Source organism: Danio aesculapii, chromosome 4, assembly GCF_903798145.1.
Source record: "Danio aesculapii chromosome 4, fDanAes4.1, whole genome shotgun sequence".
Taxonomy (NCBI): Eukaryota; Metazoa; Chordata; class Actinopteri; order Cypriniformes; family Danionidae; genus Danio; species Danio aesculapii.
This window is the reverse complement of record NC_079438.1, coordinates 38,325,623-38,469,801: the sequence shown is the minus strand read 5'-3', so window position 1 is coordinate 38,469,801 and position 144,179 is coordinate 38,325,623. Positions and strand designations below refer to the sequence as shown.

The 144,179-nt window shown below is 36.4% G+C and overlaps 1 long non-coding RNA gene across 1 annotated transcript; it reads left to right on the top strand.

Moving 5' to 3' along the window:
* Positions 1-124,157: 124,157 nt before the first annotated feature.
* LOC130222467 (uncharacterized) lies at positions 124,158-126,334 on the top strand. The gene is made up of 4 exons (XR_008836474.1): positions 124,158-124,218; positions 124,632-124,684; positions 125,319-125,378; positions 126,201-126,334. It is a non-coding gene; the product is annotated as an uncharacterized LOC130222467 (long non-coding RNA).
* Positions 126,335-144,179: the final 17,845 nt, after the last annotated feature.

Here is a 144,179-nt window from a genome sequence, read left to right as displayed (position 1 = left end):
GCACCTAGCATTCACTGCAAGATTTTATGTTTATGTGTGTATAAACGAATACTTTGATCTAGTTTATTTTATTTCACTGATGTAATGTAGTATGCTATATTGACCACACGCAGGGGCGTAGCAACCGGGGGGGACGGGGGGGATCTGTCCCCCTCACTTTTAGAGACAGACCATTTAGAAACAGGTGATTAATAATTCTATGAACGTATGACCTCATACAGCCGCCCCATACCACCCCCCCCCCCCACTTTTAAAATGTCCGCTACGCCCCTGTCCACACGTAAAGACTTTTTCTTTTTTGTACATTTTAAAGTGTACTCAGAAACTTACTCATACATTATCATATTACTTACTTTATTTAGAACTTCAGGGCAAATGTTTGGTAAAATAAATATGAATTAAATACTACTAAAATCTAAATAGCTAAAATAAAAATAAAAAATAAATTTAAAAAAATGGTAAAACATTTTCAAAAATGAATTATTACAGATCTAACATAAAAATTATTGGTAAATAAAATGTGAAATGTTGACAGTACTTTCTAGATTGCTACTTTTACGCAATGCCGTTGTTTATGTTTCTGCTTGCATCCATGTAATGATGTGTACTGTAATATTGCTCTCATAAAAATAACAGAAAATTATTATCGTTAATAACGTATTTTGTGACACTGTGAAATTAACATTAAAGGGTAATATGGAACAATATACTTTATTTTGACCACATGATATATATATTGTCATATTGCACTGCCTGGAGCGACACGGTTGCCACTGTCACCTCACAGAAAGAAGGTTGCTGGTTCGAGTCCTGGCTGGGTCAGTTGTTATTTCTATGTGAAGTTTGCATGTCCCCGTGTTGCCGTGGGTTTGCACCGGGTGCGCCGGTTTCCCCCGCAGTCCAAAGACATGTGCTATAGGTGAATTGAATTAACTAAATTGTCTGTAGTGTATGAGTGTGTATGGATGTTTGCCAGTACTGGGTTGCAGCAGGAAGGGCATCTGCTGTGTAAAACATGCTGGATAAGTTGGTTATTCATTCGGCTGTGGCGACCCCTGATGAATAAAGCGACTAAAGGGCATAAATGAATTGCACCGCCCTAGTTGTATGCCCCAAATGTTGTATGATGTAGTTTAAGATACTATCACACGTTGCTTGACATGTCTTGACTACAATGATTCAAACAAACACTTGTAAAGTGTGACCAAATCCTGCATGTGTGGCATGTTTGATTAGGTTTGGCTGGTATTTAAATCTGGCCATATAATGAATGATCCATGTCATCCTATCTGTAGCTCGCGAATGGATTATGATTAAGTGGCTTATTTTTGACAGATATCGTATCATCCGTTGAGTGAATGCTAGTGAATTACACGCATTTCTACTAATTGCCTTGTGCTCATTTCTTAATCGTCTCCTGATTTCATGGTCATGAAAGACAAGGCATTTTATGTTGCTCGGCATGATTGTGTTTTTCATACGCATGTTTGGTCCCAATCCAGTTCCTACTCCCAAAGCGTCCTCCATTCCACAATACAGTAAATGAACTGGAGTGCTGAACGGCACACGGGAGAATCGCTGTAATCCAGACTTGCTGAAAGGAACCATGTAAAGACAGATGAATCAGTTCTCTGGGCGGATGGAGAGTTAATGAGATTTTCTCACACTTGTCACCACATGGCTTCTAATTTGAACCGGTGGCCACTTTCACTAGCGGTGCAGTGGACCCTGAAGGACTCAGCATTCTCCTCTTGTCCATTCACAGATCATCCTTCAATCTCCTCCTGCCTTTCTCCTCCCATCTCCATCTGCAGAGTTTTTCTCAAGTGATTCCTCTGGCTGTTGTTTATGGTTTTAACTGACCATATACAGTAGCTCTTATTTTAAATATCAGCTATGCAGTTTCTTTACCCATGGCAACTTAATGGTGGGACTGGTGTTTTTAGTAGAATGGCTTTATTAATCTCAGTGTTCAAGTTTGTCTTGTGGGTACCAGGGCTGTCAGTATATTTCATTTGTGTGTGATTAATCAAACACTTATTGTTGAATTAAGCATACACCATTTTTGTCTTGTTTAACATGTCTATTTTTTCATTATTTGCAATATCCTGCAAAGTTATTCCCTAGGAGTGTGAATCTACACTGGTCTCACGGTTCGGTTACGATTATCATACCCTTGATTCGGTTCAATTCAATATCTCGGTGCATCACGGTGCATTGACGATGCTTTCCATATATAATTAGATTTTTTCTTCACAACACAAGAACTTTTTTTAAAATTAAAATCTATACATATATTAATATTTATATAATATTTGTAATACAATATTGTCCTTTATTACAAGCAGTAAGATATATGAACTGCATCTTTCATTTTACCTGCTCAAAGAAAACACCTTTTTTGAATGGATCAAACAAGACTCCAATACATGCACAGAAGACAGCATGAGCATTTATAGCAAATAAACTAATGTAAATATTATCCCACTTGCTTTTTGAGCGCTGCCTTACACCCCTATGATTCGTCATTGTCTTCAGCCGCTTAACAGAAAGGGCTGCGCTTGGCTTTACAAATGAAAGAGCTGTTCACCGATAAGTGATGCGGGAAAAACAGCCGCGGTTACAGTCTATATGCGCATAGTACGCGGCTATCACTGGTAATCCATAATAGACACAGTGGAGAAAAATCGCACCTCAGGCAAGCTCGTGTCTGGATCCACAAGTATCGCTTTAACAGCCAAGAGCAAAGGAAACGTTTCCTCACAACAGGCCAGCGCAGCGGGTTTAATGTCCAAAGTGTGCGAGAGAGAGGCAGAGATGGAGTTTTACAGCATTTCTCTGTAGTAGTGAAATAGCAGCTCGTGTGCTGTGCCATCTTCAGTGTCAACGATTCAAGCTGTTGAATTGTGCATAATTATCAGCCTTTTAAGTAGTAGAAGCATTTTATTTAGTCACCCTCGCCTCCTTCGCCATAGTATTCTACTGCGACATCGCGCATAGGAGATAAATGATGTCAGTACGTAATAACCGGTTACAGTTATTACTGAACCGATATCGAATTGTCCCCATCTGCATCGCGGTGCACCTGAAGAAACAATTAATTTTGACACCCCTATTATTCCCACAAGACTGTCTTCCTCAAGCTTTTTTCCAAGGTAAAAAAGGGTAATTTCCGAAACTCAAGATCACCTAAGCGCATCATGTAAATTACATTAATTAGTGATTTTGAATGCTTCAGTTATTTGTTGACATAATTTCCATTAAATTATTTTAACATGTTAAGTGGTTTTAATTAATCACACATTAGCGTTGACAGCCTTACTATTTATTGCATTTTGAAGATTGTGAAGATTGATCTGAGAAAGTACTGGTTCATTGTTACATGATTCCTTTAGACATTTGATCAAGAACTTTCTTTTTGACTGTCAGGTTTTTCCAATGCTATCTTACAGCAATTCGTAACTTTTTGATTTAATGGCTAATTCGTATGAATTCGTACAATTTCATTGGTATGCGTCAATAGAGGTGCCATTTTATTACAGGATAGCGCTCCTTTGCAATGTCTGTGGAACCAAGGTGCAGTGGAGGACTGGCCATCCAGAGTTAGAGATATATACACATATACTGTATCTATGAATGGGAGTTTTTCAGGGTCAGTATGCAAATATTTATCATATTACGAAAATTATAATTTTACATCACATTTCTAAATTGATGGATAAGTCACCGCACAGGCATTGACGACAAAGAGCATTTGTTTGTGTGCATGGAAATGTACTTTCCTCCCTTCCTGTTAAATTTGATCAAATTCATGTCCTGAAACACACCCCCTCTCCTGCTTTCACTTCTCATTCTAACGGAGGGAGCAATTCGTTTGTGAATGAATCCCCGTTTTGAACAACTCGTTCACTTGGCTGACAATAATACTTTTCTGGACCCTCAGCTTCTTCTTGACATATTTTATTTACATTGTTTGCTCATTTTATTCAACAAAACTAGCATAAACCTAGTATTAAGTGTGAGTTGGTGCTACTTTGCCTAATGGTTAGGGCAGTAAGAGACTGTTTTATTATCAATGCATGTTTAGCACATTAGTTTGTAACATACAAAAGAAAATCTTGTGTATGAAATGTTCTGCCTTTGTGGTTTGTTTTCTTTGTTTGCTCATTACTACACATGTACACAGCGCTAAAGTCCAGCATCTTCACATTGGCTTTAGTCTCGACTGTACAAATGTGGCGTCACTATTGAAGCATGCTCAGAGTTCGTATGCAATATCTAGTATATATCTGTGGAGTTTAGGTGTGGGGTTTGGTGCCACGCCTCCTTTTAAAAATTGCACATTTTCATATGACTGAAGGAATTTAAAACGAAAAATTTTAAACGAATTTAAAACGAAAAACTTTTTTAAACTGAAAAAAGTAAAATAATTATGTTTCCTCATGGGATCAGGGTGTTTTTTTTTTAATACAGTACATGCCGTTTTTACATTATGAGATTCTACATATGCTTTACTACCCTCAGTTTACTGTGCAGAAATAAGCTGTTTTCCTTCAAAGAGTGAGGCTTTGGATTCAGCAGCCACTATAGTTAAATAACTATAAGAAAAAACACAGTGTGGTAAACAAAACTGTTAAAATATTCCATAAATATATCATACCAAATACCATTTTGTAATCAAGCAGGATAGTTTTACTTTTTGTAAAGCTAAACCAACTGTTTAATTTAATAACTGATTAATTGTTTTTTTTTTTCTTGTGGCTGGCAGCCAATGAATGTTCCAACAGTTATGAAGCTGATATCAGTTCAAAGCATTTGATTAGATGAATATCTGTGAAGTGCGACATGAGTCATTGAGTCATTCTTTTTGTCCATTTTCACTAAGATAATCTTTTTTTTAATTTAATTAAATTTAATTTTATTCAAATGTTCAAATCCACTTTCGCTGTCTTCATTAAGCAAGAGAGAAACAATGCCACAAATGTTCTTGAGGATTACTTTTTTGGACATTGTCACAGAAGTTGAGTAGGGGGATGCACAATGAGAGATTGTTAGATAAGAAAAGGAGAAAGGGATGAGGAGAGAGAGAGAGAGGAAGAAAGGCCAAGCGGATTTGTCACTTGGATGCATTAAAGGCAGAGCGCGTTCTGACACTGATGGCTTGTGAAGCAACTCTCAAATGCCTGTGAATTAGGTTGTCATGACAAATAGGCATTCTTTCCTGCACTTGTCTGTGACTGCAGCCAACACTGTCTTTGAATGGGAGAAACAGAGGAAATAATGAAAAAAAGGTGTCGGTAACTACAGTACTTCCTTTCTTTTATCTCTGCTTTGCCGCCTCAATCCAACTGTACAACTTCAGTATTTTGGGCTGTTAGGGTGCTTTTAGACATCCAGGTTTTTCTGGAAACACTTCAATAGTATAATTATGCTTTTATGTTATTAAACAAATTGTGAGCTGGGAATATTGCCTCTTTTGACTGCCATTTAACCTTATTATGCGTGTTCAAAATCGTCTCAATTTATCTTTAAAGTTTAACGTATAATATATATTTATGAGGAACAAAGATGAGATGTCTGATTTTGGTGTTATATTTGGTCTTATATTTTAAAGTGTTATTTATTGCTGCTTAGTAACTAAATAATACAGCACAAAATAATAGAGCAAACAATAGTACATTTCTCTTTGGACTTAAAATAAGTTTTTTTTTTAGCTTTTAAACATAAATGATAAATTTACACTTAAAATAAATTACAACAATGAATAGATAAATGAATAAATACAAATAATAATAAATAAAAAATATTATTTATCTAATGTACAGTAAATCTAAGGTACATATTATCTAAGTACTTCCCTTTTAAAGAGAACAAATGTATAGTCAAAGTCTGTTGAACCTCTGTCTGAAAGACACTTTTGATCAACAATTATACCAAATTCTTTGGTATTTTAATTTTGTATTTTTTTCTCTTTGGAGTAGAAATGTGTATATTATAACAAAGTATAAAGCTGGTTGGTCAGTGCTTGTCACGTGACTTGCGGCATTCTTTCAACCACGTGAGGCTGTAAAGCGTAAGCGCATTGCGCCGCTGCCAATATATGAGCACAAGCCACGCACCTCCACTGGAAATTATGAACTTGTTCACGCAAAAGACGGGATATGTGAACGGCCCTTAGTTAGTAGCCTCAGCCATCGTTAAAATCAGCCTTTAATCCAGTGTGCGTGCATATTGTGTACAAGCTTGGAACTTTTAGTTCCAGCAGTTTTGTTTCTTATAGAAACGTGGAGAGGCCTTTACGATAAATTAACTGTGATGAATTAATAGTCGTTAAAAGTGAAATCGGTTAACCATTGCATCCGTATCATTTCAACATAGTTTTGGGTCAAATATGGACTAAAATATTTAAAAAATCTAAGCCAACAAGGTTGAAACAACCCAGCTTTAAAAGTGTCCACTTTAACCAATTTTTCTGACCTGTACTTAAATATATAACATAATAAATGATCATACAAAATTAGTAAAACCAAGTGGTTTGAAGGACAGTGGTAATGTATACAGATTCAGATTAATACTATACAGTATTCAGATAATTGATTAATACTTTAGGGCTGCATTGTAAGTCTTTTAGTATTTCATTAAAATATTGTTGTTCTAAATAAACCTAAGATCACCTCACAGCAAGAAGGTCGCTGGTTCAAGCCCCGGCTGGGTCAGATGGCATTTCTATGTGGAGTTTGCATGTTCTTCCCTCTGGGTGCTCCGGTTTCCTCCACAGTTCAAAGACATGCGGCATAGGTGAATTGAATAAACTAAAATTGGCCGTAGTGTATAAGTGTGAATGCAAAAGTTTATGGGTGTTTCCTAGTATTGGGTTGCAGCTGGAAGGGCATCCACTGTGTAAAACATATGCTGGATAAGTTGACGGTTCAATCCAATGTGGCGACCTCTGATTAATAAAGGGACTAAGCTGAAAAGAAAATGAAGGAATAAATAAGCCTGAAAAAAAAATTGTTGAAATAAAACTATTGTTACAGAATGACATTTTAGGTGTCTTCTGTAAATCATAAGATATTTAATGTTTTAAAATAAACAACAATTCACAAAAAGCTATAAATATTGCAAGATACATTATATTATGTTTAGTTATTTATATAAAAATACTAAATACTAGATTTTTCAATACTGGAAATAGATGTAATAGGGAAATAATGTTTTATTGATTTATGAACAGTACGTACTGTAGGCTTATTCATTTTCCACTTAACTTGCTTTAGCTGATAAAGTGGCCTCGCCATCTGTGAATAACCACAACATACCATACTCGCTCTCCTTAGAGCAGGGGTGTCCAAACTCTGTCCTGGAGTGCCGGTGTCCTGCATATTTTAGTTCCAACCCTAATTAAATACACCTGAACCAGCTAAACAAGCTCTTTCTATGTGTACTGGAAACGTCCAGACAGGTGTGTTAAAGGAAGTTGGAGCTAAGCTGTGCAGGACACCGGCCCTCCAGGACCGAGTTTGGACACCCCTGCCTTAGAGTGTACCTGTAGGTATTGTGCACAAATTCCAGCAGATCACGAGTGTGGACGGCAAAGGACAAAATACAACTAATAACAGAGCTACGACAGCTCATAGAGAAGAATGCTATACTACAATGCCGTTTACTCTCTAAATCTCTATTTAGAAAGCAACGACTGGGAAACAAATTAGGAAGACACTCCACACCACTCCCTCATTTCTGTCAGCAGGGAAATAGAGGCTAAACATGGTTTGACGCCTTAAGATTCCTTTCCATTTTAATGAACTTATCAGGCTGCGGCTGAAGCAGACACGCTGAGAATAGAGGGACATGACTGGCAGACATCATTTTCAAATCCGATTAATGTTATTTTATTAATTCATTCATCCTCAGGATTGATGTGCATTAGTTAATAGAAACCCTGTATGTATCCTTTAGATTCCCAGCGGCCACTCATCCGCGAATCTTTTCATTAAATATGTCAGTCAGAAGTTGCTGAGGTTTTATGTTTATCATCAGAGAGCTTCATCAGCCGGTTTCATTTCAATTAGAACTTGGTGTCCAGTTAGCTTTGAGTCTGAAAGGTTTTAATTAACTGATGCCAAATAACCCAGACAATCAGCCTGTCTTTCTTTATCATAGAGGTGCAGCCAGAATACAATCTACTTCATTCAGGCATTAGTGTGAGGGTGTGTGTTTGTTTGTGGGTTGTTCTAGGTGTGTGTATGTTTTTCTTTGTGTGCTATTAAGAGAGAATTAGACTAGAGCTTTTTCCACCTCACAGTGCTGAGTCGAGGGACCCACGCTGATTGTTATTTCTGCTTGTGTGTGAATGGGAATTGGTGCGGAGTCCAGGAAACGCTGAAGAAGAAGGATTTCTTTCCCTCCCAACAACGATCTTGGTTTCATAAAATTCTGTGTGCATAAGAGACATTTTGTGTAATGGCTGTTTTGTGGGTTTCCCTGTCACTGGCTTCATTTATGCAGTGGGTTAAATACTCTATTTACAATGACTCTCATACTTTTCTGCCTTTAAACCATGGCAGCAATGAATTTTTAACTTGCTTTTGTGTTGTTGTCATAGCAGCAGCAAAGTTAGACTCCTCAAAGACGGATTTGGATCATTTGTTCAAAGGGATAAACTTAATTTATTTCAAATGATGCTGCATTCAGTGGCGATGGCAGTTGAAGTCGTGGGTTTTTTATCAAACATAAATCAGTGAATGGATTTTAGCATTGAGGATTAACACAGCAGGCCAAAAAGAGCATCTGCTTCCCTCTGACTCCCTCCTCATCTCTCTGTCTACATTTGCTCATTTGATTTGTTTCTGTCTACCATCATAAGGTCTTTAATATCACAACTATATTCTTTTCTGCTCATGTTGAACAAAGGGTTTCCCGCGGTTTATTGGTTTATTAAACAAGATAATTGAGAAAACAGGCCTATATTCTGAAAACAGTTTGGAAAAAGAATCATTAGCCATCATATTCAGTAATGCTGCATCAATGGAGCGTAGTGTGAGGTTTTCATATTAATTTAGGGCATTGAAGAGCCAAGAATTACGCCGCAGCATTGTGTGGTTATAAATGGGCAAAATGATTTTGAATCACAAAGTGGCCATTTGTTTGTCATTAATGTTACTGGATTAAATAAGCTGACACCCTCACTAAGCCCTTCTTAATCAAACTCATGGAAGACAAATGCATCTCTGCCTAGTCAAATGTTATCTAAATTAGATTGATCACTTTTAAAAACTCATTTTAATTAGTAAGCACTAAGGAGTAATTATGAATTTGATGCTTAATTATGGCAGAGATCAAATTTTCAGTTACCCTGCAAAAATGTGTATGGATAATGTAAGATAAAAGAGTCACCCCTTTTATACATCGACAAAAATAAGAAAGGCTACATTTGAATTGGTGTACTAGATTTGATGGAGAATAGACCATAATCATGGTCATTAAAATGTGAGTTCAGAAATGTGTGTAGTTGCTTTGAATGTTCTTCAAATGTTTAGATGGCATACAATAAGTATCAGCTGTATGTGAAGTGATTACATCTGATTTTTGATCACTGACTACATTTACATGGACATCAGTAATCAAATTATCTAAACAAGACAATAATATGATAAAGGTATTTACATGAGTTGAACCTGTTTTAAATGTTATTGCATATAATTCGATTAACGTCATTGCATCATCAAGCTATCCACATTTCCACCAGAGTTTCATGTAATTTCGGGAGTTTTATTTTTTATTTTGTCAACTTGTAACTGCAGTTTGGCACTTTCACTTTCATTCAGGAACATTTCATGCTCATCCCCTGTGACAAACGAGATATTGGATGCGAGTATGAACTGCTGGAGGAGTGTGTTTTAATAGAATTTGATACTGCATGCCGTATGTGAAAAAAAAAAACCTCTGCATTTCAGGATGTAGGTGTTTGTGGTCCTTCACTGACTTGGTAGGTGCAGGGAATCGGGTCAAACAGCCTTTTGTGTATAGACTATCCTGCCACAAAATACAATGAAAATCCTACACAATGGTAATAGATTGATTAAGGTGTTTGCATGTCTGTTCTGCACTTTAATAATGCGACAAATCTCCACGTCTTAATCTGATTTCTGTTTAGTGATGACCTTAGTCAGATAAATGAATCAAAAATTGCTGTTTACATGGTAGAATTTTAATCAGAGTATTGTCTTAATCATATTAAAGTCACAATATTGGTGTCCATGTAAACGTACTCATTGAATATCACTGAATATAAAAAAGGATGTTGAGAGATCTTTAATACAGTACTTCTTGAGTTACAAGCAAGTGGTTAAACTGTCACTACTGGCAATGGTGTAAAATAATAATAAATATTATAAATGCTGTACTGTAAATAGTAAAGAGATTTGTTGATTTGACTCTGATTGACCCAACAGTTATTTTAAATAGAAAAAAATAATCCACACAATTACAGCTTTACTTTATTCCCTGTCTAATTAATGTAGCTTTTGTGAGCCTGGATGAGGCTTATTTTTATTAAAAAATCTCACCAACCCCCAAAAATGCTATGAAATATTGCTTTGCTAAAATCAGCGACAAGACTTTTAATCAAAAAGTGGTTCTTATGTCTATTTCCCCACCACAGCTTTATGTTATCTCTGGTGTCTCTGCTGTAAACACACATAATGGATTTATCTGCCATAATGACCCTTAACAAGACCTAATTAAGTCATCATGAACTATTTGCTTTTTGAAACACATGGGAAACTTCACACAGAGCCCAGCAGGCAAAGAAGACACTGCAACCAAAGATGCCACGCACAACGTCTCTCTCTCTTTTTCCAGCTTAGTGGTTCATTGCCAATATGGTTGCATGCCAGCCCTTCAGAAGCCTCAAAGCTACAACTTGCTGCAACATTTATTGGCCAATTATACTAATAAACAATAATGGAGGACCTCCCCTGTTTAGTGATGCCCCGCTCATCTTGTGCTTTCTTTCATGTCTCTTCATCTTTCCCTCCCCTTTCCTCATAGCTCACGCAAGGCTTATTCTCACAGTAAGTCTCATCTGCTGCCCCTGTCATGGTTGGGGACTGACATGCCTGTGTGTTTTTTACTTAAGCAATGCTTTCCATTACAGTCTCCTCACCACAGTTTTGATGCTCTGCAGATTTTCCCCGCTTTTATGTGAAACACAAGAGATCCACCCGCTAGATGGAGAAAGCATGCTGAAACATGCACAAATGGTCAGCTCATTGGCTTCTTGATTCACTTAGTGGTGCAAAACATCTCCTGCCAGCTTTGTAGTATTTAACACTCAATTCGATGTGAATCCGAAAACATTTTACATCATCCGCCTACACATTTGCACACACAGCCTGTCAGACCAAGTGTGGTGTAATGAATGTCATTAGCTTACTGTGAGCTGCGGGCATGCAGAATTCATGAGAGGGCATTTATTCATGCCAGCACGACAAGCATGCAGATTATTACAGGAGGTGGGGAAAAAGGTGAGAGTGTGAATTTGCCAGAGGGATGGAGAGAGGCAAACATCCTGTCGCAAGCCTAAAGCTCTTGGAACACATGAGAGTTGGATGAAGTTCAACCTTTGAGCGAGCCCAGACTTCAACAGGGTTAATGCTTTCACTTTTACGGTGACCTCTGGGTTATTCCCTAATGGTGCGATGAGGTTTGAGTGGGTGCATGTCAGTCAGGGTGGTCTAAAGTGTGTTTGAGTCGAAATGTGGGAAGCTGTTCTGCCAGAAGTTGTCGTATTTGAGAGAAAGTCCCATTGGTGCTCTGTGGTGTTAAGTGCTAAGAGGTGGCAGCAGGTCGGAATAGCATTTTTATCATGCCTAGGTGCGCATGCATGCATGTGTGAACTTATTCTGCAAATTTTTCAAACAACAATTCAGGTGAACAGAGGGCTAAAGTTTTCCCCATGCAGATTTAGCAACAGGTTTAAATTGGTTAAGCACCACTATTCAGCAGAAAGTTACTTTAGGTTGAAAATACCATTAAAAGCTGACAGTAAACCATCTTTGTGGCTGTAAAACTCATTTTTAACAGGTTGATTTTAATTACTTTGCAGACTGTTGCTGTTTTAGTTTTGCGTGCACTGATTTAAAAAGTGGTTCTCAAGCATCTTAAATGTCTTGGAGGTTTATTACAGCTAGATGTATTTGAGTAAAACCATTTGAATGAAAAAGTTTCAAATGCAAAAGTGACATTTTTTTTTTGCATTGTTTGTGCTGCTTTTAATGTAATGACAGCAGCACTGAATACATTTGAATAAATAATTAATTTAGTAGAAGTAAGAACATGCCTGTTGTAAAAGTGTAACATGATCAGTTACACAAATTAACTTTTGTTTAGTGACCTAGAAATCTTAAATATTCATTGCACATTGTAATTTTATCTTTGTTTTAAATGCTTAAAATTATTCTTCACTGTAAAAATATGACAAAAATGCATGACAAAAATTGCTTTTATGATACCTTACCTTTATTTTAAAATGTCAATCAGGTTTCAACCTTTTTTTTAAGTCATGCATAGTAAATTCAGATGACAAAAAAGTTAATTTGATTCAACTAAAAAAAATTAAGGCGGCAATGATTTTTACAGTGTATATTAAACATCTCATCCTAATCTTTGGAACCACAGTACATGTACTGTATGGCACAGTGGGAATGATTTGGATCATGGTTTGCAATTAGACGATTGGGGCCTTTCAGCTTTGTAAACCTGGAAATGCTGCCAGAAACAGAAAGATGCTGAAGTCATGCATCTTCTAACACATCTCTAATTAGCTTGTTCCGGGAATGGTGGAGTTTTCCTCTGTGCCCAATATGCCTACTTCAGTAAGACAGTGATGACTCGGAAAATCCTTTTCTGCAGACTGTCACTCTTTCCCTCGCCCTGTTTTCACTCCCTGAGAGTGTGTGTGTGAGTGATCCATAGCCTTCATCTGGCACCGAAAAGCAGCTAAGCAATTTGTCCCGACCTCTGTCATGTTTGCCCAGCCGCAGTTGCTGTTGGCGAAGCAGTGCCAGGCCCAGTCTGGGATGGGATGCATGTAATAGTGGCTGCAAGGCGCCCAATGTCATTTGGATGTGTGTTTATGTGTGGGTTTCAGGCCATTGTGGTACATTGATAGGGAACAAGAGTAATTCGCCTCATTTCCATGGGCTCATCCCCTCTTAGTACTGGAAAATGGGCAATTGTTCTTGCCCCAGGGTATTAGAGAGCATTAAAATAGCTTGTGCTTCTGCGAATGTGTGAAATATCATGGTAAATGTTCTGTATGTGTTCATTAAGCTTAATGATAATGGCTGTGAATATACTACTGTAGGCTCCGAGGAGAATGCATGAAGTGCTAAATCAAAAGCTGAGCTCTGTATAGAAGACACCTGCTGCAGTAAATGATACAAAAATATAGATGATCAACAATGATGACACAAAGCTGCAACATGCAGCTATCAGATGTTCAGATGTCTTTATAATGCATGGGCTTTATTAACATTTCAGCAACTTGTCTTGGAGTGCGCAGAGTTGTGTGTAAATTAATCTAAGAATGCCTTTTGAGTTCCTGTTCAGTTCCTGAATCAAACTGATGCAGCAGAAAGATAAAAACAATTGTATCTAATCAATTGATTCCCTGAAACATATATAATATTACCTATTACCGAATGCATTTATATACAGAGGTCCCTTATTAATCTCGGGAGTTACGTTTAAACATAATGCGTAATAGGCGAAATCCGCGAAGTGGTGAGCTTTATTTTTTTTACAATTATTATACAGTAGATGTTTTGAGGCTGTAAAACCCCTAATCACACACTTTATACACTTTCCAGAATCCAAGCTGAAGGCATTCTGTACTGTATAGGAGACATGGCATGGAGGAGATTGATTGACAATGGTCTACAACCATATAACCGTGTTGTAGCAAGGGACCACTATACTGAAAAAAATACATATATAAATATACATATATATGAAATACATTCAAATGTTTCCTAAATTGTTTTATTCCTGATAAAAAATTAAAACATGGGTGAACAATTAGAAAATGATTTCTTAAAATGTCTCTAGTTCAGCTGTTATTATTATTATTGTTATTATTATTAACATTTTGAGAAGTCCATTACTATTTTACAGTAGAATGCACCATATTTTTCTTACAATTTTTCATATAAAGCATGTTAAACAAGACTTTTATTTTGATTGTGTGTACATGATATCATATTAGTATTTGTAAATTGAAAGTCTAGCTGCTCCTTTTTATTTAGTCATGAGTAATTAACATTTTTAAATAACTTCAGATTTAAAAAAGTTTATTCCAAAGTTTCAATCCTGTGTATGCCTATGCAACAATAAAAACCCTATTATACAGACATTTCTGATTTTGACATTGTCTCTGCTACATAACACACAGATGGCAGTTGTTGATGTTAATGTATCAGCCCATATGGCAGAAAACAAAGAATTTGACTGCAGACTGTGCTATTGGGAGAGAATTATGTTATAAAAGTTAAAATATTGCAAAATAGCAGCTTATTTGCTGAATATGTGTTCACTAAAGCCTGCTGTGATCTGAACATTTCAGATTAAATGAAAAATATTCCGAATTTTCAGTGTGGACATAAAGCCATATGTTTCCTCAATCCGTTTTTAAGAGAGTAATCTTCTGTAAAGTTATCAAAATGGGAAGTGGTCATGCCTTTCTGTGAGTTTCCAATGAATAACATTTTCTTTGACCATCAATCCTGTTACCGCTGCTTTAGAATTGCGTAAAAACAGTCCCATGTCAAGACTCGGAAAAAGGGACGTCAGTAAAGCCAAAGCCACATGGTGTGTTATTATCTTCTGGTGTGCTTCCATTTATCTCTTGCCCATGTCATCTCTCTCCTCTGCTTTTCTTTTATACAACATCTGCAGCCCATTGCATTACAATGACTCCCCTAGGATGACCTGACTACAGGGCATAGGCCTGCGGATTCGCTTTGGTCTTGTCATCATTCCTTAACCGTAATATATGATTTGCCGGTCTCTGATGTAAGACCTTGAGAGCCTCTGTGAATCTGTTGCATCAATGCCATATTCATTCCAGTCCATTACATCACCCACAGACTGGCTCATCCTCCTCATTCAGCGGTTTCTCCTTGAATCCTCTGGTTGCGTTGCACAGGTAGATACGTCACCCCTCCTCTTCATAGTTTGTGAGGCTTTCATCCATCCCAAGCCCCCCAAAAAGAAGGCCCACGTTGATTTGCACCAGCGCACAGCCTTCGCTTCAAAGTTCAGGTCTGAATGTCTTTGATTCCGTCATGGGGAATGTAGGCCAATGGTATCAAGGTGCCCCCCAGAGAGACACTCACAAAGCACCACAGATAACATGAAACAAAATGTCTAAAGCACCCCAGCCGCAGTCAGGTGAGCGGTACGTTGAATTTCTCTGCAGCTATAGACTGTGTTTTTTCTCTAAAGCTAGGAGCTAGTCACAATGTTTTTTTGGTAGGATTATATAAAGGGATTTGAAAAGCAAATCATTGAAAGATTCAATTTCACAGCTACTCTTCTAATTGTTTAACAGCATAGAGAGTCAATTTAATATAAACTGTTATATTAAAAGACCATGTACACTTAATCTTCATTCTTGAAGAGATAAATTTTATATCAGGGTTGTGTGGCATTTAGATTAGATGTATTTCATAAATTAAATTTTGTATTATGAATCATTTATTTACATAAATTCATCCTCCAAAATTATGTTGTTTAAAAATGTTATCTAAAATATAGATATAAAAATATAAAATATAGTTACAAAATATAATATTACATTATTAGTTTGATGTCGTAACTTACTTAAAACATGTGGTTGATATTTTATGGTGCTTTATGCCTAAAATAATTTAGTGTGCTCTGTTTTTTTGTCATCTTTGAATTGAGCAAATTTCAAAAAGAGGACCAGTTCCTAAATTTCAAAAGCTGGCTAATTCTGATTTATGGTTTTTTTTTTTTGGATGGCAGTACATGTCACTTGGCCTATTGTGAGACACGTTGCAATCAGACTCAGGATGTTAGTAGTCTTAGCACGCAAGCAGAGAGGAGGTAAGGGCACCTTAAGCCGCACTGCGTATCGCGTCTTCCATTAGCAGCGTCCAGCTGCTCTAAATACCTCTTTAAGGGATTTTCACCACCAGACGTCAGTTAATCACTGCTGGTGTTCCTGTAGCCCTCTGAAATCCATGAAGTTCAGGGTTTCCTCTCCCTTTTGCCTGCCACTTCCCATCAGGCCGCATGTTCTGGCAATTCAGACTCTTTGATGGCTGAACAACAGTAATATGGCTAATGTTTCCCCTGGTGACACCCAGCAGTTTGAAACTAATGTTGTTGGAGGAAAAGAAAAATACTTATAATAGAAACCCTAGAGCTGTCTTTTCTGATTTGAATATTTAGTTGAAGAGTTGCATGCATTATGCCGCTCAAAATTGATGATTTCATTGTTCGTCATGCTTTTAGAGCAGTAGTTCTTAACCACGTTCCTGGGGCACCACCAGCACTGCATGTTTTACATGTCTCTTTTGTCTGTCCCACCCTTTTCAGATCTTGCAGTCTGTGCTAATGAGCTGATTATCTGAACCAGGTGTGTTTAAGGAGAAGAAAATATGCAGTGCTGGTGCTTCTCCAAGAACGTGGTTTAGGACCACCGCTTTAAAATACCTTTCATTCAACCACATCAATTAGCTGCATAGATACTGTAATGAATCTCTGTTTGTGCCTCAGATAACTTCCCACAATTTCCATTTGCAGAGACAGATACATGATCCTCTGCTAAAAGCCTTACAATTTGTCCTACACACTATGCTGGATTTGCATCTCTTGTATCTTTTTCTTTCTCAGTTTTCAGTTTTATGTCTACTCTTTCATGCCACATTTTAATTCTGACCCATAGCTGGATGTACAGGGCTGTGTTTACCCAAGTGAGATGTGCATGACTGATCTGCTCAGCATGATGTACTTACTGCCTAACACGCCAATGGAGAGCAGAGTCCCCTGAGTGTAAAAACGAGTTGTAAACGAGCATCAGAGGTGGTTTACTTGCACCCCCATCCTCTGCAACACCAGACATGTCTCACCAATACATGCCTCTGGTGACTTTGACTCCTATTTGTGGACCTGACATACATCCATCCTCTAACATTTTGTCCTCCTCTGTGTTTTTGTCCTTAATGACTCAGTTTCTTTTTGCCCAGTCTTAGTCCCTTTGAATGTGAAATTAGGACAATTGTGGTTGTGGAGGTAAGTCTACGTAACAATGCCTCATGCTTTCTCTTGGAATTTCTTTCCAAGTCATTATTTGTATTTAAGTCCCTTTTTTAACTATGCTCCATGAAATTGGAGCGCTAGTTTATCGTGCGGTTTTGATTTTTAAGGGGACTGCTGCATTGAAAAGGCCCTGTTCCTCACAATTCATTAAAAAAACCCAGTCAACCATATAGGCAAGATTTGAACTGGGCTGCCAGGGAGTGACGGGGCACATCCCAATTTTCCTGTGGCACAAATCACAATGTTTCTTTCCAAGTCTATTGAAATAGAGCAAAGATTGTGATTTGTTACACACAACACACAAAAGCATATGGAGTCCTTGCCCTTTTGGTTCACTAACCAAATCTTTTACTTGACCCTGACTACAACATAGTTTATAATGAAACTCTTTTGAAAAAGCTTTGGCCTTTATTACCTGAACCATTATGGCAATCTTGAAAGCTGCACCTTTCTGCAATAAATGTCAGGACGAAATTGGTGAGACCTTACTCCAAGACTACTCAGTGGCTTCTGACTGAATGCAGCCTGACAGCCTAGACAAAGGTCATGGTTGAAAGGACAGCACTACACAATCAAATTCATTCTTGCACACTTTAATCACTTTAGTATTGGGTAGAGCATGCCCAAACACCTCTTGATTGAACCCCAGGGTCAAACTCCTGACCTAGCGCTGTGAATAGGGAAGTAGGATACAAATAAATCTTGGAATAAATCATATCGAAGAGTCTCCAGTTGGGGGATGGGTTAGGGCTGAGGGTCTAGGCTGATTGCCATGGCGACAACATAGATGACTCGCTGATATCTGCTGCTGATCTACAGTAGCCTCTGATTTATGCAGTGACACAGTGGCATAGATAGATGGGCAAATTACTGCCAAATGCAACACGAAGAGGTGATGACTGGGGGTTTGCTCTCTTGAGTGTCATATGTCATGTCAGGTGTCTCCTGACAAAATTGGAGGTTGGAGAAAGAGTTTAAATCTGCTGATAAAGAAGTCACTCTCCCCAGGCTGGCTCTTCCTATAGGTCGCCAGGATATCAGGTCTGATTGCACGGGGATGCTCTTGGTAGGTGCAAGGCCAGGAGATTAGGTTCTAGAACATTATTTTCCCAAGCAATCAATAGCTCTCCCTGACTGCACCCAAATCATGCTGAAAGTGTCACATGTTGGTGCATCCGAGGTTGAGGTTATTCTGGGCAAATGCAGTTGCTCTGTTTTAGTGACAGAATTTTTCATTGACTCACCAAATGTCTTCGTTTGATGCTACTGATTTTCAAGTCTTATTTGTGTAATATTCAATTTTCGTAGTGAGTGATCTGCTAGGAAAGGGGTGACAATTTGTAACACGCATGTTTTTTTCCCCAGTCTGGTCATTTGAAACAGCAAAAGATTTGTGATTTTGCAAAATAAAATAATATTAAGTTAAAACTCACATTATTTGCAAAATCAAACACAACTACATTTAGGATAGATAGTAAGTTGGCAAGAAATTAAGCAATTAAACAAACAGAATAAGGTAATGTCATGTCCTATTATGGGATCTTACTCAATTAATCAATTGTTCATTTGTCTGTTGTTGGGGATTTGGAGGATATCAGCTCTTGGTCCTCAGAGTATGGTTGATGCATGTGCTCTGCAAGCACAACAGAAATTGGATTCCTGTAAACAAATAGACCAAATAAAATACAAAGTTTGAATCAGGTACTATGCTTGTGTTATGAAAGGTTACAAGCCGTTTCAACAATACAATATAATAAAACAAATTACTTCCTGTTGTTTTTGTTGTACTTTTTAAGTTCTACACATTAATGACTCAATACAGTACAACTGATTCTAAATGTTTGACCTGATATCAGCATATAGAATACTGGGGCAATGTGTCGTATGTCTGCAGCATCTCCACTGCAGCCACATATGTAACTCAGTAAACAGTCAAGAACCATCTCGTCTCTTTAGTCAAGAACTATCTCAATCTTGTCTGTTTAGTGAACTGTTTTCCTAATTTGCATGGAGTACACATAATAAAACCATTGTAAATAGCCTTTTCGGGACAAATCATTGGCTTTCTTCGAGAGAAAAATGATTATTATAACACAACTGTTGGCGTGTATATCTACACTTAATATAATGTAAATGCATTGTTAAGACTCCTGTAGGTCTTTTCAAAAAACTTCAAATTATGCATTCCAATGTTGCTTGCCTAATCATTAATTTTGCCCAATTTTAACCCAATTTGACTCAATGATCTATATCTACATTTAAAGCAGCCTTAATCTGCCTAGCGGTTAGGGCTGCACAATATATCATTTCAGAATCTATATCACAATGTGCATATCCGCAATAGTCGCATATCCGCAAGAGTTAAACCATAATGGAGTGTAAGTTTATCCTTTGCATGTGTTTTTAAGGCCAGTGACTGTGTAAGCTTTCAGGCACGAGAAATCGTACTATTTGTAACTAATAAAGATTTACTTAATAATGTATACAATAAAGACACACTGTTATTTTACATTTGATTATTTAATTTCTGTACCTGAATACTGTGAACTATTTCTCTTCTATCTTCCCAATAATAATCCAGACTAATCCTCATAATCTTCCAGAATTATCACAAATCTGTCAAAATTAATGAATTCTTTCCAAAGCTATCTGGTGAAATTGTATTCATATCACAACTTAAATCTCAGCAAAACAAAATATCGCTATGTCAAATTTTTCCAATATCATGCAGCCCTACTAGCAGTTCTTTTACACCCATTGGCCCTCCAGCAGTTGAATATTGACTGAGAAACCAAAATAATTTTCATAGTTGGTGGCCTCAGGGAGAAGAATAAATCATTTGTGTCCTGAAATGTCCACCTGTCTACTGGCCTACATTTAACTTCAACACATCCATTCTGATAGAGACACATAATCACCCAAAACATGCCACTAGACTGGAAACTGCCCTCACACATAGCTTCCCTTTTGCCACAAGTCAAGTGGAAAAAAGCTGGAACATGCCTGCCATTGCTAAAATAAAGTGCTAATTGGATTTTCGCATGTTCACATCTGGGAATAGCTGGAGCAGGTGAAAGAAAGCTTTTACATGTCACATGACAACACAGCTTGGCTTTCCTCCTCCAATTCAGCATCCTTTTATGAAACCCCTCTAGGCGAATTGGCCAAAGTGTTTTCCATCAAGCTGGTCAAGGCTTATTCCTAATCTTGTCCATAGAGGATAAAATGAAAGGTTAACCCTCCATAGACTCTTCACTATTCTGGATCAATACAATGCTCACTGGATGAGTCTCTCGCATCCCCCCCTACCAAGTTATATTGGCCAGTGTGTTTCATCTTTTTTAATAGGTGCTTTGAGACCTACTTGACACCTTAATGTCCAGTAGAGGGTCAAGTCAGGAAAGATACCCCTGTCAAAGACACTGTTCATTAACTCCTTTGAAGAAGCTCAGATGCTTGATAAGTTGGGTGGAGAGATGCTTAGGTTTGATACGAGCTTCTCTTTGTTTGCTTGAGTATTTTTTTATGACTTGGATGTGCTCAGAACCTTTGATCCATGTCTCAGAAGACTTTGATAGCACTATAATCCTATTCATCAAACCCTTAAGACCTAAGGTAGCACACCAGTTCTCTGATGAGAGAGAAGGAGGCTGTCACTAGCACAGGGAGGCACTGAGGAAGCACAGACAGTCCCTGCAGAGGCTTATTATGGAGTGTCATCGTCAGGCCAAGCTTTGATAAGTAGCAGCCGCTTTAATAAAATCTGCTGACTGGGACGTCTGGTCGCTGTGGTGCCCTGTTATAGGTGCTTGGGAGAAATTTGTTATTTTTTTCAATACTTTCTCCTGCACAAACTCAAACAGGAAATAATGTCACTGAGAGGGTCCTGGTAGATCTTTATTACTGTGTGTCAAGGTCATAAAGGTGCAGCCACATTTATTGTTGTATGGCAAATAGTTGTGCAACAAATATACCCATTTCAATGACATTCCTTGCAGTCAGGACATTTATGTGAGAGTGAGAAATGCTAATTTCACAATTTAAAAATGCAAATATGCCATGTTGTCCAACAGAAAGCTGTTTGGTTGGAAAGTGGCTTCGTGAGTGGCTTTGTGAGTTTAACATCTCTACACTATTTTACTGGTAGCTCATCCAACCCCGGATGTTCTGTCACCGAGGTTGAATTACTTGCATCTTTCCTACATTTGTAACACAAGTACTGCCATTTAGCAATGTAATAAAAGTGCAGAAAAGGAATTGGTAAAGAAGTAAATGTGCAGAACACAGTCAATCTACAGTCCAAAGACATAATTTCTTTAATGCAGTTTGCTATTGACTCATTAAATGTGTCCTTGTCCAATTATCTTTTACAAGGAATATTATGTATGGCATGTCAGTGACTCAGTATCTTTGCTTTTTTATCCAATCTGTGCATTAAGATCTATAAAAAGCTTGCACACACAACAATGTAGTTTATACACACCATGTCCTTGAACTGTTACTGCACAGCTATCTCCGAAAGCCCGCATCTGTTATGCTTTTATAGAGAAGGGCAGTGTCTCATAGTAAATGGGATGCTCACAGTGAAAATCGCTTCTATTCAGCAGAGCCTGTCGTGGTGATGAAATCAAATCAATGTCAGTCCATAGCCTTCAGTTACATTGATTTGAGATTAATTTAACCTTACTGTGTGTTAGGTTAAATGACTCATCTATCTGCCAGTCTCGCTATTATTGAAATGAATATCAGTTTCTTTAGACTATTTATAGAGATTTCAGGTTTCACTTTCTCTACCAGTACTGACAATTACCTCTAAGACAGGCTTGCCAAATTATCTGAATTTTTCTCTTATTAAATCTTTAAACCTCTTGGTAGTTTGTAATAATCTACAAATCTCAAGGTGCTTGTCAAAAATTCATTTAGCTCTCTAGAAGTTATTTTATAAAGAATCCCTTTTCATTTATTGATATAGTCCCTTAGTAGTCATTAAAAAAAATAGTCCTAAAAATGTAACAGTCACTATCAAAAACTACTTAACCTGACCCCTTGGCTGATTTATAAGCATTTCAAAAAGCAAATACCCCATTAATAATCTTTAAAAGATAGTTATTTATGTTTTACTTATACATATAGACATACAGTATTTGAATAGCTACTGTAAGTTTCTCACACATTGTTCTGTATATTGGAGAGTACTCTTACCTCATGTCAAAATGTATACCACTTGCTTCCTGAGAGACCTCACCTGTCACAGAGACCTGTTACAGATGATACAGTTTGTAGTGAAATGTAGAGGACATATTGAACAGGTTTAAGTTTAGCGTTCAGAAGACATGCAATTTATTTGCACAGAACACCATTGTCTTTTGTACACTGGAGAGAAACTTCATTGGTTATTGGCCCTGTTGCACTGATCGAAACTGACTTTGGCAATAGTAAAGGTCTACAGCCTAACCGGTCAGAAGAAATGCTCATTGACTGTTGGCTTCAGGACAGTTAGGTGTTAGCTGGGCTCAGCTGGCGTGTAAAGCAGAACAAATGAAGCAAACTCACAAGAAACAAATCAATGGCTTTCCTCTCTTTCATCGACACTCAGTGTTGTAGAGCGAAATCCTTGAGTGTTTTTGCATGCATGTTAACCAGAAATCGTAGTCTCTAGGCATGCAAAAGTAGTTCCCTGCAAATCTGTGTGAAGTTGTTGTGGGCAGCTGGCTGGAGACAATCTGCTCTCTTTCCTGCTCGTCCATTCTTCATGTGTGTCCCGTTGTCAGGTAGTGTTTATTTCTGTGGGTTTTTCTCTTGCTGTTGTGGATGCTGTTAGAGTGTGCCCTGTCTCCACACACTGAAGTCATTCATCACTTACCTGCTTTGTATTTGGGTCTCCTGTTTTCTTTTTTCCCCCAGGTTGTATATGGGTCGCATTGTTTTTGTGCACTCTGTGTTTGAGGTTCCTGCTGTTTTGTACTAAATATGCCCTCAGGGACCAAAGGCATGAGTAAATTTTTAGATGTGACTTTACTTTTGATGTTTAATTAGTATGTGTGACAGTGAGTAGGCCATAGTATCTGAAAGTGTACATTCATCCATCCCTCCATTATTATAATACTTACAAACAATTCTCATTTTTGGGTAAAGTTTTGGCAATGTTTTAAAATGTTCTATAAAGTAGTTCTAAATGGTATATATAAAAAAAAATGAAACACGCCAATGAAAAAGTTCGTTTTTGTTTGATCTTTTGAGGAATATAGCGTATCAGCTGTCCTTGAACAGTGCTCATTAAAAAGGGCCCAGGCAGAAAGGAACAGCTCCTTCCGCTGCTGGCTTCTTTCAGCATGGCTTTTTAGCAGTTATGTTGATGGACCTTTGAAATTGATTTTTTTTCCCGGCTGACAAGATGGAATGTCTGACTTTAAAATTCATGAAGTTTGTCTGCCCTCTTCACCAAGACCTTCTAAAGGTCTGCCAAGGCAATTAGCATCTACATTTCTTCTGATTGTTTTGCTTCTTCTGCTTCTTAAGTCTCACAGTTTGTACAATCTCAAATCTGGAAACATGCAACCTAAGTAAAATTGCAGCATGAAGAAGGACAAGGTGAGTCTGTCAGCATGTACTGGTTTGCAGCTGTCATTCAGTTAAATCAGTGCTGCTGCAGGGTGGAGCATAACTTCTCACTCTCCTCTCTTCTGCTTCCTCCTCTTCCTCTTTTTTCTTTGTGTTTGGAGCTGTAAAGCACATTCTCATTCACATGCCTGAAGCTTGTATTCACCCTTCCTCGCTTTGTGAGGAAGTTTCTTGAGCTGCTGAAGTTCTTTGTGTTTTTAACTGAGCAGAGAGAGAGAGAGAGAGGGGCAAAGACAGGAAGCTTTTAGTAGTTTTTGTTTTTGAAGCATGCTACTTATTTGTATTTCTTGGGGTTCTGCTTGATATACGTTTTTTCGTTCTCATGAAATGAAGGCAGTTTTTTATTGATCAAACATACCTACAACATTATTTCATACATTTATACAGCTATGTAGAAGCAAAATAAGAAACCACTTGAAAAATCTATTTGAATTTTAAGTTTATGGTTAAGAGTTAAAACAAATCTGTAAACTACTGATGGAATTTTCTATCACAACAAATGAAAACATTTTCTCCTTGCCACGGTTTCATCTGAAAGCTTAGGCAGCTGACTTGTTGCCTTGCTGCCCTGACAAGCGATGACTCTTGCTTCAGTGTTTGTACATGAAGGCACCTCATAAAACTGATTTCAGACAGACTTCTAAGATAGCATAATGATTTAATTATGTCAAAAAAAGCAGAGAGAGCTTTGGTGATATCTAATGGAATATTTGATTACTGCTATAGTGGTTCTCACTACAAATAAAGCTATAAAAATTGGAAAACATTGGCAAGGCAAGTTTATTTATAAAGCTCATTTCAAAGTGCTTTACATAAATAACAATAAAAGAAACAATACAATAAAAATGATTAAAATAATTAAAATTGATTAAACAGATAAAAATGTGTTAAAACGGGAGAAATGAAAAAGAAAAGAAAGACATGGTGAAATCTGTGGGATGTAGCACAGTGCTCAATCAGTTAAGGGCACAGCTAAACAGATGTGTTTTCAGTCTTGATTTGAACGTGCCTAATTTTGGAGCACATTTGATCATTTCTGGGAGCTAATTCCAGCAGTAGGGGTGTAGTAGCTGAAGGCAGATTTACCCTGCTTTGACTGAACTCTTGGTATTTTTAATTTACTTGATCCTAAAGATCTGAGTGATCTGTTAGAATTGTATTCAGTGAACATATGTCTAATGTATTGAGGTCCTAGGCCATTTAGTGATTTAGGGTTCTTTCACACTCGCACTTATGTTTCGCACCCTGGTTCGTTTGACATCATAGTATGGTACGTTACTATGCTAGTGTGAATGTGTCTTCTGAATTCGGGTGCGCACCTGTGAACCGTACCCGAGTCCGCCTGAAAGAGGTGGTCTGGGGTACGGTTCATGCGAACTCTGGTATGGTACACTTATTATGTGAATGCAATCGTACCAAATAACGGAAATGAACTGCCAACTGTACAACAAAACTATTGTTTTCATAATGTTCGTTCGTTCGCGTGCGTGTGTCTGTGTGTCACGTTTCGTACCTTGGTGACAAACGGGACTGAGCCAGGGCAAACACAGTGATAATATCTGCTTGTCTTCTCCAAAAACAGCTTCTGCAGACACTGTGTGATGTTTTGTATGTTTTTAATATTTTAGCGGCAGATAGACGAGTCGCTTTCTCTATGTCCAAAACCAAAAGATGCAGTAAAAGCAGAATGACCGCGAATGCAATGTGCGGACGTCTTTCCATTTCGGTGCTTTGCTTTCGTGACCGTCACCTAGCAACAGCCATAAACAAAACAGCAGCTCCATGATGCAAGCGTACCAGGGTTCAGAAGGAAAAAAGACAGTGTGAACACAAACCAACCGAGAAGGTGGCAAGGGGGGACAATCGAACTTGGGTACGGTCCAGGCAAATGAACCAAGTGTGAAAGCACTCTTATAGATGAAATCTATTCTGAATGTAACTGGGAGCCAATGTAAAGACCTGAGGACAGGTGTGATGTGCTCTGATTTTCTGGTTCTGGTCAGAATCTGCTCAGACCGCAGCATTCTGGATGAGCTGCAACTGTCTGACTGTCTCTTTGGGAAGGCCAGTGAGGAGCCCATTACAGTAATTCACCCTACTGTTGATAAAAACATGAATAAGTTTCTCTAAGTTTTCACTGGAAACAAAGCATCTAATGCTTGCAATGTTTTTGAGATGAGAGTATGCTGATTTACTTACAGCTTTGACATGATTAATGAAATTCAGACTCCAGAATCACATTGGTCAAAAATGTACATTTACACACAAATGACACCCAAATGGCATTGGAGATGCCATATTTGTTTTTTAGCTGTCAGAATGTAACACAAAGTGGCACAATTTGATAAATCCATTAATTCCAGAGAAATTAAGTATTTATAGTCTTGTTTTTAAGACATATTAGGGCTGTTACAGATAATCTTTTGTATTATACAATTAACACCCATAAATTACTGAAGAATGGTAGATTGCATCATTAACCTAATTTACATCACATAGTTAGAAAATCTAAGGAGTCACACTGAGCATCTACTGTACAATGGCACAGGCATCTATAACCTTAGTAGGTGGAAATATCTAATCGTACCCCTTAAACCCTTATTTCTCTGTTTGCAATCAGATCGTTTTAAGCAACAAAACTCAGGGAAAGTTTTCTGTCTAAGGACCCAGTAAGTGAATGAGTTCAAACAATCAGTCCAAAACAGTGTTAACGTAAAACCAAACTGATTTCATCAGAGGAGAGCATAGAGAGCAGTGACGCAGAGGCAATTTATTCATTCCAATCAGTATTTGGCTTTAAAACATCACAGCTTTATCATATTCTCTGGTTGTTTGTGAAGAAAACAGGCCTTTATGGATCGCTCTGTTTGAGGAAAAAAAACTTCCCACTGCTGTATAGCCAGTTGCTATGCACATTAATCAAGGTACACATAACTGCCTGTTATACGAGAGACTGCATCAAACTTCACAATATCTGCAAATATGCACTGCTGAGACTATTTTAATTTCTTTTGAAGAGACATGAAAGTGCTTCAAAGCTTGTTTTTTTTTTCAGGAGAAACATTTTGAAAATGAAAGCTTCTAGGACAAACAGTTGAAATTGAATAGGAAATATCTATTCCTATGGCATGTTGTGAAATATCTGTTCCTATGGCATGTTGTGGTGAGCATGTTCATTATATATTTGCAGTGTTTGCACTTATTCTTTGTATTGTTATGTTGGATGTATACCAGCATTACCCTTCAGTACACAGATCATGGATATATTCTCTTCTGCTCCAACAGAAGCAGAATTACAATGGAGAGACTGTTGATTGGCAGCATGCAATTATTTATTTGCTGTGGACTGATGTCTCTGGATGCTGCGCTGTGGGCAGTAGGGTAAGGGTTTCACAGGCAGTACAGAAAGGTTTCTTCTTTTTTTGTGTTTTTGTATACCATTTTTGCGGAAACATAAAAAATACATGAGTGTTGGACAGAGAGGAAGTGGATGTCTTTGAATACAGATGAACGAATGCAGCACCGGACGCTGATCATATGCATTCATAGTAGTAAGCCTCCAGCTACGGTTCTCATAAAGCAGCTCAGAAATTCACAGTGAAAGATTTCCAAGCATCTGTTCTCCTCAGATGCCAGGATGTTGGGCCATTACCCCAGCTCGTCATTAAAGGTACATGAGAAACGAGGGGTCATGTTTGATCCTCGTCCTGCTCAGCTCTGTGTAACCCAGTGATGGTCCGTTTCATCCACTGCATTAACACTTCACTCGTTTTTCAAGGATTTACATGCCTCCATGTAGACTTTGACAGAAAGTGCTGGTCACTAATGTACCTTGCTTTTTTGGTGGTGCCCCCAAAGTAAAACCGTCCTTGGTTAATTAATTAGCTTTATCAGAAAGACAATTCAGTTTGACCATGATTCAATGAAAGGGTTATTTATAGCCTGTTTTAATAATTAGCTTTTTTTTGCAACTTTTTAACACAACAGTGGAAAAAACACAGAAAATAATGGAAAGGAGGATTAATAGAAGTATCATAAAGTTGCACTGTCCACATTACCATCAGAGCTTAATGGGTCGAAATGTGTGAACAAACCACTAAGCCATGGGTTTTCAATCTTTTTGACTCTACACAAATATGATCTGCATTTGTGAGGGACCCTCATTACAAAATAAAAAAGGAATCAAGTTTATAGTTCATAGAATCTAGAATAATATCAGAATCAGAATCAGAATCGGTTTTATTGCCAAGTGTGCTTCACACACACAAGGAATTTGTTTTGGCTACAGAAGCTTCCAGTGTACATAAAGTGACAAGTGACAACACAAAATAATCTGAAAAAATAAAATAATAATAATAAAAAATGATGAACATTAAACAGATGCGGTTAGTGAAGAAACCTGGATGTTGAGTTGTATGTACAGATTGTTATAAATATACAGGTTATAAGGTGCTGTGTACAAGTGCGAATGTAGAAAGTATTGCATTGTATATTGATATAAGGTGCTGTGTACAAGTGCGTATGAGAAAGTATTGCACATATTTATTGCACAGTAGGGGAATATTTAACTGTTCATAAGGTAGACAGCCTGAGGAAAGAAACTTTTCCTGTGTCTGGCTATTTTTGTGCTCGGTGCTCTGAAGCGCCGACCAGACGGTAACAGTTCGAACAGGTAGTGTGCTGGGTGTGAGGCGTCCAGAGTGATTTTGCGAGCCCTTTTACTCACTCTGGAAGAGTATAGTTCTTGAAGTGTAGGAAGGGTTGTGCCAGTGATTCGTTCAGCAGTACGGACTATTCGCTGTAGTCTACGGAGGTCAGTTTTGGCAGCTGAGCCGAACCAGACGGTGATTGAAGTGCAGAGGATGGATTGGATGACAGCTGAGTAGAACTGTACGAGTAGCTCCTGTGGCAGGTTGAACTTCCTCAGCTGACGAAGGAAGTACAGTCTCTGCTGGGCTTTCTTCACAATAGAGTCTATATGAATGTCCCACTTCAGATCCTGAGAGATGGTGGTGCCCAGGAACCTGAATGACTCTACTGCAGCCACAGTGCTGTTCATGATGGTGAGTGGGGGGAGTGCAGGGGGGTTTCTCCTGAAGTCCACTATCATCTCCACTGTTTTGAGCGTGTTCAGCTCCAGGTTGTTGTATCTGCACCATAACGCCAGCCGCTCCACCTCCTGTCTGTATGCAGACTCGTCACCGTTCTGGATGAGGCCGATAACAGTAGTGTCGTCTGCAAACTTAATGAGTTTGATGGAGGGGTCTTTTGCAGTGCAGTCGTTGGTGTACAGGGAGAAGAGCAGTGGAGAAAGAACACATCCCTGGGGGGCACCAGTGCTGATGGTGCGGCTGTCGGATGTGATTTTGCCCATTCTGACTAGCTGCTGTCTATCTGTCAGAAAGCTGGTGATCCATTGACAGACAGAGCTAGGAACAGAGAGCTGGGCCAGTTTGTACTCAAGCAGTGATGGGACGATGGTGTTAAAGGCAGAACTGAAGTCCACAAACAGAATCCTTGCGTAGTTCCCTGGTTTGTCCAGATGTTGTAGGGTATAATGCAGTCCCATGTTGACTGCATCATCCACAGACCGGTTTGCTCTATAGGCGAACTGCAGGGGGTCCAGCAGGGGTCCAGTGATGTCCTTCAGATATGCTAGCACCAGTCTTTCGAATGACTTCATGGCCACAGATGTTAAGGCCACAGGTCTGTAGTCATTGAGTCCTGTGATCTTTGGCTTCTTTGGGATTGGGATGATGGTGGAGCGCTTAAAGCAGGATGGAACTTTGCGCTGTTCCAGTGATCTATTGAAGATATGGGAGAAAATGGGAGCCAGCTGGTCAGCGCAGGTTCTCAGACAGGCTGGTGAGACACCATCTGGCCCTGGTGCTTTCCTTCTCTTCTGTTTACTGAAGATCTGACGCACATTTTCCTCACTGATCTGAAGAGCAGGGGGGGAGAGGAAGATGGCTGGAGGTGTTGATGGCTGTGTAGGGCGATGGTCCGGGCTGTGTTGATGTGGTGTTGATGGCTGTGTAGGGAGATGGTCCGGGCTGTGTTGATGTGGTATTGATGGCCGTGTAGGGCGATGGTCCGGGCTGTGTTGATGTGGAGTTGATGGCTGTGTAGGGAGATGGTCCGGGCGGGTGTGAGGTGTCTGGTCATAGGTGTCAAACCTACAGTAGAACATATTCAGCTCGTTTGCAATATGTTTATTGCTGTCGATACTGGGGGACGGTGTCTTGTAATTAGTGAAATCTTTTAAGCCTCTCCACACTGATGCAGGGTCGTTAGCTGAAAACTGGTTTTGCAGCTTTTTGGCATAGCTTTTCTTAGCCACACCAATCTCCTTTGTCAATGTGTTCCTGGCCCGATTGTACAGGATCCTGTCACCACTCCTGTAAGCATCCTCTTTGGCCTGACGAAGCTGTCTGAGTTTTGGTGTGAACCATGGTTTATCATTGTTAAATGACAAGTAGGTCCTGGTAGGGATGCATAACTCCTCACAGAAACTGATGTATGATGTTACAGTCTCTGTGAGCTCGTCCAGATCTGTGGCTGCAGCTTCAAAAACATCCCAGTCAGTGCATTCAAAACAGGCTTGTAAGACCTGCTCTGTGTCGTTGGTCCATCTCTTGACAGTCCTTAATACTGGCTTAGTAGTTTTAAGTTTTTGCCTGTAAGTTGGTATAAGATGAACCAGGCAGTGATCGGAGAGTCCTAGAGCTGCTCTGGTGACGGAGCGATATGCATCCTTTATTGTGGTGTAGCAATGGTCCAAATGGTCCATATTTACTTGTATAAAGTCCTATGTATGTGTGTGTGTGTGTGTGTGTGTCTATATATCTATATATATATATATATATATATATATATATATATATATATATATATATATATATATATATATAAAAAACATATAAACTTTGGTTAATTATTATTACAAATGGACATAAATATTATTACAAATGGACATAAATATTATTCAGAAATTTAAAGTAACATTATTTTTGCCATCTTATTAGATAACTATTTTATTCTTTAATTTTTATTAAATATTTATAAATAATAATTTCTATTTATTTGTTTGCATTATTTTAGTCTAATGGTGATTTATTTGACTACAGTTTTGGATAATTAATTAGAATCTTATTTTAACAGATTTTATTTATTTATTCACACTAATTTGAGTGATTTAAGCTTTTTAAAGACCCCTTTTTAATTTGAAATGTTTTTTTTAGCTTTCTCTCTGAATATTTTTAAGGACCCCCTGCAATGGGCCATGGTTTCAGGTTGTCCATTATAATGTATAAATTGGCAGTGCCGTTTCATTTACTCAAGCTCTGTGTCAATCACAGCTAGAGGTGATTTTTTTTTTTTTTTAAATCTGATACCGGTCTTTGTTGCTTTCTATTCACTGTGTGCAAACAAAGAATTATCACAGCACCGCATCGCTGCCCAGAGATTACAACCTGTAGTGTTAATATCAGCATGGTTGACTGAAACAGACATTCCCTAGTGTCTGTCTCTATTATCTATGCAACTAGGACTACAGCATTGATGTAATTGGATGCAGAGGGTCATTGGACAACAAAAAGCTCAGATGCCAGGAGACCAGAATTCATTGCTGGTGTCATAGACTGTCTCATCCCAAAGGGGTTCAAGAGCCTCATGCATCAGAAGTTACAGCTTCTGGAGAAACTTGGTGCCATGACCCGGATCAGCAGATGAGGGCATGTTGCTCTTTGATGTTTCTCTATCTGCTCTTCTTTATTATTGTTGTCTTCTTTATAACCTTGTTCTCGCATCTACCCAAACAATAAATCATTCCACCAGATGGAAAGCCTCTGCTATGTCTCCTGGTTAGTATGAATTGTGATAAATTAAGTGATGTGTAAAAGCACAGGGCATATTTATTCATGAAGCTTTCACACTGCATTCAGTCCCCATTTAAATGAGACTTCAAACAAATACAGCTAATGAAGTCAAACCACTGAAAAACAGCACCACTCATATGCCACAACAAGCCCATTCTATAGAGTTGTATTTATTTTACACGACCTTTCCATAAAATAGTCTATCTCTTGAGTGTTTTCATATTGATAAATTGCTTTGCCTTTCAAAGCTGTGAGTTTTTGCATTTATTATATGCGTTTCATCTTCACTCGCATCTGTTTTGCATGGTGGAATAAAGAAGCTGAAAGTTCACGTTTGAATTTTTTATTTTTTTCCTTTTTTTTTTAATCATGAGGATTGTCATCTACCAGTTGTGTTAAGGACCACTGTGAGCCCTCAGATCCAGACCAAGATTGGAGATTGGGGTTTTGGCTTTGTGCAGCACTGCCAGTTGAAATGTCAAATCATGTCCCATGAGGAATCATTTCATTTTGTAGGAGAAGCAGGAGTGTATTTAGGGCATGGTGTTTCTGAGTTACTGTTTTCTAGGGGTTGAGAAGAAAACTTGAGCATCTCTGGTGGAGCACAGTATATTTGTTCATTCCTTTTCTACACAGTTTCCTCTCTTGCATTTATTATACTGTTCATTTCCCCTGTAGATAATACAGATGTTTCTGTGGTGTGGTAGTTTGGGTGATAGTATGCTGTTTAACAAAATTTCCAACAGGGGGTTTGCAAAGTTATTACTAGGGCTTTTCACATTTGAAATAGTAGTGGTTAGCACTGTTGCCTCACAGCAAGAAGGTTGCTGGTTTGAGTCCCGGCTGGGCCAGTTGGCATTTCTATGTGGAATTTGCATGTCCTCCTCGTGTTCGCGTGGGGTTCCTCTGTGTTCTCCGGTTTCAACCACAGTCCAAAGACAAGCGGTTAAGGTAAACTGAATAAACTAAATTGGCCGTAGTGTGTGTGTGTGTGTGTGTGAATGCGAGAGTGTTTCCCAGTACTGAGTTGCGGTTGGAAGGGCATCCACTGCGTAAAACATATGCTGGAATAGTTGGTGGTTCATTGTGCTGTGGCGACCCCTGATAAAATGGACGAATGAATGATTCAAATTTAACTTATTCCTGTGATGTCAAAGCAGAAATTTCAGAAGCTGTTTATGATATAAATCATTCATTTTTGCTGAATAATAATAATAATATTAATAATAATAATAATAATAATAATAATAATAATAACAGCAATAATTAATATATTTATTATAGTTTTTGTTTAAAATATAATAATAATAAATTATTATCATATAAGTTCAAAACTAATATATGCTGCTGTGTTTGTATTTTTTAATTTTTTTATATTAATTAAGTCCCCAAGAAATCAAAACTAACCATGTTTTTGTTAGCTCACATTGCCAGTTTTGTGGTGAACAATTTGTCTGTGCATGTCATTAAAAAATGTTTGTCCTTTTATTCTTTAATTGAAATCTGAAAATGCACTTTCAGTTTGTTTTTAGTTAAATGATCAATTACGGAATTTTGAGGTAATGGGCATGGCTAACAGACTTAATCATGGCCCTCCAGCTGTCAGTTTTGACAACAAACAGAAATGGTGAGCAGGAGGAGTCTGTTAGGTTGTAATAAGTCTTCTAAAATACCTTTCCTGATTTTTCTGAATGAAATACCTACTTTACTACATCCAGTCAGCCCAAGGTAGAAAAGAGCAAGCCAAGCCCACTGTTTGCTCATTTAATATAACAATATAACGGTCACAGCTTCTGGTTCATGGGGACTTTAATGAATAAAACTATACCAACCCAAACTCGTATGGTTGGACAAATGACTTCTATAAATCAATATATGTTTTGGTTCCAAACAGAAAAACATTCTTTATCATAAAGTAAAAACAAACACATTTCTCAGTACATAAGCCACTTTAATAGATACACTATTCATTTATTACATCAGTCATTTTGAGCGAAATTCATAAATCATATTATTATTCTGATTTGTGGCGTTCTTGACAAATCAGACTAATCTAGCTTCTCTCATCTATTCCCTGACGTCAGTGCATACTAGTGATTTTATGCCAGTGCCCTTCACCATGCTCACCAACCTATGCCTTAATGTACCACTCGCTCCCTGTTACCCTAGGCAACAAGCGCTGCCCATCCCTGCTTGACTCAAGCCCACCAGACTGTGTCTGGCGGCACGTCAAAGCCAGCCGTCTCTCATCCAGTGTGTGTTACGCGAGTGTGTGTCTACATCCCCTTCCCCCTGCTTCATAGAGCGTGAACACTCGATCAAGGCTGTGCATGCACACACACAAGACAATAGGCTATAATCATACAGGCAGAGGCAATGAAATCATCCTGCAGTTCTCAGTCGTAGCCACTTCTCTCTTTCAAACTCCCAGCAGTGCTTCAGCAAAGCAAGCCCTGCAGCCATTTTTCAAGATGGAGGTGATTGTGGCTGATTAATGGAGCACCCTTGTAATCAAATCTCACCACAGTGGCATTGCAATTATAGCGGGTCATCTTTTCTTGCTGAAGAAAACCTGGCCCAACCCATAGCTGCTTCTATCTCCGCTCTGCATGTTCACATTTTAGATTTTGTAGACATGACCTTACAGTCAAGCCTCCTCCTTTCCTCTGAGCACGGCCGACTGTCTGGACGGCAGGGATGAAACTGTCTCATTATCGCTGACTTCCTCTTGGCCTTTCTCCAGGCAGGCTTGAGTTTGTTCCTTGCTCTCCAAACAGTCCATATCTGTCCCTTTTATTTTGCTTTCAGACATCGTTCACTTATATAGTGGTCTCTTTTAGCTTTTAAAAAGCAATTTAGGTCAAAAATGAGTGCAATTATGAAATTTAAAAGGTGCCCTACATTTTACCTGTGTTATTAAAAAGAGAGCACTACACAGTATCCTGAAGTACTATATTACTGCATCCACAGTAAATGTTTGTTTTTGCATAACATAACTGTTTGTGCTGTGTATATTTACTATGGATAAGTACACACATGTGGATACTTTTAAGAAAGAATTTATTTGTTTAGTTATAAAAATGTGCATACAGTGTTGTTGTAAAAAAAATAAATGAGTGAAAATAGAGAACCCAGTCCAGGAGACTTGAAACAAGCAGAATTCTTTTATTGAGACGTGTTGGTTAATCTGCAGTCATACAGCGTCTTTAAGAAGTCCATGTGTCTGCAGGAGCCTACTGGAGGTCTGCAGTCTGCGAGTTTTATCACAAGTCTGCATTAAGACAAAGCTGTCCTGTCTATAACGGCTTCTTAGGAGAAGGGGAGATGACTAAACAAAGCATGCAAATTCAGTATTGGAGTCAGCATAATAACTGGCATGTAGGTGTTAGAAACCGGCCCAGCAACTGACCACACAAGTTAATCAACAAAAGTGAAAGTATGAAAGTATCACCCGAAGACAAAGGCAGAGTCGTTAAAAGCCTGGCCGTAGCATTTGCATTACTCTGACTTAGCCTGTAGTCAGAAAGACAAAGGTAAATGTCCCTCATGGCTGAGCTGTTAGTAAAATGATATAATCAAAAACCAAAGAATACAGCTTTTCAGTTATATGTAGATTATTGTTCATTTGAAACTAGATTATATACATTTATATTTCCACAAGTATGATACATATTATCTATAAAATTAAATATCTATTTAATGTTTTTTGTTTATATGTTTGAGTGTATATTTATGTGCAGATAATAAATATAGTCCACACACATTATATAAAATTGAACTATTATTTTAGATGCTACGGAACTTGCGTAATTATGAGCAGTTTACAAAATATAAAAGGTGCACTATATTTTACCTAAGGCTGAGCGATAAAATCGATATTGGTATTTATTGACCGTATGAAGTTTAGAAAATGAGTGTCATGGTTAGCAGTAGTGAAGAGATTGTAAATAAAAAAGGAAGCAAGGATGTCGCCAGAGTGGCTTTTTGGTTTTTCTTGTGTATCCCAGCCACTAGCTCCCCATCTGAAAGATTTTTAGCATAGGGGTAATCTAGTCATTCAACTTCACAATTTGTAATGTTGCAGTATGTATTTGAATAAGGATGGTTGGTTCCTTTACTTGAAAGCTCAGATTTAATTATCATCATTTGTTTTGTTTAAAGAGTTTAAGGTTTACTGTATAATTATTATTTACACCTTAAAGTTTGCTTTGATTGTTCAGCATTTGCACTTTGCCATTGCACACACTTTGTCACATTTTATTCAAGTTTGAGTCTCTTTAACACTTATGTTTATTTTATTATAAAGAGATGAGAAATTGTTTAAATATTCTAGTTTTTGACTACTATAATTTTTATTAAAATTTGCCTTGTTAATGTTGGTAAATTAAAATAAAGTGGTTAAAATATTAACATCTAAATGTTTTGTTAAAAAATATTCAATAATCTTCGTTACCGAATGATATGAAACATGATATTGTGATAAATTGTTTTGCAATATCGCCCAGCCCTAATTTGACCTGTTATAAAAAAATAACCACTCTGCAAAATATCCCAATGAGCTTTATATAATAGAATATACTTAAAGGATAAGTATAATTTGTTTAGGTTTATTTAGTTTTTTCTGTATTCATTTTCATTTTTGACAGTACAAACACACAGCAAATAAGTGATTGTGTTGTGTTTTATTTATTTTTCCGTTGTGTGAGGTTGCCTCATGCCTGATTTATTGAATTATTGATGTTCCTGTTTCTTTGTTTGTTTTAATGAATTTCTGTTGTGTTTGGTTCATTGCATCCATAGCCACACAGAACATGCACACGTTTGTTGTTAATTTTGATTTGATTTGTTTTATGTTAACTGCATACGTGGACATTCATTCATTTTCTTTTCAACTTAGTCCCTTTATTAATCTGGGGTCGCCACAACGGAATGAACCGCCAACTTATCCAGCACATGTTTTATGCAGCGGATGCCCTTTCAGTCACAACCCATCCCTGGGAAACATCCATACACATTCACTCACACTCATACACTACGGACAATTTAGCCAACCCAATTCACCTATACCACATGTCTTTGGACTGTGGGGGAAACCGAAGCACCTGGAGGAAACTCAAGCGAACGCAGGGAGAACATGCAAACTCCACACAGAAACGCCAACTGAAACGCAACTGACCCAGCCGAGCCTCGAATGAGCGACCTTCTTCCTGTGAGGTGACAGCACTACCTACTGCGCAAATGCGTCGCCCTACATGGACAAACAGCTCAAAATATATATATATATTTTTAATTTTTTTAAATATATTTTTTAAGAGGTGTGAAGCCACCACACCACAATATTTTATTTTATTTTATTTTATTTTATTTTATTTTATTTTATTTTATTTTATTTTATTTTATTTTATTTTATTTTATTTTATTTTATTTTATTTTATTTTATTTTATTTTATTTTATTTTATTTTATTTTATTACAGCATCAATGGACATATATAGCACATAAGTAATAGTGTTTATTTTTGTACTGAGGTGTGGGGTCACTTCATGCCTGATCCTGCCTACAGCACCTTGCGAGTCTGGACCTCTGCAGCCTCACAAACATAACATTCTCCTCTTTCATCCAAGGGCTGCTTGTCATTTCGAAGCCATATCGGTCTTAATCTACCCTAACTTTTCATTCAGCAACTGCCCTTGCCAAACAACAGTGACATTAATGTTTAAAGCAGCATTCTGAGAAAAACAAACAAGCTGTTTGCATCATGCATTTTCACATTACACTCCCTGACCTATCCTGAAACACTCTACCAATTACACTGTGTTCTCTACTCATCGCTGCAATCTCCAGAGCCCCCAATTTTTTTGTTTTTTTGTTTCTTAAAATAGCCAGGCTAAAAAACACAGCCCCCCCTCTACTGCACCAAATGAAGCCTCTGGCACCCAAATCAGCCATTCTGTTGAAGAGAGGAGTTAAACCTCGGCTGAACCGCCCTCATATGCAATCGCCTCTAATTCATTGATTGAACACAACAGCTTGTATTCGTGCTGGAGAGTGGTTTGTGAAATAGACAAGGATGGAAACATCATTAATATAGTCTGTCCAGGCAACTCACCAGCGAAGAAGCCATTTGAATCATTGGTAGCGAATAATTCTGCCAAATGTGCTATTATTAAGAAACTAATCCAAGTGAATAACAAGACTTGGCTTCTGCTGATGATGATTAAGTCTTAGAGAGGTATTTTTTAAGTGTTTTAATAAGCCATTGCTCCTTCCACAACCAGTTACACTTTGAATTCAGGTTTGAATTCAAGGATTTGTAATGGTGACCGCGAATTAATGGAGCTTTAAAATCTCTCAAGGTTTACTGAACTTTTTGAATTAAAAGTGGAATGAATCAATGGCACCCACACACATAAAACAAAAGGGTCATAAAAGTAATTGTTAGAAGGACGGTTGAATTATGTTTCTGTCTCTCTTGTCAATATTGCTGTAACTTATAGTCTACAGCATCCCTCTTTACCGGCTTTGTGTTTCTATATACAAGCTCTGTTTTAGTCATGGGACCAAAGTTATGAGGGAAAAGAAGGTTAATGTTGTCAGCGTATACCAGCAGTCATTTAGTCTTCATTTTGATAGTTTTAAGAGCCCTATAGGTCTATTTTGGGGATATTAGGCTGTTTGACAGTGTTTTATGCTCCTAATTCCACAGTAAACCACTGTGATCACTTGTTGGCTGGTAATAACAGAGATTGTCTCGTATGTCACAGAGACATGAGGTTTGACTGCTTATTTCAAAAGGCTTATTTAAAAAAAAAAACACATTTGACGGTTCATGCTATCCACACTAGACCTGCAGTGCTCTGGCAGTTTTTTCGATCCACTGACCTGATAGGATCTATCAACAACTAGGCTAGCATTGATTTCTCTCATGGTGGCCTGCTACACTATATGATGTGTAAAGGTTGAGTTCACATGGAACAGTTTGGGGTAACTGGCAGATATTTTACATGTCTATTTTAGGATGTTAATTCCCAAGAGTTCAGCACAGTACAAAAAACACTTACAATGGATTTAAAAAATACAATTCAGAAAATTGTCAGCTAAAAATGTAACTTTTCATCACTGGAATACATTTTAAATGTTTTAAGATTGTCAATTCTTAATTGTCCATAGTGTGTGAGTATGTGTGTGAATGAATCTATAGGTGTTTCCCAATGCTGGCTTGCAGCTGGAAGGGCATCCACTGCAAAAAAAAAAAGCCAGAATAGTTGGTGGTTTATTCTACTGTGGCAACCCCTGATAAACCAGGGACAAAGCCAAAGGAAAATAAACGAATACAGTATAATAAAATTTCACAATAGTACTGTTTTATCATTCTTAGTAACAAGTGCAACCTTCTTATAGTCTTTTGGAATCTTTCAGACTTTTAAATATAACCATTATCTAAGAATTAAATATTATTTATATGGTGGAAGGTACCTCGTTTATCGTGGGAGTTACATTCTAAAAATAGCCTGCAATAGGTGAAATTCGGGAAGTAGTCCACTTTATTTTTTACAATTGTTATAGATGTTTTAAGGCTGTAAAACTCCCCAGTACACTATTTTCTCAGATAGGCATTAACATTTTCGCACTTTTCTCTCTTGTTTAAACACTTGCACAACTTCTACCTTCCTTTAGCATGTCCAGAAGTCCAACTTTTTGTGCAATGGTTAGCATCTTCTCTCTGCCTTTGGATGCTACCCCAGGTGCCTTTGACAGTGCCGAATGTTTCGTCGGCATTATGGGGTTTGTTGGAGAGAAAACTTGCAAACATACAGTCCAGCACTTAAGAGTCACACCGCTAGCAATCAAAGATTTATGTCAGTTTAGCCAGCTGAACACATCCTGTACTGTACAGCAAGGAGGAGATTGATTGACAATAGTGTACAGCCAATCAGGACGCAAAACACAATGCGTTAATCAGGACACAGAACACAATGTGCTATTAAAAAAAAGCATGTCAAATTGCTCTAAAAATATCTGCGAGACTGTGAAAGGTGAACCATTTTATGGCTAGGGACCACTGTAATTATTGTTTTAAAGGCTCTTAGTTTGATTCTGAATTGTGCACAACTCAAATAATATATCTTTGCTAAAAATGCACTTATTTTAATATGCTTATGATGTTTAAAACTTTTATGATTGGTAGGTGATTTAGAAGCTGAAGACAATTCAGCATGCCGGTTCAGAATGTTGCATTAATGTTATTAGAGGGCATTCATGAAAATACTCAATGGAAGAAAGTGAACAGATTGGAAGAGAGAGAGAGAAAGGGAGACTCTGAGCATCATCGTGTTTACCCTAAGCACGTTTACCCTCAATCACAGTACATTACCCTGGAGAGAGACGAGCAGACTGCTGAAGGAATCTCTTTCTCCTTGTCTCACTTGGTTTCTCTATAAATCTGTCTCTTCATCTCTCCACGTCTTGCCTTTCAGTTCTTGTATCCCTCCCGCTCTGCGACAGATGCACATTATCAGCACACGCAAAAGCTGATTAAGAAGTCACTGCTATGTTGTTTTCCCTCTTTTTCACCTGCCTTTTTTCTCTTCTCCTTTTTTTTGACTAGAGACTAGACTCAGTATGACATGAAACTGAATAGTGCTGCAGTTAATCTGCTGGATATTCAACTCCACAAACATTTGAGGAAGTTTTGTCAGGAAAGACTTTTTTTCACGCTCTTCCTATCCATTCTGAAATGCCTTGCTTTGGTCTCCATCGATCCCACTTCACGTACCATTCTGCTTCACTGAACTTCATTTTACCTGACTAGGCTTTATTCATTCTGTGCTTCAGGCCTGGTGGGAATTTGAATTGATAAAGAACATCTGAACTGACTGTTACAATCCATTACAAAGCTGTAAAACTCCAAAAGAGTTAGTTCACCAAAATATTTTATTATCCATTTACTCACCCTCTTGTTCAGAATTTAAAATGTGTAATTTAATAAAATTAGGTGAGTTTTAAAGAAATTGTAGATATTTTAGTCCCATTGATTTGTACGCTTCAAGAAAAACAGTGGCTATATCTTTACACCAACAGCTTTTTTATTTTTAAATGTAATTGAATCATTCTGAATAAGGCAATGCAAACATTTCCATCCTCTGAAATTTGTCCTCAGCCTACATTTTTGCAAAACGTAAAATACACAGCTCCAGGTGCATTTTGTTGAATGTTTTAAAGGACAAATCCATTGGGAACTGTTGTCTACATTTTTGCCAATCTGAAATGTTACTTAGCTTATTTTGTTTTGCAAATCGGATATGCATCCATGAGAAGGTGGAGTTTGTCATGCAGATCACCTAGTCAGTGAACCACTGACCTAAAACCTTACCTATACCCAACCAATAGTTTTTTCAAAAGCAAACCTAAGAGAAAAGTGCATTTTGACTATGTAGTCTTGAAATGAGCTCTCTGCATTACAAGTTCAACACCGTACAAAGTGAACAACAGAACAAACTCACACAGCAGAAAAGATAGATAGGTGGGCCGAACATATTATATTAAAAATTATAGACAACGTTTAGGTGTTTTGAGGTATTTATTTTGTATAAAAAAGTGCTTTATTTGTTAATGATATCCCCCTGTAAATTTCATTTGTATGAAAAGAAACAAAAGTTTAGGGCATCATACTGCCCCGTAGTGATAATTTTACCTAGAAACTGCATTCAAATGTACACTTAAATGAAGTACATATTTCCAATAAGTCTGTGTTGGATTTAGGAATCTGAACGTGTATTCACTTAACCTAATCTTAACAGAAAAAGTACTGGAAGTTCAATACCATAGGTTTTGTAATGTAGTTTACACGACTAACCTAAACAACAGCTTCAACAACTGTCGAGAACAAGACGCTGTATTGCAACTTTAAAGCAAAAATAATAAATGGCTACACTGAGAAATATATTCATTGTTGAATAGATTTTAGTAATTTGTTAATGTGTTCGAATTGCTTGATCTCTCCACCAACAGTCTTTGACCTTGAATTTTTTTTTATTATTATTGTAATATTTTGAAGTGAAATGGTATCTGAGTTCATCTTGTAAATTGCAATACTTGGCTTTGGGCTCAATAATTGTTGTTATGGTAAAATACTGTATGTTCTGTACTTATGCAGTATATTGTCAAACTACCACATGTCAATAAAAGTTACCTTGTTAAACTGCTGAACAGAATTTTCAGTATCAAAAGTTGTACAGATCACAGTTCAATTCATAAGCTTGAATAAACAGATAATATCCTGTGAATCACCAAATATGAACACTGTTGTTTAAGATGTTCTACAGTATACAATTTGTTAAAATTAAGTCAAACAACCATTAACCTATTGTACCGTATATGTGGAGTTTTCAACTGTTTGCATATACTATTCTCCTATTGTTTTTGTTTGTTTGTTTGTTTTACAGAGCAGACTTAAAATTTATCCGAAGTCCAAATTGTGAGATGATATGTTTTGTCATGCTGACTGAAATTAACAAACAGTAAAATTGCCCATACATTTGACGTGAGTTTTGTTTTATTATTAAAAATAGTACAGAATATGGGTACCTAAATAAAAAGGATACGCATAAATGTAGGTTCAGAAATCTCTTAAGTAGTGGAATTGAAGCGAACAACACGTTTTTAGTGACATTTTAATGCCTCATTTAGACTAGCAGCGACTTTGTAGCTGCCTGTTGCTCAGCCCACATTAATAACTGAAAATATGATTGATTTATGAGGCAAACCTAAACCTTAGAGTAAGTTTTGTTTAGTACACACTAAATGATAATTTGGGGTTTCACTTCTCTATTGAAGTGTGCTTGTCACTCCTGAAGCATTATAGTGTGCACATGGACATGGGTTTGTGTAAACTAACCCATTTAACTAAACTGCTATATGAAGAGTGATTTCAAGATTTGTAGAGCAGCATCCAATAGTCTAGGTATACTATTTCTAGGTATTTCATCTTTCCATATTGCAGTATGGTTTTCTGTGCATTACAATTTGTCTACACCCAGTTATGACAAAAAGATCCACACTTTATTTCTCAGTACTATAAAACTGAAGGTGGTGGGTATATTACCCATGTGGGTGACAGAGTTGTGCCAGATCAGATAGCTTATAAATAAGCTAGCCATCTAATAAAATTCACAGCATAAAAATTGTATACACATTTTATGTGCAATAACATTCTTGTAAATGTGTTGCCAGTGACTGGCAGAATGAGATTACCCTGGAGAAAAATGTAAACGAGGGTCTGTGACTGATTTCGGTTATTTTCTTGCCCCAAGCATGTGTGAAAAAAGTGTAATATGGCCTGTAATTTGAATTCATATTCTGGCATCATTTTAGCTGAGAGAGTCAGCCATGAATGTATGACAAGTTAAGTGACTTTTTGAGGGCGTCTGGCAGCTTTATGTTTCTAGAAAATGACACTTACATATATAATCTTAAACTTAAAGGACTCATCTTAATGAGATAATGCTAATGAGATACATGATAGAAATGAAGGACTGACATGCTGTTAATACATTAATAAATCAATAAATCATAAATTTATTTAAAAAATGTTTGAAATAGACCATGAAGTCTGAATATCATCTGTTTTTTTACCATTACAGTCCATTAACCATCATGTATGCAGTTGTGTGCTCTTGTAAATGACGTTCAGACACATTCTGATGTACTTAGAAACCCATGATAGGGATGTTAAAATAAGAGGCTCTGTCAGTATTCACCTTGTGTATAATGCACATCGCATCAACCAGCTGTCAGTCTAGTCATCGTGTAGTAAATGAAGGTCTCGAGCTGTGGAATCAGCAGTGCGTGATGTAAATGGGATGGGACAGGACCATTACACAGCACTGGGATGGTAAAATCCCTTGTTCTAGGTGAAGGAATCCGATGAAGGACACAGTAGTGGTGCTAAAGTATGTCTAGTTTGTATCTGTAAAAATAATTATAATAAAAAATATATCATTTATATTATTTAACTTTCTTGTTGTCTTTAAATTCGGCATACTGTACATCATTTGCTCTTTGGGTCAAAAATTACCCACCTTCACTAAAGGCCCAGTATATTTTAAACATAATTTAAATTTGTACTATCTGTACCAGCCCTGCTACTCAACCCTTCAGTTTGCTTATGTTGTTAACTTAATGTTGCTGTCCTGGATGCTTTTCTCCTACTTGACTCTGAGAATACAAAACATGTCAAAGAAGGTTGAGCTCCAGTTTACACCCACCAAATGCGTAATCATCATGGAGCAATGATAGCTTAAAGAGGAGCAAATTTGTTAGAAATTATGTTATTTCAGTTTTTTTACGTTCCCTTTGAAGTATACCGGGCCTTAAACCTCAAAGTAAAGCAGCTAATTTTAATTTTAATTGAAACGCAACACTTTTTTTCTATTGTGTTTGCTTTATGAGGATTTGCAGTTAGTTTTTCATTTGTGTTTGGTTTGTGAGCCTTTGCACAACATCTTTATTTGTGTTTGCATTGTGAGAATTTGCAGCGTGTGTGCTGTCAAACCGATGAAGATGTTTTCTGAATTCACTGGTGCTTTTTCTGTTTGCATGTGTTTTCCTAAGTTGCAGCATATTAAGCTCTCCCAGAAAAATGTAATAAACCATAACGTATGTAATGAGCACAGTAGTAGTTCCATAATACTGAATTTCCTATGATGCCATTTTTTTTAAAGTATTAGTTTTAAGTGCAAACTACAAAATAATGAAGAAATATCCTAACACATAATAAACCATAACTTGTATATTACAAACTTATTTTAAAGTAGATTGCACTTCATTTTAAAGATTTTTTAAAATGACAAAATACATTGTTAAAGTATATAATGTTAACATATTATGAATAGCATATAAATAATCTACTAGATAAAAGATTGATTGATTCATTGATTGATTGATTGATTGATTAAATCAATCGGTCTCGAGTTGTAATAGCTATAGGGTCATGAACTTAGGATGGTTTTATTAAAGGTATTTTAAGCATTGCTTGCTGTGCAAATGGAGTCGTCAATAATCATGGGAGGTGGAATTACCTCACCGCTGTGCTCATTTGCTGCGACAGATGCATTATTTTTAGTGGAGCCAAATGATCATAAATGGTTTTGTTTGCATCTCTCTTTCCCAGGGCTGCCGTCCACCTGAGGAATTGATTGTGCTCTCTGGATTGCTGTTATTGCTTGTGTTCATCTCACTGTCATTTATGGATGTATAGATTAAAACCCCCAATTTACTTTACACAACACTGATGTTGATTTAGTGGATGTAGAAATTTTAAATGCTGAGGCTTAGCATCATGTGTTTGTAATACAAATCGGAGTAAATCCATGTATTAAATCGAAGATTATTAGATTTCTGGAAATCTCTCCTTTTATGTGTTCATTGGAAGCAGGTAACATGATATGACAGGGTGAACTATGAGCTTTCATGTGCTCTTGTCCGCTTGTAATTGCATGTAATTAAAGCAAATCCACACTGCAGGGAGAAATTGATTTCTTTGACTTTAGTGTGCACGAAAGACAAATAGAAAATGGACTGATATCAGTAATGTCTGCACTGAGATTTCAAATTTGTTTTCATATATGTCTTCAGAAATTACTCCTTGCTTAAACTGAAGATCATGAAAATGAATAAACCACTAGTACAAATAGTACAAATACCAGTGAAATCTGCAGTTTCAATTCATATAAAATGTCTATTCATCATATACAATAAATAATGTTTTTTTTATGTTTATATTTTTAATGGTTGTACAAAAAGTTTGGTAACACTTCATTTCAAGGTTGTTACATGTTTCTTGCTGTAGTAATTTTAGATAATTATGCATAATCACATGTAACTAATACTAAACCCTATTCTAACCCTAACCATATAAGTGCATGTAATTAATTAATATTGCTCAGTAGGCATGGGCCGGTATATAATTCTGACGGTATGATAACCTTAGATAAAAATCACAATTTCACTGTATAATGGTATTGTGATTACTGCTCTAAAATATATTGTTTCTAAATGTTTGGGTAAAAAACAAAACTTTTTTTATTTTATTTTGAGAAACATTTACAATATGAGCAGTTAACACGTCAGTCTAAATAATTCAAATAAATCATTGGCTTCTGCTCTTGTTTTAAAAACACAGATTTCTTTACCATTTAAAAAAATCATCTTTGGATTGCTTTTCTGCTGGAGATACTGTTGTCCTAAAAAACAAGCAAACCAAAAAAACAAAAAAATGTAAATAAAAAAATCTTACTCATACCTTAGGAACGGTATTACAGAAAATATTTACTATTAAAACCTTGACTTTTCCAAACCTTGAAAATGATTATCTTCCCATGCCTATTGCTCAGTAGAAAAATGTATATTTACACTGTAATAAGGACACCCTAAAATAGTGTAGCCAAAGGTTTTTATATACTTTGAAAATTCTGTGAAAATGTGAAAAATTATACTTTACTCATCACTGTTCTTAAAGTTATTAGGTTTTACCCATTTTCCCATGAATTTGAAAAAAAGATTTATGTGAATCAAAAAGTGATTTTACTGCATTGTTATAAAGTATGTCACTAAAAATATGACAGCATATATATATATATATATATATATATATATATATATATATATATATATATATATATATATATATATATATATATATATATTTAATTAATTATAGTAATGAACAAATGAATCAATTAATTGATAAATCAATCAGTCAATCAATCTGATGTGTAAAATTTATATTAAATATGTGCATTAAACAATGTTCTTAATTGTTTTTTCTTAACTGTTTTGTTTTATTTATTTTACTGTCTGTTTAGAGCAATGTTATAGCGCCTTTTTTGCCCAAGACAAATTTCCTCTCTGGGACAAATAAAGTTTATCCTATCCTATCCAATTATTGTCTTAATATGACCCCCCTTTTGTTGTGTTATTAATGCTAATCAATCAGTGATCACACTAAACTTTATTATTTCAATAAATGCAGTTGAAATCTTAAGAATTATTAAACCCCCTGAATTATTAGCCCCCCTGTTGTTTTTGTTCCCAATTTCTGTTTAATGGAGAGATATTTTCGACACATTTCTAAACATAATAGTTTTAATAACTCATTTCTAATAAGTGATTTATTTTATCTTTGCCATGATAACAGTAAATAATATTTGACTAGATAATTTTCAAGACACTTCTATACAGCTTAAATTGACTTTTAAAGGCTTAACTGGGTAATTAGGGTAATTAGGCAAGTTATTGTATAACGATGGTTTGTTCTGTAGACTATCGAAAAAAAAATAGCTTAAAGTGGCTATAATTTTGACCTTAAAATAGTTTTTTTTTTTTAAATTAAAAACAAAGAAGACTTTCTCCGGAAGAAAAAAATATTATCAGACATACTGTAAAAATTTCCTTGCTCTGTTAAACATCATTTGGCAAGTATTTAAAAAAGAAAAAAAAATTAAGCAGGTTTAATCATTTTGATTTCAACTGTATGTATATTGTGCATTTTGTTTCAGTTTTTAAAAAAACATTCTATTTTGTTTATACATAGATCCATTACTCTGATTTTAACCACTCTTAAGAATGAGAATTATTCTTAATTTAATAACCTATAGCTTACAAATCACACAAACGCACTGTTTTACATTTGTACATCTAGTGAAACCCCTGTGCACTCATGGCTCAGGTTTGAGAGATATATTAATGCCTAAAATTACAGACACAACCACAATAGAGCCAATCAGCAGTTCTGAGATGTGCTTGTGTCATGCAAATTTAATGACAGGTGTATGGCGACTGTGATTGGCTGCTTTCAAACACACATAAGCAGACTGGTCTGGAGACAGAGAGTGAGACATGCCTTTGATGGCTGGACATTGCAGAGGGAAAAACGTACAGGGCTTCAGGCGCTCGACTGTCAGACTCCATTCTGAGAGTAATATGTGAAGCCTGTCGGCGCTTTACTGCTGCTCGTCTGATGGAAAGAGAGCGACTGAATAGTATGAAGGAGCGCCAAGTCAGCAAAATGTTAATGTGCCGTCTCATTAATGGCTGCGCTAGAAATGGCACATGAAATAAAGCATCTTTGCACTTTGTTGTAGTGTTATGCCTAGCGGGCTGCTGGCGAAGGAGCGTGGTAAACATGAAGGTTATGGTCTTACTTGTTTCCATCACTGATTTTTTTTTCACTTAATCAGTTTTACACAGTCCTACACATCTCCTTGCTCTTTTCTTGTTCTTTAAAAAAAGGCTAATGTAATATTGCTCAGTACAGAAATATACTATATGTGTCGAGAATATAATGTTTCGATTCGTTTTACATATTTAAATTAATTTGGCATGCTAGGCTGGTGCATACTGCACCGTATATACTAAATCCTGCAGAGGCTGAATAATGTGATAATTAGTGTTTATTATAAATGATGCATAAATTATTCAAACTAAATTTGCATTTTTTATACATATTTCAAGCAACATCTTTGCACATTTGATATTTAGATTTAATTTTATGTAAATGGGTATATTATACATATTCAACAGTGTGTTGTACATAAAGAGCACTTGTGTTCATATTTTATATTAATATCTAAAAAAACGGATGTGTTACATTTGATTCAACTGGTGCTTTAGGTATTAATATAATAAGCCATTTTCAGTTATTATAGCTTTATTAATAGCTTTAATTATTTGTAATTAATAAACAAAAAACATTTGTGAATAATTCAATGTTTGAGTATTAAAATTTTGTATTATGGTTTACTTGAATGGGATAAAGTACAGTATTTTGTGTTATTTGTTCCATAAAAATTCAACAAGTATAGTATTTGATGTATACATAAAGTAAATGTGTATGCTTTTTTGCAAACCCCCCCCCCCCCCCCCCCCCCCCCCCCAAAACATTCATGGTAGTATGCTGTTTAAAACAATTGAATAGAGAGAAATGCAGTGAGTAGGAAGAACAAGATATCATCATAGGGTGCAGTAGGCCTTGATTTTGCTGTTTTGAATTACAGTGGGGTCTTTAATGGAAGAGTTTAATTTCTGAATCAAAGGTCAGCACTGTAATTTAGCCCCGTTAATAGGTGCTGGGGCAATGTAATTGGATCATTACAGCAGGAGATAATGATTGCTCGGCGGCCCATGTGACATTGAGCCCCACCTTACATCGCCGCAACCAACATCAAATATGCTAACTTAATCAAAACAGGCACGGGCAAGCAATACAAGTACCAGACTTCAGAAGAGCAAGCCTCTAGTACATAATTACAATGATTACAGATCGTTACTCTTAATGCCGCTTGTTTTTGGGGTGGTTCTCACTTCAGTTTGCTTTAGCATTGCAATGCTTTGTTCAGACTTGATCTTATCTGTTGAAATAAATCAGAGAATGTGCAAACTATATTAATCTCTGAGTCTTCTAAATGTCATGATGCAGAGATAAGTCATTCAAAGTGGCATCTTTGCCAAACACAATCAGCAAAAACACACTAATGCTAATTTATCTTTCTGGAAAATCCAGCTTAAGCTACCAGCTGTTTTGGAACGTTGTATTTGCCTTATCGCTTTATCGAAGATTACAATTTGTTAAACAAAGCTGGTCATTTTCTTGTCCAAATTGATTGCTAGATAGTTTAGACAAGCCTGAACTATCATTGGTGAGAAGGTAGAGAGCTGTTTTTTAGCAGGTTAGGTTTGTCTTAGCTAGTCATTAGCTGGTCAAAGCTAGTCATTTACTGTTGAAAGTTGGTCATTAGTATTAATAATGTAGTTTTAACTGGTGAGATCTGGTCATTAGCTGATCAAAGTCTTTAAATCAAATTGTCCATTTAGCTGTTTATTAACTAAGAAGCTGGTCTAAGCTAACAATTATCAGTGTTAACTGGTAAAAAGCATTAGCTTATATAAGCTATATATAAGCTAAGTTATTTGCTGATTATTAGTTGTTTCAAGATAATCATGGATGATCACATCCATCTGGTTTTACTAGCTTCGTGTTTGTCCAAATGATCTTCCAGCTTAGACAAACTAATGATAACCAGCTTTGGACCAGCTCAAGACCAGCTACCATGATCCAAAGCTGAAGCTGGATTTTCTATCAGAGTATATGCCATGGATCGTGACACTAAAGGGATAGTGTGCACTATTGAGACCTGTTCTTTGGATCTTTCAGTCAAGGATTCAGACTTCCACCCGCTTTATTGTGGGTTTACGCTTTTGCTGGTGTTTACATGCATGAGTTCCCAGCTCTCGTGCCTGGAGGAGAGAGAGATCATCTTTATTGGGGTCATCAGAGAGCATCTGCTGTACTCCACATCTCCTGAGAGACCCCGGCGATGATGTTATTCTTCTATTCTTAGAGATGAGCTCATGCGGTGTGTGTCAGCTTTGCACAAATGACTGCTTCCATCAACCCCCAAGCCATCGCAGATCTATGAGTTGGAAAAGTAAAGTATGTATTCCATAAATGTTAAGTAGATGTTTAACACACAGGCCACTTTCTTTCCCAGTGACCATTCGCCGTGAGGGCGTAATCGTATGTTCTGTGATGGAGAGCTCCTCTGCTTTAGAAAACACACATAACTCAGTTCTTATAGAGGCAATTGAGGTGCCCTTTTCACATACAGTACAAAATCATTTGATTCATGAAAAGGTGTTACAACCAAGAAAAATAAAAACGACGAAACGTGAGGTAATGCATGTCCTTCCCACCTGTGGAAACTATACCATCTGTGGTACTTGCTGGGATGAATTGGTTGCGGGTTTTTTTTTTCCAACGGTAAAGGCATACAAAATCGGACCAATCACCTCTAGGTCACTTTAATTAGGTCATTATGTTAAAACTTGGATTTCCTGCTCATGTCTAGACATGACCAAATATCATAACATTCATGTCTATGGAAAAAGCACAGCTCACCTTGGATGTGTTCAGAATTTAAAGGCCTCCCTTGGCTTATTGAAGTTTATTAAAGGGAGGGAACGATGTAGGCACATTATGCTTTTACTTTGCAGTTTTTTTTCTTCAATAAAATGGCTGCTTTACAGGAGATGCGTGTTCAGTGTAGCAGTAAATTGCTTATCAGACTAAAAAGTATCCCAGATGCTTTTTTCGTTGTATGGGTCACATAAAATTGTGATGGAACAGTACAAGATTTAGCAAGTAGGACATCTCTCTGATTTCACATGCTCTGTTGGTCTTAGAAAAAGATTCCTATCAAACGATCATATTGCTTACCCTAAACTAAACTTTTAGCTTAATCTGTTATTGTATTGTTTCTTATTTAATTTACAATATCTGTTGTAAATACACTAGGGTAAATCTTTTTTTTACGTATATTTATTTGTTTATTTACATTTAGATTCAGATTGGCAAAATTATTTTAATACATTACTTATTTCCCTTTTTTTATTTATTTATTTAAAATACATAACGGATTATGAAAGTAATAAATACCAATAAAAATAATCGTAATGCATGTAATTGTTATAATTGCCATGAAACTTTAGTTCTGTAGTTCAGTCAGATTAAAAATAACACAATATTAGGTTACAGGGAATCTTACTAATAAAAGGTGTGTGTGCGTGCGTGTGCTTTAAATAATGCAGGTTCTAACTTAGCAAAATGAATTAAAAAAAATGTATATATTGGAGAAATCAACCATCGTGGGTTTTACTGTGCTTTTAAAAGTTAACTTTTCTCCATTTTTGTTTAAAGCTTCTATCAGCAGCTTGCAATTTCCTCTCCCTGAATAAATAGAGCAAAAGTTTCTTTTCTGTACATAAAGGTCAAACTAATCTCTGTATGTTGTTCACATCCCGCTTGCAGAGAGCGTGATATCATCAGCGGGCAATGTGTGTCCATGCACAAAATATCATCAATATTAATGCACATGTCAGCGTATATAAAAGAGGATGCATTGCTACTTTGACAGCACAGATGACGATATGCACCTACCTAAGAAGACCAAAATACACCCAGTTATCCTTTCACAACTTGTCAAATGCCTCAGCGCAGAAATCCAGCACTTGCTGCATAAATATCTCAAAGAAGCGTGGTCTGATCTCAAATCAGCTTCTGTACATTCGACTGTATCGCAAGTTAAAATAGTTGGCAATTCTCAACTGATTCCAGATCAGCTATTCTAGGAAAGTTAACCACCCACATAATGTCAAATTTTCAGTGCTAAGTGTGCATGAGTGTGTGAATGTGAATTGTAATGAACGGGATCCTGAATGCTCTGTTCCTTTCTGTGGATTTAACAGCTTTTTTTTTGCGCAGGCTGCTCCTCATTAGCAAACGCTCAGTGACACCTGCACATTTGCAGTCTCACATTGGAACAGCATGAGAGCATATAAAAAGTCTTAAACATACATTCACAGACCTCTGCACGAAAACCTTTTGGACTCTTAAAATCAGGCACATACTATATAAGTGTAGTCTAGAGAGTTTCATGTAAATGAGTCAGAGTGGATGTGGACTGGTAAATTAAAATCCGCAGCCAGTGCTGTCTATCATGATTAAACTTTTGGCTGAAATTATAATGCACCATCTGACATAAAAGACTGTTGATGTGGCACAGTCTCCCTTGGCTTTAACTCAGTACCTCACTCATATTGTACAATGACACACAGTATGCATCCAGCTTTGTAAAAATTACCTACATTTGGCAGGTGAGCTCATGCACATTGCTTTGATAAAGTAAAGTGCTCTATCAGTCATCCAGATGCCTAACTGTAAGCCACAGTTAAGTTATGACTGCCATTGCACACAGACCTTTTAAGCAAAATATTTTTAGAAGTTTGACAAAGTCGGAACTTTCTGGTAATCAAATATAGTTCTCACAGTTCATAATTACCGTTAAATTAATGAACTACACCTGTGGTCTCAGTTACATTTGCTGTTAAAAAACTACTCTTGGTTTGCAAAAGTTACCAAAAGAATGATGTTATTTCTGATATACCTGGGTGTTATGATGATATATATTGCTTCCATGGAATAGACTGTCGACCAAATTATTCAGACCTTTTCATAGAACACAAAATGATCCAATTATGTTTTGCGTGTACACTTAATGTGCTATTGGTTCAAACTGCTTGAAGAATTGAGCTGAATCAATCAACTGAATTGTTTTATGTTTTATTTACCACGTACACTTTTTAAAAACAGTTAAGTTAACCTAATTTGTGTTGGGACAAAATGAAAGAATTGTGTGGAACCCAGCCTTTTTTACAGTGTATGCTTAAGGAGGATGCTTCAAACCTCCAGTCGGCAGCTTGATGCGTATAGGGAGTCACATTTGGACAGCTTTGAAATGATAGATTTAATCTATTTTACTTTTAAAGTCTATTAACTAATACTGTTGTTAATCAGCACCACATCCTGGATTGATTATGAGAAAAATGCTATGTTATGGGAATGGAAGTGCTGTGAGCCACTGTCTTTTACCCTCATCGTCAGATGGAATCTTGTGCCATTAAAACAGAGTATCGTCATTAAAGTGAACACTTTCGGTTTTATTTTAAATATATAACCAAATCAAACAAATGTAATTCACCAAAATGTTTGACACACACATAGAAGTGTGCCGAAGAGTTGCACAAAGTGAAATTAAAGTGGTATTTTGAAATAACAGAAAAACACATACCACAGTAAATACTACACAATACAAACTAACTAAATTAAACATAAACTGCTTCTGATTATTATAATCAACATGCAAATCAGCCAGCTTAGTATCAGTAACATACATTTATTGATAACTTCAGGAAATTCCATTACTTACATGCCTTTTAAGTTGCATTCCATTAATATAATTTGCTCATTATAATGCAGTGATGTATTGCATGTGATGTGTGTGTGCACTTGAAGAGCCCTCTGAGCACAGTATAACAGCTGACAGGTCGGGAACACTGCCGTCAGATAAGTTGAAAAACAGTGTCAGACACTGGATTAGGAGAATGTTTTTCCTCGCAGTTGAACTGCATCTGACAAAAGCATAAACGTCTTTAACACGCATATTTCAAAATCAGTTTTGCAAGTTGTGCATTACAAAAACACTTCGTAACCCACTCCAAAATGGTATTACCACCCACTTTTGGAACAAGAACCACCAGTTACTCTAGCTGGTGACAATTTGAAATGGAAGTTTGAAGCATCCAACTAGAAGGCACTTGTCGCTGGGGCTTAATTCAGTATGTGTTCTATTAAACCTTTTACTTTACAATAATCAGCTTCTAGTTGCCTTCTAGTTCAATGCCTCCTGCTTGGTCGTAGTGCCTAGTGAAATTTATTCAGGTGCTGCTGTGTTACACTAATAAAAATTTAAGAAAACTGTCAAATTCATCAACTAGCACCACGAAATCAGATGTCTGATTTAATTTGTATGAGAAGCTAATACTTATGTGGAATACAAATTTTAAGCATGATTCTGTAAATGAACCTGTAAATGAACCTGAAAAACACACAAACAGAAAAGATATCCCATTCAGACGTGCCAAAAGGAGTATGAAAATATTGGCTAAATCCAGTATACTGCATCACTTCTATAGGTATTTGTCTTTTTTAATTCCTGATGTATTTAAGTTCATTTATTATATACATTTTTTTGTCTGGAATAACTACCTATATGAATAACTATATTGAGAAATGTATTGTTGTCATGAAATAAAGCTACTCAAACCGGGAGATAGAATTTTTTCATCCACCTCTATGTCTGAGAATAAGATTTATGTACAGGAGGTATGGTATAATATAAAGTTGCACCATCATACATTATATAGAAATGTGAAAGAGCATCACCACCTGTTGTTTTTCATTCAGTTCACATTCATGATCATCACAGCCTTCAGTGTCCATTAACATCTGTTTTTTTTCCATCTCTATAGACCTTTCTCTTGTGCGAGTCTGGCTTAAAAGGGTTCTCTGGTCTGTAATTGTTGATCCCCAGTGCAGATCTTCCAGCATTCTAATGTCCTGCAGTCACCGTCTTTAATGGTAAAATGGGATTTGAGTACCCCAGCGTCTTCAACAGATGCCACCATCAAAAGGAATTAAAAGAATCTTTTGGAAATGGACAATAACATCAGCATGTAAAGGGTCAAAGATTCTGTTAGACTGTAGACTCGGTTTGTTGGAGGTTAGAAAGATCATAAAATGCATGAATATTTTTAACATAAAATTCACGATTCTAAATTAAAATTTTGTAATACAGCATGAGCCATCGATGTGCTGTTTTTTATTTATTTATTTATTTTTTCATTTGCATGGTCTTGTTATGCTTTTTAAGAAACGTGACCATGCACAACAATTTAATTAACCTGCTTTTGCGACTGAATTCATCCATTATTAGAAGCCGATTTGCATTTTTCTGCTCAGGGCGGATGCTCGTTTTGGCTTTCAAGTAAGTGTGCATATATTAACACTGAGATACAAACCTCATGATACTCATTTATTTTCATACCTCTGTGTCCTTCATTATAGAACCCAGTAATAATAGACATTGTTTTACAGGACATCATTGACTACTTAAAGCACCATAATGGTACTATAATTTTGGTACATGGCTCAACCATAGTGGCTAAGCCATTTTAGGAGGTGGTGGTTTAACAGATGGCTGTACATCCTACAATTGCCCTTGCTACAAATTAAGCCTTAGTTGTTTTAATATTAAGCTGGTCTTGTTTGTTACCAATTTACAGTTGAATCAATTTGGTCTTTCGGTCACCCTCAATTAATTAAACAGCCCTAGCTATGTTTATATGCTGCAACATTTAGTACCATGGTCCTTGGGGAACTGGCCAATCCGATTCCCAGCTTTCTTAGAATTGATCTTGCCAGATTGCCAAGGTGATGCCATATGGAATGCATCAAAATGTGTCATTTCATGTGACGGCAACATGCATCCTCTCACGTTTTCGCCCTGTAATTATACTCTTGTTGCTTGTCGTCAGTGGATTAAGCACACCCAGGGGACTCCTATGTCTCCCTTCTCCACCCCTCCTTTTCAAATCCAATCTCTCCCCCTCCTTACCACCCATAGAGGCTGCTGCGTGAATGCCCTATATAAGGGCTATTTATCATTGACATGTGAAAAGGCTGTTTGACCTTGTTGTACAGGGGTTTGTTCAAATCTAAGGACCCATTCTGCTTTATCCACATCATGCTAAAATGATTTCTTTGTCGTGTTGCAAGAAATGTTGTCTGTAGGTCTGCAGGGATTTGTGTTTTAACACAAAGAGGTCCAACTGAAGGTCTCTGTGTTTTTTTTGTTCATAGATTCTCCAAAATACTGCAAATATATGTATGCAAATATACTTTAGCTAACGCCTGTTTCGCACCACAAGTATGAGCAGAACGTGAGCAGTGCATATCACAGGTGATTGTTTTCTGAGTGCACCTTAAACGACATGAACCGCACTCCTCATAGAGCTTGAGAAACATATAGTTCTTTAGGATCTATATAATTTGTAAAAAAAAAAAAGACGTGCAGGTTAAGGAAACAACATAGGAGGAAGTTGACGCGGGCCTTGGTGCTGACGAAAAGTTTTTAAAAAAGTGTATTTATCCTGCCGATCTGCTGCGTTCTTCTGATGGAGTCTGTGTGAAAGGCAAACGCCTGTGTGCTGCTTCTGCTCTCTATACGCGATGCACACTTGCTGCTCACGCTCTGCTCACATTTGCGGTGTGAAACAGGTGTAACAATACATTGAATTTGCTAATAATTTATAACTAAATGTAGTAGAGAGATATCTATTTGGAGAGATTGGTACCTTTGTTTATACAATGGAACCAAAATGGTTTGGTTACTGGCATACTTAATTAAAATACTAAAATGAAATATCTTAATACTGTTAACTTAATAATATAAATAATACTAGACTAAAATATCTTCTTTCGTGTCACACGGAAAAGAGAAAATTGTGAAGGTAAGTCTTGTTTGGGAGAACTATCCTTTAAATGTTTTTTATTTTTGTTCTTTTTTAGCAATGATTGTAATTGGAATCAGCACATCATGCCAAAGGTCTAATGGGGTTGTTTATTAAGCGAACGAGCAAAACGAGCTGTGTTTGTGGAGGAAATGAGCAAGGCGAGTGCTTTTCCTCCGGAAGGTATTTTAGCAGCATCCTCAATTATTCATTATGAGTAAATTCTTTTGATGTGACATCTATTAGCTCATTATATTTAGCATTATTTAATGTGTTTTACAAGAGAGAGATTCACACAATATATATCCGTTGTTCTTTTTGGCTCCTCTTTTACTACTTTAGGGAACAAGACATCAAATGAAGTGACAGCTTAAATTTATGTTATGCAAATTCTTTGTTACACCATTATATAGCTAATTAACCGAGGGGAAAAAAATCCATTCCTCACATTCCAAGTGATCTTTACAAATTCAGCCGAGGCTCTTAATTGGCTCCTGCAGGATATTGCCTGTTTCTGGCGGAGCAATGCAGCGATGCATCTACTGGAAACTGGTAAATGGATCCAGCCCACCGTCGTTATCATCTAGGCGTGAAAGTCTCCACACTACACTGCCACATTTCTATTTTCCCTTCCATTAACTAAAAGAGACACATCATTTTTTTTCCCGATTTCCAGCTTTTTCAATGCCGTATTCGATAAAGATGTGTGTCACATCGATGGTCGCCAGTTTGCCTGGCTCTGTGTCATTCAGTGTCACTCACAGTTGGAGAGCTGTTCCCCTCCAACATCCCATGCATTTATTCATCAAGAGACTTCCTAAATTCCCAGGCGGGAATAATAATCATGTAAAAAGGGGGGCCTGGTGTCTCATCTAGGCACGAGTGTTGAAAGTCCTTGTCCTTTGCATGTCTCTCATGCATATTTGACACTTGCATAGTCTTACGCCTTCAATTACTGCTTTAGCCAGCTTCGTTCAGCCAGTGATGAAGAAATAAACTCCCCACTGGCCTCCTCATCCACCCTATTTTTCAAAGAGCCTTGCATACGTCTGAACATCCACTTAAGCAAGATGCAAGACTGTAAATGTGCATTAAGGAAATCTGTTAACCCTGCTGGTACCCAAGTGAAGAAGATGCCGGCGTGTCATTCCACCAGACTTAAATCCCTCTTATATAACACATTAATTTAATAACGCTGCCATAAGTCGAGCCAGAGTTGAATGCCTGTCAGTATGAAGTAAGCGCTGATATATAACGGTCATGTAGTTGAACTCAGGCCTGAATCTCATTCCTGCTCCATCTTCATCTCTTGATCCATTCATCTCCATCTCGACCCTTGTGTTTCAGAAGATGAGTGGTGCTGGGTTTCTGATGGCATTCCCGTCTCAGGTCAAATCTGCCAGTATGGAAGGGTTTTGATAGATAGCAGGTTTGCTATTGGAGGGTGAACCTCTGTTTGATTAGAGCCCTCAGGGGAGATGGCTAATTAATAGTCATTACATATGACCCTGACGTTCAAGACCCTTGATGTGTACATAAGATGTTTCGAATATTCTACCTGCAACTTATTTTTTTGTTTATCTAAAATCTAGTCTAGCCCAATATGCTGTTATTTTAAGCATTCTAAAGAATATCCAGGAGACTCTTAAAAAGGTGATTAAGGTCCACTTAAATTTTGAAAATACAGCTTTTCTTAATCCCCTTGTGTTTGAACTTTGTAAATCTTTTTTGTTTGCATTAACTGATACTGGAGGGAGATCAGTGGTTCCCTGCATGTTTTGCATGGGACTTTGTGAAAGGTAAAGGTTTAAGTTGTTACTGAACAAGATGAGAAAAGTAGACTTTTTTATATTGTTCAGTGTCCAATTATAGTGTGATGTAGGACAGTTTCTTTTTGTTAGGTTTTCATCGTGGTAAAAAGTCTTGCTCATCTAGACTGAATCTAGCATTATTCAATTATTCAATAGCAATAACTATTCCTCATGGTGTCACAGACTTTTTCCTGTTACTTATGCCGAATTCAGACTGCATGATTTTACCCCCAGCTTTGACTCGCCGACAGGTTTTGAGAAATCGCTGACAAATGCCTTAAATCACAGGCAAATCAGTGCAAATCGGAAATCACACAGTGTGAACTATCAAAGATGCGATCTGATTGAATATAACATTGTCTATTACCTACAGCCAATGAGCGAGCAGCATCCACTAGTATAGGTATCTGCAGGCCAGCGGGAGATTGGGGGAGAAGTTAAAAAAAGCTCATTTTCAGTTTATTTGAACCCAAGAAATGGAGGAAAAACTAGTGTAAATTTGGCAGGAGCACCCGTGTCTGTTCGACGCATCATCTGAGCAATACCACAACCAAGTCAAAAAAGAAAAAAAATTTTTGGAGAAATTGTTCATTCTCTTCAAAACCAGATGAGCAAAATAAGTACGTTTTCTACCCCACTAAGGCTTCTTTCTCATTATGTAGTTAATAACAAAAACTATACTACGTGACCTCATGTTGTTTCAATGCCACTACTGTGTGTTTGGTTGTGAGATGTAGTTTGGACAAAGTAGTTTGGACAAAGAAAATTTGCAGAAAATTACTAAAATTGTGTAACTTAAAAATAACAATTTCCATCCTGCATTTACTTCCTGCATGTGTCATAACCAAATGCTTGTGCACAAAATTAAAATAAAATATTGAAATGAATAAAAAAAACTAAATGGAGAATGAACGTTATTGTATAAACAGACACAGGCTGTTTTTAAGCTTTTAAAATGTGTGATTTTAACCACAAACCTGCTGAACTGAAATTCCCTACCAGCTGAAAAAAATCTATTAACGCTGCCAGTGTGTCCACCAGTCAGGATTCCAAAGAAACCACTCTATTTCTTCCATTGTGGCCTGCTTTAAATCACTGGTGTGTGAACGCACTGCATGGCATGGCTATTTGTTCTGCTATGCGCTAGCTCACTAATAAAGCACTTGCTAATTTCACACCTTCCTTCTCTCTCTCTCGTCTCTGAAACCCGCACATCAGTATAAAGTACCTAATAGGAAATTGCTGAAATCAATCCCTCTGCTGTTGCTGTTTTGAGTCCTAATGACAATTGGGATTGAAATAAAACCAGGAGCTGCAGTTCTCCTAGCAACAGGCTATGTATGTCTGAGACCTTGTAGTAAATTGTCTGAAATAATAATGCTGTCTTTGTGCTGTTCACATGCGAGGGATGTGTGGTTTAGCTTGTCCCTGCTGGAGAGTCTTGTTCTCTTGTGCGCCACAAACCTAAAAGTTTCAAATTGCATGATTTTAATGCTGGCCCAGTTTGGTTTATACTGTCAAATATTAAGTGGAGCTTTGTAATAATGCTGTTAACCAGAAAAGAAAATCATACAAATTATTCATTCATTTATTCATTTATTAATGAAATTATTTATTATGAAGACCAGTGGAATCGTTTCAATTATTTATTGACCTACTTAGCACATTTAATCAACAAATAGCACAAATATATTAACATGGACGTAATTAACTAAAACAGAAATTGGTTGTTGCACAGTATGAAACCATGGATCTCGCAACTATTTTTTTATTTATTTATGATTAACTTAATTGTAATAGTTACAATCAAATTGCCTGTTCAGATAATTACAACCATGAAACTTTTTTAAATAACAACAAAAAACATTTATTATGAATTAATCTTAAGGATGCGACATTGTGGTGCAGTAGGTAGTGCTGTCGCCTCACAGCAAGAAGGTCGCTGGTTCGAGCCTCAGTTGGCATTTCTATGTGGAGTTTGCATGTTCTTCCCGCGTTCGTGTGGGTTTCCTCCGAGTGCTCCGGTTTCTATCTATCCGGATCTATCCATTCATCCGTCTGTCCGTCCGTCCGTCCGTCCTTCCGTCTGTCTGTCCATGTGTATGGCTGTCATTATTAGTCTAATTATCCATCCATCCATCCATGCGTCCGTCTGTCCATCCATCCATCAGTCTGTCTGTCTGTCTGTCTGTCTGTCTGTCTGTCTGTCTGTCATTATTAGTCTATTTATCCGTCCATCCGTCCGGATCTATCTATCTATCTATCTATCTATCTATCTATCTATCTATCTATCTATCTATCTATCTATCTATCTATCTATCTATCTATCTATCTATCTGTCTGTCTGTCTGTCTGTCTGTCTGTCTGTCTGTCTGTCTGTCTGTCTGTCTGTCTGTCTGTCTGTCTGTCTGTCTGTCTGTCTGTCTGTCTGTCTGTCTGTCTGTCTGTCTGTCTGTCTGTCTGTCTGTCTGTCTGTCTGTCTGTCTGTCTGTCTGTCTGTCATTATTAGTCTATTTTTCATCCATTCATGTGTCCGTCCGTCTGTCTGTCTGTGTTTATGTCTGTCATTATTAGTCTATTTATCCATCCATCCATCCATCCATCCATCCATCCATCCATCCATCCATCCATCCATCCATCCATCCATCCATCTATACATTGTTCGTCAGTCTGTCTGTCCGTCGATTCGCCCATTTGTCTTTATACTTCAATATATTATGTATCCATATATCATCCATCATTTTTTTTTCTTTCTATAACATCATAAATCCGTCCATCCGTCCAACCATCCAACATCCTTCAGTCTGTCTGTCTGTCCGTCGATTCGCCCATCTGTCTTTATACTTCAATATATTATGTATCCATAAATCTTCCATAATTTTTTTTTCTTCCTATATCATCCATCCTTCCATCCATCTGTCTGTCCATCCTATCTATCTATCTATCTATCTATCTATCTATCTATCTATCTATCTATCTATCTATCTATCTATCTATCTATCTATCTATCTATCTATCTATCTATCTATCTATCTATCTATCTATCTATCTATCTATCTATCTATCTATCTATCTATCTATCTATCTATCTATCTATCTATCTCCATACTGATTAACCTATACCTACCTACCAACCAACCTTCCTACACACCAACCAACCAACCATTGATTTATTTCCTAACACCTACTATTATTAGGTAAACAATACATTGATGCCATATTGAGGAAGGGTTAAGTGGAAAGTTAAAATGGAAAGAGGAGTAATTGCATATACTAAATGTGGTTGGCTATGGATGGAAATACATACAGCAATACATGGACAGATGGGTTAGTTGAAACATAAACAGATAAACAAATAGTAGATCTTTTTTTTGAGATATCAGTTCTGCATCACTTACAGTATTAGGTTTTAAAAATGTATCAATAATCCCTTTTGAATTGATTCTGAGTTTAGTTTTTTAACAACAGATGGCGCTCTAGGCTAGTTTTTAGCCGCACACTCAAACGCTTATGAGGAAGAGAGCTTGTGCATTGGACTGAGTCTTGTAAGTTGGCTTTTATGTTACAAGATTAAGGTAAACAACCTTTTCTAACTTCATTAATGATTATTTCAGGTTAAGTAGTATTGGTAAGGAATTGGATGCAAGCAGGCTTTGAGTACAGCATACATCACCATTTGCTGTTAAAACTAAGCTCAGAATCTTTTTAAGAAAGAATAGCGATGCGTTTTGACAATCTCAGAATTTGTGCAGAAATGATCTTTCATACAGATTTTTTCAACACGCCTCTGAGCATTAGGTGGGTTGTTGGATTGATTGATGGTTAAGTTGTTATGTAGATAGATGTATAGATAGGGGAGTAGTTGTATATGCAAAACTGCAGATGGAAATAAATGGATATTTGGATAAATTGATTAGATGCGAGTGAATAGATGTATGCTCTATGTTAAGGATGGGCAAACTTGGTCCTAGAGGACTAGGGCCTGTTTCAGGAAGAAGGTTCAACCAACTCGGAGTTTAAACTTGAACTCTGAGTTGATTTACCGAGAGATTAAAACTCAGAGTTAAGCGCGCACACCGCGACTATAAAAAGGCATTATCAGTAGAGCGCAGATATTACGAGTGACTATGGCAACATCTTAAAAAAAGAGATCACCATTTCTTTCTCCAGCTGAACTTGATGTGCTCATGCAAAGTTATTGCAAATATGACCATATATTTTAAAAAGCAACACCATTGCATCAGTGAAACAGAGACAGCGTGGGAAAACAGCTGCTCAAGTTAATGCATAATTTTACATTTAAAATATTTAAGTATAATAAAATAAGTAATGTTATGTGTGATGTTTCTAAAATTTTTACACGCTTTTATACTTTTTTCCCACTTTTATACATGTTGATCAGTTTTAATAGATTTAAAAGTGCACTTGTGTGTCTGCCTTTTCTATTGATCTAGTGATAGAGGTTGATATGACATTTAGAATGTTAGCAGAACTAAACAACAGTTTTTAGAAAGAATAATAATCCCATTAATCTAGTTACAGTACATGTCCCTGTCGAAGGTCAGTGAATTTAAGCTAATTATTTATTAAAAAAGGACAAGCCATTCTCGTACCTGACTTTGTTCTTTGTGTGGCTGAAATGTAGGCAATAGCTATGTTTTTATCCAAATATATTAGTTAAACCTTTTCTATCGAATAAAAGTTTATCCTACTCAGTTATGCGCATGTTTTTTATGCGTATTTTCAGAAGTTATGTGCATCATGACGTTTCCATCAATCGTTTTTTATGCGCATACCCAAAATGAGCATTAAAATAGGTGGGTGGAAATGTAAGGTGAGAAATACCGCTTTGTCTTCAAAAAAGGGGAGGAGACCGACAGAAACTCAGAGTTTAGAGAATAAAACCTGCTCCTGATCAGGTTAAGTTCACAGAGTAAATTACCACAGTAACCGACTCTGAGTTAAAATTACCTCTCTTTCAGAAACAGGCTTGACATACCCTTCTTTCTCGAGTTTAACAAACCATTTTGAAATGGAAAACCCAGAGTTTCTCTTATTTCAGGATTAAAATACTCTGAGTTTTCACTTAACCTCCTTTCTGAAACTGGCTTCAGGTGTACAGCAGAGTTAAACTCAACCCTAAACAAACACACCTGCCTGTAGCTTCCTAGTGATCCTAAAGACTAGCATGTTCAGGTGTGTTTGATCATTTGAGTTTGCCCATTGCTGCTCCATGTTAATGTCTACTATGGCCCAACAATGTTGATTTCACTTTCAAAAGTCAACATTGTTGGCGGTTTGTCCATCTAAACGTTGTTATATATTTGTTTTGTGACATTTAGCTCTAGTTTGTTTATTTATGTGGCCTTTAAAATGCAGTTTCACAGTCAGTCTATTAATCTCAAGAGTTTTTACTCTCACAAATTCCTCCAAGCTTTTGAGCTCTTATCTTCTAATACACCCTAGCATTTCAGCAAACATAATTTGCTAAAGCAATGAAGTCCACAACATAGGGACGGAATACAAAAAGCGAGGAAGCTGTCATTTTGAATAAAAGCAAGAAGACTTATCATCAGTACTTATACAATACTTTAAACACATATCTAGGCTGCTCCTTACATGCCCATTGGTCTGTCCTTTCGCAGTCCCCAGACAACACTCTCTTTAGTTCTGAGGTTCTGGTTATGTTAGGTAGAATCACACAAAGTCAACAAGTTGCATTGCTGCTAGTCAATCTAAACGCCTCTGTGCCTCTTCAGTGATGTAAGTGCCGCTGTTTTTCCATGTTGCATCAACACCTTGAGGGCCGAGGGGATTTCAGTCTGTTTGAGTGGAGTCGTGCTGCTGTGGATTTAGTCAGCGATACTCATCCATATGCCCACCTGAGACCCACCTGTCAGAGAGGACGTGACACGGATAAGAGAGGAAGGGGCTGTTTGTCTCCTCTCATATATTTGAATTAAGATCCTTGTCTGTTCTCAGCAAGGGAGGGGAAAGAACTTGCAGAGTTGCATGTAATTGATTTTTGGGGCTGAAATTGCCTATATGCTCCACAGCGCTTCCAAATCCGTCCTTGTGGAAATATTAGTGATGGAAAGAAATAGATATATACGAAGTAAGAAAATCTGTTTTTACCAAACCCTATATGATTTGAGCTAAAGTCTCTTAGTATGCATTGAACAGCCTTTGATAGATAAACACCCATTCATCAAAAAACCTTTTCAATTCTGAAACCTGAAAATGTTTTGTTTTTTGCTCATAAATCATTCTCACATTCAGCAAGACCAGGCTTTAGTTGATTTCTGGCAATTGCTTCAACTGTTTGTGTAAGGTGCTCGCAGAAATTTCATTGGGCCATTTTTCAAATCATATTACAGTCATGTTTGAGGAATGGCTGTGTTTCTGTTTTGCACCTTTTTAAAGATGACTGAAGGCTTGCTGTCAGAAAAAATGCAAGGATGACACTTTTGAAAGGCATGTTTTTTTTTTTTTACAGAAGGCGGACTTACAGATGCTGTTTTTACCTGAAAGATATCACTGAAATTGGAGACTTTTCTGTGCTGACAGCCCTAGGCCTCGTAAACAGCGAAATAATATAAGCACAGCTTGCAACTGTAAACTTTTAAGAGCAAAATTAATATCATTACTGCAATTCAATACAATATTTTAATTTACATTTACATACAATTAAGTGTACTACTGCGTTGATTTAAATATCTGTAGTATCCTTAGGTTTGGTGGAAGTTGGCTTTTATATGGCTATTAAAACCAAATTGCAAAATAGCTAACAAAATCACTGTTGTGCAGGACCTTTCCAAGCACCTGTTTAGTCATATTTCACTATACTCAAGCATGAGCCTATAGATAGAGGTTGGATATTTAATTAAACACAAACAAACATGTCTTTACGTCTTATAAAAGACTATTTGTTAGAGCGAGGGAGAAAAAAAGCCTGTAAAACACCACATATGAGCTAAAAATATAGATTACAGTTCATGTTGGCTGCAAGAGGATGCATTTGTGCCAGAGCCAGAGGAAATAATTTTCTCCTAATGTATGTACATAGTAAATAACCCAGCACCGGTTTATTTTGATTCATGAGTCAATCAATGTAGCTGCGATCGGCTGTGGCTGCAGATGGTTGATGAGGTTCTGCGTTGTCTCCCTGCGTTCAGCATTTCTTTATTTATTTATGCTTGAAAGAGGGGGGCAGAAAGTGATAAACAGGCAGAAAGACTAGTGATCTGGAGAGAAATAAACTGCATATTCCTTATCAAAGCGGCGATCCACTCTGACATGGTTGAGAGTATCAGTGTTGAGCTCCTTCTCTTTGTTCCACGCTGCTTGTGTGCTTACAAGCGTGTCTGGAGAGCATTTGATGGAGGGTGGATCCGTGTTTGGCGCCGCACTACCGATGCTGCTTAGTAGGGAGCGGGGAGCTATCGTGAAAATTGTTTGATGTTTGGAGTTGCGAGCTTGTGTGTACGTGTGTTTGTTTTAGCCAAGTCTTTGTGTCGGATGTCCACCTGTGCATTTGGCTGTGCACATTTTCTGTTCGCCAATGTATGTGCGCTCACATGTAGGTTTGTGTAGTACAGGGATCGTGACCCCTGGGGACCAGCCTGTTCATTATTCTTCCTAAAAGAAGCATTAAAATTTCATCACTGCAACGCAATCTCCGCTTCAGCGCAGAGACCAAAGCGTAGCTGGGATGGGGAAGGGGGTTGGGAAAAGGGAGGCTGAGCGTCTCTCTCTTTCTCTCTCTCTCCCTCTCTCTCCTGGATTGGTTGGAAACGTGGAGGGCGGCACACCCTTGAATTGTGATGGAAGTGATCGAGTGGGCCTTTTCCTGTGCTGTCTGTTCTCAGAGTCTGCTGCACAGAGGCAGGGGGGCTCTAAAAAGGGGGCAGCAAGGACCAAGTGGATTTTACGTTAAGGAACTATGGCACTTGTTGTAGTACTACCTGGCTCTCCATGTGGGCCTTGCCAACCTCCTGCAGGGAGGGATGCTGTAGACACACTGGGGGATGGGAAGGTAAGATATTGGTGTCTGGTGTTTCTGCATTAAACTCTACCTGTTGGTCTGTCTGCATGTGGGCTCACTGCTAGGGCTGAAAAAAGTTGAATGTTCAAAGTATATATATATATATATATATATATATATATATATATATATATATATATATATATATATATATATATATATATATATATATATATATATATATATAATATTTGAGAGTTATACAATTTCATATTAAATTTAGGAAGGACATTATTTTAATTATTTTAATGCACTATTTATATGACAATATTTAAAGATTATGCTAGTTTTTGCAATTCTTCTTTCTCAGTAATTGAGACATTTTTTGATGACGCAAAAGCATCAAATTGTCTTTGTTTCCCCATTTAATTATTGGAATTTTTAAAAGTAGTCAACTTTTTACTAATAACATATATGAAATAATTAACTTACAGTAAATGTTGGTTTTACTATAGTTTACATAAACTCCATAATGCAATTGTGTAAACATTGATAGTTTTAGGTAGTCCCCCATTCCCTGTTATGGCAGATTTATGATGCTGTTTTTGTTTGTTCTGTGCCTAATGCTGATTAATGAGTTTGAAGAGAAAGTTGAATCTGAATGGCTTTATTTGTTGCTCCTCATGAACATATTCCACACTACATAAGATGTGCATTGTGCAATGTACTGTACATGTCGTGCCACTTTGTCTCCTTAGGGGACCTTCTGAGAACGTCAGAAAACACAGCTGCCTGGCATCTGCCACTCCCTGTGCATACGATGCTGTGTTTCTAATGTCTTACCTAGACGTTCTTTTATCTCTGTCTCTCTGCTTCCCTTATTTTATTATGGCAGCAGTGAGCAGCTGATGAATATCTTCCCGGTCAGTAATGGTTTGCTGTATGTTGGCACGTGTGGTTTTCGCGGGCAATGATCGCTGGGTAATTCACCTGCGTGGGACACTGGATCAGCGCCTTTACATGATGGATCACCTCTGAGGATGGGGGAGAGATAGAGTGGGAGAGAAAGAAAGAAAGAGAGAGAAAGAAAAGGAGGGGTCCTCCTGGTGGCAGTATATCACAGGCGGGATAATAGAATTCTGCCGACTTGACATATCCGCGCTCACCTAATATCCTACCTGCAGCTCAGATCGCAGGAAAATGCTACTGATCCACACGGCGACAACCCTTTGCCTCTTATGGGTCAATGGCTCTGCTGCGGATTGAATCTGAGGTTGAGAATGATTAATAGTCAATAACATCTCTGATGAATACAGATTCCACCCCCATGACTGCTGTAAGTCCAACAACTGCCTTCATATTCATTTAATGTACTTACGACTTCAATCTTGATAATGACTAATCTGTCTAATCTACTCAGCTTCACAGATTACCGAGTTGCCCGTTTCATTAAATGAAATTGAAGTCTCAAATGTGTGTGGCGAATCCAGCTTGAGATGCTTCAAGTGATTTACTGATCGACTGAAGTGTTGGATTGGTTTGTTTACTCTGTGGTAGATGCATTTGTTGAACGCCTAGCAGATTCTCAGTAAAGTCCACTCACTGTAGGTTTACAGGTAATCATCACCACAGGGCTGTGAAAATGCATGCCACTCTCGTCCAGCTTTGATTGCGTTACATGTCGCAATTTTCCCTGCCATTACCTTCTCAGCTAGTTGCAGTTTAGTAAGTGGCGCCTGTTCGCTTACCCATCTGATGAGTAAAATAAGTAGATGGCTTTTGCAGGCTGCACATGTTGCATAGCTGTCTTTCAGCCTGCCGTTTATCTGTCATTTTGACGCATTCATGTGATTTGCCAAGGCTCACGCTGTTCAATAAACACCCATGACCAGGAGTGAACGATTGGGGGTTGAGGGGGGATTGTGGATAGGAGTGTGCGCTTTGGTCACAGGCTGTTGCGCGGTGTATATATACCCCTGGGGCGATGGATGTGTGTAGAAATGAGATTTGCACCCCATTACTGGACAGAAGAAGTTGTTTTATTAAGGAGAGCATGGAAACGAAGAGCATCTCAAATGCACCAAAAATTGAGCCAACTGCACAGGGAGGCTGTATATCACCCCAGCAATTACACCCCAGTGCTACGCTGTGTAATAAAAGTGATTTTATGCAGACAGAGCGCATGAATAAGAGATGCTCATAGTGAAGAGGATATAAGCATGGAAATCACCACTGAGCCGTCTTACCTCTGACCTCACTGTCTGGCTGCTTCACACTGTGATTAATAGAATGATTATTCAAAGTGTGAAGACACTGCCAACACACTAACAACATTGCAAAAACACAATCAACAAAGTCTTTAGAGGTGCAACATCCACCTTATTTTATATTTACGTACGAGCGGCCATTGTAACTTAAAAGTGTTGAGGAATTGTCTCATTTACTTCCATTGACTATTACTTCCACTTCTATCGCCATATCTAATCTGTTGTCTGCAAATCTAACATGAACTCGTTTGCAGCACAAGCAGTTTGACAATTTACTGCCACATTTTTTCCTAGTAATTTATCCATATCAGCAAATGAATCAAGTTCATTCACAGAAAAGAGCTTGCTTCAGTATTGAAAAAAATAAGATGTATAAAACTTTTTTCAATTACTGTTTGTAAATGCAACATTTGGACCCTCTTAATGTGTGGAGCATTTCTTGAAGTGTTCATAATGTTCATTAAACATTCTTAGATGTACCAGAATATCTAGTGAAACGTCACTTGCTTGTTTGGCTTTAATAGCATTAGAACTGTAGTATCTTATGGTTAGGGGTGCACCTAACCTTTTTGGGGCTGCATGACCTTATGGTCTCTGCACTGGGAATTGTGAAACAATTTTGAAATATATGTTGCATACATGTACATATATGATATTAAGTTTTGTTTTCTACTCATGAATTTGTACTTTAAATATGTGATTATTGCTAAATCAGATTTCTATATTTTCATGAACCTCACAGCCCAGACTAACCCTTTCAAGTGGATTTGGGTTCAGTTCGTGGGTTAGACTGCAACTGTGTTTGAGTAATCTTGCATGAGCCTATTTACTGTGTCCCACATCCAAATGAATAAAATCTGGTATGCAAAAACTCGTCTAATGCATGTCTGGTCTACATTTTTTTATTTTAAAAAATACCTGCATACCAGTTATACGCAACCCTGTTCATAATGATTAGAACATATATTGTCAGTTTAATAATCAGCACTAGCATTCATTTAGTTGTTTCTGAGGTGTAGTGGGGTAGTACATCCATACTGCATGTACACATTTTAAAGTTTGCGTGTGGCATAACATGGAGAGACATAGCCCTTCTCATCCAGTGTGTAAACTCTTTTAGAGCCTGTCTGGATCAGGCAGTGTATATCACTGATGTTGACCAGAGGCAGAATATTGAATAACATATTGACAGCTAACAGTTATGGAAAAGTCCATGTTGACTAATCGAAAACCAAAAAGTAGCCATGCTTATGGTCATTTGTAAGAAGACGCAAGGAGAATTGATTAAGGACACAAAGAAGATATATATTATGTCTTGTCGTTGGAAAACAGACAAGGACAACATGAGAAAGCCCTCTATGAAATTTGATCATGGTCGGTTCCTCATGTTAACACTTCATGCTTAAACCTGAGATTTCATGCTATGATTTGTTCCACATTTCTGTGGTTCTACCAGCTTGCCATAATGGGATTTTGCCATAATCCATCCGTAATCTTGCTAGATTACTCTGTTCTCCAGATTAGCAGCTCGGGAACTGAATGGAGAAGGCAGTTCTGAGGTTTGGTATTAGTGTAATCTTAGTATAATTGGCTTCTAATTCGAAATCCATTGAAACGAATGAGTGAATAAAGGTGTTTTATGTCTAGCTGAGCTTGCTCTGCCTTGAATAATGAGGCAGGGACTGTTGCTCAGATAGAATATTTCTTGCTTCTGTTCTGTGAATGAGAAAGGGAGTGCCTCGGAATGGTGGAGAGAACAAAGAAACGAGTGCTGGCTTCATGTTTTCACACAAGAGAACCCAGAAGAAGAGGGAAGAACAGTGTACACAGTATTTCTAAAATTCAATATAGTTTTGGTAACCTTAGTAGATGCAATGCCAGCCTGTTTGTATGAAACATTCAAGACCTAAAGAGTAAAGACCTTGACCAAGACCTAAAAATGTGTTTTTATATAGAACTTTCCACAATGCATCCAAATCATTGTAAGCATAACATGGTCTGGTCAGGTTATAATGTTTAGAAGAAAAGTGCTCATTCTTCCATCAGTATGATCATAAAAAAACAATGGTACTTTACAATTTGTTCTCTCAAATAAGGCATTAGCATTGATTTTTAGCTGCGGTGCTGTGGTAATATCATGGGTGATAATACTGTGATACACCAAATATCTTTTCTAGAATAGTACATGCAATACCAAAATCTCTTGATGTATGAATATGGTAATCGTACCACATCATAACCTTCTTATACCAACAGTAATTACATTTTTGTATGAAGATTTAGAAAAGGTATTGCATATTTGTTGCAGTTTTAGGTTTATTATTTTGATATTCAGATTTAATAAGAGAGATGGAGATGCTTGAGTACCTGCATAACTTGCACCTACCTGCCTCTCCCATGGTTACCGTGACAACAGGAAAGCCAGGGTCATTCCGACGGCAACAAACCGATCAACCCTGTCAGAAAATGACAAAAACACGCTGAGTACGATCAGGAATCCACTGAACTGTATCAGGGGAGGAATGTTTTCACAGTTTGAATGATTTGAACTGCAGTGTTACTATGTAACTGCATAAACCAGAACGTTTCCCCGAGTGGCCACAGCATGATGAATGGACGACCATTCCAATCTTGCATTTTTGTTTGCTCTGGTGTTTATTTGTTGTTGTTGTTGTTGTTTTTTTTAGAGCATAAAGTAGGATGCTTGTGCAGGTATATGGGCCAAAGTTTAAGACTCTCTACTGTTTGCCTGAGGGCTCAGGGCTCAATAAACAGAATTGTAAATTCAGCTGAGCCTCGAGGCTGTTGGAAAACTTTTGTAGTAAATAGGCACAGTTGGGACTTGCATAGAGACTGTTGTGACAGTATTGTCCAATTAAACGACTCCACAAAATGCGTTCAGCAAAACTGACATCTAAATTTAGCTTTTAGCTATGTAGTTACTGCAATATTGAGTACACACACACATAAATCTGTCATATATCCTTCAGTTATGTGCAATTTAATAGAGTTCATCTGAAATTGATTGTTGTTATTTCTTCACCAGCCCTTACATTACAATCTTCTGTTAAACACAAAATAAGAGGGTTGAGGAGAAGAATCAGAAGAAATGTTTTTCTAGTATTTTAGACTGGTATAGTGTTTGTTATTTTTTTATTCAAATTTACTTTTTATTTGAATAATAGTAATATGTTCTTATCAGCATTGTTGTAAATACTATTTAGATACATTTTTATTTCAGATTTTAGGTTACATTTACACAACACTATTGCAAACAAAAATTAGGAAAAATGTCGAGCAAGACAACAAGACAACTGATTCAGTTGTTGCCTAGCAACATAAAAAGCACAGCACCCTGGTCTTTTTTTCAACCTGGAAGGTAATTATACCTAAAAAAAAACCTAATTCTGTGTGAGTGGCTCCTAAAGACTGTGTGTGTGTGCGTGTGTCTGTGTGTGTTATGGTTGGGTCGATAGACGATGCCATCGTCTATTGCCGAAAGATATCACGATGCTGAGCCGGCATCGCAATCCTCCGGCCCGCCCCCGTCACAGCAGCAACCCGCTTGTGAACAATAGACACGGCCCTATTTACACTAATACGTCTTAGTTTTAAAATGGCATTTTAGAACAAAAAAGATCCACGTCCACACTGGCGTTTTACCTAGCATTTTTGAAAAGCCCTCCTTCCACACTATACCACTGAAAACACACATCACGTGACCTTACACGCAAACACACACACACACTCTGTCATGCTGCAGTGTTTGCACACGTCTGAGCTCCAGCAGTCAGCGGGTGCTTTGAGCACAAACCTCAGAGAGCAGTGCACGTTGGACAGTTTATCAAGGATGTACCGCTGGATCGTGTCTCACACTAGTTGTTAAACGTGATATTTAATTAATCTTGTCTCTATCTAACGACTCTTTGGTCTTTTGAATCTATCAGGTAACGTGTCACAGCATCGGTACACTGCTTCAATCGTTCACTTTTTACGGTTGTATTAAGTCATTTTTGTGTAAACCTCAGATACTTTTGCTTGGTTCCAGTTGGTTGTGCACCTTTTCACCAACCAAGTTTTTTGACACCATTATAACGACACAGATCACTCTGCCTATTCATGCCAGAGTCCGTTAGAAAAAGTGATTGACTGGTGGTAATTTGTGTGTAACTTATCTATATTTATTTATGATTTGGTTATGAGTAAAACAAAGACCATGCTGGTCAGGTAGTTGAAACTATAGGCTATAAATAATTAATTTGTTATGAATTAAATAATTATTCATAAATCATTAATTCAACACCACCTAGACAATGATGCCATCGGTCATCGCAACGTTTTACATTAGACATTAAACAATGCCAAATTGGTCGACATCGCCAAACTCTAGTGTGTGTGTGTGTTTGTGTGTATGACTGTCTCTTGTTGTTACATTGCAACCTACTGGTCTGTCATAATATATATATATATATATATATATATATATATATATATATATATATATATATATATATATATATATATATATATATATATATATATATATATATATATATATATATAAAATGAAACTTTTCAAAAACACAAAGTACATTATTACATGTTCTGTAAACATCCTTAAGCTTATTTGTAGTTATTATTGTAATTAAAAAAACAAACATGAACGCTAGCAATAAGCAATTCATTTGATATAGTATTGTATTTCTTGTAAAGAAATGAAATAAATTGTTTGATCAATTAACTCAGGTCTATTAAATAATATTAACAGATAAAAAGATTTTTGATTTTATTATATTTTTAAATGCTGAAACTAACTTTAGCTAAAATACATTTTCAGTTGATGTTTAATAATGTATTAAACTAATGCTAACAAGTGGAATTTGATTATAAAGTGTTATCAATAATGACTTTTTTTTAGCTTTACTTTAAATAACAAAAAGCTCATTTTTGTTTTTATAATTACTCTGATGATCAGACAAACCTTAAACTCACTAAATCAAATTACCTTGATGGTGCTTTGTCCATCCAGTGTGTTTTATATAGAATATCTAAAGTCATACAATAGCTTTGTTTGACAAGCAGACAGAAAAGTTGTGACACAAGATCACATGAATATTTTTATAATATTAATATTTTAAAAAGCATCATCCAGTGCACTTTGAATCAGTATGCAAATTATGTGAACGGACAACAAATGAATGAATCAGACTCTCGGAGCATGCTGTTTGTTCCCAGTATTGCTGAGGCAAGCAGTTGGCAAAGACACAAGCAAGTCGGACACGTTTATGTCGTATGGGGGTTTCAATAGCCGTCCAGTTTTATTTAAAGCATGTTGCTTGGCATGCAGTTAGAGTGATGTTTCAGCTCCTCCCGTTTATCTCTGAAATGGGCTCGTTCACGGGTGCTCTCTCTGCAGATTTCCCTCAATAAACCGGGAAAGGGGAATAAATCACTCTCAGGAAAGCAGTGAAATCAATTTATTGCATGCAAAATAAAACTCATCTTTGTCTTTGCAAGTACAAGGAGGACAGGTACGAAAGCTTGGCTGGTAATTACACGTTTATTATATTTTAATCATGTGTCTGTCAGAAGTTTTGCTGCAGTTGGTTGATCCCTGATGTACATATGCCGGGTTTAGTGGAATATTTGTGCTTGTATGATTTTGTGTGCAATATTTTTATGGTCTTTACCACCCCAGCACTGCAGTTACCACGAGTATAATTTAAAAACTCATTTTAGGGCTAATTTGCATTTTTCATATTACTTGAGTTTCATAGTTTTCTGTATTTTTTTTATGGCCACTTAAAATAAGTCGTAGATATTACAACGTTTTTGATGTATTGTGAGAAGGAGGTGGTTTCAGTGCCACTGACCTCTGATCTGTTATGAGAGATTTCTGTTCCACCATCATTTCTCCCAAAGGAAATCAGTGGAAGTCCATCATAGACATTTACATCTTTACATCGAATTAAAATGGAAGCTTAGAGGCCAAGCCGATGAATCATATTCTATTGGATGTACTCTATCACACTGAGTGTCAGTGAATGCTCAATGAATACCAAATGTCAGGAAAAGGGCAGCGGAAGAGACTTCAGCTCTTTACTCAGTAGCTCACACGACTTCCTGATTTTCTGAGCTCCTTACAGCTACAAGCAAAATACATTTTAGAACTCTTTCGGACCTCAGATATAGCTACAGTATTTCATTTATTTATTGTCATACACCAATATTTTGAAGTAGTATCATCTACACAATGCAGCTTGTTTACAGAGACAAAAACACAAGCATAAACAGGTGTGGATGAGAAAGTCATAAGATGAACCATGCTTATCACAAACAACTTTTCCCAGAAGCAAAGAAACATACTAATATATAGAAGGTGCTCAGTCTCGTTCACACAACTACTAAACACCATAATGGTAACACATGATACTAAAGCAATAAACATTATATATCAACATACAGTAACATGTAACATAAAACTCTAATGTACATAATTTTCTGGGAAGGAGAATTAAGGGTTATTCACCACCAGTGTTGGGTAAGTTACTTTAAAAAAGTTTTAGATTACAAATTACTGACTGCTACTGGAAAATGTGTAATCTAATTACATTCCTAATTACTTAATGCTAGAAGCAATTAGATTACTTTTAAAACATAAGATGTACCTATACAAATACAAAATAAACTGCAGCTCTTTCAGTAATTTAATATTCACTGAAAATTATTACAATGGGTTGAATGCAGCACTCGACATATTCAAAAGACTTAAAGGGCACCTATGGTGAAAAATCTACTTTTCAAGCTGTTTGGACAAACATATGTGCATGTATGGTGGATAGACCATCATATTGGGGTGAAATAAACACACCCAGTCCTTTTTTTTCAATTTAGCAACATAAAAAACGGTGGACCAATTAGAGCGGTTTTCAGATCGACCGCAACTTTACGTAGGAGTGCGGTCCCCCCGCCCACCAAATTGATTGACAGCTGCACGTATTAACATGTCCCGGTAGTCACATGTATAATCATATAAACAAGACCAGACGGGCACAAAGCAACCGGGAATAAAAGGTGTGTTCACTTGGTTAGGATCATCAATCATCATCAAATGTGATTAAGAGTGAGTTTCACATGTTTAAAATGTTGTAAAACAGAGCATGTGTGTAATGAATTATATCGATTTAGTTTAGCTTTACTTCATCAGCACAGCCGCGTGTCAGAACAATTATAAAGGAAGATGCTTCAGTCCCGGTATTTGGACGTTAAATCAGGTTTATTTTGTACATCAACATAACAGATATCCATACAGCAGTGGAGATTAACCTGTATCATGTCACATAAAGGGCTAACCTAGGAGCCCTTTAAATAGTTCAAGCCCAAATCTTAAAATTCTTTCATCATTCATTCTTGTTCCAAACCCATTTGTCCATTTGTCCCAAGACATGAAGAGAACTGGATACCTGTTACAGTAACTCAGCTTTTAACACACTTTGAACTTTGAAACGTTGAAGACATTTTACACTCACAAACATCTATATTACACTATGCTTTAAAGTTAATATCTGAAAAAAAAAAGAAAACTTGAATCTCCTTTTAGGTCTACCCAAGGAGGATTGATATATTTTTCAACAATTATAACTCTATTAACCTCCACACATATCTGCCACTTTAAATGCTCATGTTATTTAAAGCTTAAATTCTGATTGGCTTTCAATCAGCTGGGGAAAAAAGTTGTCTGAAAATGACAGTGTTGTTTCTATGGTAAGGAATAGTAATTGTCTTGTTTGACCAAGTCTTTACTGCTCCTGGTTTTTCTTTATTACGATTTATTGTTGGAAACATGTAGCAGTCTGACCTGTTTGAATTAGGACATTGTTATTCAGATAGCAAATGTGATTTTGTTTCCAGCTTGTTAATCTAATAACAGGCTTCAGTTCTCAAGTGTAGCGGACGTATATTAGAGAAAGGGAGATGGTCCACTCATACTTGGTTCATTTGCTTTATGTTTCCATCGCTTTTGCTAATCAGAGGGACACACAATGTTTTGTATAATTACTATGCTCGGTGTCCTATTTTAATGCGTCAAGCAACAGACAGGAGGCCAGCTAATCCATTACAAGAGCACTTACAGTATGTTTTAGAAATACATATAGAACCCAATATGGCTGAAGTTTACAGACAATTATTTAATTTTATTTTATTTTTCAATTATTTGGCAAAAAGGTGTGGAATATGCAAAGTTTTGCTCTTGAAATATTGGCTATTGTTCTTCACCTCAAAACGACAACAGTTTAGCTGACAGCCAAAGTGGAGTATTTCCATCATCATGAGTGCTTTTATCTATTTGGTTTGACAGTCTAGTTGTGTGTGTTTTCATCTCTAATATCTCATATGTGTTTGAAAAATGACTCGCTGCCCTTTCCTGACAGAGGTACTCCAAATTATTAATGCGAGTGTAAAATGTGCAGTCAAATCAAGTAAAAATGACAGAGTCAAAGTGTGTCAGTCTTTTTGCCGGAATGTATGAATGTTTCTTTTTGAGATATTTGGTGGAAAATAAGGGGAATTAGAGCTGATGAATAATGCAGGAGATGGTGGCTCTCAGTTGCTCTTCAGAGGAGCCTTCGAATGATTCTGTGTGTTTAGTGTCTTGTAAGGCAGATGCTGCATGTAGATTTATGTGCATTTGTTGATTCAATCAAGCTATTGTTCCGCAAATCCCGTGAGACCCTAGGCCCATTTTTCTAAGAATTGTTCTCTGACAAATAACAATGGCATAATAGTACTATCCCGCTATGAATTCCTCAACATGGCTCGTTCCATCTGGGTTCAGGACGGTCGGAGCTGACAGAAATGACTTCTTAATTATCTTTTTGTATTACGGTTTTGACAAGAGAGATAACCATGTTCCGCTTTTGTTTAAAGGAAAACAAGATGACTGAAAAGAACTGTGGAAGTAAATCAGTTCAAACAAACTAGATCAAAAAATAGAATCCACTGATTTATTTGAGTCATGGCTTAAGGTTTTCACAGAATAGATGATGCTAAAATTTGATTGGCCAATTTAGAAAAACTAAACAAAACATGGAAGCTTGTTTAAACAATAACACACAATTACAGAAAAAAAGGGGTCATTTTAAATGTTTATCTTACAAGTCAAACAGACTCTCTCCAAATTGCAGCTAGGCATGGGACAATAACCGTTTTCAAAGCATATCACAGTTTGGAAAAGTCAAGGTTTTAAAATTGCCGTTTTTTATACACTTTTTTTGTTTGTTTTTTTGGACATCAGTATCTCCAGCAGAAAAAATATCCAAAGATGCCATTTTAAACTGTAAAGAAATCTGTGTTTTTGAAACAACTGAAGACAGCAGTAGTCAATAATTCATTTGACTTATTTAGCTTGAATGTTTACTGCTCCAAAAAATCATAAATGTTTCTCAAAAAAAAATATACGAAAGTTGCATAGAGACTGAAAGTTTTTTTTACCCAGACATTTAAAGAAATCAGGGCAGTAATCACAATACCATGAAACCATGAAACTGATATTTTATTCCAAGGTTATCATACCTATACCTGTATCAATCCTATACTGGCCCATGCCTTATTGCAACTTCACATTCTGTGTTAGCATTCATTTTCACTTATTTGTTTATATTTTGTATCTAAAGTCTATATCTTGTTCTTTTGAGTTGTAAACACACAATTGCATGTTAACCTTTCTCAATTAATCTTACAATTTTGTCTGTGCATTTCAAAATTTCAAATTAAAATCACAACTGAGACCGTAAAGGTCACATTTCTGAGAAGAAAAAAACAGAATCTCAAATTTACATCAAATTTTTTATCGGCCAATTTTGAGGTTTTTTTCATGTTTATTCTGAATTTTGAGAAGAAAATGCAGAATTGCAAGAAATATACAAAAGACCTGATCAAAATCACAACTGATCTCATAGTTTTATGTTTATAACTTTTTCTGGATTGTGAGAAAAGTCAACATGAAAAAAAAATTCACCCCAGTGTCAAAAACGGCTTGCATAAAAATTAAATGTAGTAATATAAAAAAAAAAGCTCTTTTGGCCGAGTAAATGATTTTAGACAAATAGCCACAAGTCAATTCATTCTGAGGTTAAAGAACTATCATTTATGAAATCTAAAACCTAGTATATCTCAGTCTTAAAGATGAAAATGGTGAATCATGGACCAGAGCGTCTCTCCTTGTCATTTTACTTTATGGTGGTGTCCATGAACTTCTAACATCATGCAAGTCAAACACCCTTTGACAGGCCAATGTTTTGAAGTCTGCCAAAAGGCCAGACAAGGCCAGCCATCGATCCTGTGGTAATTGCTCAGAGCTTGGTCTCTTCCCAGAATGCCTCTTACAACCTCAGCATGACTCAATTCTTCCTTTCTTTAGTGGTTTGTGGAGAAGAAGAGTGAAAACAATCATGTGCCAAAGAACAAACGTGTGTTTATTCACATATGGAGAAGAACACTAGTAGCAAAACTCACTTTGATATGCAGATACACTGCCTCACTTTATCACGGTTGCATGAAACACCTCAAGGGATGTTGACTTTCCTGTGAGTGTTCGCTATTTTGGTGAAGCGACTTTACATTTGGGAATCTGGGATTGCAAAAGATGTTCTCAGAAAACGGGGGGCTGGGGATATTTTGGATATGTAAGTGTTTCTTTTATATTTCATTGGTCAATCCATGGCACTTTCTACTTTAAAAAATGTACTAGCTATGACACGTATAAACCATTTGGCTTCTATGCAAAAAAAAAAAAGAATGCCTCCATGCACTGTGTAGTAAGTGACACGAAAAGATTCCAGCGACAAGCAACTTGTCTGTCAGCACCAGAAATGACACGACAGAAACATTTAAATACCAGAGCCATTCAGAATCACAGAATAGTGCACTGCACTCCCAACCAAATTAATTCTCGTTAAACCTGTTTAACAATAATAAAAGTAACACATAAAAGTCTGCTCCCACGTTCTGTATGCCAATACATGTCATATCAAATGTTATTTAAACTCAGATTAGTAACCTTTAACACAGGTTAAAGCACATATTCAGCACACAGGTTGTTCATTGTCATAGTAGTTTATGCTGTTTTTCAGCTGCGACGTTGCAGAAATAGAAACCATTTGTAAAATGTATGGTTAGGACAAAAACGTCTTTTAACATTGAAAAGTTAGCTCTTGTCATGTCACAGCAATGGATATATGTAGTTAGGATATTCATGGATTCAAATAAGTTGCATAGACCCTTTTTTGCATCACATGACATTGTTAAACATTTATTGGCATGAATTTTAACGGCCATTAAACAACATGAATCAGGGATTAAGTCGAAGGAAAAAGAATGAATAGAAAAATTACATGTCTAAGACTTTGTTTCTGTGTCATTAAACTACATTTTCAAAAGATTTATTCTTCATCTTGGACATTCTCACCCATCAATCATGGTTCCAGATATATACTTTATAATAGTGCTATTGATAGTACTTGTAGGTCTAGTAGTAGGTAATTATAATCGTATTCGTCACAGTGGAATAAATTGTGAATTGTAATAGATATTTTATTCTGTGTATACCATGACATGTAAATAAGTGGGCGTGGCCACTCATGTAGCACTACAGCCTTTTTTTATTGGCTAACAGCATCCCGCTCTGCATTTTGGTCATAATTCTCACCTGATTACTTGTACTAGATGTAGTGTAATAATAAATTACTCTCTAAAAACCTCAAATTATTTTCGATTATCAGTGAGCATTTTGTGCAATGTTTGTTCACACTGGGCACCTCACATTTTGATGGAGTGATCTGAGTTAAAAAAAATGGAAACACTGTCACACCATCGATACAGTTGATACAGTACATCGCTCTTTTCTGAAGTCAGTAAAAAGGTAGTGTAGATTGTGTTTTCAGAACTGAAATGCGTGTTCGGTGTGATCTTTCCCTTAGTCTGAACTCTTTGTGTTACTATTTTTACTGTTTACTATATTTATTCAAATATTTGTTTATTGACCGTTGTCATTTATTCGATCATCTTTTCCTTCAGTTAAATGTTTTTGAAAGTCACTGTCATTGCTGGGCTGAAAATGCTAAGTATTAATAATGGTGAATTATTTATATCAAGTATTGTTCTGAATACTGAAAATCAAACAAACAAACCGGAGGCTATGAGTGACCCACTGAAAATTGATCTCTGCACATCAGCAGGTCGTGCTGCACTTAGTGCTGGTAGCGGGTCACATGAATGATTTGTCCAGTTATTTGTGTTGACTAGCAAAGTTGCCTTCCATAATGAAATAAAACATGCTGAGGAAAGATTATTGCAAGAGGTACTTTGCCATACATGTGCAAAGGAATTTCAAATATTATAAATATTTTTGTACTGTATATCTGATCTGAGTATTTCTTTGCTTTTTTAGATTTGAGGACCAAGGATGCAGCCCTGAGGTGGACTATCATAACACGCACACTGGGATCTTTTGTTTGGAAATTTTTATTTCTGAATGGATGTTTTCACATGTGGTAAGGAGGATGCTGGTCTTTTCATCCTGCTGATGTGGCCTTGATAGTTTCAGGCGTGTCTCAGTTTTTCTTCATTTTCCATCTCCTGTTCTTGAAGAAAGGCCCACCTCAGCCCGAGTGAAGATGTGACCCAGGCGAAGGAATAATCTGTCAGCCTGTAACCCCCTCCCTTTCTCCCACACGTTTGGCTAGTAGCTCTTTTCTCTCCATCTTTCTCTGTCTGGATCGGTCTCTCTTGGAGATATTAGCGCTTTCATCTGGGATGGATGTACCGCCTGAAACCAGCAGACATGTAAAGAAGTCCACAAGTCAAAAGCTGGAGGATCAGAAGAAGGTAAGACGTGTGGTTCATTCCTTTTACTTCCGCTCTCTGAAAGTTCGAGCAGTGCAGGATGGAGGAGATTCTCCATGGTTTTCTAGCTGTGCTCAAAATTGCTGCTGGTGGATGTTGGTTATTTTTAAGCAGAGATTAAAATAGTTTGACGGGTAAAATTAATTATCTGAAAAGTTATATTACAGCTATATTAATGTCATTGTGAGAAGAATGGCACATCAATATTAATTATATGTTGTCATAATTTGTAATTAGGTAGGCTAAGAAGTGCTAACTAATTAAATATATATTCATATGTATTTTTAATAATAATAATAATTATTATTATTATTATTATTATTATTTTACAAGTTGACAATGATTTAATCGGTCATACAGTATAAGAATATAAATCAATACACAATTATTATTCATTAAAAATGTGATATAAAAATGCAGGATATTGCTAAATGTATTTCAGTCTTTCATGTAATGATAGAAACTATATTAATAAATATTATAAATAATAGTAAAAAAATAATATTAATTAGTAGTAGTAAAATTAGTAGTAATAGTAGTAAGGGTTGTAGAAGTAGTTGTACTCTACTATCAAAGTTTATTTATGTGTGTGTGCATTTTTTTGGGGGGAAAAAAGTTGTGAATTATCGTGAGCATTAGCGAGTGGATGCAAGATACAATGATTATCTATAGAATTTAGTGCTGTTTGCTCTGGTTGCAAGAACTGAAGGCCTTCGTTGAGATTTGGAGAAGCACTGGGAAGTTGTTTAGCGCCTCAGGTCTGCTCTACATTCTCCATGTAGGACACTGTCCTTCTGTCGGTCACACTGCAGGTGAGAGAGGAACTCCTGCTCTAAAGTGTGATTAGTTTTTAACTCTTCGCCTATGGACATGAGAGAAGTGTGTGCGCTGTTTGATCTGGATGAAGTCCCGCTGACCTGATTCCGGCTAATGAGAGACCCACGATAAGAAACGTTCTCCCTGAGAGCCCATAACCTGCAGAAGATACCAGTCATCTATCAGGCCGACACCTGCAGCATCATTAGGAAACACTCTTTATTTGGGTTTTAGTTCTGTTTCAGAGTCTGCATCTACTGGGAGGTCCAATATTAGCTCTTTAACGATACAACTGGCAGAACAGGAGTGGAGAAAGATGGATTCGCTTGTATGTTGCAGGTGCTTAGATTTACAAAACATTCCTACTGCAATTAGAACCAGTTAGTTTCTTTGATTTATTTCTTTTGTGTTACTCTATTTTTGTTTTGCATTTTTGCATGGAGTTTAAAAGACAACGGAGCAGTTGTGGAAGAGCGTTTTTGTGGAAGATTTTAAAATTTGTTATTTTATTCTCGTTAGGCGAATGTCATTTGCTCAAAGCATTGCTCTGGTGATTTAGAAGGGATCTATACAGCCTTCATTATCTTCAGATGTTATTCAGTATGACACTGCCATGTGCCATTTGAGATCTGACATTGACATGTACTGTATGAATGACATAAATAAGGACGCATGACAGCTGAACGGGAAAATAAACCCTGAAACTCTGACCAATGTGATAGAGAGTTTACTCGCACGTGACTTGTTTTAGTTCTTTTGGTCTATTTAGAAACTTTGCTGTGTGAAGGAAAACCCCACCAAGAACAAAGTGCAACATTGTAACAATGATCTAGAGGTGTGAAAGCACCCTTAACCTTAATCATAATAGAACAAGTAAACATTTGAATCAATTTCCGGTATTTATTGAAAATAATCAGGTCTTGATGAATCCGGTGTTGGTTGCAAATAATTTCACAATAATTAATATAACTTTAACAATGATTGTTCTTGGTGTGATGTTTCTCAGCACATTAATATATTATACTGTTAAGCGGTTTGTGGTGACATTTCATAGAAGGATCATTTTTTATTCCCAAAGAACCTTTGGTGATCAGTTAAAAGCTTTATTTTTCTCTGTGTGAAGAAAATTTTAATAATCAAAAGAATATTTTTTCCTACTATAATGAACCAATTTGTAGTGGAATGTTATTTGGATGTTAAAAGTTTTTAACATAAGTTTTGTATCGATACCAATAAAGAACCCATTTTTTTACAGTGTAAAATAGAGACCTTTCCTACTCTGCGTTTTTGCTGCAATTTAGATTTTTTTTTTGGCTCTCACAAAACATTGACGTAAGTGGAAGAACAGAGGACACTAAAGCTGCTTCTTTCCTTCCATTTTCTCATTGTAGTGAATAAAAGCTTTGTGTGGACAGAAGCTTTGATCATCAGTTGTGGAAGACCCGGTGTTCTCCCTATTCATCATATTCATCATACACTCTTACACTAATGGAGAGAAGCAGGTCAAAATACAAAGTAAACAGTTAGAGCTTGCTTGAATTATATGGATGAAGTGTTCACGAAGAAGTGTCCTCAAACGCTTTCCACTCGGTTCATTTGAGTTTGAGATAGATGGCCAGAGGTGCTGGCTCTCCAAACTAGGGAAACACTGCATGCTAATGGACAGGATGTGCTGTTGAATATTCATGAGAGAGACTGACCATCAAGTGGTGCCAGAGGTTTATCAGGTTTCAAGAGACAATCGTGAGGTGAAAATACCAGCATGCAGGCTTTCTGTTCTTTTTGAATCACGCTGGACCAGAGATATTTGCCTGCACTAGCTTGAGTTCTTCAAGCATCATTGAGATGGATTCTCATCTACACACTTTTGTATTTCACAATTACCTGAGAATATGGTTTTAGTTTTGGATTGCATTGCAGATTTGAAGTGCTTTGGTCTACATACAGTAAGTTATCCTCATTTGGATTTTCAACATATTCTCTAGTCAAATGATTATATTTAAAACTTTGGTAACCAAATACTTACAGTACCGGCAGCTACAGTAGCTCTCTGCAATTTAGCTTAGCAGGGCTGTGCCTAGTCAGTACCTGGATGGGAAATCACGTGAGAAAACGAGGTTGCTGCCAGATTAGGTGATACTGAGGCCAGCAGGGGGTGCTTAACCTGTGTTCGGTTCTGACCACATTAATAAATAAAGACGTACCTCTTTCCATGTGATTTCTTACACAGTTAAATTGTGAACATTGCTCAGAATCATGTCATCTGTCCACCAACAGTTTTTTTTTAGGTGCCAGTACTCGTCTTAATATTTTTCGTAATTGAGGGTGAGATACACACAATATCTGCAGTACTATTAGTTTAAATATTAGAAATTTCACTTGTAAATACACTTTTTTTCTCACAGTGGCGCAGTGGGTAGCATGATCGCCTCACAGCAAGAAGGTTGCTGGTTTGAGCCCCGGCTGGGTCAGTTGGCATTTCTGTGTGGAGTTTGCATGTTCTCCTCGTGTTCACGTGGGTTTCCTCTGGGTGCTCCGGTTACCCCCACAGTCCAGAGACATGCGCTATAGGTGAATTGAATAAACTAAATTCTCCGTAGTGTATGTGTGTGAATGCAAGAGTGTATAGGCGTTTCCTTGTGTTGGGTTGCAGCTGGAAGGGCATCCACTGCGTAAAACATGTACTGGATAAGTTGGTGGTTCATTTCGCTATGGCGACCCCTGATTAATAAAGAGACTAAGCCGAAAAGAAAATGAATGAATGAATGAAACTTACATTTGAACAATTAGACATTAAAAATAAACAACAACAACTGGGAATACCGGATTTTTTCAAGGTGTAATGTATCCGATAACTCTATCAGCCATAATTTAAGAGCTTCCAATTTTCCCCAAATATCTGCAGTACTATTAAAGCAGTATTATAACTGATTTCACAGAATCACACAATAAATTAATGCGGTTTTTTTCTTTGTCCTGCCCTTTGTCTAGTGTGATTAGATGGCTGATCTGAAAGTGAGTTTAATGAGCGTTGCATTTTACATGATGTTGAAAAACTTTCAAGTCTTCAAGTCTCGCATCTGACAAAAATGGTAAACAGGCAGTCTTGCTGTTTAAAAAAAAAACTAAATAAATATAATGTGAATAAAAAGTTATTTAGGCATTTGCCTAAAATGTATCCACAGTGTGGCCACTTTCATTTACAGAATTAACCTTTTGTTTGTTCCAAAACCTGAGTAACTTGAATATAAGGAGACATTTTAAAGAATGTTGATGCTGCTCTTTTTTATGATAAATGTGAAAAAGAAAGAAGGCACAGTGGCTCAATGGTTAGCACTTTTGCCTCATAGCAAGAAGGTTGCTGGTTCGTGTCCCAGCTGGACCAGTTGGAATTTCTCTCTGGTGTTTGCATGTCTTACCGTGTTGGCATGGGTTTCCTCTGGGTGCTCCAGTTTCCACCACAGTCCAAAGACATGCACTATAGGTGAATTGAATAAACTAAATAGTCCGTAGTGTATGAGTGTGTATGAGTGTTTCCCAATGCTGGGTTGTAGCAAGAAGGGCATCCGCTACGTAAAACATATGCTGGAAAAGTTGGCGGTTCATTCTGCTGTGTCAACCTTTAAAATAGAGAATAAACCGAATGAATGAATGAATGAATGAATGAATGAATGAATGAATGAATGAATGAATGAATGAAAAAGAAAGGAGAACATCTATTTTTGTTTCCTGAAATAAGATAGCAATTTTTGTTAGTGGAAAGTAGGTACAAGTGGACTGTTTGCAGGTTCCTTGTGTGTTCTTCAGATATTTTTACTTTGTGAGTATAAGTGAATTGGCCCAGTCAGTTATCAGCAGTATCAGTGGGGAAAGCCTGTACAGCTATAACGCATGACATATGTATCATGAATAATTTAAGCAGCACATTTTACCGCTAACATCAGCATCAAAGACATCATTCTCACTACTTCCCTCACATCTTTGCATGAGAAGCCGTCTCCAGTGATCTGAGATAACCGCTTCTGACTACTGTCATCATTACTTGATGTTTCATGATGCTTCCTCTTGTCATTGTGCATTAATTATGCAGATTGTATGTATATGCCTGTAATATATTGCAGTAAATACTCAGAATTCTGCTGAGGATTTAAAATCAGACAGCGTGATAAAGGAACGACTTTAATGTTTCAGATAAATATGTGTCTGAAATATATGTGAAACACACTGTAAATTACACTACAAAATGATTAATGTAAATGTGCCTCAGTGACCAGTGGAAAATCTGCTGTGTGAGCTATTTTTTATATCTGAATACTTCATGAAATAGAAAATGGTGCTCAAAATGTAGAAATTTTGTTGATTTGACCACACTTTTCTAGCCTGGCAAAACTTGTTTTCTAGAAAATACACAAAATAAGTCTGTAAAGAAAAAGCTATAGCTCTGTTTTTGTTTCACAGTGATCACCATTTTTAGCAACTTAGTGTCATGGCTGACTCTGAATGCACTCATGCATTAATTATCCATAACACCTCATAGCTTTGCATATCTGCACAATCTGCTCATGTGCAGCACACTGGCCATGTTTGACCAGATGTGTATTCCCTTTTTAAATTGGACCGAAGGGAAACCAAGTTTCTCATTTTCCTTCTGCCTCCAGCAACCTCCAGCAAAACGGCCATGCTGAATGGAGGAAACTGCTGCGTTTGGCAGCTCTGCAGGGCTCTTCTCCCAGCAGAATGCCCAATTGTATAGTATTCAGCATGCTTTATAATAAATGCACAATCGCTTAAACACAGCATCGCTGCTCGCACAGAGGTTATTGTGTCGATTATTATTAAACGCGTCTGCAGCCTTGCCCCCCACTTTACTCTTATCAGCCATTTCGATACACTAATTCTTGTGGCCCCTTTTGGGACGTGCCAGCTACAATAAGCGATTTATATTGCGTTATGTGTAGGGTCTGAGTATATGTTACAGTTAATTGCTCCAATTCATCTTCTCTGGACGATTGTAGATTCTCTACCTTGCGCTTGGCCGTGCTGAGAGGATCTGATAGGTGGAGATTTGTGCATATTGGAGTTTGGAGGCAGTGGTCCACGTTCTGCCTCCGCTCACACCTGCTCTCCATTAGTTCAGCTTGGCAGGGAGTTGCACGCAATTATCAAGGCCTCCCTGAGCTCTGCGGCCAATCAGAAGGAGCTGTAGATTTGCTGACACTTGTCTGACAAACGCCTGCTGCGCACCACCATTGCCTACCACTGGCATTGCCTGTGCTCAGAAAAGCATGCACATTTCTTTGACTGTAATGCATGTTATGCATAATTCCTCTGTGTATGATATATTTGTCAAAATAAGCTTTATTCACCAGTGCAGATGGCAAGATACTCTTGGTGTTTCTGAGAATGCAATGCGCTGGTCATGACCTTCCTTGAGTTATATAAAGTCAGTCAAATTTTTTTGATTTATTTTAATAAATTATTTTGTTAACCTCCCTAAAAGTGTCTCTTTTTTTTTTTTTTTTTACAAAAAAAGCATGTTTGGGAAACAAATGAAAAATCATACTAATCTTTGAAATATCTGCTGAAAGTGTATACTGAAAAAGTTCATTTAACAAATAATAGCAAGGAATAAATAATCAAGTAACTCATATTAATATTTTTGTTGTTTAAAGACTAATATAATGCTTTTTGAACTTTTATTGTGTTTAATCAAGTAAAAATATATTTATGGAATCAGGTGGACAATGGTACAATGGTTTTGACCTCGTTATTATTATATTATTATTATTATTATCATTATTTATTTATTTTTTTTCTACAGTTGTGTCCAGTCTCCTTTAAGTCTACAATGCAGGGGTGTTTTAACCCAAATTTGGGTAAAATATGGAATAAATGTAGGTTCAAATTTTAATTTACTAGATCTAACACAGCTGCTTGATTGGTCTATATTTGACCCAAATTTAGGTTAAAACAACCTGGCATTATTATTTTCTTATTGCTGAACTTTGAGCCCAATCCTATAAAGAAATGTAGCTGTTTTACATTTTGTCAGAAATGTGTCTAATTCATACAATTTCAAATGATTTCATTCGTTCAAAGATTTACTCTATGATCTTTAATCAGAATCAGAATCAGTTTTATTGGCAAGTGTGCTCACACACACAAGGAATTTGTTTTGGCTACAGAAGCTTCCAGTGTACATCAAGTGACAACAAAAAATAAATATGAAAAAAAAAAGATAAACATTAAAGGCATGCATTTAACCCCTGACTTAACATCACACTACACTGTACAAACAAGATTGTAAAAAAGAATACAAACTAGCCACTAAACCAAAATATGAACAGCCGTGAAATTGCATGGGAAGTTTTTATAATTAAAATGGCAGGTAGTATATACTGTGTAGTGTGCAGAAAGCAGTAGAATCTCAGTGTAGAAGACCACTGACTGACACTCAGCTGTTAAAGACTTGTCACAAGCAGTCATCTCAGTGTCATTGCTGTGATTCTGCAGTTCACTCATGGTTATTCTCTTCGCATTAATAAACGGGGTCTTTAGTAGATGTCATGTGAATAATTGAACAGTCTGCTTGTAGTGTTCTGCAGTCATAAAAATACAGTGATTCTCATAACAATGCTGTAACCACACTTGAAACAGGATGTTGTTTTCCTTTGCATCAACTCTAAAAAGTATTTCACCACCCCTATTACACAGCTTGTCGCTTTTAATTTACTTCTTCTCTTTTTACAAGCCTGTTTTTTATGTTACTTTCAAGGATAACAAGGGTAACTTCGAATGTTCTCTTTTCATTTGGTTTTATTCAACTATAAACCTGTTTTCTGATTCTCTGCATGACAGGCGTGTTTGTGGTGGGTTAAATAGTGATTTGGCACAGCGTATCGTTAAAGACCTGCAGTAGCAGGCAGGTGTGTGATGTGCTTTTGGTCTCTAATCTTCTTATCGTGAGCTGGCACACGGTCTAAAGGGCGGCACAGAAGCAATGAACCCACTTGACCTCAGGCCGACTGCGCTGGCAGGAGCGACGCTCCCCTACGACGCGATGTTAGCATGCTAATTTAAAAAAAGCCCGTTTTAACTCCGTTCCCCCCCTGTGATAGAGGTCTGCTGCTGGTCTGGGTCTGAGCCGCCGGGGGATTAACTGGTCGGTGGCACCATGCCCAAAAGTCCACTGTCTGTGTCACAATATGACTGAGTCACCATAAAATGTAGCCCACTGCTTACAGGAAACTGTGGAAATGTGAGAGGAGAAATAAAACACAGGGCCTTTTCCAGCTAGAAAAAAAAATCTGTCTGTCCGAGTAGAGTTTTATTACTGTTGGACACATGCATCAGATTTTTATTTTTATCAGGTTTTTTTTTTTGAGTGTTGAGGAAGACAAAATATAGTTTTTAAGACTTCTGCTGGCACAACTATTGCTTGACTAAAGTATGATGAATGGCAGTTTATATATTTTTATTTATTCTTATTATTGTTCATATTAATGGGTGCTCTATTATGATTAATTATCTCTCAAATGTTATGACATTTTTCTTAAAGTTAGGGATGTAGTGATGCAAATGTTTTTCAGGTGTTATTTTATTTTATTTTATTTTGTTTTGTGTTTTATTTTATTTTATTTTATTTTATTTTATTTTATTTTATTTTATTTTATTTTATTTTATTTTATTTTATTTTATTTTATTTTATTTTATTTTATTTTATTTTATTTTATTTTATTTTATTTTATTTTATTTTATTTTATTTTATTTTATTTTACCATGGGCTGCAGTCACCCAGTGGGCTGTGATGATAAATGCTTTACTATAAATACTGCTGTTTATATATGTAAAAATGTCTAGTCATAATTTGACATATAATTTAATAACGAGAAAAAATAAATTAATGATTACTATACGTTCACTTTTGAATTTCAATTTCACTGATTGCTAATTCACCTGCTAATTTGAAACCCATTTTTGCTAAATCCATGGCTGTCAACAGGTCCAGTGCTGTTCTGTGCTGGTTTTGACTGCTTGTCTGAGTTAGAGACCTTCACTCGCACAGCCTGATGCAAACAAGACATGCTTTGATAGATGAATGCTGGTGCAGGCATAAAGATACTCATGATTTTGTGGATTGTGGGTTCTTAAAATTATCAGCATGACTCCTGCAAAATGGATTTATGTAAAACTGAAAAAAAACAAATGAATGTTGGCACTGATATCCCAGTGGTTAGTGTGCTGACATATAGCGCAACAGCGCTCCTGATGTTCCATTTTCGAATCCTGGCTTTGCGGACCTTTCCCTGACCTGTCCTCCCACTCTCTCCCTCTTCATTTCCTGTCATACTAATCCCCTATCAAATAAAGTAAAAATAAAACTAAAAATAACTTGTTAAAATAAAGCTAATTAATTAGGATTTATTTAAATCACAGCAACAAGGACGCATTACGAGGGTCCTTTTATTCAAGAAGCAACAAGTGATGGGATTGCTGTCTGTCATTACGTAGTGGTAGCATTTTGTCCGGCTGAGTGCGGTACACGCTTTGTAGTTTCAGGTCAGACATCACCATATACATAAAATCAACAAGGTCACATTTGTATTTGCTCAAATCTCACACAAAAACTGCACGGGTGCGGGGCAAAACTTCTGTCTGAACCCTCTCTGCCTGTACTCTAATTGCTCTACTGACAGTCTATCTGCAATTTTGGCATCTGCCTGGATTTTGGTTTTCCCAGTTTTTTTAAATGTCAGTCTGAGTCTCTCTCTGAGCTTGGTGACCTGTTATATGAATTTTTAGTTTATTCAAATCATTGGCAGTTATTTGAGTAAAGACAGTGTTCATAACAATAATACAGTTCATAACAAACTTTGCAATTGGCCACGAAAACATGTCTTTGTTCTGCAAGTTAAAGTTAATTTACCTTGTATCGAAGTAAATTTATGTTGTTATTATATTATATTATATTAGATTAGATTAGATTAGATTAGATTAGATTAGATTAGATTAGATTATAATATGACTTCTCTCTCTGCCAATCAGGCTCGTTGCAGAGCCTTTTAAATCTGAAGCGGCAACGGGGAGAGATCAGCTGCTGCTGCTGTTGTTGTTTTGGCATGTTGTCTGTTTGGTGGTGACCATGTGCGTTTGTAGCTATTACTGATGTTGACTTTGAGTGAGATTTGTTTGAGAGTTCTGATGTGTGTTTTACATCTTTAGCCCGCTTATACTCTATTCAAAAACTTTCTGTGACTTTTGACAAGGGAGATCTGGAACAACATAGTAAGTCACGTGACATACATACTTTCCACGCAGGATTATTGATGTATAGACACACTAGTTAGCGAAGTGCGCTAATTTTGTATTTCAATTTCTCAGTTAGAATAAGTTCAGGGTGCTTTTGGCGCTGAAGACTTTTCTTTTCATATTGTTATTTTCTTATTTAGTGGATTGGGGAGGAGATTAATGGAATATTTTTGTTATATTTATTTCTTTGATTTGTTAGCGCAACTTCAGTTCCCTCTCCCGTTTATCTTGGTTCTTTTCAACTTTATCTTATTGTTTGTAAATATTGTAAATACTGTGGAAGCAATACATCTTTTGCAGTGCTAATTTGTTGCTTTGTGTTTTCTCTTGCCATCTTCATCATCAGTTTATGATTTGGTCATCTTTATGTTACTCCTTTTAATTCCCTAGACATATTTCCATCAAGGATCGTAACAATTGTGTTTTATTAATAATAAGTAGACCTACTAGACAAAATGTGGGCCTTCAGCCTTAAAAAAAAGCTTGTAAATATGTTTAGATGAGCGTCCTAGTGACTTGCCTTCATATGTATTTTTTTCATAAGAGTTTTGTCTTTTTCATTTGTTTCTTGAGCAATAAACCAGAAACAAAGAAATGTCATGACATGAACCTAGTCTTATTTGCTTTGACACAAAGCAAATAATAACACCATATTGTTGCTCATAGATCACTTCTTGATTGAAATTCTGCCTGAATGGCTCATTGAGTTTCAGATCTCTGTGGTTGTTCCTCCAGGGAGTTTTATTCCCCCGCAGCCCCATATCTAACCAAAGAATTCAAATAGCTTCCCCGAAAGCTCCAGGAATCCTCATCCTTCCTGCTTTACCCATGATGCCGTTCTCTTTGGTTATTGGTTGCTCTGTGGTGAGGAGATGAGATTGCTTTCTCCTCTAGCTCGAATATCCCTCATTGATTGTGCCTATGCTGAGACGCTACAACACTGTGCCTGTTAAAGGCCGCTCTTAAATCACAGGGAAAACGTGCGCTTACTGTGGGATTGGGAATACAAATGGATCGCCAGCCCTATATGGAAAGTATATGTTTACCATAAACTTTCATAGAAGCCTTTCTCCAGTCATATCAATACTAATATGCTGGTTTTCTGAAGCAGAACTTTTTAGAAAAAAAAAAAAAAACACAAACTGGCAAAATTCATAGTCGAAACAGAATCAATTATTTGACTAGTGATGCAGAAGTGTAAGCGAGTTGCATTGTTGGCTGTGCAATAAAAAACAACAATTTGTATCTAATATTGCAACCAATATAAATGGTAATCATTTTGGTTGGTTCAGGCATGCATTCTTTCACACATGGCTCTAAATCTAGTTTCATCACTCCCAATCTAAAATCTGAGTTGACAGTATGGTCATATTTCAACAAAGCTTGTCATATTTCTTTTCCCTCCTAATGGGAAAAGGCAAGGTTCAGTGACCTGTACAATGAGTTAAGTCTTTCGCTGTATGCCACTTTATTACAGCGCATTATGTGAGTGTTGAGTGTGCAAAAATTGGTCAGTTTGATTTCAGAACTCAATACACTCTTGGTGGATGAAGTTTTGATTTAGTTATGACCGCCAAGTGCATGAGTTCATTATTCACATACTTGAGTAAGTCCTTCAGTGGATTGCAATTGAATTCAGAGGGATAATTCACTCAAAGACTTAATCGTGTATATTTATATAGTCTATGTAAATATATGTAATCTGATAGAATTGTAGTGTGTTGGACTTGTTTCTTATTTGGAATCATATTAATGCACATCGTTTTGTCAGTTTATTGCAGCTGAACTGAGGACATGGATTCTCTGAAAGATTGAAATGTACAGTTGGAAACATTGCTGGATGTGTTCATCTAAACGTGGGTCAAATTTGGACAAATCCAATCACTGGGTTATTTTAATACGCTTTAATGCATTTTCACTCTGTTTTTCATTTATTAATTCTTCATTTATTCATCTGTCCTGCCATCTGTTACTTCAGTCGGTGTTCAATCCTTCCTTCCTTCATTCGTTCCATCCATCCATCCATCCATCCGTCAGTCCATCTGTCAATCCATCCATCCATCGATCCACCCATTAGTAATTATTCATTAATTTCATTGATTGGAGGTTTTGGCGCAAAAAACAAGCAACATGTCTTCAAAATTAAAGATACCTTGACCCTACCCCTAAATTAAAGATAGCTTGACATAAAAAAAGAATAAACTAAATGTATTACAGCTAACATGAGGATCAATGTAAAGCCAGTCACAACCACAGTCTCTTTAAGTGTGTTTAATTGAGTTAATTAATCTTAAAAACAGTCATCTAAATAATCACAGAATCAGTATGATGACAGCTTTTTTATTTGTTTGACACACTGATATATTAGTAGCCAAAATAGTGCAAAACAACTTAAATCAGCAGCTGAAATAATTTGAGGCTTGTTGTTTTGTTACCGTAATGTTTTATTCACACCAAACAAAGATTTTATTGGGTAACTAGATATTCCACTCAAGCTTTTTCCCAATTCACCAGTCAAACATTTTCATTCTTTCTGGGCAGAGTGAATGGTCTAGTTAGTTATAAATATCTTTTCTCTGACAGCTCTGACTTACACACTGTATTGCAGCATAAACAAACATGCCACAATTGCTTTTGTAACTATAGTATAGTAAGATAGTATAATGTCACAATGTAATATATATGCTAATACATATGAAAAGTTGCTATGAAATTGTTTATTCTTATACTTGTTATTTCCGCAGTAGTCTTGTCTGCATTACTAAACATGTTTACACATTTTTTTTTGGCTTGGTTCAAATTAAACTTTAATCTCCTAATCTATTTTTGGTTTTATTTCAGCGCTTTAATAACTGACACATTTCCATGTTGAAATACAGCAAAAATGTACAGTTTTGATGAATCTGAATTCCCTGTAGATTTGTTTTTGAGTGTTGAGTTAACTGTACATCGAAATTGAGAAAACGCTTTTACATGTTGTTCAAGAGGCATAAGGAGCTATATTAAGTGGTAGCTTAACAAATAGTAGTATTATCCAATCTACAGAAGCACACAATTAAACAGAAAGCCAGTGAAGAATACCACCTCTGCTCTCCTCCCATCAAACAATCAAGTTATTAGCACCCTTCCCACACTTTCAACAATGCCCCTTTATGTTACACCTGGCCACACATGATGGGATATTTCTTTATGCATGTTTTTAGCTGCAGTGTTGTGTTGCAGTCTGAGAAAAGTGACATTGTTTTTTGAGCAACATGCTCATCGTTTTGCCATGATCAGTTTATAACAAAACACATGTAAAAAGCCTTACAACATACAGATCAGAAAAAATGTGTCCTTCTGTAGGCCGCAATACCATTTATTAAAACTTAGTTTAAACCATAATTTAAATGTGTACAGTTAAATGTTAAGTACAATATAATTTACAAGAAAAGAAAAAAAAACTATAAGATGATACTGACTAATTTTAGTGGCGTGCAATATTCAAAATACAAAAGATAAAAATGCTTTTGTGAGTCATTAGCATGGTTCATACCAATAGGGGGCAGCAATTCCGTCTTAAGTAATTCGTTGAATCATACTTTCAAAACAGTCAATCATAACAGCTTTTGGGCTGTGGAGAAAAATTCATTTGCATTGATCTTATGTGTCTACGGAACACTGTGAAATGCATGCTTTATTTAGATAAGCTGTGCATTCAAGAAAAGAACCTGTTTTTTGGACATATGGTGTCAATGGTCAGTGCAGGCCCAAACTGAGAGACACCTGGGTGCCCTTTGAACTCTGTCCTTGGTCTGGGAGGTCACCAGAATCCAGAATAAGGGTTTCTAAGCTTAGAAGTGTGACACAATTGAATGCCTTTTAACGTTCTGACCATGTGTGGAAAATTTACCCTGTAACTGTGCAGATTAGGAGAACAAATAGAAGCAAGAGAAAGCCTTCCCTTTCTGGTCACACTAGTTTTTGTAAAATATAAAATATTTTACAAAGGTAATTTTGTACAGTTTTGTCTCTTAATTGGTGAGAGTCTCTTTGTTAGAAACTGCCATCAATCAAGTCTTTAAAGTCTTTAAAAAACACACCACTTTAATTATTATATTAAAGTACAGAAGGACACCAAAATCTTTTAATGAAAATAGTTTAACTGCAATTTGAACTGATACCCTTGCACATGAAATGATGTGGTTTTAATAAAATTTAATGTCAGCATCATATGTTTATGAATTATATACTGATATAAGCAATCCTTTCTGTACCCAGAGAAAACATAAATACAATAAATTGCCTTAAAAAAACAATAACCAATTCTATAATAATACTCTCAGCCACTGTACTGTACCTCACGTTTAGAGTCTTTCAGACTTTTATAATGAATGCAAATTTCAAATGTATAAACACAGTTGCATGATTTGATTTCTTCTTCCCATCTGTTGCAGTCAGAATCTGTGGTCACTGGGGATCGTGCAGTGAGGTCTGGTGTGTTTGTGCACAGCCACTGTTACAGTACATCTGTCACAGGCGACTCATGAGTTTTTGGGGGCACTTTGCACCATGGGACGCAGCACAAGATGAGCTGGGAAGATATTTGTATGTGTCCTTATGGCAGGACAGACGTTGACGGTCTAGACTAGACATTCAACTCCATCTCGACTGCCAAAATTGGTCTCCCTTGCACTTTTTAAACCTGCAAAATGCACTAACACTGATGTATTGTACAGTTTAAAGCACTTCCATCATCAAATGACACTAAAACCTTAGCAAAACCTTTACTAAAAGCAATACGCATTAAAATACACCGTCTAGCCACAAGACCCGAAACCATCTTTCAACTTCACTGTCATACAGTCTCAGTAAACTCTCCAGATTCTCATCCCAAAAAGACAGTCATGTGTTTAAACTTTCATTCACCTCTGTTTAAAAGATGTCAGTTAGAAATGTAATCTTGGCATCAAGTGGAGCATCGCTGCATTTCCATCAACTTTTAGTGGCGTCACATCTATATTTATTAATCTCAGAGCTGTGCTGCCACAGACAGGCCTCCATTACTCGTTTCACATGCACGAGATCACGGTTTTTCACTCCTGCCTATAAGCGTCCTGCTTGACAATGGAGTAAGCACTGTTGCTGCAGGATCACAACACAAGCATAACGGCTGATTTAGGGGCAAATCCTGTTTTCTTGCCGTGAATGTCACTGTAGCTGTTCTTCTCATATGCAGGGCATGATGCAGTCAAGGTTGTAGTCTCTATATTCTGTGCAGATGCTCAAGTGGTGTGGTCATGCTTTATGAGGCTGTCAGCTGAACAAGCCTGGTTGGACCTTGTACGGTTAGAGCCAACCTCAACATGTTTCTTTACGTGAATGACAAATATATTAGGGTTGGGCGATGTCAACCAATTTGGCATCGTATGATGTCTAATGTGAAACATCGCGATGGACGATGGCATCGTCGTCATAGGCGGAGGTGAAATAATTGTTTAATTCATAACAAATTAATTATTTGTAGCCTACCCTTTCAACTACCTGACCTGTTTTACCCATAAACAAATCATAAATAAATAAAGATAAGTTACACACAAATTACCACCTGCCAATCACTTTTTCCGCGGGACTCAGGCATGAATAGGCAGAGTGATCTGTGTTGTTATAATGGGGTCAACGAACTTGGTCGGTAAAAAAGTTGCACAACCAACAGTATCTGAGGTTTTCACATCTCAGACTCAGATGAGCACATGACAGCGTGTGTGGCTTTGTCTGTGTGTGTGTGGTCACGTGATGTGCGTTTTCAGTGGACGGAGGGCTGTTCAGAAATGCTAGGTAAAACAGTGTGGATGTGGATCATTTTCGTTCTAAAATGCCATTTTAAAACTAAGACCTAATAGTGTAAACGGGGCCTAAGTGTGTATTTTTCGCGAACTGGTTTGCGACGGCGCGGGCGGAGGATTGCGATGCCATCTCAGCATCGTGTTGTCTATCGACGATGGCATCGTCTATCGGCCCAAATCTAAAATATGTGTAAAATGGTTTAAGGAACAAAAATACAAATCTGGTAATTTGTAATGTCATCTGCACTGTTTTAATGATGTTTTGTAGAAATGCACAACATATTGGGATTAAATCAGTTGTAGATGTTTTCAGTGATTGTATTTGATCTGTATCAGATGTTTAAACACCTCGGGATTTTATCACCAACTGCTCAAAACAGACTATATGCATAACAATAATTATTTCACTTGGTTTGTTTATACACAATTTTTTGTGCAAATGTTATTTTGATTTATTAATTTAAATGGTTTAAAACCATATTATATAGAATACAATTAAATGTAATTACAATTTTGTAAATTTTTTACTTAAAAATAATTGATGCAGGATATAATATAATAGGATTGGATATAATAGAGCTGGGCGATTTGGCCTAAAATCAAAATCTCAATTAATTAAACATTTTTACTCGATTATTATTAATGAACGATTATTTTATTTATTTATTTATTTTTTTTGCCCTCATAGTTCACTGACAGGTTTTTTACAGTAAATATGCTCACATATTGCAAGTCAGAGATTTTTGAATGAAGGGTGGATTGCTTGATTTTAAAATAATTGAAGGAAACACCCACTATCTACTATCTATGATTATTTATTGAAAATCAACGTTGAACAACTGAAATTAAAACACACGTTGCCTAAAACCAACAGTCACTTTTTTCTTATAAAAAGTGAAAATAACTTGCTTTTGGAAAAATAAGCAGTATCTCTTCTAAATGTAATAACTCTTGTATTTCATGTAAATAATATTTTAAACAGGACATTTCTTGTATCTTCTGTAAATGAATATTTTAATGTAAATATTACTTTTATTGTAATGGAAAAGATGGCGTCTCAAGGCATCTCTGGCACAGCTTCCAATCATCGTCAATGAAGTGCAAACGTGCGATGTGTATTTAAAATTTTTGAGAATTGTGCGGCTATCCTAACCGTGCGAAGGCTGCGCCAGACCTTACCCATGCGTTCAATGCAAAAGTATAAACCACACCCACAGTGCGGGGTCATGTGACACATGCAGTAGGCAAAATAATTGTAAAAATTCACCTGGAAAAATTAGATTGATTATAGATTCTGGATGTCGATTTCGATTACTTTTCGATTAATCGTCCAGCACTTTGATATAATATATTATTTGTATATATATTGTAGAGGACAACATAAATCTACTTCTGTGTTACACAAACCTACAGAATACACTTTCAAATTAAACTTTATTAGAGTGACAGTGTTACAAAAGAGTTAAAGTATAAGTGGTAATGAAAAGGTAATTATTGAGGTTTTGCTTTAATAATTAACAAATAAATTATATATTCATAAGTTGGAAACATTACCTAGCATACCTACATTGTAAAGCCCTGTCCAGATGAACATGGGTATTTTCAAAACCACACTTGTTTTTGGATGCACCGATCCCGATACTTGGATCGGATATCGGTTCGATACTGCATATATTTGCTGGATCGGGCCAACTGGTACTGATCCAAATCCGATCTTGTAGGTATTCTGTGTAATTTAAGCTATAAGCCAACATAAGCCACGAAGTTAGCCTATTACAAGGCACTAAAAATGTGTCATGTAGGGCTGCTATATCCCAAATGTTCTGTAGCCATTCTACAGTTTGATGTGAAGTACAGATGAATATTCATGTGCTTAAATTCATGTTCAGTTGAGCTCTTCCCTCCACTGCACCTGTCAGTCATTCTCCATTCATTCACAATTCAAGCTGCATGCCGCGTTTATGACAACATGAAAAACTCTACAAAACTATTTGTTCCTGTTAGTTTAAATAATCAGTGGAGAAATGCATTTAGTTTTGCATTAAATGGTTAATTTTGACCCGTAACATGAAGTTTTTGCTGTTTTTGAATCATGTTGCGCTGTCTCAGTTCATGTTCTGAATCATGTTGCAGACCTTGTTTTGAACTTGACCTCAAATAATCTTGTTTATTTTGTAGATAACTGACCAACAAAAATACATTAAATAACCAACAAATTATACCAAACAAAATTCGTTTCAAAAAGATAATTTTTCAGACAAAAAATAATTTTTTAGACATGCTTTCAGTTTCTCCGTCTCACTCGCGGCGAGTTTAGGCGAGGGATTATTAAGTAAAACAGGCCTCAGATGGTTTCTTTTAGTCTGCTTCAAACCTGCAGGAAAATATCAGGCTTTGCTAAAAGACTGATTATTTTACCAACGATTAGGGTCAATAGTGGTAGCCTATTACAGATTTCAAAGAAAAATCTTAATATTAAAAAGGAAACATAAGCTAGACCACAAGAGATCAGATCAATGTCATAACGAATGTTCAAATAATGTAGTCTATAGTTTATAGCAAGCATCATGTTTTTAGGTAAATTGTGTCATCTGTCATATAATGTAGGCCATAGGTCTGTTTTTACTAAAGAAGATAGATTTGAGCACCAGAACTATAGAAACTGTATTAAGCTTAAAAAAAACAGTATCGGGATCAAATCTGTATCAGTCGATACTCAGAATTTTGGTATCGGGATCGGATCGGTTCCAAAAATGGTATTGGTGCATCCCTACTTTTTTCTACACTGTATTTCCACATGAAAACGGAGTACTGTGTGACTGAAACCAAAACTTTCTGAAAACAATGGCCAGGGTGAAGATTTTCCGAAACACTTGGTGAAGTGTTGTTTTGTGGATACTACAACCAGAGTTTTCACACTATGACGTTAGCATGCACACTGTTTTCTCCTTTCTGATTGGCCAACGTGACTGGGTTCACACCAACTGCGGAAGACACGAATAGGGCAAATTTTGCACTTACGCATCCAATGCATCGCATTGTCTACATCGTTCGCACAACGGGATGATAATCTGCCTCTGTTCTCACGTTTGCATTGACTTGTGAAAACATTTAATTCCTTGTTTGGTTTGATTAGTTTGGCATGCCTTCAACATGCATCACAGTGCATTTTTGCTTTTTCATGAAGACAGAGATGTTTTTTAAAATCACAATACTCTGGGAATACTCTGTTTATAAAAAAATTCTGTGTACTGTACATGTGGACATGGCTCAAGTATCTATTGTTTTAGTGATAAACTATATGTCCATTTCTAAGACTTACACCAACTCTTCTTGCTTAGATATTTAACTGGTGTAATTTTTTTTGTTTTCTTTCATTTCAATAGTTTATCATGTTTTGTGCTGTAAGGCTGGTTTAAGTAAACGCTGTAGTGTTGACCTGTTGTAGGATGTTTTGGCTGTGAGTGGGCAGTTTACCAGTGAACTGATCAGGGTTTTTGAAGAGATCAGACCAGTCCTTATAAACGTCTTATCTTATATGGAGGTGTTTGCTAAATGTGTCTGAACTTAGTCATAAAGAAATGATGCAGCCAAGATGTTTCATAACTGTTACATTATACTGGTTTTTCTTGGTTGGCCTTTATACAGGAAAAATAAAGGGTTGTCACGACATGCCAGTTGCATCTGAAACCATTAGCTAGAGAAACCCTGTGGAACAGAGATATAGAGATCATCTTAATAAGGCAGCATGAGTTTTGGAAGAGCAATTGAGATGTGGAAATTAAATGACTCTGTTTCTTTTAGCCTGTGGTCACTGCACACTTTGGGTTTGTGGGAAGATCCTTCAAGGTCAACACTAACAACTTCTGGGTAAAGCCACATAATATCCATTTCCTCAATAATATCTCCAAATGCTTTTCAAGCTTTGAAGCTAATAGTCTTGTTTTAGTGTCATGACATTGACCTGCCATCCATGAGCTCATCAGTTACATATGGCTGATCCCGGCTGACCAAGATCATTTTTCAATTAAAACTGGAGTTATGTGGTCAAACACCAAATTATAAGAATTTGAATGATGGGAAACCTTCAAAACTTTATGACACATTAGCGTGGATCTAATTCTTTCATGAATTTAGCCAACAGCAAAGGATTTTTTAAAAACATTTGGCTTACAGACATGCAAACAAAGGGTATTTGAATGATGTTTGAAACTTTTAATTGTATTTAATTAAATTGAATCATCATTTCTCCTGTCTCTGTTTTGGATTGTGGGTGATTAAGTTAAAATAGTGGAACTATTAAAGTTATAATTTTATGTGAGAAACAAATAATTCTAGAAACACTGTTGTGGATGCTGGCTGAAATTTTCCATCTAATCTGCTTCCATCTAAATGGCACAGATTAGTGTATGTTTTTTACTCTTCTAAAGCATAAAAATACCATACTATGTTTGCAGATATTTAAGAAACATGCCAAATGAACATACTTGTTTATCTGAAAAAAGAAAACAATGCTAAAGTCAGTTATTCTCCTTTGAAAATGTGCATCCACTGTCGGAATGTCTGTCTTTGTTTTTATGTTTATAACTTGCCCAATGCCAGTTTACCCAATTATATTTTGCACTGTATTTCATTTCAGTCTTAAAGGCCGCTTCAGTGTATGTAGCTGTGGCTAAAAATGCTGTCGCCGAAGGACAGCAGCAGCCTCCAAAATGAGACACAGATTTAGAGTTAAAAATACACCTCAGCAAATAAAATAAAAAAAATAAATAAAAAAGCACCTTTAGCAAATAATATGAATATTACAACTGTAAGCATTAGCTAAGCAGCATCCATTGTAACACCATGTCCTAACATGTAACGCGACAAGATTCCTGTGACAAACAATGGATGAAAAAGTGTTTTGGACTTGAACTGCAATACCTAGTTCAACCACTGGGTGTCAATCTTAGTGCACCTTTAAATACCCAATTTTCCAGATGCATATTTATTACCATACTAAATCTCTCAGAGAGTTGATAATATGTTGTTATTTTTGGCCTATTGTTCTATGTAGAATAATTTATTTGGCAAAATGTAAATGGGGAAAAAAGTTTCCTGTTGGCTACAACTGTTTAATATTTCTGATTGCAATGGGTGATGTCATAATAATGAATGTCCCACTCAAGGTACGAGTATTTAAGTGCATATTTTCTGGGCAGTCTATGATTCTTTAATAACATTCTCAGGCCTCAGATTGTCATATGCAATTGAGGAATTTAGTTAACATTAAGCTTCAGCCTGCTTTTTGAAACCACCTTCGCATTGTGTCTCTAGATAGGCAACCCACTAGGTTTATTATCGTTCCAGTTGTGACACAATATGTAACATGCCTAAACACCAACCTTGTTCAACAGTATAGATTTGAGAGCACAGATATGCAAGTCAAGAATGCCTTGCCACATGTGCTGTGCAGAGATCATGAGATGAGATGGCCACTGCATTGGTGGTTTATCTACTGATGGCTTCTCACAACAATGGCTGATAGATCTGACAAAGACTGTTTACCAAAAGCAGAGAAGAATGGTGTTGATTGCCACAAATCTTGTCTAAAGGCTCTTAGTGTTTGATTTAGTAGTATACTCCACACAAGGACAACAAGTTCTTGCCGTCAACTGCATTTTAATGTCCTTTTTGCAACTCTGGCTCATGAAAAAGACATGCCAATGCTGACATTTTAGCAGAAATTGTATTACGTCACTTCTCGTGTGTATCATTGCAGTTTGAAAGTAAAATGTTCAATGATTAAGGCTGTAACAATACATTAAAATATCTAGATATCAGCATAAAATAAAACTGCAACAATGCGTATTGCAAATGTTTTGTGATAAATTAACCTAGTTTTATTCATGAGTCATCTTACTGTATTTATAATGTATAATTCCCCCAAATGTGTTAATTCCATCTTCATATAATTATATATTTGCAGGTGCAAAATCACACATGAGCTGAAGGACCAGTGGTTTGTTTACCACAGAGAGAGGTCAAACCTGCAAATATGTCATTATGTGATGAGATGCTTGTGGTCCGTGCTTCAGTAGAGTTCAAGCATATGTGTCTAACTAACATAATTCACAGTCCTACTTTTGACTTATGCAGTTGTACGCTGATGTCATCACTGTCCTGTGCATTCTAGTTAAGTTCACCACCTCAAGTTTACAGAATGTAGCATTTTAACAATGAGGTGGTCTACATATTATAATATTACTATCATTTTACCCATGGGTTTGAGCTAACAATAATAATATTAAACCATTTTTTAGAATACCATGTCAAGATAATATTATATTGAGAGTTTAATATTGAGATATGCATCGAATACTGCCTTGAGCGTTTTGTTGCATAACTACTAGTGAGTGGTGCTTTAAAGTGTGTTTAGTTAGTGATTTTTTTTATTTTTGTAATACGATGGTTCATGTACATAGTTGCAGTTCAGATATCAAATATATGAGTGATGCTATAAGGTTATTGCGCAGGAATATATTACCACATACACTTTAACCTTCTAATCCCAACTGAAATTTTCCAAATGAAATTGTTTACATAGCTTTGAGTTCTTTTATTATAAAATTGTGACTTTGACTTTAATGTGATACATTATAAGCACATACCTGGACTAGATGAGCTACAAACAGTGTTTACATATAATGACAAGTCACAAACATGGAGATATATGTGATTAAGTTGGAGAAATGCTTTAGTTTACAAAGCATGTACTATGGTAAAAGTGTTTTGAGATCATATCAACGAGCAGAACTGAGTCTTCATCAACTAATAACCCAATCATAATGTACTTGAAAGTAAATAACATTTGTTAGTTTGTGTTCATTTTAGCTAAAATCAGCACTAAATTGTACAGCATGTTTTCAAAGTTCAAAGGCGCTTATTTTTTTCCAGTGAGCCTGACTTGCCTATTTATCCGAAAACAAAGTGAATAGCACATCATCACAGTAACATTATAATTACGTGAAGCAAGAACATGGTAATTATTTTCACCATATTGCTGTGTTCTTTTACTGATTAGTTAGTTTTTGGATTTTATTTTCAACAATTTATCTCCTGATGCTAATTATCTCTGCCATCGACAGTGCCGACTTCATTACCACAACACCTCATGCTCGGCTTAATCTCTTTTTGACATTCACACGCGCCACATGCTAAAGGTCAAATTGTTTGTTTAGATTTATTTATCTCGCAAGCTGCTTCTGTTGAGTTATTACATCACCCTGAAACAACTAGCAGATTATAACAACATAGGGCAAGTATTGCAGGTCCATACTGAAATAAAAACCATCGCTGACTTGCTACTGAAGGTCACAAGTCATTGTCTATAATACTGGGTGCTATAAACGTCTGTATTTGATGGATAGAGATGTGAGTTGTGTGCCAGATGATTGTCTTTTATGCTGGCTGTAGCAGCAGCTAAGCAACATCAAACTAGGCTGATTTTTTTCAGCAGGGTTTGATTGGAAAAGTTGCCCATATCCCCATCAGCGATTTGTCGTTTAACAGCGTTTTGTTCCTATTAAGTTTGCAGTTCACTTCCGGCACTTGAGCATCTGGCTGTACTGTAGAAATCGCCCTCTAGCAAGAGATTTGCCAGAATCTGTGCTCGGATGTCATAAGACACGGAAATGATAGAGTGAATCCCATTGCTCTGGAGAAAAAAAAAAATTTTGGTGTCTTAATTAGCAGACAGGGTATTGAAGTTAAAAGATGTTGAAAATGTTTTATAAATAATTTTTTTATTATTATTATTTGACCAAAACAAAAAAAATATTGATTTAATAAAACCAAATTAATTTAAAAAGACAAGTTAACTTGAAATAATATTATAATTTACCAACATTGCTTTCAAAAAAAGTCACGTAATCTCCTTCAAAGGGTGACACGGTGGCTCAATGTTTAGCACTGCCACCTCACATCAAGAAGATTACTGGTTCGAGTCCTGGCTGAGTCAGTTGGCATTTCTGTGTAGAGCTTGCATCTTCTCCCCGTGTTGATCTGGGTTTCCTCTGGGTGCTCTGGTTTCCCCCACAGTCCAAAGGAATGCCCTATAGGTGAATTGAATAAACTAAGTGACTGAGTGTGTATGGATGTTTCTGAGTACTGGATTTCAGCTGTTTAAAACATATGCTGGATAATATGGCGGTTCAAGTTGGCGACTCCTGATGAATAAAGGGACTAAGATGAAGGAAAATGAATGAATCTCTTTCAGAAAACATTGTTATATGCTTATTTGATGCTCTAAAACTTTTCTTTTTAATGCAGTGTTATTTCAATGTGTGCTGCTTGATTTGTTTGTTTGTTAGCAGCTGAAACATTGTTTAAAGATTCTGACAAATGGAATGTTCAATATTTATTCATTCATTTTCTTTTCGGCTTAGTCCCTTTATCAATCTGAGGTCGCAACAGCGAAATTTAACGCCAACTTATCCAGCATATGTTTTATGCAGCGGATGCCCTTCCAGCTGCAACCCATGTCTGGGAAACATCCATACACACTTATTCACACTCATACACAATGGACAATTTAGCCTACCCAATTCACCTGTACCGCATTGTCTTTATACTGTGGGGGAAACCGGAACACCCAGAGGAAACCCACGCGAACGCAAGGAGAACATGCAAACTCCACACAGAAACACCAACTGACCCAGCCGAGGCTCGAACCAGCGACCTTCTTGCTGTGAGGCGACATCACCACCTACTGCTCCACTTCATCGCCATGTTCAATATTTAAAATAAAAATATATATTTGTGACATTTTAAATGTAACTGTCAAAGGTATTTTGATACATTTAATGTGTCCTTGCTGAATTAAAGTATTAATTTCTTTCAATAAAACATTTTATTATACAAAATATGGCGCAGTTGAGAAACCTGAATGTTTTTAAAATAGATATTTTTCAATTTAATATGTTTTTATATGTATTTTATGTTTAAATCAATATTTTTTAATGGGAAAGACTGCTTATACAGAGTCATAATCTTATGGAAAACATCTGTGTTTCAGTGTTATTCCAGCTTGAGTTTGGCCTACAACGGTGCAGATACCAAAAAGTATATTCAGGTCCATCTCTGTTAGTCAGGTGCCATGGCATACTCTGGATTTTTCCAGGACTGGAAAGCATGCAGCCTGGGGAGAAAAATAGTTCTTTTTCAATAGCTTTCCATATAGAAAGTGAGGGAGCATTTGGATGATTGGCACGGATCCTAGAAAATCTTCCTAAGAATTTGCTCCAGGCAAGATATAATATAAACGCTGCAGGATTCTGGATGAAATCAGGCTAATGACAATGCATCATGTCAGAATAGAGTTTGTTTGGAATCAAACAAGAATAAAGTGCAGCCCCCCTCTGTCATTTGCTCTTTTTCCACTCAGAAGGAAATCGATCTGGTGGGCTGTTTCTGAATAGTGGTAAATTGGCCTGATTGCTAGTTCTCGGTGTCTGTAGCCGTGCATCATGGGTACATTGACTCAAAGTGAGAGGAAATATCAAACGCCCATTTAGTCTGTTATTCAAACAAATGGCTTCTGTTTATTGATCTTTGCTACTTTTATTGTAGCAATTCATAAAGGGTAAAGCGTTCGATTCATGCGTCATCACTTGAAAACAGTGATGAAGGAAAGATTAATCTGCTGATAAAAGCTTTTACTTTATATGAGTTGCGATTATACTATCTCCTCACATAGTTTTACGTCATGTGTCCATTGGATGACTTACTGCTTTACAACAGTACAACTCCATTTATTAACAAGATACATGTGTTGTCTTCTTTACAATTACTAATAATCACAACATCTAGATTGATTCTGAATGAAAGTAGAGTATTTATGTAGTATTTTACATCATTGTAACTTAAAATGCAATTTTAAAATAACAATGAAGTGGAACTTATTTAACCAAAAAGTTATTTGTTCAGGTTAGATGGGGCTTGGTCATTTGTAAATGAAATATGTCTGGCTTCCACCGTCATTTGCTTTTAGTTAATTGTTAGGTGTACAGTAGACTTTGGTATGCTGCTTATACCATATAATTTGAATGTTTTGTCTTAAATTTAAGAATATAAGCACATTGGTTTGTTACACAGAGAATTTCCATGTATTACACCTGTATATTTATCTCATTATTTGCCTGTATCCTTTGATAGTTGCGCACATCAAGATATTTTTTTGCATATATGTCATTGGCGAAAGTTATACATCAGTAGTTTTAATTTTGAATTATACACTGTAGCATTACTATACAAATAAATCCTTTACTGTGTTTGTATGTGCCTTGTATTCCTTATGTTGTGGCGACCAAATGTATAAATGTCCCCATGAGTATAGCAGTAGCAGTAAATTTTGACTTCACTAGGGCATTTTTTTTTGGTCCCTATGAGAAAAATGGCTCATAAATCAAATGTTATGCATTATGTATAACAATAGTAAACACATAATAAAATATAAAATACATTATAAGTTATTTAATAAATAAAATGAAAAACAGTATTCAGTAATCCTGTCTTTCTGTTTAAAATAAAAATAGAAAATGTTAAAATTAAATATCATTCTATTGTATTTAATTAACTGGATTATCCAAATAGCCTAATATAATTTTTCCTTAATGCATTAAAAAAAACTATAGTCTGCACCTCAGTCATGATGACATTATTTCATCCTCCTAATTATTTAACATTTTATCACAACTGTACCTGCCAAACATGTCAGAATTATTCATCATTCCACACATTAAAGTCCAAAGAACCACCTGTTCTTGTGTACTTGTAAATAGTATGACTAAAGCTAAAGTTTGTACTTAAGAACATCTTTGAAAAACATGTTTGACAGCACCACATAATACCAATGTAACTAAACTCTGGAAACCTGATAAACATCATATAAGCTCAGCTCATCTTGCTTACTCAGTATATGCTCTGCTTTCTTAGTCTCCAGCTGTCATCTGTCTCATTAGTCTGCAGATGTGTGTTCCCATCTTGAAGACACAGACAGGCCTAGTGCTCTGCAGCGGTGGCACAGTCAGTGTGTCTGTGGGAGAATGGATACAGAGGCCAGTATGCACACCTGGACTGGTCTTCATCTGAAAGCAGCTGCACTGGGCTAATCCCCCATTTAATCCTCCTCAATTAGCAAACACTTCAACACAGCTACAGGCAGCAGCTGCCCTTACATACCTCACAACTACAATTTAAACAAACACAGATGCATACATGACACTGTTAGATTTCAATTAGGAATGATGACTAAAAGCTCCAATTGATTTTGTTGTTTTAATGGTTTTTAGTTGAGTTTTGTCATCACAATCAATCTAAATATTTTACTAGTTATATGTAAAATAATTATTATGAGTTGACAAATCAAACATCATATAAATCATGCTCATGGTAAAAAAAAATTTAAAATGTATATGCTATACAGTATATACAGACTATTAGGGCTGTGCGATTTTGGGGAAAATATCTAATATATTGCGATTTAATTTGATTTGATTTGCGATTTAATTTTGTAGTCAAGCTTCAGCTAAATAACTAGCAAGCTGTGGCAACAATTCTGTGACAGCTCTTACAAAAATTACCTGTTTTTGTTGGTGTCTGTGACTTTGAATACCAAAATATTCCCATATTTTCCAGCCTGATCTCACGAGAAAACGTAAGTATTTTATGTTTTGACAGTTTAGTGGCTAATTCGTACGAGTTCAGTCGTACGAAATTGTACGATTTAAAAAAGAAGGCGTGGCACCTAACCCCACCCCTAAACACAACCGTCATTGGGGGATGAGCAAATCGTACTAAATTGTGCGAATTAGATCTTACGAATTCGTACGAATTAGCCACTAAATCAAAGAGTTACGAATTGCCGTGAGATTGTGTTGTATTTTCAATGCCGTTTTTCTTTTATGTTAATTCTCCTATTAATGCCTTTGAGGCAGCAGACACCATTTTCCTACTTGTCTGCGCTTTCCTGTTTGTTTTCTTTTTTATTATTGTAGGAATTCCGCATTGTTCGGTTGCGCAATTCTGATTGGGCTGAAGAAAGTGTGCTCACTCAATTGGCTAGTAAGACTGTCACACGCAGTCACACATTTGTCTGGGCGGGGGAATTTAAATAATACATATTTCATATTGCAACCTAACTAATTAACTAATCGTTTCAAATTGCGATTTCGATTATTCATCGATTTGATTATTCGATATTCATCACTTTTAGATAGATAGATAGTTAGTTAGTTAGTTAGTTAGTTAGCTAGCTAGTTAGTTAGTTAGTTAGTTAGTTAGTTAGTTAGTTAGTTAGTTAGTTAGTCAGTCAGTCAGTCTGCTCTATTCAATATAGAATTTATATACATTGAAGACAAAATTATTAATCATCCTGTAATTTTTATTGTTAGTTTTCAAATATTTACCTAATGCTGGGAGAGATTTTATGATGACAGTACTTCATATTTTACTAGTTATTTTGCAGGATGCTAGTATTCAGTATTAAGCTTAGTATTCTATGCTCCGTTCGACATCACTTGAGAAATATTTGAAAGAGTTAAAAATGTACAGATTAATAACATTGCCTTATTTAGTTTTTATCGTTGATTTTTAAATGATTTATTAATGCATTAATGCATCATCACAAATATTCTTAATATATAAATATATTTTGCATTGTAAATTATTAAATGTCGAATTCAGATGCACATCTTAAATATAGTTGTAATGAACAGAGATGTGATTCTGCGCATAAAGGTCATCCAGTCTACATGAAAATTAATTTAGTTTCAGTGATAAACATACTGTTGAGGACTCCTCCCTGTATTCAGAGTTATGAAGGGAAAGAAAGAGGCTCTGTGCTCAGATGACCAGATGTTTCTCCACTGCTGACCTTCAAGATCAATCTACTCAAACCAACAATTGTGTTGAAGATATTCAGACAAATCTGCTGCTAAATCAGCTGTTTCCATTAGCTGTTTTTTCTCTTTGCTCTGTGAACAAATGAACTCAAGTAAAGCTTGATCTCAAATGAAAAAACAAATAACTTTTATTCTGATTTATGTAACTTATGTAAGTCAGATGGTGGAGCAGGGCTGCAGGATGTCTAAGGCTAGTTTAAAAAAAGTTTCTTCCCCACTCGTCCATGGAGCTGAAGCATGAAAGAAGTCTATTTTGGTGAAAGTTCAATTTTAGATCAGTCGATAGGAGCAGCGCGTCCATCCCTGACTTCACTGTTGCTGTGGAAACCTCTGGCCTGTTTATGAGCAGCAGCAGTAAAGCAGGACCCTGGAGGCTGACGAATGAAGAGCTGTTTGCTGGAGAGTGTTCAACTAAAGCCGTTCACTAGATGATGAGCACTATTGACAACTCTTGCATTACTCATACGCCAGCAGAAGATAGCAGCATTTATTTGTGTCCAAAACAAGTTAATCTTCATTAGACCAAGATCATTTATTGTGTCTTTGCTCGATTGTTTTTCTTTGTTATAAATGATCATTTGCTGAGCTTGAGCACTGATAGTAAGACAAGCTTTACAAAACATCCCATAAGAATGAATTGAACATTTCAGTGAAATTCAGTGAGGATTGAGCCACTTGTGAATAATTAATACTAATTGTAAAGCATACAGCTTAATAGGTTTAATAATAATAATAATAATAATGATAATAATAATAATAATAATAATAATAATGATAAAATATGAACATGTATGAAATTGAATATCCCTGTCTTTTTGCTCGTGCCCATTTTGTTTCAGATTAAAATAGTGAAATGAAATATTGTTCATTTGTATTTATATGACTGTATTTCTTAGTATGTGACTTAAATGGTTTATTTCACAAAATAACATATTCAGATATTTATTTTAACATTTACAGCAGTAAAATGGGAAACTTAGAGCAGTAGATTTCTAACAGTGATGGTAATAGTGGTGTTATAAATAAATGATAACAAGTAACAAGCAATCAAACGATTTACTGTTTCCCCAATACAACTCTGGTATGTGTACAGACATCAAAATATTTAGTGTCATTTTATTCATTTAATGGTTAATGTTGAGGGCATCCAAGTGTATTTAATATTTATTTTTTGAAATTTTTTGTCTGTTTTTTAGTTACTTTTTTTGTTACTTTCCCTTGTAATTAGTTAGTTTTATAATGATAAAACCATTTGACTGTGTCTTTTACAGGAAAATTCTCTAATTAATATTTTAGCATGCATCTTGATCTCTGTATTGTACATATTTAAACTGTAGGCTGAAAATGTGCTTTGCTAAACTGCAGACTTTAAGTTTTAACATTAAAGTATGTCAGAGTAGATGTTAAAGGTGCAGTAGATGATCTGCCTAAATGCTAACCGGTTAGCATAGTATCTTTCAAATACAATCCCTCCCCTGTCGTCCAGAGCCATGCCTCCTAAAATCGAGAGTACGCACATTTGCCAGTTAGAAAACTTTACAGTACTTTATAATACTACAATTCTGAACAAAAAACGGTATTATATCAGTTGTGTTGCAAGCAAAACTTGTCAACACTCTCTCATCAGTCTCACTCATCAGTCTCACTCTCTCACACGCTTTGTCCTAAAATGGTCTGCAGAAATTACACTCATTACTAAGCCACACTTACATGCTATTTCAGACTGAATATTCAAAGTAGCATGGTAAACAATATAGGGGCTGCTTCATAGGTTGTCATTGTTCAAAACTGAACCAATGTGAATATACCAACTCAGCTCAGTAAAGCAGACCAAGCGAAATAACCCTACTGACTTATGTTTTGTTGTTAAACTAAATAAAAATCTACATTATCAGTACTGTAAAATGTCCCTTATGAAATTGAAAATAGTCACATCAATCATTTGCTGGAAGATTTCAGTGGCTGAGCAACACTTCTGTGCATTTAACCCATTCATAATACAACAAAATCTACATCATCTTGCCGTGACTAAATTAGTTTAAAAACATAGCATTACCTGTCTTAAAGAAATACTTCAAACATGGTGTCATACTTCCTCCAGTGTGCAAAAGTAACTCCAATATTGATTCAGGATTTTAAAACGTTTGATTCAGCATTTGTTTTTAGCGCTGTCACTCATGTCCACCGTATGCGTGAACGCGCATCTGCGGATCTGCGTGAGCGGTTTGTTCAGTTGTTCAATTCGTCATTTGCTGACAGACAGTTTGGGCTACTTATCAGAACTCTGAATATTATCAGCCTGACAATATTTAATTGGATGAACATTTTTTAGTTTAATGCCTTACCCAGAATGTAAAAACACACATAAATACATTTAGATCATTTACTTTAATCATTACCATTGGAATATGAAGAGACTTTCAACCAGCACAACAAAACATGTTTCTGAAGACAATCCCCTTTAAGAGCTAAATTTGTCACACAAGCAATGGACATTTCTTTTTAAGCTAACAACTGTTTTGTTTTTGCTTTTTTTGCATAGTGTGTAAACTGTACACTGAATGAAATGTGTCCTAAACCTCTAACAGTGAGGGGAAAAAAGAGAAAAAGTGAAAACAGCAGGAAGTGAACCTCAGAGGGATAAAGTGTCACTGAACCATAGGGTTTTGCTTGTTTTTTGACACGCTCATCCCAGGGAGCTGATTTCCTCTTGTTTTGCTTGAAGTTCTTCAAGTGTTCGTAACATCACAGTAAACTTTTCCAACAACAACCCGCTGTGGCCTTCTGAACAACACCATCACAAGGCTCATTACATAACATTCAGAAGCCGGGATATGTAGGGCGACTCAATTGTCCCTGGAACCCAAACTAGGTCTGATACTTTTGTTTTCTGTCATACTTTGCCAAGTTTCAGATTAGGATTTGCTTGACATGGCCTTTAAATGTCAAATAGTTTCGGAAGTTGGTAGAGAATACAGGCAGAATTGTGAAAATCAGCTATTTGTAATAGCTCTTTAATGTTCCATGTTCCATGTCCTTCTTCATTTGAACACAGATCTTGTAATTCTATAATGATCAAACCTCTTTGTGGTTTCTCTGCAATATCTTCAAATCTCCAGTCCTCATCTCAGTCCCTCCAAGGCAAATCTTAGTTCTTCAACAAAGGCACAAAAGGAATTTATTATGATTCTCTTTTCTTTCTTGAAGGAATGTGATAATGATGTCAATTTTCCAAGCTCATCCCACTCTTTTTTCCCTCTTCCTCTCCCTCAGCAATCAATTTGCAGCGTGACTAATTGTGGATTAAACATCCGAATGTCTTTTTCTCTCACTTCTGCCAGAGGGATGAAGAGAAAGCGGAGGAGAATAATCATCTCGCTCATCTCTTGTCACCTCTTGCCATGGCATATTTGTGCCTGGGAGGTTTGGTGGAGGGTTTGTGCTCATCTTCATCGTGGTGAAAACAGTCAAACGTGCTGTCAAACTCGAAAGCTTAGCTTATGTAAACACGAGATGCCACACATATTCAGAGATGCAGTCGGCTTCATCACGCTGCCTGTGCATGAAGTGTGCTGAGTGCACTGAATAGATGCCATGTGTCACGACTGCTGAGACAGGTTTGAAAACTCTGCTTTTTCAGTCACTCTTCCAGCTGGAAGTGGCTACACGTGACATTTTATTTTGGATACATGTCTCAGTTGGATCCATCGCTGATAGAATAGGAATATTCTCCATGGCTTTGGGAAATAAAGTGATGGGTAGTTTTAAGAGTTTTCTGGCAGGTCGTGTTTTGCTTGATGGTTATATATACCTGTTTTTACTCGCCCAAAGTTTTTACTCGCCTAAAGATAGTCCATGAGTAAGTTTCCTGGTGGATAAGTAGTATAAGATTTTTTACTGACGTCTGCTGGTCTGAATGCAAGAAATTGGATTATTCACATCCACACATTCATTCATTCATTCATTCATTCATTCATTCATTCATTCATTCATTCATTCATTCAATTATTTAATTTAAACATATTCTTATGGATCATTATATTTATAATGAATTACTTATAATTATTAGTTATATTTAAATATAATAGCAATATTTTTCATAGCAAACAAAGGATAAAATGAGCTCTTGACTGACATTTCATCTGTACATTATTTTAATTCTGTTTCTTTAGATTTTTTTTTAAGTAAGCAAAACATTGAACATACCTTCTAGCAACAAACTCAATTTACAATTTTATATTGAATCGCTATCAAAGCTTAGGCTTGTAATTTCCTGAGGTGTTGTGGATTCACTTGTCCATCTGTTAAAAACTTAATTAATTCATACACAGAGCTCAAGGCAAGGCAAACACATTCATGTCCTCAGGTGTTTTTCAGAACTTCGCTCTGCACCACTTTAAGGCCACAAAACCTCCTAAAGCTCAATCTGCTGTTTAGATATGCAGACTGTATTTTTAATGGCATTGAGCCACTGCAGCCGAAGACCCAAAAACCTGGGGAAATGAGATAATACTTGTTAATGCAGTTCAGTAAACACAGTGTGATATCAGATAAGTCAATATGCAAATCGACACATCCTTAAAAAACACATAACAAACATTTCATTACTATTCTAGATTCAGATTACACGCTTTAAAAATTCACAAAGCCTAAAAACCTACTCAAAAATGCTCTTTGATTTAGATTTTTATATTCTGAAAAGATCTGCATTGTAAGATCATAGCTATTAATATAACAGCTTCATATGTGCCTGCAGAGAAGGAAGACATGATCCTCTGAGATTAGTTCTAATGACTTTAATATGAACTAATAAACATCATATAAACAGTCAGAGTAATGAGTAAGTGTTGTCTTGCCCCGTGGTCCAATCACAGAGCACTGATTACTTCCTACTCCACATCCTAACCAATTTTTAACAACGCCACATGCTCAAGCCAAGTCAGCTAATCCGGCCTTCCTTTATATGGACGCCTTTTAATTTTCTGTCAGGTTCATTTATGAACAAGCAGTCATGAAGTTTTCCACTATAATTTACTGCCTCAAGATCCATTCACTACACATCCCTCCTACAATGCATAGAAATGAGGGCTGAGCTCATATTCAATCACTCAAACTTCCCGTAGAGATGATGAATGTGACGCAATTTTCCTTGTTCTCAAAGACACACGTGCTCATTCTTCCACCCAATTAACATCAACTGGCCTAGACTTTCTCTCAGCGGAGACTCTAGGGCCTGTTATCTCTCCTGCAGCCGTTTCACTGCGGTTAGTCATACAGCCGGCCATTTTTAATACATCCATATGCCACTTACAGCGCATCATGAGAATTCGCCCCCACAGTGTCGCATTGTTTCACCTTGGCAGCAGAGGAAATTTGGAGCCCACCTGCCAGAGTTCCACGGCCCGATGCCAGACTGCGCAGATTTAATTAAAGAGACTCTAGAGCTGAAATAAGGGTCGGCACTATGAGAAAACAGGCAGTGATGCTGTTCGCTATTGTTAAGCTGTGAATGCAAGGCTGTAATTTGAAAGTGCATGGACGTTGTGCTTGACACATACCAATCATTGTGGGATGGAGGTTTCAATCTTGAATGCAATATGTACCAATTGCATTCCTTCTCTGTATTGCTTCACAGAGTGACCTATATATAAAGGTAGTTTTGTCAAAAAAAAAAGTACTTCGTTACAAAGTGCTAAAAAAATGAAACAATGCGATAAGCTGTGCAGTTATGCTTTATTCATATAAGCACTGAGACATGACTACCAGTGGTGTTGCTGATGCGGTGACTCTGAAACCACTTGTTGATGAGAAAGAAGGAAAGCTACAATATGATTAACAACCACACAAAAACGTTTCCTATTAGTTTAACCTCTGTTCTTTTCCGTACTGATTTTTAACGACTTTAGATTTTTCGGAGTCGACTTTTATGTTATCAAAGTCGAGTTGATGTTGATTCTAGTCACTGGTGACGTCATAAATAAAACATAAGATGCAAATGTTTTGCAATATAGCACAATTTGCAATTTATTTGCAGGAAATATATACACATGCTGTTTGACAGCTCATAAACCATTGCAAAAATAATGCAACATTACCAATGGCTAATTTTAGTGCAAAACAAATGCGTTAATAAAGTCGTTAATAATGCAATATTAGAACCAGGGCTAATATTACTGCTAAATAAATGCAGTCAACACCTTGATCACTGCATATTCTAGTAAGAATGTAACAACAACAGATATTTTAGTGCAGAAGTAATTAATATGTTGTCAGCACACAGAGAAGTTATTTCATAACTACATAATACACGAAAAACAAAGGCTATAACGTTAAGCCTTATTACACTGTCAGAAACATGCTCAGACACTTATTTTACCGCTATGATGGTGTGTGCTAGAAAGCTGCTCAAAATCCTGCTCAAGTTGGGCCTTTTTGCACTTCCTGCTCGTCTTTGTTATCACACGTTTCCTTGTTTCACATCTTCACCGCTTTCACCAGGGAAGATGTTTACACACGATATAAAGTTTGCCACACCTCTGGCAGCTGCACATAACATTGTTTCTGCGTTTCATTCACAAAATATGTTACATCATCTACACTTCACAGAGGACAGCAGCCAATCATATAACTTTTCCAGGGTTGCGTACATGTGATTGGCTAGCATCTGTTCTAGGGTATTTGCATGGAGCGACCTAACTGGCAAAAGTTTGACAATTTAAAGTTCACGTAAATATTTGACACTGACATAAGAAAAGTAGCACTTTAAAAAATACTTTTTAATAATCAGAGGGCAGTTTAATTCTGTGATCCACCTTAATGTGTAAAGCTGCCATGTAGTTTAGGTAAACAGGCGATCTGCACATCGTGACTAGTCAACGTCAATCAAAAAATGTCACGTCAGAGCATTAAAGTCGACAAGTCAGCTAGTCAGTTCAACCCCTAGCACTGATATGCACAGCACAGAAACACATGTCACTTGCTCAGAATTCTCACTGACACAAACATTCAGATGCAGAGATAGCCTATGCTAAGTTTTAAATGTACTATTTATATTTAAAAATCATTTAACATGCTTAAAAGCAGCACAAACAGCAGAAAGTTCTGATTCATTTATCACGTTAGCGCTTCTGTAAGCTGCATGAAAAAAAGAGTAGACAAAAGTACAGAAGAAAATTGTGTAGCCTATGCCATTGCTTATGTTATTTTTGTAAAGGCACATGTTTTGTTTTTATCTCATGTTCATACAAATAAAAACAAATCCTTTACAAGCTTTGAATGATGATTCTGAGCCGTATGACCTCAATTGCTAGAATGTTAAGAGCAGGTTTGTGGATTTCCTCTTGGAAAAGTTAGATATTGCTCTTCCTAAATATGTCTGGTACAGTAAGTCAGTTGGAATTTGTATTTAGAGGCTTACTGCAAGACATAAAAGGACTTTAAAAGTTAAGGCCTAAAAAGTCATTTAAAATGAAACAGATATTGTTAAATTGTCCAAACAATGTAGACTGTTTAGACATGTTCTGCAAATGTTACATTATGTTTTGAATATAGAGGCAAACAATACATTTCACACCACTTTCTGGTTTATTACTTTTCAAACTTTTTGATTGACTGACAAATTAATTGACTTGATATACTGTCAATCCCACCCATTGCATATGCTATGAGGTCCTTCATTTTCTATAAGGCAGCTATTTTTTTTACTGGCCGCACTGAGCGTTCAACTTGCTGTAGCAGACAAATGTAAGACAGGATTGAACAGGACAGGTAAGAGTAGAGTGTTTTGAAAAACAAATCTCCATGAAAGCAATCAACACCTCCGCTCTGAGTTACACAAGAGAAGTCACAGGCGAGATCAGACCTCTCATTTATTTGCTAGCGTAAGAAAAAAGATCAAAAGTTTGCTGCAGGAAATGGAAAAACACATCCTCTGTAGTTTTCCTCAGTTTTCATTTATAAAATGGCTTTAGACATTCGAGCATGCACTTTTTATATTCATGAACTTGCTCTGGTACAGCTGCTGCGGTCCACAAGTCAATTCAATTGGGATAACAAATATGCTTGACAACATAATTAATGTGATTCATAATTAGAAGTATGTGAACATTGCTGTTGCTTTTCGCGTTTATTCCCAACAAAGCAGTATATACATACTGCATCTTGTTGAATATATAATGCATGCTGGATATTTTATTTTATTAGTTTTTTGACACAATTTGAACTTGATTAAGCCTAAATTTACATTTTTAATCCAGTTTTGTGATATTTTATATAGCAACAACAATTAAATTACCATTTCTAATCCAGTTTTGTTCATGGAAAAAAATATTAAATTAGTTTACAATCAACTTATAACAAAATAAAATCAAAAAGTATTATGTTTTAATCAAATAAAATTAATCATAAATATATTTTTGTTTTTGAAAATTTGGCTTTTTCTTCCACTTGTCACTGCAACTGGAAGGTCTGTTTGAGCGCATATCAGCATAAGATACAGTATTCTAGTCATTGTAAATAGTATGCAATTCTTCCCATCCACTGACAGAATTTGATGTTATTTTTGGCACAATGCTTCTCCAACTTTGACAGAATTTTCAGAAGATGTATTCATAATGTATAGGGTGCTGTTACACATTTTACAATAAATATTACAAACTCTGTATTCAAAAAAATAAGCAAAGAAGCATAAACCAGCAATGGAAGTATTACACATAAACATTTACGCTAACATGATGATTTAACATTTAAACACAACTGAAATACTCATAACATTTCAAATGAACAATCAAACTCATAAACGCGTTTTGGTGGTGATCTTTCTAAGTTCCAGTAGAGAATTAGTATTTGACCAAAAGATATCTTTTTCAGATTATTAATGCCAGTGTTTAATTTGTATTACCAAACATTGCAGATTTTCAGTGGTTCAGTTTAAGTGTTGACACAAAAAGAAAGCCTGAAGCCAGAACAAAATGTAGGCCAATAAATATTACAGTGACTGTGCTGTTTTGTCCATCCATTGGCTTTGCCGAGTCACTTGTCAATCTCATCAGTTCACTGAGGCTATAGTGGCCTGTTAGCTACATCACCGCCAATTGCGAAATGCCAAACGGAGTGATTGCAGCATTGCTGAGTGCTATCTGCCAACTGTATTTTTCTCCCGAGATGACACGCACTGCTTCCTTTGACCTTTCCAGTCATCTTCATCCCCTCACTTCACACAGACAATGTGGCGGCTTTCTGGCTAGACATGCATGTGGGGATCCACAGGGAGACAGAGGGAATGGAAAATGAGTATGTTTGTCTCTCCATTTGTCTCTCACGATGCTGTTCCTTCTCATCATGATGCTCCTTGAGAGAGCCTGAAGGAAGACCCACATGACTGTGCACTGCTGCTATAGTCTAATAATGATTTCTGACTTGGCCAGACTTCTACATGGGGTCTCTGGATGAATGACATTGGCCCTCTATTCATTTGTACACTGGTCTGGCTGGCACATGTCTACAAAAGAGACCTAGTCCAGATGAATCAAGAGTTATTTTTTTCCATTTTTATCAAAATTTGTTCCATTCTTAAAGTTTCAGTTCTTATAGGTGTAAAAACCTTGATTAGCTAGTTCATATATTTGTAATTACACTTTAAGCTAAACTCTGCAGGATGTGGTTTGACACCACTTCTTTAATAGCCAACATAAAACCTATCAACGCATTTCCACTATCGGGCCAGTGCGAGCCAGGGCTTTAATCGGGCCAGGCCGGGCCAATAGCCCGGGAGGTTGAGAAATGAGGCCGAAATCATGTCGCGTTTTCACTGTTGGGCTAGTTGCTCGCAGCGCGTCTCAGAGGATGATAAGCTGACCAAACATTGCTGCATGTCTGATACAAGTTTTATTTATAAGAAAATAAAAAAGCGCAGCAGTGTTTGGGTGTTCTATATTTGTTTGATGTAATTAAGCTACCAAAATATGTATATTCCATACAACATATGAAGCTGATCGGTCAGTTCTTGGCATCCATTCCTTGGCAGTTCACTGGGCCTTTTCCTCTTTGCAAATAAACTTTCCAAAGACGTCTGTTTCTTACTCATTTTGCTAGCTTGCTAAATGGTCATTTTTCACATTGGTTCAGTCAGGTAGGTTTACACCCATGGACATTTGCAGCAGCTAAGAACTCCTAAGTATTTTCACAATTTTCAGTGATTCATAGTTTTAAGCAGAATGATTTTATGTTCATTGAATCGTAGCTAAAGATTATTTTTTCAGTAACATATTTTTATATACCTTCTTTAATTTATTCTCACTGAGGGCTCTCATTTTTTGGCAACATGAGTATAAGAAACTATTGGTTGAAACCTTTATACAAATGACTTGTGATAAGTGTCATTGATCAGTAGGATAGCTGATAGTTTTCTCACCATGCTATAAAGCTTAAAACTGTAATCAAGTACAAACTCTTTCCAGCCTCAGACTCCAGCAGTTTAATCGCTGGAAGTGTGAATGTCCCCTAAGCCCTCAGTTCCGACTCTCTATCTTTGATCTGTATTATCCCAGAAATCATTATAAATGCACTGTAATTAAGATGCTCAAGGGAGCCAGTGGAATGGCTTGATGAATCAGAGCTCTTTAATAATGTATGTTGATGATTTCTCATATTAGAGCTCTTGATAGAATAAAGTTAAAATCTGTAAACTTCAGTCCAGGTTTCTGACATTGCACTATTATAGAGGTCAGTGAACCTTGAGATTAAGGTCATCTAACTGTAAGTAATGTAGCAGGGATAGATGAGGACATGTCTTTTGCCGTATCAGCTTTCTAGGCTGCTTCTTAAACGTGCTTGATCAAAGGTTGGGGAAATTTATGAAGCTGAACCTGGAAGGTCACATTGCCACCTTTTTGCCCTCGTTTGTGTGTCAGACATTCAAGCATTAAATTTTAGTTGTTGTTAAAGATGTGAACAGCCTTTCAGGTGGAAAGAAGACTGTGAATGCACAGCTTCTGATTGACTTGTTTATCAGGGTTGTTTTTAGGGTTTTATTAAAACACTGAAAACTGATTGGCCATTGTGTTCCCATGCCTAACAGATATGTCTGTGATTGGCTTCAGTCCTCATTGCCTCACACTCTTACACTGATAGACGGACATGGGAGCATTTGAATGCCAGGTCAATCAGCTGATCTGTCAGCAAATTGCTCTTATATCTGCTCATGGATGCGCTCTCTGATAGAGATGTTTTTTTAAGCTCCTATAGTCTTATCTTGAGCGCATGAACACAGTGGCGAATCAGCAGTGTTTTAGAACCTGTTCAACTCTCAAATGTTATTGGGAAATTGTTTTTTTTGTACCTTTTTTGAATTGATTGGTACCGTACAACTCTTTCACCTAGATGTGGAAAGAACATTGAATAATACATTACGTATTATGTATGCTCACCAAACTGTAGGGAATTGGGGCAAGAGAGCTGGCAGAAGGGATGTGGGTGGCGCTAAAGAGAAGAAAAGAACAAAACCCAAACAATGCTTAACTCCCCAGAAAAGTATAAATAAGTCAATGAAAACAAAACAAACAAACAAAATGTGTTGCAAAATGTATGTCACATGACCTTCTTACCTGTCCGCTTCGTCCGAGCCTCGTAAACAATGGGACAAATTAATGAAATTGATAATGGATTAGTACAGATGGCAAACGGGTTACGTGAACACACAGAAACGGGCAACAACAAAACACACAGTTAGACAGGGTTTTTCTCTAAATGCAATGCAATAAACACAAGCAGAGGCTACAACAAAGAGGAGAGAGACTGGTGAGTGGTCTGGCATGCTCTTTTATTCAGGGTGGTCTTGGCGGATTGGTCATGACGACAGAATGACGTCACCGGGGAGGGAAATAAATTTGACACAAATTTTAAAAATTGTGAATCGTATAGAATTGTCAGTCCTTACATCTCTACCGAACTGTACTTGCTGATTTGAATTCTCAGTTTTTTATTTAAAATAAAACTCAAAATCAAATTAACTCCTTTGTAAATATTATTAAGGTCTCAAAACTGCTAATGTTGAGCAGATGAATCAGACTTAACAGAGCTAGTACTTTAAATTCATTTTTCAGTTGTGCTTTTGTCACAATGCTTCAATTGTTTCTGACTCAATGGAGAGATGGCAAGCCACAGGGAATGTTCTACATGTTGGCGAGGGTGGAGAGGTCAAGTCATTTCAAATTTGCTATGACTAACCTTCCACAATTCAGCCTCTGGCCTGTACTTTGTCAAGCAGGCAGGAAGACACATCTCCTAACCAATCTCATGGAGCTCCATGAATCACATCTCCTGTTGCGGGAGACACCTCCACCTCTTTAAAGGTTAAACTATGCATTTCATGTTCGTTAAAATGCATCAACATACATGTCTACCCAACGGCATTCACAAAGTGAGCAAATGATCAATGTCTGATCATGGTGGTAGATGTTTACCCTAAGGAGGTCTGTAGATACTGTAGCTATTCATTAGCATTCCTGTTCATCTCAAGGCAGTTTTATCAGATGCCCTCTGGAAAAATGTGATTTCTTACTTTCTTACTCATTTTTGCATATTCAAAACAACATTTTGGATAGTCATTTATGTTATTTTTTGAGATGATAATTTCTGGTAAGTCTTAAATGGTTAGTTCGCCAAAAATAAATAAATTTTCTATTATTTATTACTCACCTTTGCAAACCCCTGAGACATTGGTTCATCTATAGGCATAAATGTTTGCTACATTTTCAAGGTCCAGAAAGGTACACTCTAAAAAACGTTGGGTTATTTATGTAACCCAATGGTTGAGTTAAAAATATTTGGTGCTTTGTTGGGTTATTTTAAACCTTTTATTGGGTTATTTATTTAATAACTCAACCAGTTGGGTTACAATTTTGAAATTTCAACAGTCAACTGATTGATCTGACACAGAACCGCTGTAATAATATGCGTACGTGATGCTGCTCTTGCGTTATAAAGTTTATGCAAGCTCTAATGCAGTAATATTGTTATTTTTTTAATCAAATTGCCTCCTCGTGTCGTGTTTTTTTAATATCTGTTTCACCTGGACTCTTAATTATTGATGATACAAGCGTGCGCGCTTCATAGCCGATCTATATGCGGATAAAAACGCTTTCTCTACCTCCGTGTTTATCTCTACAGTTGTTTTGGAGAAAATGATACACGTATTTGAGATATTCCGCCGTTAATATCGTCTTTAGGACCCAGCAGAGACATCAAACCGGAGTCGCGTCCAGTCTTGTTGAAGGTATGTTATGTTGTCTAAAAACACTGTCCTTTCGCTATGAAACTATATTGTAACAATTAAATACTAATATAGACACATATATGTGCTACATTTTGTTCAGGAAGTTGCTAGTTTTCCCAAGAAGTACGGAATCCGAGCATTATATTATTATTGGTTATTATTCGCCGCTAGAGGGCGCTGAATGGATCGCAACGTGAGAAAGTTATCCTCCTGGACAAGAGCAGAGCAGAAGCTTGCTACATCATCTTTTATCAGAAGAGGATTCATGATCCATTTCAAGGTACTTGATTATTAACTATTGAAAGGTAAATGGTATTATTACTGTTTGTGTGTACTATATTGAAGGCCCTGAAAATTGCATTTTCCCTACATCTTATACTAACATACAGGGATGAAACCACAACCCTGATAATGTTAGATGCTAATATTAATGTTTAATCGGTTATATATGTCATACAACAATTAAATATAAGCTAAAAAATTATACATATAAGAATTGTAACATCTGCTAGCTTTGTATAATAATAGTAGTAATATATGCTAATAAACAATAATACAAAGCCCTTAAACTTGCATTGTCCTTGCCCAGTTTTCAATTCAGGTGATGCTGTGACCACTCAACTGATAAATGTTGTCTGTCAGCTCATGTTAATTTGTGGTTAATTTTATTTTTTGTTTGTTTGTTCATTGTAGGTTGCTCTGGACAGAGCGAGCTTTAATCCTCCTTGATAATCTTGTTGAGAAAGGTGAGAAAACAACAGCTCTGTATTTTGTAATATTTACATGATGTAAAAATGCACAGATGCACACACTTAAGCAGTATCATATGTTGTAAAGGTGTCTTTACATCACCATATGTCTTAAAATCAAATGATACATTTGTAATTCTTCTGTAAATGCATTTATACTTCTCTGAACAGCACTGGTAGTGTGTAAAGACACAAATGTCTCTTTCAAAAGTGTTTCTGTGCCTTATTTCAGTGTGAATTTGGTATTAGACTGTATCAGGCATGAGGCCACAGGTAATTACATGACTGATTTAGAGTCTAAGCACAGTTCAGAAATTTCAGAACTCCACTCCTGGAACATTTGACCAAATTGAGATATTACAGACATTAACCTATTTATATTAATTATTGCGTTATGACTGTTATTTCAGTAGAAATCTGTGATCAAGAGTTTGACTCTTGTTTCTGAAGTTTCTGAGCATGAGAATTAAGCACACTGATGAACATCAGTGCACAATTGACCATGTAAAATGGACCTTATTTGCCCACCAAATTTGCAAATGTGATGCACCTTAACAACTCGCATAAAAGACTAATTCTGCAGCTAAAAGTGCGCATTTTTATAGTTTTTTTTTCTCTTTATCTGTTTAAGGTACGCCTGGAGATGACCACTTGCAGCCTTCCAGTTATCTTTTCTCCATTGCTAAACTGGGTAAGTACATGATTTTTGTTGTTATTTGATCCGGCATACATGTGCAAGTTTAAAATTTCTGTTTTAAGGTTGGAGCGAACATCATTTGGTATATGGAGGAGTAGATAACTAAACCATTCTTGGTGTGAAATTCCATAGCATTTTTTCCTCTGTTAAAGTCAGTGGGGACGATCAAGTTTTTGATTTGCTTTGTCCTTTAAGTTATCATCTGTGGTCAGCAGAAAAAATAAAATAAAAAAATCAACAACTTGAGGGTGAGTAAATGATGAATACACCCAAAAATCGGTGAAACACCCTCATTCAGCAGCAGAGGCGAATCCATCATGTTCTGGAGCTGGGTCAGTTGGCATTGCTGTGTGAAGTTTGCATGTCCCTCACAGTCCAAACGCATGCAGGATAGGTAAATTTAATAAACTAAATTGGCCGTAGTGTATGGGTGTTTCCCTGATTTTTGGGTGTTTTCATCATTTACTCACCCTCAAGTAGTTGATTGATTTTTGTTTATTTTTTATTTATTTCTGCTGACCACAATTGATAACTTTAAAGGACAAAGCAAATCAAAAACTTAATAGTCCACTCCCGACTGACTTCAACAGAAGACAAAAACGCTATGGAATTTCACTGTGGACCAAGAATGGTTTAGTTACCTATATTGTTTAAAATATCATGTTTTGTGTTCATCTGAGGAGAGATTTAGAACAAGGGGAGGGTGAATTACTGATGACAGAATTTCCATTTTTGTGTGAAATATCCCTTCAATAAATCCAGTGTACTGTTTGCATGGCATGGATTTAATTGCTGTTTTTGTTTATTTATTTTTAGATTGCTCAGGACAGGTATTTTATACCCACACACCAAAGAAACTTTTTGAGGTTTGGGGAGATGCATTACTGCGGACCCTCTCGTATTGCAAAAAAAGAAGTGAGCCTTGGATCTACCAGTTCAAGCAGACATTTCATCTGGTGAGACAATCCTGCATAACAGCTCTGTTTTAATCCCAATTTATAGCATTTCACCTTTGATATGAGGGTCTTGTTTTGAGTTTAATTATTGTGTTTTTTTCTGTTTGATATAAAGACAGCCTTGGAGATCCCGCTTTGGAGATGTCACTTTAACAACTCAGCCAGCTATCATTTCTTCACTGCCATACAGATGGTGCAGCAAGATGGTTCGGCCCTCATACCAGGAGGCAAAACAAGAATTTGTTGATTTGCGATTATAGGTGCATTATTTATGACAATAAATGCTGGACATTATTTAATTCATGTGTGTATACTTGTATTTTGTTCAGTACTTAGAGGAGGAGGAGCAACAGAGACAGAACCCTCTTGTCCTGCTGCTTGGGGATGAACTAGACTGCTCTCAGGCGTTTGTTATTGTGGGAGTAGTGCCACTAAATTCATGGATTTAAATAAAGCTTTGCCAATGTAATAAAAGCGGTGTATTTTTTATTTTCATATAAAGATGGCTACTACTATAATAATAATTAATAATAATAATAATAATAATAATAATAATAATAATAATAAAAATTTATTATTATTTAGGGGTTAAGCCACTTTTTGGCAAAATAACCCAACAAATTAGTTATTTTTATAACCCAAATTGTTGGGTTAACCTTATCAACCCAATGGATTGGGTTACAATAACCCAACAGAAGGTCGGTGCCAAATTGACCCATCTATGGGTTACCTGTTGGGTTATTATTAACCCAACTTTTTTAAGTGAGTACCAAAAACCTTTTATGTGTCTTTAGCCATTCAATCATAATGTTACAAAGCTTCGAGAATATTTTGAATCATTAAAGAAAATAGACACTTAATAAAGAAATTCTTACTTTTGGACCATGCATTAAAAGTTTGAAGAATACATAAATATAAAAATAAAAGAATATGCAAAACACAACTACAATAATTTAACAGCAAAGTAGTCGGTGTTCTTGGTATGCTTTAAATTTCAGCTATTTTTTAACAATTCACTTTGCACATCAATTGACACTTCAATCGACAGCTCAGGCATTTAATGTGGAATTGTTTACATTATTTTGTAAATTGATTTCCACTTTAATGATAATGTATAAAACAATCTCGACTAATGTAACCATTTTGAAGAAAGGGGCATGTTTTTACTATAGCTTTTAGTGCAGGGGTGCCGCTATCTTGGAATATCACTGTCTGACGTCACAAGGTTGTTCCATTCCCTGAGCTAAATATAGAAACAAGTGATAATAATGGACTGAACACAGTGACTGGAAAGCTTAATTTAACCCAATGTGTCAGTTTGTGAATGTGAAGCTTGCGCAAATACAAGCATCAAAGTTGTGTCTAATATAAAAAAATATATATTTATAAAAAAAAAAATTTTAATTACCGATTATTTGATGCACTTTGGTCCACTCTCTGTACTTAGCTGCCTGACTGGCTGGCTGTGTGGGCTTCAACAAGGTCCCGTGCCCGGCATAATAGGGACGGGTACTTTCACTTTTCACTACTACAGCAACTTGCAACTTGTGTTCAAACCAAACTGAGATCGGCTCATTTTTTTTTTTCATATTGCAGTTGTTTACGTCCTTCAAACAGAATGTTGAGAGATCGACCTGATAAGGGAATATGCCTTGACATAATCCACACAAACAAGACTTAGAAAAGCGTGAAGTCATGTTTTAATCCTTGTGTCATTAGTCTGAATGTAAATCCCCTTGTCAAAGTGGACTAAGGTGCATCAAACAAATAGTATTTAATAAGAAAAAAAAATAGAAAATAAATAATAATTTTTTTATATATTAGACACTACTTGTATTTGCACCAGCACTGCGATGCACGTCCACGACCTGACAAATTAGGTTAAATTAAGCTGTCCAGTCTCTGTGTTCAGTCCGTTACCTCCACTGTATCTGTTCAGCTCAGAGAACGGAACCAACCCTGTGACGTCAGACTCAGCGATACTCCAAGAAGGCGGCGCCCTAGTGCTAAAATCAATAGTAAAACATGTCATTTTCTACATAATGGTTACATTAACGGAGTTTGTTTGATCTATTTTCTTTTAAGTTAAAATAATAAAAACTAAATAATGTAAACTTGACTGAGTGCTTCACTTACACTTTAATTGACACTTAAATGAAATCTGTTTAGTTTTGGTACCGAATACCCTACCAGTAACCCAGTAACTAGCATTAACTAGCTTCATCCAGTATTAAAATGCAAGTGTTTGTTTGTTTTTTGTTTTATCAGCAGACTAGCAATCCACATCATGAGTGAATTCACACTTTCGAGCGCTTCAGAATATATATTGAGACTGGCTCAAAGTCTGTGCCCTCATTAGTAGTGCATGCCCGCTCTTTTCATGTGGAGTGTAGCAGTTTTAGTCCTATCTGATCCACCTCTCATAAGTGTCAGTGTGACCTGTAGCTGAACCGACCAAAATCAATAACCATAAATCCAACCAGAACCGTTTTCCTGAGAGTTTATTCACTCTAGTGTTAGTACAAACTATTTTCCTCCTAAATTCATTTTTTTTTTCTGTAGTTCCAAGTCATCACACCCCCATACTTTAGTAAGCAGTTTAATATTGTAGAGGGAGAATAGTTTTCTGAATTACTTGTAATGTGGTGAGGAGAATTTCACCCGCGCTGTTCATTAGCTGTAGCGATGCTATCAAGGCTAAATGAGCCTCTGTTAATACACACTGGCTTAGCTTCATAATTAGCTTGTCACTTATAACGAAAATCTATAATAAACACTTGTTTGTCTTCCAGCAAAGGACTACCGAGATAAAGTTTATCAGCATGCTGTGAGCGTTGGGTGGTGTTTATCTGCGCCAGGGATCTGACCACATTGATTTGAGTCTATCTGTGATGCTTTATAACCGTATATAGACTCATTTCTTCATTTATGAGCTCTTTTGGCTTTTATTAGATTGAACACTATAGAGAAGCATGAAATTATTGGGTTTTGAGGGAGGAATGAGGTCAAAATATTTTGTGTTGCTAGCAATCTGGAAAAAAAGAATAAGAAAAATATAAAAATCACTGAAATAAAGAATATATAAGGATAAAAACAATTATGGCTATAAAAACTCCAACAGTTACTTAATAGCACTAGTCACAGATACAGTTGAGGGCAAAATGATGCGTCCTCCTGTAATATTTAAATTATTTAAAAAATATTTCCCAAGTGATGTTTAACAGGAATATTCATATTTTTCTTCTTTTTTACTTGATAGTTTCCATAATTGACTTAGTCAAGCATATAAATTGCCTTTTAAGCTGAAAGTCTTGTAAATTAGGTAATAAAATATTATGTACTGTCATCATGGCTAAGAAAAAAATTGTTTTTAAGAAATTAGTTATTAAACTAATTGAAAAATTCTAACAATTTCTCTTTGTAAAACAGCCTTTGGGAAATATTTGATAAAAATAATAAAGGTTTCACAGGGGTGGTAAAAAAATTACACTTTCAGCTGTATATGTACAGTATGATGTATTTATATGTACTTATATATACATCTTGAAAAATAGTTTTTATATGTGCTATTATTATTATTATTATTATTATTATTATTATTATTATTATTAGTAGTAGTAGTAGTAGTAGTAGTATTTCCTTGATGTTTAATAACATTTTATAAACAACACTAAATTAATATAATTATTATTAATAAAATGAAAGGTACATTAACTTGTCTTGTCTTGTTTTATTTAGTTTGTTCATTAGTTGGTTAGTTAATTAGTCATTTCTTCTCTCAGTACTTTAACATAGAAGAATTCAGGGCAAAACAAAAAATGCACTGGCACACTTACTCAGACATACATGCATGTATGTTTGTTGATTGTCACCTCATGCCTGTTGCAGTGTTGTATGCAGTATTGTAGTGTGGACAGTGACAGGCAGCAGCACCAGTGACTGACAGAGCTCATTTGCACAACACTAGCAGCTCTTTTGCTCAGGTCTCAGACATGGAAGAAAACGTCTCCGCACCCTCTCATCTGTCAATACAACAGGAGGAATGACAGGTCTGCCAGCCAAGAACACAGTCTGCTGGACCGTCTCTTTCTTTTCATCTGTTTCACACACCTGTCTGTCCGGCTTTTTGCGCAATAATGACATTAAAGGACGCCCACAAAAGACCGTGTAAATGTAAAGAGATTTGCTGGGTTGTTGACAGGGTTAGACGGGCTTTGTGAGGAATAAATTTGGTTGCCTCGTCATTTATGTTCCTCTTTTGGATGAGTTGTTTTGACAGTAGTCTGGCTCTGACAGTCAGCAGGGCGGCTCAGTGATTTGATGTGGAGGATAGGGCCAAAGGAGGAGGATCTTCATTTGGTTTCTCCATGATTGTTGCCTCCTTTTTCTCTCTATCCATTTATCCATCCCCTCGCTCTGTTTTTTTTCTTCACCTACTTTCTTTTCTCAGGGAGCCTCTGGCTGTGTTCTGTGCCACATTTTTTCATTAAAACCTGCAGCACACAATATGTTATCGACGGTGCTTAATTTGTAAATTATGAGGTCCCGCAACAGGGATTGGTGACAGTTCTGGCAAGCGGGGGTTGAGATAACAGTGCATTTCGCTACAAGTTGAATCACATATGATTTTTTATTTTTATTTTTTTTTGTAAATATTATAAATATGTTAAAAAAATTAATTTAACATTTAATATAAATATTAAATATATTATTTAATTATATAATAATAATAACTCTTCTAACATTAGTCATACAGCCATTTAAAATGAATGAAGTTAATTAATTAATATTATTAATAATAATAAACAAATATTTCATGGTTTCCACAAAGATATAACAGCAATATTCATAATATTAATAACAACAAACCTCAAACACAGAAATAGAGTACATATTAAAATGCAGTAAAATAAAACATTACTCTATTTTAAATCATACTCATTTTTTATGGTGCATGTATATTTCACAGCCATATATTCAAAAACCATGCTTTTTACTTTTATAAATTATGCATTTTACTTTGCTTATGTTAATATTATAAAATTACATTGTACAAAATTGATCATAAATATGGTACTTATATTTGGTAGTTATCAGTGTTAGGTGTAATTCATTCATTTTTCTTTGGCTTAGTCCCTTTATTCACCAGGGGTCACCACAACGGAATGAACCACCAACTTAACCAGCATATGTTTTACACAGTGGATGCCTTTCCAGCTGCAACCTAGTACTGCGAAACAAACACATACATTATGGCCATTTTTGTTTATTCAATTCACCTATACCACATGTCTTTGGACTTGTGGGGGAAACCAGAGCACCTGGAGGAAACGCACATAAACATGGGGAGAACATGCAAATTCCACACAGAAATGCCAACTGACCCAGCTGGGACTTGAACCAGCGACCTTCTTGCTGTGAGGCGACAGTTCTAATCACTTACCTGGGTGTAATTGTTTATTGTAAATAGTTACTGTTATTAAATACTTTCCAGTGAAGAAGTAAAGAAAGGGATTGCTTGTCATTTTTAAGTAATTTAATTACAGTTACTTATAATATGTTTACCTTAAGAACTGCATGTACATATATTCACCAGTTCTCTATGAATCAATTTAGAGAAGCAGAGTGCTTAGATCTTTTGTTATAGAGCTACATATATTTTGCAGAATAATATTTTTACATTTATCAAGTCAGAAATTATTTTATGTATAAACTCAAAGAAGCAGAGTAACTATATCAGGTTGTCCGCAGGGTCTTAAAAAGTCTAAAACGTCTTAAATCTCAAAATATAAATTTTAGACCTTAAAAGTCTTACATTTGCTTAAATATTGTGTTGTAGGTCTTTAATATTTTTTAAACAAGTCTTAATTTTCCTTTATTTATGTATTGCTACCCAGTCTCGCCAACACCCATACAATCATCAACAATCAATCTCAATAAACTCATTTTTAACTTTTTTTTTTTTTACCATAATGGTTTAATAATTTTTTCTTGCAATAACATTTGTTTAAAAGTGCTCCATTTATTTATTGCTGAGGACACAGACTAGGACAGATTGTTGTGCATACATTTAGTTTATTAAATGTAGTTTTTAAAACTTTCATAACATTTGTTCACTTTTTTTATATATATATAAAAAAAGATTATGTTGGAAAAAAGCATGTATGCATTCAAATTGAGCTTGCTTATTTTACATAATATTTAAAATATTTGGCTAAGAAATATCTAATATATATATATAATTATTATTGTATTTTTAAATGTATTCAAGTATAATAATTTTTTGATTGTGCAAATACATAAATAAATCTAAAAGTAAATCTTCAGCCATTTGAAAAATTCCTCATGGTTTAGCCTTTTATGAGTTCATAATTTCAATCATTATAGGTCTAAAATTGTCTTAGTCTTGAATTTAACTTGGTGAAACCTGCAGAAACCCTATATAGATAGATCTTAGATATCTTTTCAAATATTTTCATACAGTAACTCGGTTATTCATCGAAAGGTTACATTTGTTTGACAATTGCACATGCATAACTTGTTTAATAAAGCTAAAAGTCCCTGTTTGTCATATATATTTAAAGCACAGCTGTTTTTATTGAGATTTATAGGGAATTTATGGAGTATGGATTAAATTGGTTAAATTGGTTAATTTAATTACTTTTCAGAATTTGTTTTTAAAAAGTAATCATGTAATTAGCATTCAGTAATTATTTACTTTTATTGAAGCTTAAGTAACATACCCAACATCGGTTGTTATAATTTACATGCTATGATATTTACATGATACTACATGAAAATTACCATGGTTTTACCATACAGTTTCAACATTAGTGATGCTTTTGCAAAGTAAATCTCCATTGTGTTCCCTGTTGAACTGTACTGTAGACTCGCACATAAATGAACAGTGTGAGTGAATGAGCTGACTGCAGTGACAGTGTGATTGTCCTAGGGCACAGAACATGAATGATTCAGGAAGTGCTAATTGCCGGCATGCTAATTTCTTATGAATCATTAAAGCAAGTTGGCAGAGATCTGTGTGTGGGTGAGCGTATAATAGAGAGGTGATGGGGATTTATTAAAGTTCATGCTTTTATTATACTCTCCTTGATGTGCCTAAGAATATGAACTAATTGGCACTTCTAGATGTTGATTCTGGATTATTACCTGTCTCAACCACTGTATTTATATGACAAGGACCAGCTGCTTTTCAAGGCCTCAAGTCTCTTGTATTTCTTAATCGGTCTTGGAGGAATTTCATTTAGAGCAGGGGTCTTACCGCAGGCCACTTTTGCAATCCAGGATTTATACTTCCCTTTATTTGTGTTTAAAATGGTAAAGTTGTTGTTGATGTATGTTTTACAATTTGATTTAATGTGTCATTTCTGGCTCTCTCTCAAAGAAAGCCACTCTGTTTCACTTGCTAAATAAAAAAGAAAGCTAATGCGACGCCTGTTATATGTTCGTAATGATGGACAAATATGCTGACATGTGAAGAAAATAAAACACGCACACACACACATACACACACACACACAGTCCAAACAGCGTAATCTTATTCAGTCTAATGCAGTCTGTCCATTTAGACCTCTCTTTTCTCTCCTAATGTGACTTCAATGGGCCTTTTCAGTAGGACATGACCACTGTAAATGACTACGGCCTCAGCTATGGCCATCCAGGGACAGGGGTAATAAATAAGCCCACATGGTGTTTAATAAAACAATATGAAAATATTGCCTTACCCTTAATAGCCTTGTTGAAATAAGGGTTGGTATAAATCAAGCTATGGTCCATATAGTAGCCTTACCTTTCCCAATCCGTCCTCCTCTGAAGTGTAAAACGAGCACTTGTACCTCATCGTTCTCCACAAAGTCGCTCTCATTCTGACTTGTTGAACTCAAGTTCTTTCGGTGTCTCTTGAAGATTTAACACAGGCTCCTGCCGGGTCTCGGCCTTGGAAATGTGATAACTTGTCTCCTGGTGACACTGCATCGGTTTTCTATTTAAACATTTAGCGCCGGGTCTTTTGAAGCTCAGAGGCGGGTAAGGTTGTTTTTGGCTTTGGTCCATGTGAGGTACGGTTCACGACTTGATGTGCTTGTGAATGAAATGGACTGTTTTAGAGTGGTCTTATTCTGAAGGATTTAGCAATGAAACCTGTGAGAACATTTGAACACAAATCAAGTGTTGTGCTTCTCTTGGAATCGAAGTCATAAATTATAGATAAATTGGTATCGATGGTGCATTTTAAATGTTGTATTCATCGAATTGATAAACAACAAAATGAAATGTATTTTACATGAAACTGAAATTTTCCTTGAGGACCAAATCAGCATAGTAGAATGATTTTTGAAAGGCTGTGTGACACTATGCTGGATATACTCCAGTGGTGAATTATCGTGTCGCTTGCTCTAGATATTTTTTTTTGTTGTTGTTGTTGTTTCACGTAAATTTTCCTTAAGTTTCCTTAAGTTTTAACTTGTGAGGAAGACTCAATTGAGCAAATTCTGCACGTTCACAGCAAATGAGCCATATTATTTGCATTTGCAGGTACTGTAATCCACTTGTGCAAATACTTAAATCTGCATTTTGTGTGAACCTAGCATTAGAGTAATGATGCTGAAAATTCTGCTCCAGCAGCATGAGAATAAATACATTTTAAAATATGATAAAATAGACAACATTTTTCACCTCTTTCATCTTTTTGACCCAATAAATACACACTTGGTGCAACAATGTAGTTATTTTATATGCAATAAAATCAGTTCATATTCATTTCAATTATATCAATCAATACATCAATTAATCACTCAGTCAGTCATTCAGTTAGTCTATCAATCAGTCAATCGTACAATCCTCAATCTTTCTAATGGCAGCCTCTCTTTCTCTCTCAAAAAGTGTCTTTGATTTATATTTCTCTCTTCATTGTTTATTCTGAGTTTGCAAGTTATGAAATACACTTGTGTGTTGTAGTTTTTATTATTTAAGTAGGTTTCCTGCAGTGAAATAATCATATTTGGTGGCCCTTAGCGCTTGCAGATTTTTGTTGTAGAGGTTTTCTGGTTCGATAACGGCAAGAAACACCAGTGGATGGCACTTTAAATACATCCAGGTGTGTCTAATCTCAGAAACTCTTTCTATCCTAATTCCACCTGCATCTTGACACATTCCTAATCCTATTACGGTCACGCTGTCTGGACAGCTGATGTGTTTAGAAAGTGTAAGCCAAGGCAAACTCCTGGCACAGTGCAAAACGCAGTTCCTCAGCCTTGAGTTTCTCTTTTTGGCCTTAGTCCAGATCATTTCATTGTGATGGACTCTACAGGGCACCTCAGACAGTCTGCTCTGAAGTTGTTAGCTCTCACCTTTGACTGATCACATCTGTTCTCCTGGCTTTTCAAGTGCATTTCTCCAATGACCTTCTAGAACCAAGCTGGAACAGAAAGTGACACCTGGTCATCTGTTATACCAGTCAGAATATGACCTTTTTTCATATTAGAATACATTAAAGGCAAATAGTCTGCAGTAACTAAAAATGAAAAAAACCTGTTGAGCTTTTTGGTTTTTCATTTAGATTTAGATTCATTCTGCTTTGGAAGCTTCATAAATACAAACTTTTGAAAACCTTTGAAGTGCAAGATTTAGATATTATTGCAGTCTTCATATAATAATGTGATTTTTCTAAAAACAGACATCTTCCTCATTTGTATTATTTGTAATATGTAGGCATTATACACAGTCTATAGGCATTACTTGACAGCTAAAACAACAATGGCGAACTACAGGCATGTTAACAGATCTTCCATAATAAAACCTGTGGAATTTTGGGACTAGCCCAAAAGTATCCCAATTGCATCCAAGTATGAGAAAGTACCTTCCTCCATCAAAATATTGTTCCAGGGGGTCCACCGTGGGCGACATTGTATATTGAGTGATCTTCCGCAGATAAAACATCTAATTCACAACAGTAAACTTTGTATGTTCTGCTCAAGATATACAGTAAGGTGACATTGCCAACTACAGGCCTGGCATGCATAATACACCATTTATAATCTTGTGAATGTGGATCATTTGTTGTTGTCTGTATGCATTGGATTTTCAATTTTTTTGATTGATTTTTTTTATTTTTTTTTATAGTACATGTTTGTCATGCAAACACACCCCTATACCATATAAAATTTCTGGTGGAAATTTGCATATCCACACATTATTTTGTGAGCCAGCCAATTAAATCTGATCTGTCAAACAGACTGCAGGTGCTGTCTGAGGCCAAGACTGCTTGTGAGATCGTCGCACTGTTTGCATGTTAGCGTGCTTCTAACCTACAGTGACATTTTAATGAATGGCTGAGCAAACTGTGTAACTTTGTGTTAAGAAGGGCATCCGTGCCAAATGAACTCATGCCCATCTTCAGCTCTCTATCGGGTCCTTTTTCTGGTAGAATTATGCCACAGATCCCAGATTGCAGCAGCTGAAGTGTGAGGCACCACGCCGGGAGACGGTCTGTCGCTCCCAGACCATCTACCAACTCCACTGCAATGGGAAAACCGACATTGTGGCGTCAGATTGAGCCTGAGAGGGATATACACACAGGGATCCACCCCATAAAGCAAACAAAAGCAGTGAATATTTAGAGTTGCCGGAAATATGCTGTTCAGACTGTACAAATGCGTTTTCACAGTGACAGGAAACCTCACATGTCGGCTGGTGTAGAGAAGTGGAGAGGAATGAAGTGATGTGGGCTCTGCCGTTTGGATGGCGATGTCTGCGGGGTGCCCGCCAACCTCAGCCAAACCAGTACAGGCCTTTCCGCACCTCCGCTCCCAAATAATGACCCGGCTCGACAAACCAGAACAAATATCCCAGCACTTCTTAAGGTTTCCGAGCGAAGCAAATGGATTTTGGAGAAGAAGGGCGTTTTATTTTCCTTCACCAACACTCATCAAATTACAGTTTCGTTGCAGATTTTTGAATCTAATTCAGCACTGTACTATCATAGAACACTGACAGCTTAAGTGCAGTGTGCCAGTCAAACTGACATGGAGGAAGCTCCACCAAAAGTGAGACCTAAGAACCAGACAGACGCTAAACAAATATAAAAGCTTTGAGACAAATTGAGCTTGAAGCAAAAAATGCAATTCAGCCAGCAATGATTGTGAAGATTCTGCTTTCTTTTTGTTTTTGTAAAACACCAGTGTGAACATCATTAATGCGAGGTTTTACATTCAGATATAAATATAATGTCATAAATATGTAAATATAATATTCCATGGTCTTCAAATTCCTGATTATGATTGGCTGAGAGGTGTGCAATAAAATTGAGTATTGCACAAGTAGTTCCAGTCAGTTCACAGTTCAAATATGATCAAACATTATCCTTCCCTCAAACATTGATAGTAACCATAGTAACTCAGTGATTTGCTGGAGCCTTTTTTACTGTTTAATATTGAGGACACCAATGTGTGCTTCACTAGAGAGCTGATGAAATTATTCAACATGCCAATATGATACATTTTGTGAAGAAGTAGCTAACACATGTTACTATGAGTTATAGGCCCTTGTCATTTACACATATGCACATGATCTCTCTTTTGTTAATGAAAACGTGCTCAAATATTGCGTAGCGTAGATTCAACTTGGCTGTAACTTGATAAATGACTACGGAATAACCGGCTTAATAAATGGCTTGCCATGCATTAAAGGGTTTTAAATGCACTTTTTGTTAGGTGAATGTCTGCCTTCACATTGTGCATTTAAAATGCACTGCAATCTATTGATTATGCCTTACTTATTTACGTTATCATTGATAATATTAAAATAATACATTTTTATAGTTTGTTTTTAGTCAAAAATTGGACAAAAATCATGAAAAACAAGATACGTTAAGGATGAAAAAAGCTGAATGCCGAGAAGCTGTTAAACAGGCTTTTAAGATGGCCTATAACATAAGTATTATTTAATGTAGCATCATAAATGCTGTGCAATCATACTAGATGGTGTTCATCCTTTGGCTTTGAGCTTTTACCCCATCTCTGATCAGCCACTTTTGGACTAATGTATCTGTAATGGCCCAGGACTAGAGATGTACTTGATGAACAGAGCTCAGGTTCCGTGTGCTGTTCAAAGCCACTTCATTACCTCTACTCTCTCTCTCTCTCTCTCTCGACCTCTTCATTACACCTGCAGTGAAGAAGCACTCAGATGGCTGCCTCTGCAGAGCTGTGTTTGGGATACTGAAAGCTTACACACAGATGAGAACACAGAGCATTTTATTTTTATTTGTTGTTTCTATGTGTGTTTGTTTGTGCTGCTTCTTATTTTATTTTGTGCACATTTTTGTGATGCTAATGTTTGATTTTATTTTCTGGTATTTATTTTGAAACAGCGCTGACTTGTAAATTAGGCATATTCTATATAAAGACTCATTTGCATTGAAAGAAAATGTTGAAAATGAAACACAATGGTTTAAATATTCAACAGTGCTATATTGGTGCAGATATGTTGAGCAAAACTACATGTGGTTAGTAAAAATAAGCATGTTTAATGTGTGCGGACTTGTTATGAGTATTTACGACATCAGTTTTTATACAGATTTACAACATTTTCTCATCTTCGTATATATTTGTGGAACACATGTTTTAACCACTGAGCAGCACTAATTTTGAACAGTAGGAAAGAATCAGAAGATCCTGGACTGTTTTGAAAACCTGATACCAGAGGTGGAATTAATTGCATAGATAATGTAGAGCATGTAGACGGAAAGGTTTTTAAAATGATGCAAAGATTGCATCCTGACAAATGGTCTGTAAAAGATTGACCTTTGTTCCTCCACTGTGACAGTCAAATAAAATTAGAAGGGTGGGTGGAAACCAATATCTAGACCCCTAATATATAATTCAAAGAATGTGCATGTGGCTCTACCAAAGGTCAACCTGTTTATGACCTTCACTTTGTCCCTCAGCCCATTAAAACTCCTGTTAAAGACATTAGTCAGGCCCGGGCTGTTCAATTAAGGTTACATTTATGATCTCAGCGTAAGAATTCTCGCAAAATTGACAAGTGGGCAAATCACAGTTACACCATCCAAGTCACAGTAGTCCAACCCCCCCAGCCCCCACTCAAAAAAAAAGGATTTAGAAAATTGTTTCAGACAGTTGACTAAAATTGGATGTTCAAACTCATTTACTGTGTCTTAGCTTAGCTTCCTGGACCAACAGACTCTTTTTATTTATTTATTTATTTATTTTACTGATTTTATTTTGTCAGTAATTAAACTAAACAGAGTTATTATCTGTGATCTGGTTATTTCACTTTAATGATGCTTGTAATGCATCTGCATTTTCAAATATTATTATTCATTCATTTTTTGTTTGGCTTAGTCTCTATTTCAGACGTCGTCACACCGGAATGAATCGCCAACTATTCCAGCATATCTTTTACACAGCGGATGCCCCTCCAGCTGCAACCCAGTACTGAGAAACACCCATACACACTTATTCTCTCACACACACACACGCACGCGCACGCACGCACACACGCACACACACACACACACACACACACGCACACACACACACACACACACACACACACACACACACTCATACACTAAGGCCAATTTAGTTAATCCAATTCACCTATAGCGCATGTCTTTGTACTGTGGGGGAAACCAGAGCACCTGGAGGAAACCCATAGGAACATGAGAAAAACATGTAAACTCCACACAGAAATGCCAACTGGCCCAGCCGGGACTGGGACCTTCTTGCTGTGAGGCGACAGTGCTAACCACTGTGCCACTGTGCTGCTCCAAATATTATTATGCATTAATTATATAATATTTTTTTCTTATTTAATTATAGTGGTACATCCAACAACAGAACATTAGTACAAATGCGCACAATAAAGAAATTTAAAGACTTTTTTTACATATTCTGGGTTTGTAGATGCACCCAAACCCAATTATATCACATAAAGACAAAACATTTTTGATTTTCATGATTGTTCCCTTTAAAAGGATGTCCATGAAAGAAATTGCATTCCTTTTATAAGCACTGTAAGTGTACTGATTTGTCAAAAATACCTTTATCAGCGCCAGACTCTTCATTCAACAGGACTGCCATCTTTTATTTGCATACAAGCAATCAGATCCCTATGGGACATCAGACATCTTGTAGCCACCTCACGTTAGTCCTGAGGGAATGACATGACAAGATTCATACAGCTGCTCTGACATGGAACAACATATAGATGGACTATATTGATCCCTCTGGGCTTAATTCAGTAAATTTAGAGAGAGATCTCTTTGTTTCTGGGTAGTCTTTAGTATCAGGCTGTGAGTCATGCTAACAGGAAAATAAGCCCAGTCACTCCTGACTGACGATTTTCCACTGTGGAAAATACAGATCTGCTTATGCGGATGAGAGCATGAGGGATGTATTAAGCTCTGTGCATCAAAGACGTTCCTGAATAACTGGGATGATTATTTATTTGTTTGCTTAGGGAGCAGCAGACGCCTTTATGGAAACTAAATACGTATATATAAAAATATAGTGATTATAAACTGGTTAAAGCTAAATTCTGGAGGATATATAATGTTATAGCAATTAAACTTTTAATTCAATTAATTACATGATGTGTCGATGTGTCGATTAATTATTACTTAATTGATTACACATTGTTTACCACCACTTTACATTCATGTGGAATGTAATAAAGTATGTAATATCAACATAAATATATGAAGTCTTAGCCTTCAATGAACTATGGATCATAAATGTTTTTGAAAAAATGAGTTATTTCAGTGTTTGTTGTTTATACAGCAACAGTTTGATGGTACATTTTTGTTTTATACAGTATTGAAACAACGTGACATGAAATAGAAAACAGAAAAAAAAGTCTTAAATAAAACACAGCATTAACATATTATTTATTGAACTGTTATGTAAAATCAGTGTTGGTTTTACACCTAAAAACAGCACTTGTGTGATATTGCACTTATTGCTCATGTGAAATTGCTTATATCATATATTGAAAAATCCATAGTGTCATCTACACTCTAAAAAATGATTGAGCTGCTTGATCAAGCTACTCATTTAAAATGAGCTGAAACAACACAATTCTTGATTTCTTTTCGGTGGACAACGTAATCGTTTTATGTTAATCCACTTAAATGTGTTAATTGATTTGTGTTGGGCCAACATTATCGACTTGTGTAGGACCATGCATTTTTTACAGTGCATACAGTGTGTTCAAGTAACTCGAGTTTTAGAGCTTTAATCTTGCTTGTTTGTTTTTAAAAGCTGATTATTTGCACCTTACAAACAACATCCAAGTTGTCTCCGTTACTTGTGCCAGCTTGGCGGGAGAAAGATTGATCCGGCTCTCTAAAATAAGCGGGCGAGTCGATGGCGAGAGTAAATAACTGCTGACTCTGAGGCCATTAGAGCCTGTCAGACTATCTGTCTGCTCACTGACTTCTGTCTGTCTTGCACAGCAGTTTGATGCAGTCAGTATTAAAAAAAAAAGTCTGATCATTTTATGAAAGATGACAGGAAATACATTTGGATGATTCCTTTCATAAAACATGCTTATCGTTTGTGGTTGTGTCTCAGCAAACCCCAGTTTGAGTCCAGAAAGATTCATCACATCACATTATCCTGTTACAGACTGAACACTGCCATCTATTGGTTACATTCGGTGTAACAGATTTGAGTTCAAGCAGTGCATACTGGACTTTCTCCACCTTTATGTCAAGTGTCTTTATGTATACTTTAATCACAACTGGCATGACCCCACAAATGGTATCGGTCAAACGGAAGTTAAGTTTTCCTGAAGAAATGATTGTAGAAAGCAGGAACTCTTTGGTTTGTGTAATAAGTGCAGTGAAGCTGTGCTGCTGGAAGCTCGGATGACTCCCCTGATTATGTGAAGGTCAATTGAGCGTGCTATTAGGAAGTGCAGGCCGGAGTTCTGAAGAGTGGCGGCACCACAATTATAATAAAAAAAAAGCTCCGTTAAGAAGAAAAGGTCATGCATTCTGTCGGCCAGGTGCTTATCATGAGACTTGCCTCCATCCTGAGACACTGCAAAAATCACGAGAACTGATTGCATGGATATTTAGATTTTTAGTCATGTGTCTGTAAGTGTGAAGGGTAAGTTCACCTCCAAATATGAAATGGTGTCATCGTTTACTCAACTTTGTAAGCCATTCAGGCTAATTAAGAGGTATTTTACTCAAATCTGACAGATTTCTGGCCATCTGTTGAAAGTCTATTTTGAAGAAACTCTTCAGAATCTTCATTGAAACTTAATATGACAAATTAATTATGACAAATTAATCCAAGTCTTCTGAAGAAACATGGTCAGTTTTTTGTATATGATCAACAAAGTAAGTTAAAGCTTTTCAGGTACAAATATATGTTGTTGTTTTTTTACTTTAAGAACAAAGCTGATTTAGTTAATTAAGGCTTTTCTTTACATATAAATGTATTTTTTACTTTTGAGAGACAAAAAAAGAAAGTCTTTTCTAGAAAGTCTTGGCTGCTCTGTTATGTGTAATTGCAATAAATGGGAGCTAAAGTTCTCAAACTTCAAAATTATAAAAAAAAATATATATATTAATATAAAAGAAACATTTCTGTATGCAAATGTCAGATGCAATTGCATTTTAATGGTGATTTTGTTTTTGTCATTTTCATTGAACTAAACAAAAATGTGTGTGTGTGTGTGCGTGTGCGTGTGCGTGTGTGTGTGTGTGCATGTGTGTTATATATATATATATATATATATATATATATATATATATATATATATATATATATATATATATATATATATATATATATATATATATATATAGATATATATAAAAGTATATATAAATATATTAGGGATGCTCCGATCTGGATTTTTGAGGCCAATACAGAGTACAAGTTCTTTGTCATAGTGAACGACTGAGTACTGATTCGGATGCTTTACGCTAATGCACAAAGCACATTTTCCCTCAAAGTATGATATTTAAGTGGAAATTTCGCCTTACCTAAGAGATTAAATAAAGAATGTTGCATATAATACTTTAAACATGTCTCTTATTAGTGTGGACGTGTCATGGTTTTTATTTATTGCACATTTATTACACACTTCTAAATGCTAAAACTTTGGATGATGTACCATGATCAGTCTTTTTGCGTGATACATTTTCAAACAAGAATTAAATCTCCTAAAATAAGTTTTAGAAACAAATAATAAATTATTAAAACAAAAAAATTGATAAAACAGATTAAAAAAAAAAATGTAAGTAAAAGGATTTTCTATACAATTTAGAAACATTACAAAGAAGAAGATGTTTGAAAAATGCACACCTATAAAATAATTTGAGCGGTCATACAGTTGGAGGAAACACTAGACAGAGCAGCTCAAAACCCTGGATATAAAATGGTTGCAACAAGAGACCATCACTCACGCAAGTCGTGCCAATAAACTGTATAAACAGAGGTCACATCACATCTATATATAATTTAGCTGCTGTGTTGGGAGCTGATGTAAAATCACAAACACTTGCGATCAGTTCTTGAGATTGGCAAGACTGGCGAGTAGAAATTGAGTCATAAAATGTGATTATCGGCCGATACCGATCTCTAGCCAGTTGATTGGAGCATCCCAAATATATATATATATATATATATATATATATATATATATATATATATATATATACTGTATATATATATATATACTGTGTGTATATATATATATATATATATATATATATATATATATATATATATATATATATATATATATATATTCTTTTGGCCCTTTCTATTCTGAAAAAGGTGTC